The sequence below is a fragment of the Gossypium arboreum genome, chromosome 1 (assembly GCF_025698485.1).
Source record: "Gossypium arboreum isolate Shixiya-1 chromosome 1, ASM2569848v2, whole genome shotgun sequence".
NCBI classification, from domain to species: Eukaryota; Viridiplantae; Streptophyta; class Magnoliopsida; order Malvales; family Malvaceae; genus Gossypium; species Gossypium arboreum.
The window spans coordinates 5,977,353-6,121,531 of record NC_069070.1 but is presented as its reverse complement, the minus strand read 5'-3'; the positions used below and the strand labels follow the sequence as shown (position 1 = coordinate 6,121,531).

Genomic DNA, 144,179 nt, shown 5'->3' with positions numbered 1-144,179 from the left:
TCAATTAAAACATTTATTAACATTATAAGCCATGGTGTAAACTAACTATTAAAAACAACATATCATACAGGGGCAGATCATGCTAATCAAATATTTTCATTATAGTGTTTTATACAATCGAATAATTAATCATGCTATGCAATGCTAAACTTGGTCTTCCACTATCTACACTCTTATCACTATTTATCCCCTCTTAAAAGCTAGAAGTTGGATACATAACAAGACTATTCTAATTATTAGCATCAAACTATTGGTTGATATTCTGCCTATCTACTTTCGATGATATTAGTAGAATGATTTACTTCACCTAATTTAGGTTTGCTATTTCATTCCAAATCAAAGTAAAAATATTCTTACAATCCTTAATACAAGTTTACGGGACCCTAAAAAAATAGTCTAAAAACAAACAATGGCTAATTTGAAATAATTCTGGAAGTTTAGGGTAAATTTCAAAAATACCCAAAAACAAGGGTCATTAGACCGTGTGGAACGCCCCAGACCATGTGGCTTTCGAAGTTGGGACACACAGTGGTGTCACAGCCCATGTCTCTGCCCGTGTAACTCGCTGACTTGAGACACACGATCGTGTCCTAGCACGTGTGTCAGCCCATATGGGAATTACACTTAAATTGTTTTACAACATGTTTAGGACACACGGCCTTGTGACAGATCGTGCCCTAGGCCGTATGTACCTAAATGTACCTTAAAATTCAAGTTTACCAATTCATACTTACTTGGACACTACGAAACTCAATTACCAACCATTTGACCTATTTAAAACACAATTAAACATGCTCAAAATAGGCCAAATCAATTATCTAATATGCCTAACCAATGTACCCTTATTGGTGCCAAATTCTATATCATCAAACATACTAGCAAAGCATCAACCATTCAAAGCTTTCTTTCGTACCAATTTTTTTCATGCCAATGCCCGTGTCCCATGCATGTGCGAACCCTGCACTAATATGGCCACACACGATCTGGACACACGTCCGTGTGCCAGCCTGTGTGGCCTCAAGTCGATAACCAGTGAGTTACACGGCCGATCACATGGGTTGCCACACGCCAGTGTGGCGCATAGAGCCTAGTCATACGCCCGCGTGCTTGGCCATGTGGCGTCGATAGCCACCATTTTCGGTGACCTAAAACTTGCAAAATTAAGGTTTTCGATACGTACCTGACTTAGCTTTGACAATAGAAACAACACGGAGACTACTCGGGACCTAATTAAGCATTCAACAACCAATTACACCATCAATTTCAATATTTAGCAAAATCAATCCACCATTAAGATTATGTCGGAAGATTCGAAACAATTCTAACTCGCACACTCACCTCGCACGCAACAGGAGAGATCAGACTAACACGGTGGATTTATGTCTCTTGCAATATCCTTGCCTAAACAGAGTAACCAATCGAGTATTTAACAGAACATTAAGTAAACGAGCAAAATCTCGTTTTGACAGAAAGTGCTAACATAACGAAAATTGCAAACGAAAGAAAATCACAATGGAACTTACTCAATATCAACCTTACCGGCAACAAGACTTCCCGATTCACATAAAATCGATTGCAGAAAAGAATAAAAAAATAAAAAAAAGGAAGAATAGAAAATAAAAAGAAAACAAGAACTAAAAATGTGAGAAAAATAAAAGAACGATAACATTTTCTTAGAATGTTTAAAAAATAACCACCACCCCTTCCGGTATTTGCAAAAAATATATTTTCTAACACATACGATGGGATTTGAACTCGAACCAAACAGAATACAGACAGATACTTAACCAGTGAACCAACAGACTCACTCTTCTCATCAATTTACCCAGAATCGCACTTAACCACCTAACACATGGATAAGGGTTGTTTTAAAAATAACAAAACTTTTAATAATCGCAACTCGAACTTCAGACCTTAAACAAAAAAGTAGAGCACAGAACCAGAGATACAGAAATTAATTACTGTAGATTCTCACAATTAAACTCTTAAATTTTTGAGGCGTTACACGAAAAACAAAACCGCATACAGAATATAACTCAGTGGTATTTCTATAATCCGAACGTAAAAGTAAAATACAATACAATTACATGCTCAAGTTATAGTAAATGATGTCATACAATATTATCTCAATCATAGTTCAATTCATTTCATACTCTATTAAACATTATTCATTAAATACATATCCATTCACTACATTAGTTCCCAATTTAGATTTCATTCTATATTTCACTTAATTCTATCACACTTGCTTATCTTGAATTTATCGTTTACTTCATTTATTAATGTGACTCGGATTTGGACACGTGGATTCCAACCATCTCATTTTCTTATCAATTCACTATCTTATACAATATACAATATTTTATTTTATAACTATGCAACTTGATACCTTGTTACTAATAATCATTCAATTCAAATTCACATCTCATGAAATTGTTTCAAAGGAATAGCTCACCTTATATATACATTTACCAAATAATGCAATGTATAAAAGCAGCGTTTTTAAATAGTTTTGTTTATAGAAACACAAATCATATATTCCGAGCCACTCGACGTTAACCTTGTATTTTCCCTTATTACTCGAGGATTTCAGAACGACATTTGTTATGGAATAAAATAATTACAATAGGTTAATAATACACAACTCAATTTATGAGAAATTTCAAATTTTCTACTGTATTTTTTTAATCTTCAATTTAGTCCCTAAACTGAGACTAATTTTAATATCCACATTTAACCTCTAATTTTTATACTAATTTCACTCTAAGCTAAATTTAGCTCATTTTTTTTTCAATTCTACCCCTAAATTTTAATTTTTTCGCAATTTAGTTCATATTGCTTAAAATCAATAATTAACTTCACTATTTAGTCAATTTTCACTTCTAACTTTAAAATTATAACATGGACCGGGTAGCTTTAAGTATCGGGATTCTATAATGTAAAAATTACAAGAAAAAGGACTAAATTGAGTAGCCAATTGAAGTTTGAAAGTAACAAAAACCTTTAGTGTCGTAGGCTGCTCCTCCTTTTCTTTCTTTCTTTTTCTTTTTGCATGCATTAATCACTTTCACACTTTCTTATTATTTCTTTTATTATGTTTTCTCTTACTATTATAATTATAACTCATATATACATATATAATATACATTATACACAATGCAAATCTCCTTAACTATGACCGACCACAATCAATTTAAATAATGGAAAAATTACTTCTTTAGTCCATTTAGTTTATTTTCAATTTATAATTCAACTTTTAACACCTACATGATTCAGTCCTTATACCTTAACAACTCCTAATTTCATGAGAATTATGTAATGACCTGAAATTTATGGGTATCGAAAATTGAGTTGCTGGCCTACTATTTCAGAAAATTGGGTTCATAAATATTTATTAGAAATATTTATGAATGTTAGTTGAGTGGTTAATTAGATTTTGGCTAGCTTGAATCAAAGTTAATTTAGTGTAAGGACTAGATTGAATATAGTGTAAAAGTTTAATTATAGACTAAAGTAAAGTGAAGGGACTAAATTAGTAAATAAACCAAAAGGGACAAATGTGTGGTATAAACTAATACATTTGTAATAATTGTATTTATACAAATGTAAAATATAAATGTATTTACTTATATTTTAAGTATAAGATATTTAATATATATTATATATTATTATATTAATTAATAATTAATTAAAACATAATAGAGATAAAAGAAATAAAATAAAGAAACAATAGAAAAAGAACAGAGAGGAAACGAAATTGGGGAGAAAAAGAAAGAAAGAAAAAGAAAAGAGAAAATTAGGGTTTTGAAGCTGGAAGCTTAATTTGGTAAGTCAATTAAGTCTTTTTCTTTATAATTTTGATGTTTTTGGAGTTCTAGAGACAAATATTACTTGATATAAGTGGAAATTTTGAAAGTTAGGAGATTTTTAGACGTGGGTTATGTTGAATAAATTGTTGAATTAGGGATTTAATGGAATAAATATCAAGTTAGAATTGATTAAGGTATTAAATTGTAAAGGAAGCTATAAGTTTTATGTTTGAAGGACTAAATCGAAAGAAACTTGAAACTAGGGTTTTACCATGGATATCTAATGTTTAAGGTGAATATCATAGGGAATTGAATAGTAATGAAGTATGAATTGAGTGATAAAAGTAAAGGTGTTAATTAGGATTAAATTGAAAAATTTGAGGTTTGAATTGAATAGAAATTTAATTATTTATTGTGAATTGTTATTGTATTAATAGTATAAATTGTTTAATTTTCGTAGCCAACGTAGTACCGGAGACATCGATAAAGAAAGGAAAAGAGAAAGTTGACGAGGAGTAATCCGAAAAATTTACGATTTGTATTTCTATAAACCAAACTTAATAATTATTTTTGCATTTATTATATATATATATGGTAAGTGGTATGGAGATAAGTATTTCTATTATTGTATTGAATTGATTTGTGTTGTGTTGTGAAAATCTAAACTGAAATGTACATTGATTGGTATCTGAAAATTAAAGTGAAATGAATACCCTATTCACAGTGTCGGGCTAGGTTGGATATAATTGGCATGCCATAGGATTGAAAGTGTACAGGGATACGTCGACTTTGTGTCGATGAGGCACTAATAGTGTCGTATTGTTACTTCGACTTTGTGTCGATGAGGGACTTTGTGTGTCGTACTATTTCTATTACTTCGGTTTAATCCGATGAGGTACTAAGTAACGTATTGTTACTGTTTACTTCGACAAAGCCGATGAGGGACTGAGTGTCGTACTGGTGTGTTGGTTGGATCCGTGTATCCGCCAAAGTCCGAATTATATTAATAGGGGTAAGTTACCGTATTAGACTATTGAATGATTGTGCTACTGTACTAAAAATCGATTGTTATTGATTGTTATTAATTTGAACTGAATGTTTCATTGAGAAAGAATTTTGAATATAAATTGTACTATTAGATTTGAAGTTAATAGCTTAAATGCATTTTGTGTTATTAATGATTTAAGTGTTGGTTTATAGAAATACCACTGAGTGTATACTCAGCGTACAGTTTGTTTCCGTGCACAGGTTAGGTACGAAAGCGACTAACAACTCAGCATCCAAGTCAAGCCCGAACTCAAATACTCGGTGAAGTATTTTATTTTGAGAAATGACATGTACCTAGGTTGTCTTTTGGAAATCGTTTTGAACGTGAATGTTAATAGTGTAAAAATGGTAATGGTTAACCCATGAATCCAAAGTTTATGTTTATAATATGGTCATTTATATAGTTTAATTTGAATTGATTCAATTAGTACCAAAAAAACACTGTCTGGAAATTTTAGGTTAAACACTTATTAATACACTCAAGTTGGATCGTAACATTGATGATTTTAATGTCAAATGGATGTATTTATTCATGTTTTGGATTGGTTGAAAGATTAAATTTTAAGTTGCTTGTTACTAAAGTTCGCAGGGTTGGTAAACTTGGACTATAAGGTTCATTTTGAGTCAACACAGCCTGGCACACCGGCGTGTGTCTCAGCCGTGTGAGGTACACGACCACAGCACATGGGCATGTGCATGGCCGCGTGAAAATTGCACTAGGTTTGAATTGAAAATAAATCCATATGGGCTAAGCACACGGGCGTGTGTCTTGGCCATGTTAAATTAGTTTGTTCATAAGCAACAACTCAGAGAAGTACACGGGTAGAGGACACGGGTGTGTCCTAGCTGTATGAGTCACACGGGTGACAACACAAGCGTATCATACAGACATACGGGCGTGTGGTACTATTCTTTAAGAGAATTCTTTGAAATTTTGCAAAAAAGTTTATAAGCTTCTGATTAGGTTCTGGTTTGTTCTTAACATATCCCATGGGCCTTGAATGTACATAAAAGGGGTTAATAAGATATATTACTAAACTATACAATGTTTAATTTTATTTGATTCGAGTTATAAACTGTAGTGACCGGTAATGCTCTATAATCCTATTCCGATGTCAGAAAAGGGTTAGGGGGTGTTACAAATTACTTATCCAAAATTTAATTCGTCTCTAATATAACTCCGTAAATATTTTTATTAAATATTTACGAGTCCAATTTACGGAAACGATGTTCTGAAACCACAATATCTAAAACCACCGACTTTAGAATCGATACACTTGTACCTTGTCTAACTTTCCAAATAATTAAAATGATTAGACCAAACCTCAATATAATACTGTAATACACTTGAAATATTAATAAATAATATTCACAAATTCTATCATCGGAAAACAACATTCCAAAACCACTGTTTTCGACTCTACTGACTTTTGGGTCATTACAAATATTAAATAAAACTTATTTGTGAAAACTTTCACGCTTATTTAGCTAACAAAGCTTGATTAAATTGTCGTGCGTTGCACAAGCTAAGGCCTCCTTTGGATGGGCAGTGGTTGTGGTGTGATGGAATCTTTTACCTCACAGCTATTTGTAAATAATCTCAATGTCACCGTTGTTTTTAACCTTACCGAAAGTAAATGCATCGTCTATCCAAACTAAGCCTAAGACTCCTTTTGGTAAAAAAGAATGAAAACACAAGGAGAAAACTGATCATTTAGTCTCAACCCTCAAATTGGAACCATGATTATTCACCAATATTTGGTAGATAACTGTGGAGACATGAGTATTTTGAAAATAAGGAAAAAAATATAAAATTGTTAATCGAACTTATTTACTTCTCCCAGATTGGTACTTATGGTTTTTTTTTGTCCCAGATTAGTGCCCAAACTATTTTTCCGTCCACTAGTTTGGTACCTGAGTTTCACATAGTTACCCTTTTGCTGACGTGGTTGTGATAACCACTCACACTCCACCACGTGGCATCCTCTTTAGCCCTCATTTTTCTTTTTCTTTTTCCCTTTTTTTCTCATTTTCCCTCTTTTTCTTTTTCCCACCCTAACTGTCATGCTTCTGCTGGCCACAATCCTGCCTCCTTTGATGAGCTCTCTAACCAATGATGACCACTGTTCGTCCTTCTTTTGTCTGCTAATATGAGAGCGAGGTAGCAAACAACTTTGTCGTTGTCATTGTATTGTTTTCTAAAAATACATAAACACAAAGCAAGAATACAAGCAAGCAAAAGTGCTCACCCCATAGTGGAGCTTACCTTTCTCCCAAGCACAAGCAAAAAGCTGTAACAAAAGCCCTAATATTTTCATCGTTTCCTCGATAAAACCCAAATAACTGTTATACAAAAGAACATGGGTCACTGAAAAAAAAACAACATAACTCAATCCTCGACCAACACTTTGAACAAATTCGAAGGAGCTGATATTCGCTTCCAATACACCAGCGACAAGGAAATATCCAGAAATAGCTCCAATCTTGATGATTCAATTATCGTCGTTAACGAAGCTAGAGAAAATGTTTCCATGGGAGAATTTGACCTTATTTTTTTTTAGTTGCGGCAACGAAGATGATAAAACCAGTTCTGTAACACCCCAGACCTAGCCTAGACGTTATGGCCGAATCTGGCAATGTCACATGAGAGTGTTTTCTTAGAAAACATTTCAAATAAGGAAAACCGTTCAAATTGTTTTCTTTATCGTGGAAGCTTTTGAAACCAATTTACTATTTATTACGAAAACTCTTAGTTTGGTTTAGGAAAACCATACTTGGATGTTGTAGCTTATAATCCATGTTAGCAGTTCAAAAACCCAAATTAAAACCAAAAGTTCAAGTCCAAAATTACATCAAAATATTCCCAAAATAATGAATAAAACAAAAGTAGTAAGTTTGTAAACCAAATGTATGGAAGCACAGTCACTGATCCGCCTATTGCTAGGGATTACCTGAACAGATAAAACAATTAAGGGTGAGTTTTCACAAACTCAGTGTGTACATCCCTACAGTTCAGCATGCATACAGACAAATATCAGAATATGGTCATAACTCGGGCCTAAACCCTTTTTACAGCATCGATGTAGGCCTTGGCCCACTCAGAAATAGAAACAGATGCAAACTTAAGGCCTTAGCCTATCTCAGATATAGCATGCATAACAGATTAGAATAATAGAACATGCCCACCAACCCTGTACACCAACTTCGTCCAACCTAATACACCACGTGGGGATAAAATCGACCTACCCATCCCTGCATACCAAATATGGGGATAAAATCGACCCATCCAACCCTACATACCATAAAGTACCGTAATGTGGCACATGTCATAAATACACAACTTAGCTGTCAAATAATAGGCTTATGAAGCCTTCAGATAGTTCCCTCTCTTCATCAAACCCACCCCGATGTAATGCATCATACAATATGGCATGCTATAATGCAGATAAACGGATCATATATTTATATTCAACATAGTATAAAAATACATGTTAGGTGTAACATGGTAACACATACATCACAATACCATATCATAGAACAGGGGTCTAAGTATTGCTTACCAACCCTTCGACAGGTTACAGTCGACTTGGGTGACCCGTGAAACCTTACAGAACATTTCAGAAAAATGGGCTCACGTGCCCATGTGGCCTACCCGTGTGGATCACATGGCCTGGCCCAAATTATTATATGCCTGTGTGGGCTCACACGCCCGCGTAGCCCATACAGTCTAATTGATCGAACCTGTGTCTCCCACACAGCTGCTCCACCTTCACACGGTCGTGTCTGCCATGCCCGTGTCACGTGCACACTACTTGGTTCGTCGACCACACGATCCCGTACTTTCACACGGCTTACCACATGGGCAAATTATTTTTGGCTTTCGCCGATTCTCATTTTCTACGCAGTCGGGGTACACACCTGGTATCATTTCGAAGCTAACACAACCACGAGCACTCCAGAACCTAATATTGAATTGTACGTCACTTAGTTAGTCACTTAAACCGAGTTACTAAGGACAAACATATCCCAAAAGTTAACGACGACCTTAACTCTTAACGAACAACAACAGCTCTTCCCTGACCTAGAGTGACATTTTAGCAGTCCACAGTACCTTGATTGTCCCCTAAACAAAAACAATCTCTTCACAACCCAGCATTCATAAAAATGAAACAAAATGCACCCCTACGTTTACCGAATTCACGCCATACGTAGAGATAAGCAACGAAGATAGAAAAAGGCCAAAAATCAATAACAAAAAGAAAAAAAACAGTTGCAAAAAGGGGAATTTCAGCTGGAAGAAAAGAAGAAGAAAAAAAAGAATGTGGAGAAAGGGAAAATTTGCAGAGGAATTTCGCCAGCGAGGAAGAGCAGATTGTTGGGTAACTCTTAAATCCCTTATTTTGCTCCTACTAAACCACATCTGTTGCAACTATTCAGTGTCCTAAACCAACTCAAACACTCCCACGACATTACTAGCAACATTAATGCCTCTACTCAGACTAGAACGCAAGACCTCTCCCTCACACCTACACTCCACTTATCCACCAGACCAGCAGGCTCATTCTTGCATATTTTAATAAATAAATACTTATAAGTCTACTAACCAAAGGCAAGGCCTTATTCAAATAAAAACCAAAATTTTTCTTAAGCTAGGGCTTGAACTTGGGAACTCTCACACATACCAGAACACTTAACCGCTGAAACAGATACACCATTGTACCAAATAATTACGGAAGCATATTTATAAAATTTGGTGCGTTACAACTCTACCTCCTAAAAGAAAATTTCGGCTTCAAAATTTTACCTGATCCGATAAGGTGAGGATACTACTTTTGCATCGAATCCTCCGACTCCCAAGTAGCCTCCTCAGTGCTATAATTTCACCACAGCACTTTCACTAAAGGGTAAATTTTCTACACAGAATGTTAACGTCACGATTTAGGATCTGACCCGACTCTTCCTCAATCTCCTGCACAGGCACAATATGCGTGGGATCAGAATGATAGTGTCTCAACATCGAGACGTGAAACACATCATGTATGCGATCTAACTCTGGAGGTAGCTCAAACTAATATGCGACCAGTCCCATTTACTTCAGAAAAAGGTACGGCCCAATAAACCGAGGGCTCAGCTTGCCCTTGCGATTGTACCTCAGAACCTTCTTCTACGGCAATACCTTAAGGAAAACCATGTCCCCCACAAAATACTCGATGTCTTTCCTCTTCAAATCAGCATAGGACTTTTGTCTATCAGAAGCCTCTTTCAGTCGATTTCGAATCAAGCGGACTTTATTCTCAATCTCAGATACCAGCTCCGAACCCAATACACGTCGCTCACCTAACTCAATCTAGCATAAGGGAGTACGACACATACGACCATACAGTGCATTGTAAGGTTCTATCTGTATACTAGACTGGTAGCTATTACTGTAAGCGAACTCTGCTAAAGGCAAGTACTCCTCTCAACTACTCCGGAAATCTATAATGCAGCCCCTTACAATTTCCTCCAGTATCTGAATCACCCTCTCAGACTGACCATCTGTCTGAGGATGGAAAGCAGTAGTGAAGTTTAACCTCAAACCTAAAGCCTCATAAAGCTTCTACTAAAATCGAGACGTAAAACGAGGATCCCTATCAGAAATGATAGAGACAGGTACCCCATGTAGCCTCACTATCTCAGAAATGTAAAGTTTGGCCAACTTTTGTAGGGAGAAGTATGTCCTAACCAGAATAAAATGTGCAGTCTTGGTCAATCGATCCACGATGATCCAAATAAAATTCTTCTTAGCGAGTGTTAGGGGTAACCCACTAACGAAATCAATCGTTACTTGCTCCCATTTTCATAACGGTATCTTAATAGGCTACAGCAAACCCGAAGGTAACTAATGCTCAGCCTTAACCTGTTGACAAGTCAAACAACAAGTAACAAAGTCGGTATCCTCATGTTTCCACCCTGGCCACCAGTACAACTCTCGGAGATTTCGGTACATCTTGTTCCTATCAGGATGCATAGTATAAGGGCTACTATGCGCCTCCCTCAGTGTCGACTGCCTTAGATCATCATCATTCGGTACACAGATCCACCCTTAGAAACACAATACCCCATCATCATTAATCCCAAAATTTGAAGTAACCCCACTCTCAATCTACCGGAACCTCAACCCAAGAGACTTATCTCTCATCTGTTTATCCCTCATCTGATCAATCTATTTCGGTCTTACTTGCAACTCAACCAATAGACTTTCATCATCGAATAAACTGAGCCGAGCGAACATCGTTCTCAAATCGGTCATAGCCCTACGGCTTAACGCCTCAGCCACCACATTGGTTTTTCCAAGATGATGCTCAATACTACAGTCATAATCCTTAAATAGTTCAACCCATCGACGCGGTCTAAGGTTCAAATCCTTCTGAGTGAGGAGATATTTGAGGCTCTTATGATCAGTGTAGATGGTACACTTGTTACCATACCGATAATGCCTTTAGATATTAAGAGCAAAGACTACTGCTGCTAATTCCAAATCGTACGTTGGATAATTAGCCTCATGAGTCTTGAATGGTAAGATGCATAAGCAACAACTGTCTCGTCTTGCATCATGACACAACCCAGACCCAAATGTGACGCATCACTGTAAACCACAAAGTACTTACCTGGTTCAGACTGAATCAGAATAGGTGCCTGAGTTAGCCCGGTCTTGAGCTTTTCAAAACTCTCCTGCTACGCATCAGTCCATACGAAAGGAACTCCCTTACACTGCAGTTTAGTTATCGGAGCTGCGATCAAAGAGAACCCCTCTACGAATCATCGATAATATCCTGCCAGCCCTAGAAAGCTGCGCATTTTTGACACATTCCTCAGCTATTTTCGACATAACACAGCATCAATCTTACAAGGATCCACACGAATCCCCTCAGTAAAAATCACATGCCCCAAAAAGGTTACCTCTCTAAGCCAGAACTCACACTTCGTAAATTTCGCATACAACTGCTTCTCTCGCAAAGTCCGCAGAACTACTCTAAGATACTTATATGCTCACCCTCTGACTTAGAATATACCAAGATGTCGTCAATGAATACCACCATGAATTGGTCCAAATAGGGTTGGAACACTCGGTTCATCAAATCTATGAATGCTGTTGGTGCATTAGTCAACCCAAAGGGCATAACTAAAAACTCGTAATATCTGTACCGAGTCTTAAATGCCGTCTTATACACATCGACCTCCTTACCTCTTAACTGATGATAACTCGAATGCAGATCGATCTTAGAGAACACTGACGCCCCTCTGAACTGATCGAATAAGTTATCTATCCTCGGAAGCGGATACTTATTCTTGATCGTCAATTTATTCAACTGACGGTAGTTGATACACATCCTCATTATACTGTCATTCTTCTTTAGAAACAGAACAAGTGCTCCCCACGGAGACAAACTGGGACGGATGAACCCACGATCCAACAATTCCTCAATCTGAGCCTTAAGTTCTGCCAACTCTTTTGGTGCCATTCGGTAAGGGGCGATAGACACTAGAGCTATACCAGGAATCAACTCAATACCAAACTCTACCTTATGACTTGGAGGCAATCCCGGTAGTTCCTCAAGAAAAATATCTGAAAAGTCTCTTACAGTTCGGATATCCTTAATCGAAGAGTCCACTGAATCAACAACACTAATGAAAGCCAAGAATGTCTCACACCTATTCCTCACTAACTTATCTACGCTCAATGCAAATATCACATTAGTCAAATAATCTCGGCGTTCCCCAATCAAGACCACCTCAATATCCCCTTCGATCCTTAGAACAACCATTTTCATAGCACAGTCCAGACTCGCTCGATGTTAGACCACCCAGTCCATGCCCAAAATCAAGTTGAACTCCTAAAAAAGAAGCTTCATAAAATCAGCCAGAAATACAGTCCCTTGGACCTCTAACGGAACGTCTCTAAATAGTTTACTAACTCCAATAGACTGCACTAACGGACTCACCACTATTATCTCACTGAAGTGCTTTTAAATGGCAACCCCAAGATCTAAGACACCGTACTAGCTATGTAAGAGTGTGTAGAGCCTATGTCTATCAATGCAAAGTAAGGCACACTAAAAATTAGAAACGTACCCGTGATGACATCTAGAGCATCTCAATCCTCATGGTGACGTGCAGCATAAACCAGTGCAGGCTGCCTCGCCTCAGTCAGTCCAGCACATCTGCCTAGTACTCTCTGTCCTCTACCCTACCATTACCACCCCTGGCCTATCCTCGTCCCCTAGGTGGCTGGCTGTATAGTCTCAATAGTAGGAGGTTACATCTGATTAGTCCTTAATAGACAGTCTTTCATATGGTGCTCAGTAGACCCACACCTCAAACAAGCCCTAGTAGCCCTCCAACACTCGTCCGGGTAATATCTATTACAGTTTATAGATCATCACCCTGGTAGGTGCAACAGTAAGCCCGATTCCCAGGGGCCTATCAGACCTGGCCTTTTTCCTGGGCCTCATAACAGAATTCGAAGGCTCTGCATCCCTCTTAACCTTCCCTCTGTCTCTGTTTTTATGCTTAGAGCGCTTTACTTCATCGGTGATCTTCACCTTTTCAACCAGTGCAGAAAAATCTTGCTCCCTCTGAGGAGCTATCAGAACCTGTAAACTATCCCGGAGACCATCTCAAAACGGACACAGCGCTCATACTCTATGCATAACGGCTCAGTCTCAGAAATTTAGCCTCATACTCGACCACTGAACGATCTTCCTGAGTAAGATTAAGGAACTCCTGCCTCCGAGCGTCGATATAACTGGCTCCTATATACTTGCTCTGGAAAACCATCTTAAACAGATCACATATCAACCGTTCGGCCTGAGTGCCCACCTTAACATCCACCACTGATACACTTCATCATGTAGCAGTGAGACAACCCCTTTGAGCTTCGGCTCAGCAGTAAAATCCAGATCGCCCATGATGCATCCTGTGGCCTCCATCCAATACTCGGCCACATTAGAAGTAACCCCCACGATACCCCTGAATAACTCTGCCCTATTGGACTGGAGTCGTTCTGTAACCGACCCACGGCCTCCAGAATCAGTGTTGGGCCTAGCGACCCTTTCCAAAATTCGTAGCATGGCTTGGGACAGTGCTTTGTCCCCGGCCGCACGAATACGAGACCCAGTCCTAGATCCAGTCTCAGTAACATAGGACACTGGCGTTTCACTAGTGTCCAGATTTGGAATCGTATTAGATGCGAAGGACTCAGCTCAAGCCCTTCTACAGCCCCTACCTAGGCCTCTAGTACCTGTCCACGAGTACCACGTGTGCTCATCGTAATTTCAGATTAATCTGTATTAACAACTTTATACAGATCAGATTACAATTTTGATATTTATTAACAAATATTTTATGTAGTAAAGTTATCAGAGTATTCAGAGTCTGTTATTGTAAGTCGTAGTTTACTATATTTTTCAGTTTGCAGTGCTTAAAGTGTTTCAAAAGAGCCTACTACCTACAGTAGCTTCATAGTATACAACAGTATTTTCAAACAAATCAAAATAGCATTTAAATATATTCTAAGCATGCTTTCAGACAATTCTACATAGAATTTTCGAAACTAATAGGATCGGTGTCGGAGACTCTGTGTACCACGGTTTATAAAAAAATGTTTCAAATCATTTTACACATTATTTCTCAAAAACAATTCTTTTACAACCCAAATCCACAGCTGAGTTTTGTAATTTGGCTCCGATACCACTAAATATAACACCCCAGACCCGACCTAGATGTTATGGCTGAATCCGACGATGTCACATGAAAGTGTTTTAGTAGAAAACATTTCGAATCAAGAAAATCATTCAAATTGTTATCTTTTCTTTATCACAGAAGCTTTTGAAACCAATTTATTATTTATTAAGAAAACTTTTAGTTTGTTTTAGAAAAACCATACTTGGACGTTGTAGCTTATAATCCATGTTTGCAGTTCAAAAACCCAAATTAAAACCAAAAGTTCAAGTCCAAATTGCATCAAAATATTCCCAAAATAATGAATAAAACAAAAGTAGTAAATTCGTAAACCAAATGTATGTGAGCACGGTCACTATCGAGTCCTCCACTATACCAATCCACCTACTGCTGGGGATTACTTGAACAGATAAAACAATTAATGGTAAGTTTTCGTAAACTTAGTGTGTACATCCTTACAGTTCATTATGCATACAGATAGATATCAAAATATGGTCATAACTCGGGTCTAAACCTTTTTTACAGAAACGGTGTGAGCTTTGGCCCACTCAGAAACAGAATCAGATACAAATTTAGGGCCTTAGCCCATCTCAGATATAGCATCTATAATAGATCCAAATAACAGAACATGCCCACCAACCCTGCACACCAACTCTATCCAACCCAACACACCATGTAGAGATAAAATCGACCCACCTATCCTTACACACCAAATATGGGGATAAAATTGACCTATCCAACCCTACACACCATGAAATACCGTAATACGGCACATGTAATAAATACGTAGCTTAGCTGCTAGATAATAGGCATATGAAACTTTCAAATACTTCTTTCTCTCCATCAAACCCGCGCCGATACAATGCATCATACAATATGGCATGCTATAATGTAGATAAATGGATCATACATTTATTTTCAACACAGTATAGAAATACATGCTAAGTGTAACATGGTAACACATACATCACAATATCATATCACAGAACATGGGTCTAAGTATTGCTTACCGACCCTTCGACAGGTCACAGTCGACTTGGGCGACCCGTGTAACCTTACAGATCATTTCAAAAAAATAGGCTCACATGCCCATGTGGCCTACCTGTGTGGGCCCACATGGCCCAAATTGGCATTTGCCGTGTGGATCACACGGCCTAGCCCAAATTTTCACAGGCCTATGTGGTTCACCCATATGGGCCTATACGCCCATGTGGCCTACACGGTCTAATTAATCGAGCCCGTGTCTCGTACACGGTTGTATCTGTCTCGTTTTTTTCGCGAGCGCACGGCTTGGTTCGTTGACCACATGCCCGCGTACTTCTACACGACCTACTACACGGGCGACCACACTCACGTGTGGTGTCAACAGAATTATTTTGGGCTTTCACCTATTCTCATTTTCTACACAGTTGGGGTACACACCTGGTATCATTTCTAAGCTAACACAACAACGAGCACTCCATAACCTAAACAGTATGTCACTTAGTTAGTCCCTTAAACCAAGTTACTAAAGACAAACACATCCCGAAAGTTAACAACGACCTTACCTTTTAACGAACAATAGCAGCTTCTCGCTGACCTAGAGCGACGTTTTAGCAGTCCACAGCACCTTGATTGTCCCCTAAACAAAAACAATCTCTTCACAACCCAGCATTCATAAAAATAAAACAAAACGCACCCCTACACTTACCAAATTTCGCCAAACGCAGAGATAAGCAACGACGATAGAAAAGGGCCAAAAATAAATAACAAAAAGAAGGAAAATGGTAGTAAAAAAGGGAATTTCAGCTGGAAGAAAAGAAGAAGAAAAAGAAGAATATGGAGAAGGGGAAAATTTGCAGAAGAATTTCGGCAGCGAGGAAAAGTAGAATGTTGGGTAACTCTCCAATCTCTTATTTCGCTCCCATTAAACCACATCTATTGCAACTACTCAGTGTCCCAAACCATCTCAAACACTCTGTAATGCCAAAAAAATTTAGAATCCTTAATTTTGTACTATCTGACACAAATTACATGTTTGCTTTACTGGCTTAGTGATTTGAGTGGCTTTGAGACTGTTTGAGAAGCCTGGGTTCAAGTCTTGGCTTTTGCAAAATTTTTAGTATTGCTCTTAAATGAATCTGGACACTGTCATATAGGCCTTATAAATAATAGTGCTTATTTTATAACACAAAGAGAGCGTGTGGTCTAGTGGCAGGGTGGCATGTTGCTTTTGCTGGAGGACTTGAGTTTGAGTCCTGGGTTGCACAATAGATTAATTATTTTGCAGTTGAGCTGGGTAGGAAGTGGAGTTGGACTAAGACTCTAAGGTTGAATTAGTCATGAGAGTTTGAATAGAGTTTGACTGGGATGTTAGAGTGTTTTGTTGAGAGAATCAGGGAGAGATATTAGGAGAAAATCAATGAGTTTGAGGGTGTAGATGTGGTAGTGTCAAATTGGGTTTCTAGCTACTCAAAATTTCGGCTGTAACTCTTTTGGAGGAGTATTCCTTGTTTCGGTTTCTCATTTTGGCACTTTTCTTTTGCATTTTTCTCTCTGGCCGAATATTTTTAGTTCGTAAAAACGTAAATCGCACTTTGGTCAATTGATGGTAAGCTGAGTGCTTCTTTGTACCTTTCGAGTTTGTGGTTTCTGTCTTTCAATTTTCTCTCCTATCCGAAGCTCTTTTTTCTCTCTTCTCTGTGTTTCTTTTCCTTTTTCCCCTTTTGCTCCCTTTTTATTGGTGAACCGGTTACTTACTGTCCTTTCTTCTCATTTTTTTAATCCCTTTCGATTGGTGTCATTGGTTCATGACCGATTCTCTACTCATCATCTCTTCATCTTGTTGCGGTTTGACGACTGTGGTAGGTACATTCAACTCTTGTTTTTTTTTCTTTAATCTTTTTCTGGTAACCTCTGCTTTAAGCCGAATGCTCTTCCCTTCTCTTGTACTCTTATAGCTGATTCTTGTCCTCTTTTTTTAGTTGTGCTATTCTTTCGATTCTCAGAAGTTTCCTCGAGAAGTAAAGGAGTTTTGGTGATATTTAGCCGTCAAAACTGTTTTCTTATCACTCGATTTAAGGTAAGTATGTGGGCTAGCATGTGGGGTGTTGGCTGAATGCCCTATCTTTGGTTTTGAGTGTTATTTAGGCAATAAGTTTCGATTCAAATCTTTGGATTATGTGATTGTTGTTAATGGGTTCCCTGAATAATGCAGCTTTTTAGCAAAAGAAGGTGTGGCCAACCTTCGATTAACATTATTGACGGGTTAAACTTCATTCGTGGATTAAGACAAGTGTTGTTACTGTTATTTTTGGGATTAAGTATTAGTAAGAACGTGTTGACCCTAATGCTAAACTTTAACCGAATGTCTTGATTAATGTATTTTCATGTTCGAAGGCTTTCCGCAAGTATTCGCAACCAAGTGTGTAATCACATCCCTTTCAACTGTAAAACGGCAAAAGCCAAAAAGCTGAACAGTCAAAGATACGGCGTTTGAGGCCACACAAGCCTGCGATCACTCGTGTGGTAAACCAAGCCCATGAATCATGGGCGTAAGATTGTAGAGGCCACCATGGGCGTCCTTATGGGCTTAGGCTGTTTTGGGCCATGTTAGGCCGAAATAGGCCGTGTGGGCTAATGGGCTCATGAACACTACACGGATAAAATCCACGATACGTGGTAGTTACTGGACTGAGCTGTATAATTCACATGGTCGTGGTAATTTTTGGGCTTGTTGGGCCACACGGGCGTGTGGGCCTACTTAGGCCGCATAATAGGCCCTGGGCCCTTTTACACTGTTTGGATCGTTAAGGTTATACGAGTCACTCGAGGCGACTGTAGACCTTCTGATGGGTCAGAAAGAGTACCTAGGCCCCAAGACGATAAAATGACCAAAATACCCCTATAGGGTAAAATAATTATTTTACCCCTCAAGGGTAAATGACTGATTTGTGCTATGATTTTACTGTACTGAGCATGACATTCTGCATACTTGTATGATTTATGACATGACATTCTGCATAAGGTTGGGACACTGTTAAGGAGGAAGTGTATTATATTGGTGGCTTCGCCACATATACTGTTACTGGTGGCCTTGCTACATATACTAATATCGATGACTTTTGTCGCGATATCATATCGGGCACCTTCTTTGTGATATTGGTGTGTTGGTTGGGTGGGTCGACTTTGTCCCCACATGATGTGTTGTTGGTACGGAGTGGTGTGTTGACTGGTTTGGGATGGGTTGCATTATCGAACCACACTGTTACTGTATTGGGCTAAAGCCCGCTCTATTCTATTTCTGAGTAGGGCTCAGGCCCAGACTATTACTGTATGTTGTATACCGATCGACTGATAGGGGATTACACACTGAGTTTTCCTAAACTCACTCTTTCTTTTTTACTGTGCAGGTAATCCCCAGCTCTAAGCGATTTGGTGTTACGACGGACTCGGAGGTGGCCACACGACTGCAATTAATTTACATTTGGTTTTATTTATACTTAAAGTTTCGTTTTGGGTTTATGTTTTTGTAATAAGGCCATTTATGCGATATAATTTTTAATTGGGCTTTTATCTATTTACTTAAACTACTAGTTTTAAGAAGTCGTGTTTCCAAAAAAATAATAACCATTTTTCAAAAATACGTATTTCAACTTCAAGGTTTTAAAAGCTTTCGCAAAACTTAAACATATTAGTATATCGAAAGTAATTAATCTGGTAAAATGTTTTGACAAGATGATTTGGTAATAGCAAAGAACTTGACTCATTAAAGTTTTTGCAAAGACACTTTGGTGTGACACACCAGATTCAGCCATAACGTCTGGGTCGGGTTCGAGGTGTTACACACACCCACGACATTAGCAGCAAAATTAATGCCTCCGCTCCGACTCAAACCCAAGACCTCCCTCACACCCACACTCCACTTATCCACTAGACTAGCAAGCCCATTCTTGCATATTTTAATAAACAAATACTTATAAGTCTACTAACCAAAGGCAAGGTCTTATTCAAATAAAAACCAAAATTTTTCCTAAGCTAGGGCTTGAACTTGGGACCACTCACACATACCCAAACACTTAACCACTGAAACAAATACACTATTGTACTAAATAATTACGGAAGCATATTTATAAAATTTGGGGCGTTAGTTCTGATTATTACTTCGATTCTTACTCTCACTTCGATATATTTTCTCTTCTCATCCTCTTTTTTATGGTTCAATTTTGAATTTTTTTACTGATATTTTTCTCGTTGATTAGAAAACAATGGGAAAGTGAGGATTTCTTAGTGTTGACTTTAACATTTTTGTGAAGAAGCTTCAAATGTGAGTTGAAAGTTTCTATCTTTTCAAAAATTACAGCTTGTTGAGTTCAATAGTTTAAGAAACAAGTCTCTAGTGATGTCATTGGTGCTTGTCGAAGGAGATCGGATGGTGGCCTAGCAACGTCAGTGAAATGGGTGTTTGCAAACCATACCTTGAAAATTTGCAGTTGCTTACTACCTTGCTCTCGTATTAGTAGACAAAAGTAGACAAAAGAAAGTCGAGTGGTGGTCATTGTTGATCGGAGAGCTCACCGGAGAAGGTCGGATAGTGGCTAGAAGTGTAAAACCAAGACAGCTAGGGAAGGAAAAAAAAAAGAGGGGAAATGAGAAGGAAAATGATAGCCTAAGAGGATTCTATGTGGCAGTGCGCGAGTGGCTAGCACTGCCACGTTAGCAGAAAAGTAAGGGTGTTAGGCTCAGGTACCAAACAAGTGGACAAAAAAAAAGTTTGAGTACTAATCTGGGACAAAAAAAACCATAAGTACCAATCTGTGAGAAGTGGACAAGTTCAAGTACCAATTTTATATTTTTCCTCAAAAAGAATGATAATATTTTATGTAGAAAAAAAACCTAACCATTAAGTTGGAAGAATGCATCAAATTTAAGGGTTAAATTAGTATTTAAGCCTATACTTAAAAGTTAAAAGTTAAATATCTTAATTTTAATTTCACTATCACCAAATATTAACTGAAAAATGTATATAAAATACAAAAATCATAATTTTTAATTTAAAAATATTAGTCCATTCACATTTTTTGGTAGATTGTTCTATTTTAATGATTTGGTTAAGATTTAAAATGAAAAGATAAGATGATTATAAATTTTAAAATTTTAAATATAACGACTAAATCGTAAATTTGTCAAAGTATAGTGACTGAAAGCATATTTTAAGCTAAAATATTTTGCTTTCAATTGCCTGCTCTGCAGCGAAGCCAACCAACATAAAACAGCAACTGGACTGGTAGCTGAACGCAATAGTCTTGTTGGTGTTCTTAAATTATAATTTTTTTTTCTCAATTTCATTTTTCCCTAGCTCAAAACCCTAGATTTGATTTTCTAAGAGGGAATAAAAAGTAAATGTCGTTGGATTCTATCTCATCTTCGTCTTCTGTTGATGAGTCCACCGGCTTAAACCGTAATTCCGATCTCGAACCGGTTGATGAACAGTTCGGTTTGTTGTCATTGACCGAACCTGTCGAATTGGAACCTAATCGTGGAAACGGCTATGGAGTCGCCAATGGATCGTTGAATCGGGAGAGAAGCAACGGCGAGGAAGAGTATGAACGATTAACAGTGCAGAATCGGGAAATATTTGGCGACGAAAGGCCTTCGAGTCCTAGCAGTAGTGGGTATGCCGGTGAGAGAGGGAGCAGCAGTGCCTCGACCGCGTCGAGGATCGATGGAGCGAGTGAGGTTGACGGTGATGAGATTCAGGAAGTAAGGAACGATTGTTCCCTCGAAGGATTCTCCGATACTCAGGCCTCCGCTTGGGTACCGGGTAAACGTCATGTTGATGAGGTTAGTCATTTCACATATCATTATCCTACATATTCATACACTGAATTGTAGAATTGGGAATTTTTATGAAGTTTAGGATTAGTCAATAACGATGTTATGGTTTGAATGTAAAAAAAAAGGAGCTATTTTAAACAATACTTGCTATATTATATCATGTTTAATTTATAAGTGAAGTACAGGATGATGGTTCAATATCATGGAGAAAGAGGAAGAAACACTTCTTTATTTTGAGTAATTCTGGTAAACCAATATATTCCAGGTGTGTCAATAGTTCCTACAAATTTAACTAAAAACTGCTTGCTTATGAATTCTGTTTTAATTTTTTTTCCTATACATTTGGCTTCCAGATATGGAGATGAACACAAGCTAGCTGGTTTTTCAGCAACATTACAAGCCATCATTTCCTTTGTGGAGAATGGGTACTTGGCTGAATCTAGCTTGCTTGGTTTTTAGTCATTATTCTTGTACTTAATCAAATGTGATTATTTGGGCTACCTTAATTCTTTTTATGTCAGTTTTTTAAGGAATTTTAACATTTTATTCATTGTTTTTCAGGGGAGATCGTGTCAAATTGGTCAAGGCTGGGAAGCACCAGGTGTTGTTACATTTGCTATTTCTGGATTTGAAATTTATATACTTTCTAATTTTACAGCCCTGCAATCTGTTGTTATTAGATTACTTGCATTTGAAATACTTTCTCTTCCACATAGTGATTAATCTTCTCAGTAGACCTTTGAAGTTTCTTCTTTCACATATTGAACTTTAGAATTAAACATTGAGGATCTGCAATTTTGTTACTGTTTTGCATTTGTCTTAAGTAGCTTAGTTTCATTAAAAGGGGTGGAACCTTAATCCTCAAAATGGTTATGGTTTTGTTATGTTTGGCAAGACATGTCAATTAATTTTCAAAAGAAAAAGTGAATGATGCAATAGCAGAATGTTTGGCATTATTTGAAATAGGCGCATTTACATGAAAAGTTGTGTTGTTGGCCTCATCAATACAGTACAGCTTGATAAAAAAACTGTCATTTTTTCTTATTCATTTGGTATGGAATGCCTAAACATTGAAGATCCTACTTTCCCTTACAGAATAAAGCCTTATCTTTTGATGAGTGATGTATGGGATAATGTATTTGTTGTTCAGGTGGTCTTTCTTGTGAAAGGACCAATTTATTTAGTTTGCATCAGCTGCACAGAGGAGCCCTTTGAATCATTAAAAGGACAATTGGAGCTTATTTACGGCCAGGTATCTCTTACAGCCTCCCTCACAAATCTCTTCTTTTGGATGGATGACTTTGGTTGCCATTGCATCTTCGAGGCTTGCTAATTTCCCTTGATCAAAATATTTTGTCACCTTTTATTTTACTTGTTTATAAAGTCACCCAAAAGTGTTTCTCATACTGATTCGCTTTGAATGGTTATGAAATGGATGCAGATGATACTTATATTAACGAAGTCCATAAATAGATGCTTCGAGAAGAATCCTAAGTTTGACATGACACCTTTGCTTAGAGGAACAGATGTTGTTTTCTCTTCCCTCATTCACTCCTTCAGTTGGTGCGTTTTCATTAGTTTTTTTTTTTTTTTGCATGTCTAATAAATAATAATGTTGAATCTCTCCTCTCCACACGCTACCATTTGTGTTTTCTTCCCTTAACAACTCCTTCAGATGGTGTGTTTCACTGGGTTTTACTAAGATGTTGGATCTCTCCTCTCCTCTTCTCAGCCCACCCCACCCCACCAACCTCATTTTCTGCTTTCATGCTCAACCCTTGAAAACAAACCTACTGGGGTTTTGACTTATTTTAAATTAATTGCAAGATTTTCAGTTCTGATTGTTTAACAATTTGTCACATTCCAACTCTGGTTGTAAAAATTGCTTCTGTGTTCAGAACAGGATGATGTGTGTTGTTATTACATTTATGTTACTTGTGGTATTGATGAGATGTGAGTTACAATATTCATTTTCTTTCATATTTTACTTGAATGATACCTTCTAATTTTTTATTCTTTAATTTTTCAGGAACCCAGCTACCTTTATTCATGCATACACTTGTCTTCCCCTTGCTTATGCAACAAGGCAAGCTGCCGGTGCTATATTGCAAGATGTTGCTGATTCTGGGGTGCTATTTGCCATACTAATGTGTAAACACAAGGTAAAAGTCCCTCATCCCTTTTTTTCCCCTAAAAATAAGGACATCTGTGTTTTTGTTATTTTACTTTCCAGTTTAACTTCGTAAGATTTACTGCTCGAAGCATTTTAATTACGACAAGGTCAATTTCAGGTTATCAGTCTTGTGGGTGCACAAAAAGCCTCTCTTCATCCTGATGATATGTTACTACTTTCGAACTTTGTGATGTCATCAGAATCATTTAGGTTAGTATAACCAATGTCAAGTCTTTAATCCCCTTGCATTTTTTAAACTCCATAGCATATGCCTTCAAAAGCACACAGGATTAATGATGACTCTTTTGGCTTGGATCTGTTGGTTTTATGTGGATTTCTAGCTAACATTGTTTTGGTAAATCAGTAATCTCAATAACATTGTAGCTTATATGAAGGGTCTTCCTGATGTTCCTGATGAACTATAAACTGAATTTCCAGCTAAGAAACTTGTTGCACACTATTAGCAACCTGCATGTTTACTAGCTCTTCTGGTTTTCTGCAGCTGTTTTGTGAAATGCTTCTTCTTAGCAGTTTTTTTTTCTTTTTTCCCTTTTCTTCTTCTGTAGAGATATGTGGAGTTAATGTCTTTTTGTGCTGATGATTTCATGGGCTCTTGGTTCTTATGAGATCCTCATGCTTTATGCAGGACAGCAGAATCATTCTCACCAATTTGCTTACCAAGATATAATCCTATGGCATTTTTGTATGCATACGTTAATTTTCTTGATGTGAGTTGACACATGGTTCACGATAGGTTAATTTGGTGCAACTTCTACTAATACAATGCTGTCATATTTTTTCCCCCTACCTTGATCATGCCATCAGAAAAGGACAAATTTACTTTCTTTTGGCAGGTTGATACCTATTTGATATTGCTTACTACCAGATCAGATGCGTTCTATCATCTTAAAGATTGCAGGTAAATTGTATTTTCCTTATTTGATAGTGATGCTAGTGAACTTCGGTTATAACCTTACCAAATTCTTCATCAATTGACTGCATATCTTGAGTCTGACCTTTGACCATCTAACCAAATGGAAATATTCCCAGATTTAGTTGCCTCTATGGCTTACCAGTGAAAGCACATTTACCTCTTCATGTTAGAATGTTGACCATTAAGAAATTTGACTGAAATTTTATAGGATTCGCATAGAACTGGTTCTCTCGAAGTCCAATGTTCTTAGTGAAGTTCAGAGGTCAATGATCGATGGTGGAATGCATGTAGAGGATTTGCCGCTTGACCCATTGCCTCGATCGGGATCATCACCTCACCTTGGCCAGCAAAGACTTCCAACTGATTCGCCTGAGAGGCTTCCAACAGATTCTCCTAAGAGGCCGAGGGAACCATTTATTGGTATTGGCGGTCCTGCTGGACTTTGGCATTTCATTTATCGTAGTATATTTCTTGAGCAATATGTATCTTCTGAGTTCTCACCGCCACTTAGCAGTCCCCAGCAACAGAAAAGGTTTGTTGTATTTTGGTTCACTGGGTCAATTGAACTTCTTTCATGTTTAATGGTATAATGTATTTTGGTACACCGGGCCAATAGATATAGCAATATGTATAAAACTGGTTTTTCATTGTGCAGGTTATATAGAGCTTACCAAAGACTGCATGATTCCATGCATGATAAAGGAATTGGGCCCCATAAAACTCAGTTTAGAAGAGATGAAAACTATGGTAAGTCTCTTTCTGAGACATTAACTTTGCTGACATCTGAACTATAACACCATATAGCAGAAAGTTACTTTGTCACAGTTTTGTTTTTTGGTTTTGCTGTTTGAATCTTTTCAGCAATCAATACTTTCCCTTTCCTAATGTTATGTGTATAGTTAATGGAAAACAGTTTCTTGGGAGTTTTTATTTTACTGTCTTGAAATTAATATGATTTTTCTGTCAGTTTTACTCTGCTGGGTTACACAAGATTTTGAACTCTATGCGGCATTCGATCCCCTTGCAGACAAGGTTTGATTCAACATATATACATATACATATACATATATAATTGGTCTAATAATGATTTTAGTTCCTCTGTTATGCTGAAATTTGCAATTTAATCCTTCTAATTTAATGTTACATAATCCGGTCACTTGACTTTTATAATGTTATTAGTAGGTCCAAATTGATAACTATTAAAGTGATGACGGGGATTTTCATGAATTTGTTAATCAATAACAGACCAACAGTGCTATCAATTTGTACCTACTAATAACATCATAAAAGAGGAACCAGAATATAGGAATTAAATCATAATTTTCAACATAGTAGAGGGACTAAAACTATAATTAAACTTGTAAATTTCAACATAGTATTAAATACATACTGAATACATTATTTTGTGCAGAAGAAGCTTTAAAAGTTTCATTAATGTACTGTGCAGGCAGTAGCCATAAAGACTTGCAACAGGGTTTGTCAATGGGTAAAAGATGTAGAAAATGAGATTTTTTTGCAGGGAGCTAGCCCCTTTTCATGGTAATAAAAGTCATTCATGTAATACATAATATGTACTCTAACTTTTGTTTATTAGCACGACCCTCCTTATACTTTTCTCTTCTTCTTTTTTCGCCCCCAGTCTTACAAGTTAGAATTTCATGGTACCCATAGTTAGATGGCCAAATGTATGATTAAGTTTCTAAATGTTTGCCCCTTTCTTTTTTGTTTTATTTTCAATCTTTTCTCCATTGGTGGTTGTGCCACAATAAGTCATAAGATGGTAGAGAAATTTCTAAATTATGCACTACTCTCTTGTAATTTTGTTATATAAAACACAAGTCCTTTACCGATTCAGTCAACTATTAGCTTTTAATTTATAGTTAAATAAACTCTTTAACATCAATTGTTATTTCTCTTGAAATATGGACTTGTATCAGAATAAGTCACAAAGTAGGTACGTATCAAAAGAATTTTTCTTCTCGAAGATATAAGGTTTATTTATGTACAATAAAAATCTAAGAATTTTATTTAGGAAAAGTAAGATAAATTAGAAAATTGTTTTAATATTTTAGTTTTATTTTTACTTGAAGATTGTGTATTAAAATTTTTTAAGCTTTTACTGAATTGGTGTTATGAGTTAATCGAGTGTCAATTTAGGAAAATTATTCAAATATTTTTTGTATTTAAAATAAATTATATTATTCGATGGTGTTTTAACCTTTTCAATTTAAAAAAAACTAAAAAATATGGACATGGATCTGAACCTATGCAAATTGCATTAGTAAAATTTCTATTTTATCACTCAACTAAAATTTATTTTAATATATTTTTATATTTTAATTTTATTACTTACACTTTATTACTTCTATCATCTATCCATAATATTATCTAAGTCTCGATGAGTTGATGTCACGAGTTAATCGGGTATCAATTCAATTAGGAAAATTATTAAAATGTCATTTCATATTTAATATAAGTTATATTATTCGAAAGTATAGTTGATTTAAATTTTATGTTATTTTAAATACATATTTGCATTCTAAATTTGTGATTTTTACACATATACACGTGTGGTAGGATTTTATTAGAATTCTTATATATTTAGTTTTGAGGGAAAAGGTATAATTGAAGGTCCAAGGTTTTGATTTTGATGTATTTTAAAGTGACATGAAAAATAGAGTAATTTAATTTTATATATTTAATTATGGGGCAAAAATATAATTAAGAATTAAAAAGTGTAATTGGATGTTCTAGTTATATCCAATTCGATAGGACCAATCAATTATAGTTGTTATCCAAATATGTTATTTTTGTATAATTATAAATAATTACATCTAAATTAATTATTTATTATTAATTAACTGAATTTAAAATTATTTAAAAACACATTTATCCTTAATTTAACGATACTGATATAAAAGTTCATGGAAGTGGAAGTCTTCTATTCAACTTTCCGCATTCTAATTTTGTTACACAAATAGCAGTTTGAATGGCAATTTTGATTTCTTTGGTTTTATTACTATTTTAAAATATATTTTAAATTTAAATTATTTAATTTTAAATTATGGATTGTTATAGGCATATTATAGAATAATTTTATTATTTAATTTATGGAACAACGTTTCTAGGTTTATCTAATATTTTGGTGTAATTTTATTTATCTATTTTGAGTTTATCTAATGATGGGTTGTGTTTGTGAAATTTATTAAAATATTTTATATAATTGATGTCTATTTTATATTTTTGGTGTCATAAAATTTACATATGTGAGATCTAAGTTCATACTACTAGCATTTTTAAAATATTTTCTTTACCGCTCCAATCAAAGCTTTATTTTTATAAATATTTTATATCTGAAATTTATTTAATCTCATTAATTCATATTGGTTATATAAATTACATATTTTTTAAAAGAAATGATACACTTAAATAGACCAATAGTAATATGTAGCAATACCAATAGAAAAATGTTACATTCACCGATACCATACTTACTACCTTGATCAATATACCTCCAAAATCTTATATTAGTTAAAGAGTAGTTTATATTGAGATAACTCCTTATATTTCGAAATATTTGGCATAATTGGAAATATAAAATTATCAATTTAAAGTAATTTTTGTGGATCGAAACTGAGAATATTATACTAAAATGTAAAATTAAACTTGAAATTTTAGATGATTTAAACCAAATGCCCCTTAATAAATCAGTTTAACTATTATTATTTTTTATTTCTCAAAGTATTTACTAGAATGAACTCAGTTATTAATCTTTCGCATTCTGCAGGCCTATTAAGAGAGTTGATGCTGGTCACGAGTTTTACAACTATTGCATACCAGGGTAAGGATCAAATCCTCGACCACTGGTTAAGGTTGTACTAAATACCCTTGCTATCTCACTTAATTCTTATGGTTAAATTAGTCACACGTAAAATTGGAATAAGTGATTTATGTTATTTTATTACATATGAATTATTAAATTATTATTTTTTTAAAAATACTGTTAAAGTGTTGAAGTTTGTATTAATATTTTAACCCTAAAATTTAATAATACTATTCAAAATTTTAGTTTAAATGGAATTAAATATTGGCACTTTGGTTATTTCAAACAAGTCAAAGTTGATAAAATTGGGAGATTATTATTATTACTATATTTTGTTCCCCACTTGCCCATGATGATCATAATTTAATTAATACAGTAAAATATGATGGTTGAAATGACCATAACGCCCTCATAACTTCACATTCCCAATCCCTAAAATGTATGCATATTAGTAACTTTGTATCCTCGATTTTCTCACCTACCCCACTCCATTACCCTCTTTCTTACTTGATCATCATTTTCTTTATATATAAAAAAGGTAGTGCACACTCTCTTATCACTATTCCACTCTTCTATTCAATGCCTACATTTATTCCAAAGATTCTTTCCTTAATTTTGTAATCCAATTAAATTTCATATTTAAATCAATTTAAAGTTTTTCAAATGTTATTTTTTTCAAAGATTTATAAGTTAAAAGAAAATCTCTAAATTTTTTTAAAAAATCAATTAAACTCATGTAGTCACACCCAATTGAGTATATGGTATTAACTAAAATAATCAATTAAGAATTGAAGGATCAATTTAAAATTCTTGATTTAATTTAATATTTTCTTATAAAATGATAAAAATGACAATTTCTGATTTAATCTATTTTTATAAAAACGTATAAAATTTTTAAAAACTTATAAAAGTCATTAAAATAAAAAAATATACACTTATAAAAATTATAAATACTATAAAAATTATAATAATATAATAATATGTAAAAAATATAAATTTAATGAAATGCATTTAAAATTTTATAAAAACTTATAAAAATTCCTAATATTTATAAATAATATAAAAATTCTAATAAGTTATATACAAATTATAAAAGTTATAAAAATAAAAATTAAAATTTTAAAAAAATAATCATTTAAACTCCTAAATTATAATGAACACATGACATTACATCAATTATTAATGGAAATAGTCATTACATCGTTAAGCTAATTTTCATGTTGAATAAAATATTCTCAGTATTCCAAAAATAAAACAATAATTGTGGGTTCCTCTCTTTTTTATTATAAATTATTATTTTATTTTTAAAATTTTTATCTCCAATTTTAACTACAATATAGAAGTTCGGATCATGAAAACTTAAAATTTATTTGCTAAGTATTATATGATATAAAGTATTTTTGGTACGTTAGATATCATCAAATCAAAATCTCATTATTCAACTATTAACATGCGTCAGTATGAAATTTTTTGACCAAGGATTTCAAAACCAAAATGGTCAGATTACCAGTTTGTCGATTTGATCAATTTAATCGGTCTATCCGATTCAATTAAATAAAACATTAAGAATTAAAAATTAAAAATATTTACAAAAATAAAAATGATTGTTTCAACTGGCCAATTCCTAAGTCAACTAGTCTAATGGTTTTCTTTGAATCTATACCCTTTCAATTTTGGTCTAACTGATCTGGTTAACAAATTCGGTCCAATTCAAGTTTTTATGATTTTTTATAATTTTTCAAAGTTTATATTAAATTTATTTTTATATGTTTTATAAAATTTTAAACATGTTTTATTAATTTTATAATTTATTAGAATTTACTAGATTTTTATATTTTTATAATATTTATAAGTTTTATTATTTTTATAAAGTTTATATATTTTAATATTTTAGAATTTAATAAATTTAATCATTTGTTTATGAATTTTTTTACAATTTTAATTATTTTTTGTGAAAATTATTAATTAAACTAAAATTGTCTACATGTTATATCTAAATGGTGTGTCATTCTATTTTAACGGCCAACCACAAATTCTATTAACATGGCTTAATTGATTATCTTAGTTAATAACAAGGTCTCAATTCGATATGAATTTAATATAGAAAATTAATTTATTTTTCTGATCTTTTAAGTGACTTTTTAAAGTATAATATTTTCTAAAATAACATCAACCTCCATATTATTGATCTATGTTTAAATATATGAATATTTATTATTACGAGGTATCTAATTTTATTTCTTTTCTTTTTGAAGCATAATTTTATTTTACTTGTAATGGTTGTAAAATTATAATTATATTATTTTAAAGAGTTAATTGCACGAAACAATCTCAAACTATAAAGAATTGTTGTTCCTTTCTTTGGTATCAAATTTTGGACTGATAATTGGGTCGTTGGGGTTGGACCTCTGATTAATTTTGCCATAACATCTTGCTTATTGATGAATCCATTTCTTTTAGAGAGATGGTGTCGATGGATGGGAACTGGAACTGGCAATACCTAAGGTGTTTACTAGATGATTTTATTTTACCTTACATTGCAGGTATTCCAGTTCCTAATCGCCTAGTTGGGCCCAATACAATGATATCACAATGGTCTTCTAATGGGAGTTTCTTAGTTAAGTTTGCCTATAATTTTCTCAGTAAGATGCCTTGAATCCTTCAGAAGATAGTTGGAAACTCGTGTGGTCTTATGCAAGGCCACAACGTGTTAGGCAATTTCTTTGGCTGGTTTTCAAGGAACGCTTACTGACTAATGCAGAACGTTGCAGAAGAGGTATGCCAAATTCTTCTTCTTGTAAGCTTTGCGGATGTGTTAATGAATCTATTCTTCATTCTTTAACGGGTTGTCGTAAGGTAAGAGATATTTGGGAACAAGTAATTCCTTTAAGATTAATGCATCGCATTCCTTTAAGATTAATCCATCGTTTCTTCTCTTACTCGCTAAAGGACTGGCTAAGGGTCAACTTGGGTAATGTATTTGGCTTAGTTTTTTATGAACTTGATTGGAGGTCTCTGTTCGGTATACTCTATTGGAAGATTTGGAAAGAAAGATGTTCGTATGTGTTCCAGGATGTTCAATTCAGTAAAACTTCTATCCTTCACTCTTCATGAAATTAGGTTAAAGCTCTTAAGTGCACAACTGGAAGACCGAAGGATTGTACCAGAAGACAAACTAGATGTAGCCGATGGATTCCTCCTCCAACGGATACCATTAAACTAAACATTGACGGGGCTCGTGATCCACTATTGGGTTTGGTAGCTTCGGCCGCAGTGGCAAGAGATGAATTCGGCAATTAGGTTCTTGGAGTAGGTAGAAATATTGGTAGGTGTGGTGTGGAGCAAGTAGATCTTTGGACAATTTATGATGGGCTTATTATGGCATAGGATGCCCAATGGCGACATATCTTCGTGGAAACAAATTGTACACTTGCTTTTAAAAGGAACACTGACGAATTGAGAGGGTGTGTCCAGAGAATTTTGGTTCTTAGAATTCGAGAGTTAGTAAGTTGTGATTGAAATGTTGTCTTCAAGCAGATCCCAAGAGAGATAAACTCTGTTGGACACTCGTTGGCTAGTATGATGAAAGAAGTGTAGGTTGGTATACATATATTTTCATAATGCCCCCTATTTGGTTAGTCATCTTATAAAGATGAATATCATATTTATGTGTTCGAACCCGTTATTTCTTATTAGCTTTTTAATATTTTTCTTATTAAAAAAAAACAATTCATGCAAGATAGGCTAACTTAGATTGTAGTTTCTTTATTTATCTATCATTACGCACCAAAAAGAATGCTAGGTAATAAAAATGAATAAACTATTATTTTATTGATTTCATGTCATTATTATTATCTTTTACAAAAGTTTATCACTATTTTCGTCTTTATATTATATTTCATTTGATGATTTAATTTTTATATTTTAATTTAAAATAAATTAAATTTTTATTGTTAATTTAGTTTAAATTAGGGTTCTTCAAATTTCGATTAAAACCGAATTAATCATTAAACTAATCTAAATTGATTAAAAGTTTTTTAGAATTTCGATTAACAATTAATTCGGTTCGAAACCGGTAATTAACCAGACTAATCGAATTTAATCAATAGTATTATATATTATATGTATTAGGCTATTATTAATTGATTAATTCGGATAATTCATCAAATGAATATTATCAAAAATTTTGATATGTTTTATACTTGTTTTAACAAAAAAAATTTGGTTAACCAACCGAATTAATCGAAATATTTTGGTTCGGTTAACGATTAAAAGATTAAAAAGTTTGGTTAATTCAATTAATACTAGTTCAATTCGGTTAACCGTTTGAACACCCCTAATCCAAATCACATCTATGAAGCTGGGTTGGGATTATTGTTTTAAATGATAAATTAATAAAAAAACAATTATTCCGATAATTATAATTTCACCTTTAAATGAATTAAGAAATTTTGATTTTCAAGTTGAATGCTCTTAGAAAATTTTCACATCAGTCCACTAACAATAATTTTTAACAATGAGAGTAATTTAAACTAAAAATAACATTAATAATGATAAAAATCAAATTAAATTATAAAAACTAAATTCTTAAATTAAATATTATAGTGAAATTAAACTTTACTTTTTCTTTTTGAAAAGATAGAGAATACAAAACGATAAAATTAGCTCCCAAAAAGAATTCTTAAACAATTTTAATCTTAGATTTCTGTTACGAATCATCTTGATAAGACTATTTGATATTTTGTTTTCTTTCAGTAGAATATATAAAGAACTTTTCACAGCTTAGCCACTTTCAAGATATAATGAATTTTTTTGATGAGCACAGAATTAAAGTTTTAAGATAAGATGACATTCACAACCTCCAGATTATCAATTTGAATTAAGATTTTTTCGAGACACTTATCCAAAACAAGTTTCAACCCATCCAAGATATCCAAACTTTATTTTTTTTTTACCTTCTAAACAAATGCTAAAAAAAACCTTTTAATAAACAAATTAAATTTGAATCATTGTAGTCGTTAAACACAATTAATGGCCACTTTATGGCAGCATTAATGAAAAATGACATAATTAGTACCCACCCCCCAATTTGCTTTTTTCACACTTCACACCCACACAAATTTCCCACAAATTTACAAATCTCATAAATACACATTAAATGAAAATTTCTTTTTTCTATTTGTGGGGGTTTGGGAACCAACTTTATTAGTATTGTTATTTTATAGATATATATATTGCTTGTATTTTTCTTCAATTACTCATCAATTTTAATTCACCCAATGTGTAGTTGGATTATAATAACATTAATATAATGTCCCTACACTGATTAATTGGCTTTGGACCGTCTCTACCCCATACCATCCCTACATTTAAATACCCCTCTTTACTTGTTTCATTCAATTTTAACACTCAATCCGCATTAGTTCTATTAATATAAATGTAGTTAATAATACAAAAAATATGAGTTTGAGTACGCTTAAATATATTATTCTCTTATTTATGGGTTAAAATGAGCTATGAAAGTTATTAAAATTTGATATTTAATAATATGTTATTAATAGATCAAATTGATAATATTATTATTTACTATCATTAAAATAATAACATTCATAATAAAATTAGAATCACATGAAAGTTCAAGCACAACTCTTGTCCGTTTTAATTTTAACGGAAACAACAAGAGGTAACGCATAAAAATATCAATACCTTTTGAGTTAAATAATAAAAAATTTGATACCCTTTAATTTTATGAATGAATAAAATAATATAACATAGTTTTACCTCGTTTAGCACTCGACCTAACTTCACTTTGAATTTAATTATAAAATCTTGTAAAATCTAAATTAAACCAAAATATAGTGGAAAAAAAAATCTCATCCATCAGTATCACCATGCAGCCTAACGTTCAGTTGACTCCAAGCAATTAAAAAGCAAATATAATAAAATTAAATAAATATATTCCCATTAAAATACACATTCCCAGTAAAGCAAAGCTCTTCTCTTTCCCTTCCCACTTCACCAAAAGAAATTTTCGCCTTTTTTTTTTCCTTGCTTTTTGTGTTTTCTCCGGTGCAGAAACCCTAAAACCTTTGATCTTCACTGACCCATTTCATATCTCAACCCGACCCGATCTGGGTCCGATCCCATTTCTCCTCCTTCAAATGAAAAAACCCAGATAAAGTGTTCAAACAAAAATTAGGAAAAAAAAGTGATTTTCTTTTTTCTTTTTGGTTTCATTTTGAGGGAGAAATGTATAAGAACCAGCTACAAGAGCTGGCGCAGAGGAGCTGCTTTAATCTCCCTTCCTATACGTGCATTAGGGAAGGTCCCGACCACGCGCCAAGGTTCAAAGCCACCGTTAACTTCAACGGCGAAACCTTCGAGAGCCCTCACTATTGTTCGACTCTCCGTCAAGCCGAACACTCCGCCGCCGAAGTGGCGCTCCAGTCCCTCTCTAATCGTGGACCTTCTCACTCCCTCGCCGCTCGAATCCTAGTAAGTTCTTTCTCAAACCTTCTGCTAATGGCGCGCCTTGTTCTTTTTTTGTCTTTCTATGCTAAATTGAGCCGTGGGGTGTGATCGGTGTTAGCCTGCTCCGCCTTCGTGATTGCCGGAGGTTCAGTTCAGCTAGTCGTAGGGAATTACTAGAATGCCCTTCAATAGTTAATGAATTAGCAGAAGGCAGTGGGGTTTTCTTGGCTTTTTTTCAGATGATGGAAGCGAAAATTTAACTAATTTTTAAGGGAAATAAAAATGGGATTAAATCTTATGATTTTTCTTCATTTTTTTCTCTCTCTCTCATATTCTGGGAAACTGCTGTATTTTGATTATATGGGTTTTGTAGGTGTAATTAATGGTTTAATCATGGGTATTTTGGTCATAAAAATGTTTCATTTCAGGCCATCTCAATTGACTGCCCGAGGATAAAACGGTAGAGAAGGCAAAATTTAATTTGGTATCGCAATCTCTTGCAGACTTTAAGTAGTTCAAGTAGGTGTATGAACATTTGTCGGCGCAACAGAAAAAAGAGACCCAGAAAATGAAAAAGAAATATGATATGCAAATGTCATTGTATGTTAAAAGAATGTGGTTTTACGGGTCAGGTTTTATGGGAAGAGCGGGTTCGGTTTCCGGTTGGCAATGCTTTCTAGAGAAACAGTTAGTTTTGCTTTAGCAAATTAGCAAAGTTATTATTTTTAATTTTGTATGAATTGTTTTGTTGAGACTCGAGTGTTGGTGCATTATAAATATGAATTGCCTTTTTCGGCATAGTGAAAAGCATGTAAATACGAGCAAAATGGGGTGCTTGGACTTAGGTTGGGGGATCGTGTAGAACTACAAGGATGAGAGGCATTTTAGTTAATTGTTTCATATGATATTCATGATAGTGGTTGATATGTTTCTCGTTGTGTTGCTTGTTTGTTTCTTGGTTAGTTCACAATTGTTAAGACTCTTCAATTTTCATGTCCTGGTAGAAATAGTTTGTAAACTTATGATTGTGTTCATCGTGGTCATCGGTGTTGTCTAATCTATGGACCAACTTGTGAATGTTATTATGTGAAATGAAGCTACACACCTTCAGTGAATTGGCAAATTCTTGATGATTTTTGTTGTGTTTATATCTCAATTTTCTCGAATATGCCTGTCTAGATATCTTGAGTTTTATTGGGATTGATACTGATCTGGCGTTGTTATGTTAGGATGAGACAGGAGTTTATAAGAACCTCTTACAGGAAATTGCACAAAGAGTTGGGGCTCCGTTGCCTCAGTATACAACATTTAGATCAGGTCTCGGGCACCTGCCTATTTTTACGGGAACAGTTGAACTGGCTGGAATCAGATTCACCGGGGAACCAGCCAAGAACAAGAAACAAGCAGAAAAGAATGCAGCCATGGCAGCTTGGACGTCTCTAAAACTATGTGAGTCTATGTTTCATTTTTCCTAGGGATAAATGTTTGTTCGAAACTGAATACTGTGTTTTATTTCCAGTGGCGAAAGAAACTGCAAGTTCTTCTTCGGAGCCAGAGAACAATGATGAGCTTGAACAGATCACGATAGCTCGGGCTTTGTTGAATTTCCGAATAAAGGAAAAGATGGCTATGGCAAACTCCTCCAATGCACCAATACTATTTACAAAGAAGTTTCCTAGTCAGAATCCTAGACCAACAAGTCCACAGCCTCCTGCTACCACCTCGAAAATCCTTCCTTTAATCTGCCCGAAGGTGGTTCCTCGAAACAGATCTATGTCAGCAACAGTAAATGAGAAGCCCGTACTGACATCGCAAACACCTACTCCTGAAAGCCGTGGTGTTCGTCCACAGAAATTCCCAGCAGCTGGAGCAGCGCCTTATGTTCCCATCAGACAATTAAGGACACCTTGCTGTGGCATTGCTCCACCAGTGACAATAAGAACTGCAGTGCCTGTTTTCTCCGCACCTCCGCGTCCAGCACCAGCTGCAGTATCTCCTCAGCCACCGACATCAGCGGTTCCTACTCATCCCGCTCAACCAGCACAATCTGTTCTTCCTCCTAATCAATTGCCAGCGACACTCCCCTCTCAAGTGCTGCGAGCTCCTCCAGTACGAATTGCCCAAGCAGTCACCATTAGGCAAGTAGTTCCTGTATTTGCTGCTCCACCGGTACGGAAAGAAGATAAACAATCCGTTCCTCTCAGAAATGAAGATATCACAACCGCTACTGCTGCTCCCCCGCCTAACCAATCACCTTTTCAAGCAGAGGAAGCAGCAAGCACAATATCGAAGAACCTGCAAGAATCTGAGACAGTACAGAGTTTAGAACAACTCAAAATCTGATGGCAAGGAAGGATCGAATTCCGAATCGGAAGCAATAGAGTAAGAGCTATGGTTTTGTGTTGGTATCAAAGTTTGTTTTTGTTACTTTTTGTCAACTCATATATGAGTGTTCTTTTTCATTTTGTTTTCTTAGAAAGCTAAAGCTACAGTTTCTGCAGATTAAGTTAGTCCCATATAATTGCAGTTAAAGTTAGACTATGTCTAGAGGCAAATTCTTATTTAGTTTATTTATAATTACCCCCGATCTAATCTAATGTTTCTCTGCTTGTATTCAATTTTAAATGTTCAAATTCTGGTTTTGGTCCTTGAGGTTTTTTTTCTTAAAAAATATATTTTCCAACAAAAAATCTTTGGCAGCATGGTGAGGGAACACAATTATAGTATCACCTCCATATTTTAACCATGATATAGAAAATTATAAATGAATGGATTTATGCTTCCGTCTTTTTCAACCAGTCTCTTACTCTTCGGAAGAGCAAGTGTCGTGTCGAAGCTGCCACGATTAGATAGTAATGGGAGTAGTGAATGATGGTTGAGTTCCCACTAAATCCATTTCCCAACATTATGAGAATCTGCTAATTTTGGGCAAAGCTCATTTGTGATATGGAAAGGTAAATTGTTAAAGCAAGCAACTACATGGACGCTCAAATCTTTAATTAATCTAAGTAGTGGAAAGGAAAAGATATACATTAACATAGCTGGGGCGTTGGAAAGATATAGATATATTTGGAAAATCAGTGAATGGTGTTTTCCATTCATAAACAACCAAAGACCCTCTTTCTCTTTTGATTCACATTGCTCTGTTTTACTGCCGACCCTTGAGTCTTTCTTGATTTTAAACTCTCTTACATCACCCTCTCCCCTCAACACTACTTTCTGTTTCCTTCACTTTGTGGGATAGTTCTGGCTTAGATTGTTGAAGTACGTCAGAGGGTAAAGACTGGATTTGTGAACTATTTGTGATTTTCCACTAGTATATCATATTTGATTAACTTTTGAACGTAAGTTGAGTACTTGGCAATGGTTGTGCCTCAACTGTTAGCATATATGCATGTCGCATGGGACATCACGACTTGTCCCGGTCTTTGAAAATCTGGATACTAATATAAAACTTCAAATTGCCTTATATGTCTAATTCATCTGTTGGCAGGTTATAGCAGTTAATGGGGCGTTTCCTGGTCCTGTTGTTAATGTCACAACTGTGAATATTAATGTTCACAATCAGTTGGACGAAAATCCTCCGATGACTTGGTAGGATTTGAGTGTTGAGATAAAAAAAATTTCTTCTTCCCTTGGGATATTATTACTACTATTATTTGTTCCAAGTCAGGTTCTGAAACTTGAGATTTTACAGGCCAGGAATTCCAAATTCATGGCAGGATGGTGTTCTTGGAACCAACTCATCCAAAAAAAAAAAGAATTTTACTTACCCATTTCTCAAGGATCAAATTTGGGAGCTTTTTCTACTTCCTCTCTCTCCTCAATTTTCAAATTAATAATCGAAATATTACAGTAATTCCTTTTCACCCTAACCATCATGTCAATATACGGGATTCTTTTTTATAATTTAAGTCTAATAATTGACACACTCTTATGTTAGGCATTGAAAACAACTTTTGAATCTGGTGAAGAACTTGGAACACCAGATGGAGTTCTCATTAATAAGAAACGACCCATAATTATATCATATATAATTGCCTAAAGTTAGCTTGACTTAAAATATAAACCTCAAGTTTCGTCAAAATTTACTCATATTTGTAATGTCTATTCCAAACCTGTTTAAGTTTACCTATTTTTATTTATTTATTAGTTATTATTTATATATTTTATTATAATTATACATTTTTTCTTTCACTGCATTTTTAAATATAAACAGCTTTAACATATGTTTAATATTAAATTATAATATAATATATTTTATGTTTTATATGATATAAATCACATCATATATAACAAAAAGAAGAAAATAATATATTATAAACTTTAAAATAGGTTGGGTCAAACCGAGTTTAAATCTCTTTCTATATTTTAAATGTTTTTATTTTCAAATTCATTTTTAACTTAACCTTTTAGTCAACATTTTCAAAGAACAAGTAGCTTTATCCTTCAACAAATTTAGCAATTAATTGCGTATTTTTATTAATATATATATTCATATGGATTTTTTGAAGAAAACAATGTTCAAACATAAAATTTTATGTAATCATTCTCCAACTAGTAATGAATAAGAATGATGTAGAATTACAGTTTCTTACAATCACTTCTCATCATGTTGAAATGATTTTTAAAAAATATCCAACCGGCAGAGGCGAAGCTAGAAAATTTTTTTAGGGGAGGCGGATGAAATTTTAATTTTTTATAATTTATATTTTTATAATTTGTAAAGGATTAAATTGAATTTTTATAATTTTAGGGGAGGCAAAGTACAATTTTACCTTTACTAATTTAAAATTTTTAAAAAATTTCAAGAGCTTAAAATGAAAATTTCTATTTTAGGGGAACCGGGGCCCATGCCAGCCCCTGGTTACTCCCCTGCCAACCGGAGTCTATTTGAATTAATTACTGATGTTATAAAAATAAAGAAAACAAAATTATGTGAAATAAGTAAATAGAATAATTTGAGCATAATGGATTACCAAAGTGCTGGCCAATCACTGCAATATGAAGAATGGAGAGTCCATCATGATCTCTAGTGTAATGCTTGTGAAGATTTCCTCCCATTCCTTCAATCTGTGTAGCCAAGTACTTCACCATCGACAAGTTGCCATATTCGACAGCTCTGAACAATGGGGTTTCCCCCAACTTGTCCCGATCCGCCAGTATCTCTTCCCTCTCCCGTATATAATCTTCATGATATGCAAGCCGTCAGAGAACAATACCTCCTTCATTAACAAATCAGCTGCTTCGGCTTTGGCAGTGGTGACCAGTTCATGGAGGATGGTGTTCCCATAAACGTTCTTCACCTTCAACACCTTGCACTTCTTTGTTTGCGGCACCAACTTAACCAGGGTTTGAAGCATTGCTCCACTTCCTCTGTAAGCTGCAACGTGAAACATATGTATCTCCACAAGCCGTGATTGGGTTGAACAAGGCCTCATGGTTTTCCTTGTAAGTCGCTGCCAACCACTGATCGTGGTTTGCCAAAAGAGTTGTCGTAAGCCACTCTCATTTCATGGAATTTGTTGTTCATCTCGGATTTGGAGATCATTATTTCTTTCTCCATTCCCATTGATGAAATTTTGTTATATAACTTATATAACTACAATCTCTCTAGCCCCTACTTTCTTACCCAATGGCATTGAGAAACCACACAACTATTTAGCTTTTGAGTCTCGAAGTACACCTCCAAATGGACACATGAAATTCATCATTGGACACTAGCCCATTTGTATTATGCTTTATACAATCCTTCCAGACAATACCAATTCAATAAAAAGCGCATGGATTTAGGATGATCCAATTTCAAATTCGCCTCTGCATTACTCCTCGTCCACGTATAGCCTGTATCCACAAAAGCTTGATCACAACTTTGAGAACCAAAATAACATTTTAAACATTTTTTTTCATATAATGTATGTTTTGTGATATTTATGTTGATTATACAATTACTTATCTTTTAAATTTTATTTCAAATATATAATGTTATATTTTTGAATTCATGATAATTATATTTTAATAGTTAAAATATAATTTATATATTGAAATTAAAATTTACAAAGAATTAAAATTAACTACTTAAAATTTATATTTCAGCTATCAAAAATTAGTAATAAATTAAAATAAATAATTTTCTCATATTTTTATTGAAATATCATACTATTAATGAATTTAAATATCATTTAAATATATATTTACTTTTCAACATTATATCTAAGATCAAAATTTTAACTTCTTAAAATATTTTTAACAATAATACTTCAATTTTAAACCAATTTTTTTAAAAAAATCGGTAGCAACGTAATTTTATTTATAGAAGTTTTACATAGTGTTGTAATAATTAACCCATTAATAACTAATTGGCATAATAAAAATTTAGTCTTTAATTTTTATATTTTTATTAATTTGACCCTTTTTTTAACTAAGTTTGACCCTTAACCTTTTAAAAAAATCGAATTTAACCATCAACCTTTCTAAAAAGTAGAATTATTATTTTGAAAGATTAATAATCAAATTTAACTAAAAAAGAGAATAAAGATCAAATTGACAAAAGATATAAACATTTAAAACTAAATTTGTTATTAAACCCTAAATAGTTATAACAATTATTTCAACAACTAACATGTGTAGATTTAAGTATGTTAAAACACAATTTTTTGAGTTATAAATAAAAGTAAATATCATATTAAAATTTATATTACATTACAGTAAAGATATATACTTTTATTTTGCTTATAACAAAAGAAAAATCTATATATTATAAAGTTGTAAGTAAATTTAACTCTTTCAAAATAAACTCACCAATTAAATCTTTATATTATTGCGAAATAAGTAAATAAAGATAATTAAATAAGATTAATATATATTTTTAAAATACTTTATTTAAAAATCTCTAAAGTTTTTAAAGGAAAACGAAAAAGTACGAAATCGTTTGAACCTTCGGTTTTGATTTAATCGATTTTATAACTTAAAAATATAAATTAATAATAATTAATATAAAAGTATAATATTTTAAAATAAAAAATATTTATAATATATAAAAGCACGAGAAAATTCTGAATTAATTTACCATATTATTAAATAACTAATTTTAAAAAAATAGATATAACAATTTATTAATATTTTACTAATTACGATGTGATAATAATAAAAATATCATTATTTAACAAATAATTAATAAATAGTATATTAATATAGTAGAATAATTATTTGGTGCAGTGATGAAAAATTTTAACTATTGTTCGACTCTCCGTGGACCTTCTCACTCCCTCGCCGCTGGAATCCTAGTAAGTTCTTTCTCAAATCTTCCGCTAATGGTGCGCCTTTTTTTTGTTTTTTTTTGGTCTTTCTATGCTAAATTGAGCCGTGGGGTGTGATCGGTGTTAGCCTGCTCCGCCGTCGTGATCGCCGGAGGTTCAGCTCAGCTAGTCGTAGGGAATTACTAGAATGCCCTTCAATAGTTAATGATTTAGCAGAAGGCAGTGGGGTTTTCTTGGCTTTTTTTCAGATGATGGAAGCGAAAACTTAATTAATTTTTGAGGGAAATAAAAATGGGATTCAATCTTATGATTTTTCTTCAATTTTTTTTCTCTCTGATATTCTGGGAAACTGCTGTATTTTGATTATATGGGTTCTGTAGGTGTAATTAATGGCTTAATCATGGGTATTTTGGTCATAAAAATGTTTCATTTCAGGCCATCTCAATTGACTGCCCGAGGATAAAACGGTAGAGAAGGCAAAATTTAATTTGGTGTCTCAATCTCTTGCAGACTTTAATTAGTTCAAGTAGGTGTATGAACATTTGTCTGCGCAACAGAAAAAAAAAATGAAAAAGAAATGTGATATGCAAATGTTATTGTAGGTTAAAAGAACGTGTTTTTTCGGGACAGGTTTTATGGGAAGAGTGGGTTCGGTTTCGTGTTGGCAATGCTTCCTAGAGAAACGGGTAGTTTTCCTTTAGCAAATGATCAAAGTTATCATTTTTAATTTTGTATGAATTGTTTTTGTTGAGACACGAGTGTTGGTGCATTATTAATATGAATTGCCTTTTTCGGCATAGTGAAAAGCATGTAAATACGAGCAAAATGGGGTGCTTGGACTTAGGTTGGGGGATCGTGTAGAACTACAAGGATGAGAGGCATTTTAGTTAATTGTTTCATATGAAGCTACGCACCTTCAGTGAATTGGCAAATTCTTGATGATTTTTGTTGTGTTTATATCTCAATTTTCTCGAATATGCCTGTCTGGATATCTCGAGTTTTATTGAGATTGATACTGATCCGGCCTTGTTATGTTAGGATGAGACAGGAGTTTATAAGAACTCTTACAGGAAATTGCAGAAAGAGTTGGGGCTCCATTGCCTCAGTATACAACATTTAGATCAGGTCTCAGGCACCCGCCTATTTTTACGGGAACGGTTGAATTGGCCGGAAATTGGAATCAGATTCACCGGGGAACCAGCTAAGAACAAGAAACAAGCAGAAAAGAATGCAGCCATGGCAGCTTGGACATCTCTAAAACTATGTGAGTCTGTGTTTCATTTTTCCTAGGGATAAATGTTTGTTCGAAATTGAATACTGTGTTTTATTTCCAGTGACGAAAGAAACTGCAAATTCTTCTTAGGAGCCAGAGAACAATGATGAGCTTGAACAGATCACGATAGCTCGGGCTCTGTTGAATTACCAAATAAAGGAAAAGACGGCTATGGCAAACTCCTCCAATGCGCCAGTAGTATTAACAAATAAGTTTCCTAGTCAGAATCCTAGACCAACAGGTCCACAGCCTCCTGCTACCACCTCGAAAATCCTTACTTTAATCTGCCCGAAGGTGGTTCCTCGAAACAGATCTATGTCAGCAACAGCAAATGAGAAGCCCGTACTGACATCATTGCAAACACCTACTCCTGAAAGCCGTGGTGTTCGTCCATAAAATTACAATGAACGCCCTAAATTTCTTTTGCCTTCATAATAGAAAATTGGATCTAGGCCTCCCTGTAATGAGGCCCATGATATAGAAAGCTGAAAGGGCCATCACTGAAACCCGAATAAGCCGCATGAACTCTGAGTATCTACTGCAACACCTTCAACGTTTCATCAAACGTCCAAACCAAATCAAGCAAATCCATTCCCTGCTAATCACCTCCGCTCTCCTCTTCAATACTGCTTCCAAATGGAAACCAACCCTCCTTTACAACACCTTAATGAGAGCTTATCTCAACATAATCCCACATCGTTCCCTTACACTCTTCACCCTCATGCTTCATTATCAGGCACCCCCCAATGGCCATACTTTCACTTCCCTTTTCAAAGCTGCCTCTACCTCCCACTCCTTAGCCTCGCTTTCTTGTTCACCCCTCCATGCCCAAGCACTAAAGCGTGGAATCTTGACTGATTCCTTCGTGCAAACATCGTTACTTGGTTTGTATGCTAAACTCGGTAGCCTAAGTAATGTGTGTAAAGTGTTCGAAGAAATTCTTAACCCGTGCATCGTTGCGTGTAATGCGATGCTTGATGCTTTTGGGAGAAATGGTGATATGGGTTCTGCTCTTTTCCTTTTTGACCGCATGATTGAAAAGGATGTGGTGTCTTGGACAAGTGTTATGAATGGTTTTGTAAGGGGCAAACAGTTTGCAAAGGCTTTTTGGGTTTTTGAGAAAATGATAGAATTTTCGGTTAAACCGAGCGAGGCTACTTATGTTAATGCACTCTCTTGTTGTGCTAATTTAGAAAAGCAAGGTGGGTTCTATCAAGGGAGGCAGATACATGGGTATATTTTCAGAAACGAGGGCGTTATGACTGTTTTCATGGGCACAGCATTGATTGATTTTTATGGAAAAAGAGGTTATTTAGAGTTTGCCTTTAGAGTTTTTAATCATCTGTTGGATAGAGAGGTTTGTACTTGGAATGCAATGATCTCTTCTCTTGCATGTAATGGTAGAGAAAAGGAGGCTTTGGACTTGTTTGAGAAGATGAAAGTGGACGGAATGTGTCCGAATGAGGTCACATTTGTTGCTGTTCTTACAGCATGTGCTCGCACCAACAGAGTGGAGTTGGGTTCACAATTCTTTCAATCAATGTGGTGCCAATATGGCATTGTGCCAATAATGGAACACTATGGGTGTATGGTAGATCTTTTAGGCAGAGCAGGCCTTTTGACTCAAGCGACCGAGTTTGTAGACACTATGCCATTTCAACCTGATGCTTCGGTTTTGGGGGCTCTTTTAGGTGCTTGTAAGGTTCATGGTGCCATTGAACTTGGAAATGAAGTGGGGAAAAGGTTGCTTGAGTTGCAGCCACGACATTGTGGACTATATGTAGCATTGTCTACCATGAATGCCGACAAGGAGAGATGGGATCGTGCAGCTGACTTGAGGAAAGCCATGGTAGAAGCAGGCTTAAAAAAATTTCCAGCTTATAGCTTCATTGATTCCATGTAAAAATCGTGTGAAAACAGATGTCTCTATTCTTTAACTAATCACATGCATTCTGCAGCAGCAATATCGATGGTAAATGCTAATCAAGATATTAGAGAATTCATTCTTAGATTGAACAATCAAATATGATGCAAACAAATCAGCACGATGATATTTATATATGAAAGACAAATGAAATTCATGCTTGCTTGACTATCTTTCTTTAGCCTGTCTTGACTCGATATGTGTTTGTCATGTGAATGGAAGAACACAAAAATTGGGATTGAGGGGACCCTTATACTTTTGGTGGCATGGACTGACTGAGGGTATTTAAAATTGCATTAATCTCGGGTTGTTGGGCCAAATCTGAGGTAGTATTTTTGGTGACGGAAAGGGAAAATAGAGATGCCTTTTGTTTTAGTGGGTGCACATATGGAGGCTAGCTACGTTGTTGGTTTGAACTTGATGGACCAATAATTGTTTGCTTTAATTGGCTTATGCTTCCTTTGATAGACCTGTAGGATGGCTCCACCTAGTAAGTTTATCATTTGGATTCTTTAAAAGATTTGGTTTTATCACGCTTCCAATAATCAAACAGCTATTGAGAATCGATTCAATTAAGCAGCGAATAAGGTAAAAAAATAGAAAAAAATTAAGAAATTGAACATATAAATTTAACATGAAAAAATCTCTTCAAATAAAAAATCATGGTAAAGATAATTTTACTATCTAAAATTGTGAAAGAGTCTATTTATAAGTTAAATTGGTAAACCAAATAAATAATGCTAATAAATGTTAAATATATTAAACTAATAAATATTAAATCTTCTAGAAAGAAAATATATTCTAGAAAATATATATTGTTTAACTTGACTTGCAAATACTAAATCTTCTAAAAAGAAAATATATTTTGTTTAACTTGACTTACAAGTAATCTCTTATTTTATGTAACATGAATTTAGGTCCTACAACTCTAACAAAGGCGCTTATAGTAAGAGATGGGTTTCATTTTATCTTTTTTATTCAAAATTTTTGAGTAAATTATGCAATAGATCAAAGAGCAAACTAGTCATTTTGCCTAAAAATTTGATTCATTTTTGCTATTAAAGTATGTCAACATAAGGTACAAGTGACACGTCGTGTAACTATTTGGTAATTTCATCAACCACGCTAGCTTGGATGAAATTTTAACATAAAGAATTTAGTTGCTCTTTGATATATTATATATGAACTAATTTGCCCATTTTTCGAGAAAAGGGAGGCAAAATATAAATTGACTCTATAGGAGCCTACACAGTCCTTTTACTTACGAAAGACACTAGATTATGGCTACCATTTGCGTGAAAAAAATGTAACAAACATATTTATTAAAAATCGATATAAATAACAAATGGCAATTTGATTAAATGGTAAAATAAAATTGTTGAAAATTATAAAGCCTTGGATTCAAATTTTATTGTGTAAACTTCTTCTTTTTTTATATTTTCATTTTGAACAATTTAATTTTTTTCTTTTATATTTTTATATTTTTATCCTTTTTTTTCTATTTTCTTCTGCTCTTTCTCTGTTTTTCTCTATTCTCCATCTCTTTTAATGTAGTTTTTCTATATTTTCTATTTGTTAAACTTTTTAATGTTTATGAAAAAAGAAAGGTGAAAGTTGAAACTAACATAAAACTTGCTTCGCATTTTCTCACCCCACAACTACAAACCTTCATCATCCATCATCACTTTAACGAACCAATTTGGATGCCTTAATGCCCTAGTCCACAAGCTCGCCTCACTCGAAGACCTCACTAGTTGTGACTTATGGCAGTCCACTCTCAACAAAGTTTTTTAAGCCCGTTCCCTCAACCTCTTTACTAACCCCCACGATCACAATATCTATCTTACCTATAACATTCTCACCCTCTCGAAACTACGTTTCATAAATTCTTCAAACGAGCTCTATACTCTCAATGACTAAAATGATCAGCATATGAAACTTACCCTCAACTTTACCTAAACCAGTTTGGTTTCATGCTCTCTTTCTCTCTTCAGTTCATCTATGTTCGACTTCCAATCAAGCTTGCTTAGGAATATCTAAGAAGCTTTAGATTAATTTTATTGTTAGCTTAATTTTATTCATCAGAAAATAAAAGAAAAGGAAAAGAAAAATCTTTATATTTTGTACAATTTTGGAAACGGAAAAAAAAAATTTGAATGTAAAAAATTCAATTTATGTTTAGATTTGATTAAGGATATGGTTTTTTATATTGATTAGTTAGATCAAATTTTAGTTTCAAAATTAGGTTATATTCAAATCGAGATTTGATTAAGAATGATTAATATTCGGTTTTGAGTGAAATTCAATTTAGGAATGATGTGAAAGAAACAATGACTTGATTTATTTGGTGGGTAAATATTATGTTTCTGTAGTGAAGAATACGAGAAGAGAGAAAAATAAAAGGTAAGAAGAAAAGGAAAACAAAGAAATAAAAATAAAAACTAAATTGTTCCAAAAAAAGTATAGGGATTAGTTTTAACAAATGGAAAACATAGAAAAATTATGTAAAAATAAATGACTATTTTGGTAGTTTACCCATAATAAATATAAATAGGTTGGACTTATTTTAAATTAATATTGGCTTAATGACAAATTTGGTCACTAACGTTTACATGTTCTGTCAAAATGGCTTTAATTGTATTTTTGAGTCTTTTTGGGTCATCAACCTTTTTATTTTCAAACTGTTTTTTATAATTGATTTGATAAAAGTATCGTTCAAATAAATTAACGTGGATGATTTGGAATATTTTAATTAGATGTAATTTATTACTTAGATAACCCAATAAGATAATTACGTGGAAAATAATAAAATAAATAAATCATACATGAAGTTAAAAAATAACTCTTAATTTAAAGAAAAGAAACATAATTATCTAAAAATGGTTTCAAAATGAATGCATAAGTTTGTTTATTGAGAGATTTGAAAAGATAATTAATAAATCAAATTGAAAATACTGAGCATTCGTTTTGAAACTTTTTTAGATAATTATGTTTATTTTCTTTAAATTAAAAGTTATTTTTAACTTCATGAATTATTTACTTATTTTATTATTTTCCATATGTAATTATTTTATTGAGTTATCTAAGTAGTAAATTACATCTCATTAAAAATATTCCACGATGAAACTTCACATCATCCGTTAACTTTTTTTTACAGTACTTTTATTAAATCTGTTAAAAAAAATGTGAAAAAAAAAGAACAAAAGTTGATAATAAAAAAAAGGCTAAAAAATAAAATTAGAGTCATTTAGATAAAACATATAAACGTTAGTGGCCAAATTTATCATTAAGCCAATTAATATTAAGTATTACCATAATTCTAAAGGAGTGGATCTCAACTTTTTGCACAACTCACGCAAATTAAGTTCGAGTCTTTTAAATCGATTGAGTCTTAATTCAATTGGTATTAGTATTGTTGTCAATGCAGGAGGACGTGGGTTCGAGTGCGTTGAAGCGCATTATCCTCCTATTTATGAGTTGGGAGGAGCTATGAGTAGTTCTAAGTATTGTGTCAAAAATAATAGATATAATAAGTTATATTATATGCAATCACAATCTTAAGTTATATATGCAAGCAGTGGCTGAGCCAAGAAATCCTTTTGAAGGGTCGAATTAAATTGTATATTTTACGATAATAAAAATGTAATTTTATCATTTTAATAGCTTATATATTTATAATTTTAAAGGGTTAAATCAAATTTTATTATTTTGAAGGTCAAAATACAATTTTACTATTTCTAATTTAAAATTTTATAAATTATAAAAATTAAAATTAAAATTTTACTATTTTAGGGCAAACTACGTATAAATTGTCTTTCAAATATATTAATGTCTTGGATTCCATCAACATGTAAGAAAACCATATATACCTTTTGAAATAATTTAAATATTTGTCAATTGTAAAGATTAATAGAAAATATTATTAATAATATTTGTTAATAACAAAATTATTGAAAATTATTAAAATGCATAAAATAACATTATATTCCTAGGAATGTTTTAAGTGAAGGATAAAGTGCTTAGGAGGTCCCTGTATTATAGGGACTTGATCAATTTAGTCCTTATACTATTAAAAATAATTAAATAAGTCCAAATTGTAACAAAGTTAAGATTTACTGAATGAAAAAATGTCTTGAATTTTTTTTTCAATTCCAAGCAAAAGATTTTTTTTTACGAAATCATAAAAACTTTAAAACTATGGGTAAACTACACCATTAGTCACTAAACTATGGATAAGTTTTTGTTTTGGTCACTTAACCAAAAAAAGATACAATGTGGCCACTGAACTATTTGAAAGCTTTCATTTAAGTCACTGAACTATTCAAAAATTCTTATTTAAGTCATTGAGCTGTTAATTTTTATTTTTTTTTAAAAAGTTCCACTAGCGAGCACAAATAGACGATTCGACGATCGGTACTGTGGATTGTACCTATCAACGAGTAAAAGAACGTATCTTAGATCCAAATCAATCTGATGGTCAATGTCGGAGATTAGAGAAAAAAAACTATTGGAATTTGGTTTTTAGATTCGTGACATCCTACGTTGTTTCATGAAAATAAATAAATTGTAGAAGAGAAAGGGAAAGAGAGCTTTTGATTGATATAGGCATTGCAAATAGAGAAAGCCATATAACATCGAATTTAACAGCCCAATAAATGAAAACTTTTGAATAGCGCAATGACCAAATTGTAATTTTTTTGGTTAAGTGACCAAAACAAAAACTTTCCCCTAGTTTAGTGACTAATGGTGCAATTTATCCCAGAAATATTAACAATGTTAAACGTAAATGATATTTTCTTAATCAATAAATGTTAACTCTATTCTAATTTGGTCTTATTTGATTCTTTTTAACAATATAGTGATTAAACTGACTAATTTAATAGTAAAGGGCCTAATTTGATCAAGTCCCTATAATAGTTAGGCCTCTCTCAGATGCATTCATCGTTAAGTGAATCAAACGTGTTAACGTATCTTTTTCGAAATTTTAATCAATACTTTACAATGTACACCAAACATTATAAAGTAACTTTCATAGCAATGACATTGGAATCATAACATGGAAAAACATCAAATGCCCCCTTAGTCCAAAGTTCTACTACTATTTGAAAGTGAGCGAAAAAAGATAATTAAAGGCAAGGTCAATAATTTTCATTAATACGTAACACTTGTTCATCTACAATTGATATTAATAGATACGTGTTATGCGTTAATAGAAATGACTAACTAAGCACTCAATTGCTCTTAGTTGTTTATTTTTTAACTGTATAAGAATAAAATTAACCTATTTATTTGATAAGAGATTAAATTACTCTCGTATTATAACAGGTATTAGGTGCAATGGAAAGGTATATTGTATTCTTAAGGGAAGACACAAGTTCAAACCTTAGAAACAACATAGTTTAGAGGAGCAGTCATGAACCCCAAACATAAATTGTAAAATGGACATAAAGAATAAAAAAAAAAATACTCTTGAATTTTAATTTCTTTATATATTCACTTTTGAATAATATGTTATTAAATTATTTCTACATTATAATACAAACAACATCTCAAATAATTTATACCGTTATAGAGCCCATAAACAATTAAAACAAAAGAACAAAAATCATTACAGCCACATATTTCCTTAAAAAACTAAACTATCCTATCTCATTTATTAATTATTTTAAAGTCCCCAATGGGCATTTAAAAGAAACCATTATATCCAACCTCGTATTAATATGTTAAATAAGGTGTTCACTACTTTAAATGTAATTTGAATTTGAGCTGCATTGTTTTTCCTTCTTTTATAATTAAAAAAAAATATTATATCAAGAAAAAAAAAAACAAAACAAAACAATGGGTGTCAAATTTTGCTATGAAGTAATGCTTGTTTCAGCACCAAGTCATATATAACTAATATTAAAGAAAAGGGGCAACGGAGGGTGGGGAATTTGAAGGCAATGATCCCATAATTAACCAAATGTTTGAAACAATAAAGGAAGTGGGGGTAACTAGCTAGTTTTTAAGCTATAAAGATGTAAACTAGTATATTATTTTATCTTGTTGGCAACTCGAAAGTTTATAAAAAAAATTTATCTGACATTTTATTTTTGATAGTTATATTAGGTCTTGACTAAATTTGAAATTGAATTAGATCGGACCTCTAAATAGAGAGTAAATTCTTCCAATATTGTTTTTTCATTAATAAGATCACTCAAACCTAAAAATATTTTAAGAACATTAAATTTCTTACAAGATTCAACAAACTTAGATAACTTATAAATAAAATATATATTAAAAAAACCCTTTTATGAGTTTGAATATTTAAATGATGTTTTGATTATAATGTAAAAGATTCTTTGAATTAGTGGTCAAAATTTGAACCTAAAATGACTAGTCTCATCATTCCATATTCCAATTCCGCCCCAAAATAGAAACCCCATTTTTGAATTCTCTATTTCTCACAAATGTACTGCTTAAATATTTTATACAATAATAAGTGCTTGACTACTCTTAAGAATTTTTTTCCCTTAGCAGCACTTTCAACTGGTGGTGGAAGAGGAATAGAGTAATATTTATAATTTTTGATTTTACAAAATTTGGAAGTAGTTTAAATTCCAATGATAGTGTGTAAAATAATTATCCATATAGTAATAGTTAAAAGTAAAAAGTTAGTAAATGAAATATTATAATTAATTAGCTTTGTTTATTAGTTATTAGTTATTAATCAAAAGTTGTAATAACTCAAATAGATATCTATATGATAGTGCCAATTATATAGTTCATATGTAACTACAGTTGTGACTTAGCTTTGGCAGACTAATGTAATTTGTCATATTTGATTAACATTTTTTGACCAAAATTGTTAGACTCTTTAAAAGCACATCATTAAGGAATTTTAGCAACACTTCACGGAAGACAAAACGTAGAAAAGCAAATCAAGTAAGGACATTATGATAACATTTGATGTGATCAAAATTTCATATTTGAAGAGATTTGATCTCGAGAGAAGTTTATACCGAGAAGATCTGTGTCACTTTATTACATATGAAGACTTAGTCAAAGGCTAATTTTGAGAAGATAAGTGTTTCACATTTATTGTACTTTAGCAAGCTATTAAATGTTTATTTAAGTAAAGGCTTGGCAGTATTTTATTCATGAGTTTTGAGAGAATACTTATTATGTTCAAGTGAGGAACCTATTTTAATGTAAATTCATTTTATGTAAATTGTTCTTGTTGATCAGTTTAGAACTAAGCTTTCAAGAGAAAAGTATCAGTGAGACGAGATATATAGATTGGGCATAAGATTGAGGTTGGACTTAAATCGCATATCGTACTTATTGATTTATGGTAGACTACTCTCTCTATAAGGTCTCATAGATGTATGAAGTTTTCAAACTATGTAACCAAACTTTGGCATTCATCTCTCAATTTATAATTGTTAGCAAGGTAACCCAACAATATCTTAACAAAAATCTGAAAGGCAAAATCAACAAATTCACACTATTTAAATAGTAATGTTTATTGCTAAGAGATGTGATTGTCCAAATAAATATCTATTTAGATTTCACTTAGAAAGTTACACGTAAGGAAACCCTAAAACAACTCATTCTATTATTCTAAGATTGTTTTATAAAAATTTATTACAAAAGTTATTTTTTTATTTGTTATGCATTACTTAGTAATCAATGGATATTTTCTTCCGTGCAAAATATAAATAATCATTGAATTTTATTATATCATCAAAGTTTACTTGTCAAATAATTCTTCTACGCACCAATACATTTGATGAAAGCAAATAAAATCTTAAAAAACGACATGCTTACACGTCTTAAACCTTTGTTAATTCCTCTTTGATTTTAGCCTTAACTCACACACTAACATCAACTCATTCAAACAAAATTTGGCTTATTCTAAGAAACTAAATGGAGTTACACAAAGGGTTTTCTTTTAACAACCCATTTCAACCATTAATGATCTAGGTCTAAACTTTGAACGCCTTTAGCTTTTATTGTTTACATTTGGAATATAGGTAGGTTTAGCCCTAAATAAGAGTTTTGATGTGATATTAAGGACCATATACAAATGGTGTGGGTTCTTTCTTCCCTCCAACTTCTTTTCTAGCTTTAATGCATTCATATATATACACACATGCATATAGGTTGGTTAGCCTTAAGTAAGAGTTTTGCATGTGATATTAAGGACCATTTATTAATGGTGTGGGTTCTTTCTTTCCTCCAACTTCATATATATATAAAAGTTTTAGGCAGGTTTTTGAATGGATGGTCTAAAAGAGAATGAGGATTCAAAGCTAATGATGAAGCACAAAACCTTATTTTCTACAAATAGAGGAACCGACCATTGAAGGTGAAAAACATCATTAAGGCTACCGGATGCCTTCACATTTATATCTATCATTCTTGTTGCTCATTTAATGCCTTTTGACCCCCAATTATTGATTATTCTTTCTTCAATAGAATTAATTTCCCATTGATAACTAGGCAACCTCTTTGGCATTAATTTCTTCATTCCACTGTTTTAGGGTTACAAAAATTAATAGCTTACCAACAAAATGGGTTTGATGGGAACACCGAATTTAGTTCTATGGGTTCATATAATTGTTTCTGAAATCCATATTCAACAGATTTGGTATTTTGAATTTTAATATCTAAAAGGATAAAACAAAATTTAATAATTGAAATTGTTAATTTTTTCAACTTAGTTTTTATTTTTTTTTCATATTAGTCTCTGAACTTGATAATTTTTTTATTTTTAATCCGTGTGGTGATGTGTGAATTTGATGTTGTGCCACATCATCACCTAAAAGTTATTTTTTTATTATAAAAGAAATAGGTGATAACATTGCTCAATTTAATAGTGCTGGTCATCACATGGACCAAAACTAGGAAAAGTTATCAAATTCAGAGACTAATATGAAAAAAATTAGGAATTAAGATAAAAAAAAATCAAATTTAGAGATTAAATGTTATCTTTATCCCTATCTAAGACTATTCCTTATCTTTAAGCTACCACCTTCTTTTATGCATTGAATTTTTTTTTTAACAATCTCATTATAGATTCTGATCATATCTGATCTTTTTTACATAATGCTTAGAACTACTCATAGCCCCACCCTAACCCATAAATTGGAGGATAATGCGTTTCAGCACACTCAAACTCACATCTCCTACATTAACAACAATGCACATGTCAATCGAGTTAAGACTCAATCAACTTATGCATTGAAAAACTTCAACAATTTCAATAAAGTTTAATTGATTTATTTAAGGCGCCGTTCAAAACTTATCATATAATTATTTTTTTCATCTCTTGTGCTACACTATTTTTTAATAAAAAGAATTTATTTTCATAAAAAAAATTATTAATAAGAGGAATATAAAAAGTTATAAAACTTAGTTTTAATTGGCACAAATGCTACTGAAGACTTTTTGAAGTTCCAGGTTTGGATGGAATTAGACCCATAATGTCTTCCTCAACTGAGTAAAATAAGTTAGGGTTTGGGAAGTTTAAGTGTAGTTTGGAAGATGTATAAAATCTATATTAATGGTGTATAGTTATATGTATCATCGGTGAACAAGATTATGACATATCATTCAAAAATCAAGATTTTTAAAAATAAATTTACTTAGTATAAATTTAAATCATATACATGATATTATCAGATTCTTTAAAGGTGTTTTTGATAAATCATTGGAAAATTTTAACTAAAAACAGTTGAATATCTTAATGTTGAAAATATTAAATTGATTTTATTTTAAGTCTTATTTTTAAATAAATTATTTCTTCATTTTATTAAAAATTAAAATATTTACATTATTATCTTTAACTTTTATCTAAAACTATTCAAAATAAAATAAATAATATCATATTAGTAAGATTAAAATTATGAAATAATAAATTTTCAAAATCAAAATTTTCTATCACTAAACAAAAATAATTATATTCGACAAACAATTTTATAATATAAATTCAGTTCTTATAAAATCTAGTTGTAAAAATTTATTACTTAATTTTTCAGTACTTAATTTTAAGTTTTCAATTTATCAAACACAATCTAACAACACATAAATTATATATTTTAATAGTACAACAAATATAAACCCTAATTTTATATATATTCCACTTTAATTTGTTTTCTTGCCTTATATAATATACACATCAATTAACCCATAATATCTCATTTATGAGGTTCATTCCCATATGTTGTGATAAGTTGAAGTTTCATGTCAAATGATGAGAGAATATGAGGAGCTTATTTCAAGCTTTGTTTGGAAGCCATGAAATTTCATGAGAAAAGGGTTAGAGGATCGGCAATCATTGGAGAAATTTTTTTTTGGACCAACCCATATATTTATGTGACAAAAAAATTTTAATTTAACTAACAATATCTAGTGAATCCTTTTGGCCAGGCTAAGGCCTTGAGTTGTACACATTATTTAATGTTCGGTTTTCGAGATTTTTCCATACAATATATATTCGGTTTTTTTATGTTTATGAAGTTTAATTCAGTGAATACATTCACTATTTTTTACTTAATATAACAAGTGATTTAAATCTTATCACACCTTGATGTATAGCAATCTCACTTAGACAATAAACTAAGTAACAAAACTTGTTTACTCTCTTAAATGCACTCACAAATGAACAAATAAGTGCTTTCAATACTCAGTAAGTACAATACCTATACAAGTTTCGGAACTTGCTAACATATTAGATCAATTACAATCAATTTCCCTATTAAACAACTGCTAAAATAGTAAGATGCAATATAATAAAAACTAATGTAAAATGGATTGTTGGAGATATATTTTCAATATTATCTCGATCCAATCTCTATAACCCAAAGGATCTGATTGCTTGACCTGATTCAGTTCAATCTTCAAAATAAATTGCTTCAAATGAATTGATTTTCACAGTTGAATTTCCATACTTCCACAATATCAATATTGTTCAAAACCCAAGAATTTTATTCAAAAAATTATCTAACTCATAACATTACAAATGGCTAAATCTATCGCAGTGATAATCATAATGACTACTATTATTGACACTTGGACAACACTCGCCTCAACAAAGATTTATATACATTTATGATAGGGTATACATGGTCAAATTATATACAACTACAATTTTCTTTTTTAGATCTAATCACATTTACTATAATTTATTTATTTTAAAAATATGGTTTACCAATTAAAATATGGTTTCATTTAGAAAGACACAACTAAAATTATAATTTCTATAAAGGAGGATAATAAAATTAACTTGAAAGTGAATAGAAAGTAAAATCAAAACCTACAATCATAATTCATGATGTTTGATTGGAATAACACTGTAGTCAAAGCTCAAAGAAAGAAAGATCATAACAAAGATATCACCATTATAAAAAAGTTAAAGGGAAGGTAAAGCCTAGACCCTCCTTGATAAAAAAAAATGGAAAATTTTCAATTCTAACCTATCTTAAAAATAATAATTTAATTTGAGTCTTTTTAATATGGTCCTTTCAAAGAATTATTAATTCAATAAATCCTTTAAACTGAATATTTTTAGTTTTAACCCAAAATTTTATAATTTTACTTTACCCTCTTTGTATATTACTATAGTTACCAAGTTTCTTTTTACCTATATAGGCCTCCCCACTAACTTTCTTTTTTTTTTTTTTGCTTAAGCAACACTTATGACCCTAACCCTAACCCTAACCTTAGATGAACATAACAATGCCATGTTTTTCCATGTGTGGAGGTTAAAACAACAGTGAATATGGAAATGAATGGGAAAGTAAATAATATATAAAATGATATAATAAGAAAGTGGGGAGGAATAGGATTGAGAAAAGTAGGTTGGCTTTGGGTGGGAGGGGCCAAGTCTCCACTTTAACGACACCAATCCTTCAAAGCAATACCACCCACGTTACCATTCTATTCATTTACGCAAACATGGGATGGGAGGTGATGGGATTTTTTTTTTCAATTTTTTTTATAATTTTTGTGAGGTTGGGTTTTAGTTTATATGGGGCCGGACAAAATGGGTCCACATGATTGGACTGAAATGGGGTCCATATGGGGTTAAGGAAGCACTCCCATTATTCCTTTACCATGATAAAAGCAATGGCTCACTGCAAAAAGCAGATAGGAACCCTTCACCCATTGTCCTTCCAGAGCCAACCATAAAAAGACTAAGCAAATGAAGCCAATGTTGTCATAATGCCACATAATTGGTTTAATTGAGAATCAAAGATCTAATTGAAGATGGTCAAAACCATTTTGAACTAATAAAAAATCAAAAATTAAAATAACTGTTTAAAATAAATTGAATCAATTAATTGAGTTCTCATCAACACTTTAATAAACACCAATATTCAAGTATCGTTAACAATCTTAACCCTGGATTGTAGTAGTTTATGAAAAACAAAAAGCAAATATATATGTGTGTTGAGAGGGGGACAAACTGGAAGAATGTTAATTCCATCACCTAGCTAAAGTTTTGAAAATTAAAAAAGTGATGAGGGAAAAAGCTTAGCCATTTTACATTTCTCATCATATATCATTTGACACATTTGTGAGGGAAAACTTTGTAGTGTATGTCTTATCTTCTATTCCTTCTTTTCAAACTATCTACTTTGATTAATATAATCACAAGCAATTTAAAGATGTAATATAATATTTAGGCATTTTAATATAAGGAAAAAAAACTTTGGGTATTCATGAGTTTAATACATAAAAATTCAAGTAAACATAAACTTAATCTAATTATAAAAATTAAATATTCAAATTTATCAAATCTTAATTTAAATTGATTGAATCTAAATTGACATTTTTTTAATGTCTTGTTGAAGAGAAATTAGACTGTGGCTAGACCTGTAGTGAAGTGGTGTCACTCCAAGGGCTCTTTAAATAGGGTTATTAGAGAATAATATAGTAAAAAGTTTTAGCTAGGAAGAAGAAGGTTTGTTAATAATATAGATGAAGACGGAGAGAATGGATAAATGGTTAGAACCTGTAAAAGTAATATGGAGATTTTTGTATTACGAGCTGAATTGTATATTAGTCCCTTAATTTAAAAAAATAGATAAATTAGTCCCTGTATGTTATATAAAAAAGAAAACTAATACGTCTGCTAAAAAAATTATCTATTTCTACTGTTAAAAATTTATCATTGTATGTCAACATGAGGTACACAGAACACGCTCAGTGTTGTTGTCTTATTATTCTATCAATCAAACTAACTTTTATTCAAAAAGATGAAACTTTTAATAAAAAGAATCAATATGCTCTATAATAGTTTTACCGGCTAGGATCATAGTTATATCCTTAGGATTGGCTCACTTCCCTTGTCCTTCTATCTAGTAGTGTTCAAATGGTTGATTTAGTTATTACCCGAACTAAATTACTATTAACTGAATTACTCGAAATGTAAAAATTTTTAATTGTTAATTGAACCGAAATTTATATTTTTTTTTGTCTTTTAGTTAAAATAAGTATAAAAATATAAAAAAAATATTGCTCATGTTTATTTTCTTTTTTTAATAGTTCAAAAATATATTATATATAATATATTATTTATTTATATTAATATAAAAATAATAGTTCAAAAATATATTGCTAATATAAAAATATATTATATATTATTTAATTCAATTAATTATTCGATTTGAACTAAATTAATTAATAATTGAAACTTCAAATAATCATTAATCGACCTCTGACCGAGTTAAATTCGACCATTGACCGATTAACCGAATTAGATTAGTTCAATCGGTTAATTCAATTTTAATCAAACTATGAACACCCAACTTTGGACATGTTAATCTGTGGGCTTTAGCTTATTATTGTTACGTACTAACATAGCATATCTAAACTCTAAACACACAATGAAAAATTTCAAAATTTAAAATAATTTAAATTCAAAATATCTTAAATTTCAACCAATTTAATCAAATTTACCGTTATATAATGTTCAGATATTCCTTAGCAGCCGAGGAAAGGAAAACAAAAGTATGTTAGACAAAGGAAGGTGGCTGATGATTGTGTAAGAATCGTGAAGCTTATGTTTTCCATGAAAAAGAAAACATAATTATGTGTTGGAAAGAGGTTTACTGTTGTTTTATATATGGGTGGGTGACATATAGCATCATCAACGCATATCAATTCATGCATGCATGTCAATGTGGCAATAGACAACAAGAATATACCTATGACGTGGATCAGCTTCATCTTTACTACACACACACATGTAACATGTAGGGGAAGTAAACATAGTAATCAAAACCGACAGCACCAAAGATGCAGCAACGAAATTGGAAAGGGGGCCAATTAGGGCTCCATCTCAAGCCATACGTCTGCAAACTGCACCTGACTCCCCTCATCGATCTAATAAGGGATGAGTCCTCTACCTCAATTGAGTACCTTTACTGACTACATAAGCATGATGGGGAATACAAGCCTTACTAACCACTTTAACAACCATCTTAGCTACGTTAAGGCGATTTCGATCTCTAGTGTCAGGATCTAGGCTCACAAAATGCTCCCGCTGATCACCGAGAGACCTAAAAAAGCTTTCATTCCAACAACGTAAAGGGACATCAACTAACAAACATCTCTGGATCTTGTTCTTCAGCATTAAAACGTGATAGATAATCAAACCAATTCAAAAGCTCGTCTTTCTTTCATTCCCATACATCTTCCAAGTCGTTGGATGAATCAATGGCTAAAATAGAGGATGGTCCACCCCATGGACAAACTTTGCACTTGATATTCTCGCCTAACAAAGCTTTTTGGACCATTTCCAAACTATACACCTTTTTAACATTACCAATAAGACGACGTTTCAACCAGTCAATGTCCTGACTGCATTGTTCTTGCCCCGTGGACCTATTTGCTTTGTCACTAGCATTAAAGGACTCATTGAACACATTGGGAATCAAGGCAGTAACCCGCTCACTCTCCCCCTCTCATCTACCATGGGCAAAGGATTAGCTCCAATAATGTATGACCGAGAATCCCTCAACGCGCCTGAAAAGACCTTGGGACGAGGATTACTAGACTTGGGCAATTTCTGCTTGTGAGCACCAAAAAGGCCATTACCAAACAAAGTTTCCGACACCGTCACGTTACGCACTCCCCTAGATCGCCGGCCTGAAAAAATGTCGCTCTTACTTACATACTTAGCCGTGGAAACACTGATGACAAAACCATCAATCCTATGATATAGCACCCATAGCAATTGCTCTGTGAAGATCTTCCTCAAACCAAAATCGAACAAAGGCAAAAGTCGTAAGAGAGTACTTCCTCCTAGGATTAAAATAAGCAACGCAAACATCCGTGACCCTACCAAAATGATCAAAAAGCTCCCTTAACGCAGATGAAGGAACCCTCTTGCTGAGATTATCAACAACTGTCGTGAACGAAACCGTTGCTGAATAGCGACTTTTCATCTTCCCCTATCACAGTAGACTTAATTTTTGAAGTTGGAAAATCAATTAAAAATTGCAAAAATCTTTATATATAGAGAGAGACTAATTTTTTATATACTAAAGGAGTATAATTCTATATAGTTAATTGTGCTCGACATCCTCAAACTACGATCTATTTGTATATCAATTTTTAAACTTTAGCATGTTTTAATTGAAGTCTCAAGGTATTAGTTTCATATTAATTAGTTCCTTCTGTTTGTCTAGCCATTAGCTTAGGCATTAAATCTTAAATCAAATATGACATGAAGCATATTTAAAAAAGAAACATCCCTTCTAATTTTTATTGACCTTATCCTTTTTTAAATTGTTAAATCCAAATTGTTTGTCCAATAGGTACACACAATTATAATTTGATCGGTGTGTCTTAAATACACTCCACATCAAATTCAATTTGATCTATATTTGATACAATATTTGATATTTTGAGGACACAACTAGAAATTTTTGAATATCAACTAATTTAAATTTTGAGTTATAGCTTTGGAAATGTTTGTGTAATGCACAAGCTTAAGTTTCATTCATCATATTAAATAATAACAAGACACAAAAATCAATAAATAGAAGGATAATACTACTTAAATTTACATCTTTTATATTGACAATAATACTTATGTCAATTAAGTTAAAATTTAATTACTAATATCATAGTATTATTTATTGATATTGAATAAGTGGGTGGGTGTACATACATAGAGAGAGAATAAGAGGTGGCATATAAGTGGTTGGGTGGTGGGTGTGGGGTTGAATCTTTTAAGCTTTTCTTTTTCATTATCAGGTCCAAACAAAGATCTCTGTTTTGTCAAACATGTCTGCTATTACTTCCACCTCATACCTACGTATTTTGACCTCTCCATATTCATTTCTATCTTACTATATATGGATATATTATTGAACTTCTCCAATACATAAATAATAATCCAAAGTAACAATCATTTACAGTGGCTTCTTAATCTTCTAATTTTATTAAGAGTTTAAGTTAATTCACAAAGTGGCTCTATCAAGAACTCAAGTATCTAGGGCGAAAGTGTTTCGTTTGGTGCTTGAGATAAATTCTTTATCGAGAACAATATTTAATATATTAGGCTTTCTTCATAAAAATAATTTGAAATTTTTAATTATGAATGTAAATTACTTAAAATGAATAGTGAAATTTGGTGGAATCAAAAAATTGGCGTCATCAACTTTTCACGTCAACTAATCATTAGTTGTCATATTAAAAATAATAATTTTTTTGGTGGAGACAATCTATTTGACATCACTTGCACAAATATTTGAGAAATACTAATATTTATGAATAATTCTGGGGCCAAAAAATAAATAATAGTGGTGGAACCATAGAGATGATGCCACCACTTTAATATATCAAGTTTTTTATTAAATTGATTTTTAATTTAAAATTAAAATTGATATTTTATTTGATGATACCATATAGAATGAGGCTAGAACTTTCTTTTATTTTTAGTTTAAAAGTAAAATTATTATTTGCATAATAATTAATAGTGGTGGTTTAGTTTTACCATTAAAAAAACTATTACATTAAAATTGTGGCATCATTCTCTATAGCTTCACCACTATTATTTGTTTTTTGCCCTTGAATTACTCAAAAAATTGATATTTCTTATAAGTGGCACTAAATAGATTGATTCCATCCAAAATTTAATTAATTTAATCGATAGTTGATTGGCTAATGTGGTAAGTTAATGACGTTAATCTCTTCTACCAAATTTTACTATTTATTTAAAATAATTTATATACAAAATAAAAAAGGGTGAATCATTTTATAATTAATTAAAAGTTGCAAATTATTTTCTATAACCCCTAATACACATTTGCAGATAAAAATTAAAAAAAGTGATTTCATTGTGGAAGAAATAAAAAATTATAGGTGAAAATTGTAAGAATTTATGCACCACCAAATTGGAATAGCATAAAGATTGTGACATAGTAATTATTAAGTATTAAAATTCTACTGAAATACACAATCATTGAGCCAAAAAGATGAATTTCAATCTCACTTGTTTCCTTTCCACCTTTGTTGCTTGTGATATAATTTTAGCTTTTTATGCCTTTTGCCTCTTTATTATTATTAAAATCATACATAATAATTAATCAAAGGTCAAATTGATTATAATTTCCCATGAAGAAACCATAATACTTCCTAATTATTATTATTATTATAAATTTATAGTATTTAAGATATTTTAATTTCACACCATGTGGTAGCACATGATTCTAACCTTACTTTTTGGCATGCAAAAGGGTGTGAAAAATACCATCCCATAAATAAACAATCTCCCAAATCTTTTATATATTCTTTTCCAACATTAAACAATTAAAAATTAAACATTTTTTTTATCTTCATTTTATTTGACTTGTATCCAAAAACATATTAAAAGGTTTAATTCCGCCTTTAGCCTCTCTATTCTTTATATTTTTAAAATTTAATCCCTCTAATTTTTTTCAAAATTTCTGTTAATGGTTCAATTAATAACAAATATTCAGATTTAACATATAAACCAGTTAATAGTGTTATCAATAGGACTGGTTTAGAGGGACTAAATTTAAAACATTTAAAGAGTATATGGATTGAGAACAGAATTAGACCTATTCGAAACTAAATAAAATTGCATTAAAATGATTGAAGTTTTTTTTGGCTCCAATAAAATCTTGAATCTGTTGCTAATTTTTGAAAATTAAAATTATTATGTACTCATTTATATTATCTCAATAAATGCAATTATTTTCTTTTTACTCTCATTGTGATTTGTTTTATAAAATTAGAAAAGGAAAATAAAAGAGAAAAAAATTAAAGTTAGAACCAATTGAAAACATGAAGTGTTGTTGAAGATAAGTATGTATAAAGAAAAGTCGAGAAAGAAAAAGATAAATTTTGCAATGTCCAATCTGGGTTTAGGGTTTGGATTCTCAACCTTTTTTTTTTTTATAATTTATTTTGAAGAAATTATGTGTGTTGGTGTAATTTTAGCTGTAAAATCGAAAAAAAATTCGGTACATATTTTGAGAAACGAAAATAAAAATAAAAATATAATATATTCATTTTTATGTAATATGCAAAATTTATTAATTTTTTGTACGAGGTTTTTTACAAAATATTTTTTTCTTCTAATTTTGTTTTTATTCTCAATAATCAATAAGCTATATTATCATAATTATTTTTGGATAAACTATAAAATAGTCACTTTTGTTTGACTCAAATTATATTTTAGTCACTTATATTTGAAATACTATGTTTTAGTCACTTATATTATTATTTTATTATAAAGTAGTCACTTTACCGTTAACCTCCATTACCTCCCTAATGGTAGTTTTACGTGGCAGTCCAAATTAAATTTATTTAATCAAAAGCTTATTTTCATATCAACAACTGGACATTCAAGTTGATATTTAAAATCTTTTGGACTGTCGTTAGGAGGTAACGAAGTTTAACGGTAGAGTGACCATTTCATAATAAAACGATAATATAAATAACTAAAACATAATATTTTAAACATAAATGAGTAAAATATAATCTGAGGCAAACAAAAGTAATTATTTTATAGTTTATCATTAATTAAAATAATTTATCTATATTATATTTATTAATTTAAGAAAAAAATTAGCTAAGGTGGATTGGATAATTTAAAAGAAGAAGATTGGTATTGTTCTTTTCTTGTATTAAAAGCCAAACCTTAACAACAATTATTCAACTTAAAAATATAAATGTTAAGAAAAAAGGATAATTAGATAAAGAAAAACAAAGATATTTCAGCTAATTCAGTTTCTAATAAGTTGATTTATTGATAATCAAATACCTAACCATACAAAGACAAAACCCATATTGTAAATTTTAAATACAAAATTGTACTTTATAAATTTAATTTCTCTTTTAATGTTAATTATTAATGATTATTTTAAAACTGTTATAAAAATATTAATTAATATAAATATTATTATTAATATAAAATAACATAAATTTGAATCTGCTGAAACATGTTATTTCCTTATTTAATGGTCGAAAATTGTTATAAAAATAAAAGGGATAAAAATAATGTACTTATCAGAAGGTTAGAGATAGCATGTCATTTCGAGTAGACAATAGGGACAGTAAAGTAAGTGAGGTTAGCTAGTTTGATATTAATGGTTAAAATATTAATAAGGACCTTAAACTATTTTACTTTTGTTAAATGAAGTTTTGTGTATTTAGGGTGTTCAAATAAGTCCTATTTTTTATTTTTACTTAAATAAAATTTTATTTCAGAAGATTCAGAATTTATTTGAATAGAAAATTAAAGTTAAAGGTTTACTTTAATTAAAATAGAGAAATTATATTTTAGTCTCTCTAAAAATAATAATTTAGTTTTGATATTTTTAACACAATTTGTTTTACATTCTTTAAAATTTATAATTTTATCTCAATTCTTTTAACATAAAATTTCTTAGGTTCGTCTATGTTTGTAATTGTTTGAGTGCAACGAAGTTTAAGGGCTTATTTAAATACAGTGAAATGTTGAAGGGTGTATTTAGGTATTGAGCCAGTATAAACAATAAAAAAAGAAAACATGTATGGTAAGTTTGTCGGTTTGCGTGCAAATGAGCTCTCTTTCTCTCTCCTTAATGGCCTCCCTACAGTTTCAAGCTTCAGACTTTAGATCACTCACTGTCACAACTTCTTTTTCCTACCCTTTCTCTCTCTTCATTTCTCTTTTGACGAAATTCTTTAATTAATTGGGGTTTTTTTAAGGTCTTTAAAAACCCTTGGAGAGTTCAAAATCTTTTCTTTAGTTTTTTGAGACACTCTTCTTCTCCTTCTTCTTCTTCTTCAACATGGTTAAGATTTCAGTTTCTCTTCACATTTCCATGGTGGGTTCTTGCAGGAAACCAGCTTTTTTGTGATGCTTCTCCTTTTGGGCTCTCTTTTTTTTTTTTTTTGAGAGAGAGAGAGAGAGAGAGCCTTTTTTAAAGCTGCTTCTTCTTCTCTTTATTTGGTGCCGTGGGTAGTTGAAGCTCTCTTGAGAAGCCATTTCAGTGATATCGAGCTTGCTTGTTAGCTGTGTTCTTTTGTTTTGGTATTGGGATATCAAAGCTTGGTTCTTTGTGGGCAGATTTTGAGACCTTTTTTTTTTTTTTTCATTTCTCGGTCACCAGCTTGATCATCATCAGCTGGAAAAAAAAGCCAAAACCTCACTAAAAGGCTATCCACTTGGACTTTACTTGAGGCTTGTTTGCAATCAAAATCCCTCATTTAACTCCCTTTTGCTTTATATATATCATACTAAAGGACAGACTTTACTAAGCTGAGCTCTTTTGTTTTTATAAATAAACAAAGATTGGTTCTTGGAGTCTTGGTTTTTTAGCAAGAAAAATGGCTATGGCGGTGGCCCAACACAGGGTGAGCACCAGTGGTAGTAGCAGCATCAACAAACATCTTGATGCCTCAGGCAAGTATGTTAGGTACACAGCTGAGCAAGTTGAAGCCTTGGAACGAGTCTATGCTGAGTGCCCCAAGCCAAGTTCCTTGCGTAGGCAACAGTTGATAAGGGAATGCCCCATTCTTTCCAACATTGAACCTAAACAGATCAAAGTTTGGTTTCAAAATCGCAGGTAATAAAAAAAAATTGGTCTTGGTTTTTTTTTGTTTATAATGAAAATTTGGGTCTTTTTAGATGTAGTTATGGGGGTTGCTATTGGAGTATGCAGGTGTAGAGAGAAGCAAAGGAAAGAGTCTTCAAGGTTGCAGACTGTAAATAGAAAATTATCAGCTATGAACAAGCTATTGATGGAGGAGAATGACCGGTTGCAAAAACAGGTTTCTCAGCTGGTTTGTGAGAATGGTTATATGAGGCAACAATTGCACACTGTAAATGTATGTTCAATGAGGAAGTTTATGTCCTTTTTTGTTTAACTTTAGGCATTAGATAGATCTTTGTGGCCTGTCAATTTCTTAGAATTGGAATTGTCTTATTTTGCCTTAAATTGTTCGTACTTGTTTTTTGCAATTAGGCCACTTGTGTTATGGGATTATTTTGTTTTAACATTATCATTGCTGTTCTATTTTTGGATTTGCTTTTCAGGCATCGGCAACTGATGCAAGCTGTGACTCTGTGGTTACCACTCCTCAGCATTCACTAAGGGATCCCAATAACCCTGCTGGGTAAGTTCAATTTTTAGCTACAATGAACCAGCTCTCTCTGTGTATGTGCATATATTTTTCTAATAAATGCTTTGAATTTGGTTATGCACAGACTCCTCTCGATTGCAGAGGAGACCTTGGCAGAGTTCCTTTCCAAGGCTACAGGAACTGCTGTCGATTGGGTCCAGATGCCTGGGATGAAGGTTTGTTGCTATTTTCCATCCTATTGTCTTTGATTGCTATTGTATATGAACTTAGTTATACTATATGTTGTCACAAATCAGAAGTGTCTCTAAGCAATTTGTTTTGATCTGTTGACAGCCTGGTCCGGATTCGGTTGGGATATTTGCCATTTCCCAAAGTTGTAGTGGAGTGGCAGCTCGAGCCTGCGGTCTTGTAAGTTTAGAACCTACAAAGGTATGAACTCTGATGTAATTATAACAAATCAAACCTTTTTTTCGCCACACATGACCTATATGATCGGAACAAAACAATCAAATTATTATAAATAGATTGCAGAGATTCTAAAGGATCGTCCTTCTTGGTTACGGGACTGCCGGAACCTCGAAGTTTTCACAATGTTTCCAGCTGGCAGTGGTGGAACAATCGAGCTTGTATACACACAGGTGAAGAGTAATCTTTATTTATGAATGAATGTTTCCTCTATTATAACGAGGGAGGACTAAAATGAGAAATATTTTAGATGTTTGCCCCGACTACGCTGGCTCCTGCGAGGGACTTTTGGACTCTAAGATACACTACAACGTTAGAGAATGGCAGTTTCGTGGTATGCATTTTTTAGTACTTATTATTTATTCAATAATGTAAACAAGTGTAAGAAAGTCAATGTCGAAATATTTTAGAGCATTTCAGTTGCTTATATGACTGTCCTATTATTATTTGTTTCTGAGCTATGCTTTTTATTCATTTTTTTTCTCCATTGAAGGTCCATGTAAATTTGTTATACAAGCTTCTTGGGAGTAAACTTGGTTGTATATGCTGATAGGGTTTTCCTTTCTTGATGTATTCTCAAAGGTCTGCGAGAGATCCCTTTCCGGATCTGGTGCTGGTCCGAGCACAGCTGCGGCAGCTCAATTTGTGAGGGCCGAAGTGCTTCCTAGTGGGTATTTGATTAGACCATGTGAAGGTGGAGGGTCAATCATCCATATTGTTGACCACTTAAATCTCGAGGTAGGACTTATGGTTAGTAGGTACTTTTCAGACATCTTTACATCTCTTGTGGCTATACCAAGTTTCTTGAATATCTCATTGCAGGCGTGGAATGTGCCGGAGGTGCTGCGCCCACTTTACGAATCATCAAAAGTAATTGCTCAGAAAATGACAATTGCGGTGAGTAGATGCTGATAATGCTGCTTATTCACTTTGTTGCCACATGTTGTATCGTGTTTGATTGTTGTTTAAACATAAAAGAAATACCAAAATGGGGGGATGCTTCATTGGTTTTCTTTTTTATTTCCTCAAAAAGCATTTTCTAAAGGTACTAATTAATTGATCTCTGCAAAGGCTCTGCGCTACGTTAAGCAAATCGCACAAGAGACAAGTGGTGAGGTAGTTTACAGTATGGGCAGGCAACCAGCTGTCCTAAGAACTTTTAGCCAAAGATTAAGCAGGTAGCTGCAGTATTGTATTAAATCCTCGACTTTGTTCAATTTACAAGTTTACACACAAAAAAAAAAAAAAATGCACGTGCATGTCCGTAACCTGTTTACGTGAGCATTTAGTAACATGTTATGCTCCGTTGTTTCATCAAAATATTGTGTTTATCATTTACTTGTAGAGGCTTTAATGACGCAATTAACGGATTCAACGATGACGGCTGGTCGATAATGAATTGTGATGGTAATGAGGATGTGATAATTGCAATTAATTCAAGCAAGAGCTTTAGCTGCACTTCAAATCCCAACAATGCTCTTCCCTTCGTCGGGGGTGTTCTGTGTGCAAAGGCATCCATGCTGCTTCAAGTAAGTTCTCGTAAGCTCCCAAAATATAGGAAATCATTTTCTTATTCTGCAACATGGACTATATTAATAAAATTGCACATTTATTAAGAAAGTGTTCTTATTTAGTAAATTTTTAGTTCAGAAGTGGGGAATTTTCTTATTGTACACAAGTTTTAAGCCTCTTCCGTGTTATGTCTTTTGTAATTAATTTTTCTAACTACCTGTTGTCTTTTGTCAGAATGTTCCACCTGCTGTGTTAGTGCGATTCCTAAGAGAGCACCGCTCGGAGTGGGCTGATTTCAATGTTGATGCGTATACTGCTGCATCATTGAAGGCCGGAACATATGCATATCCTGGAATGAGACCTACGAGGTTTACTGGTAGTCAGATTATCATGCCACTTGGTCACACAATTGAACATGAAGAGGTATATGTTCTACAAATTCAACACGTGTTTTATTTTCCATTGAAATGTTGCCTGTTGCTTATCCATCCGATAAACTATGCTAATGTTGTTTGTATTTTTCATGTATCAGATACTTGAAGTTATTAGACTCGAAGGCCATTCCCTTGTGCAAGAAGATGCCTTTGTATCAAGAGATATTCACCTATTGCAGGTGCTTTTCTCGCATTTCCGAGTTGAATTTTGAGGTTTATTTATTTCTTTAATCGGAATATAAAACTTAACATGATACTTTCTGTCATCATACTGGTTTTGTACATGTTTTACATGAAATCATTGTTTTGTTACTGCTTGAAACTATTGTAAGCCACATTTGCAATCAATTTTATTTGAACCACCGGATCTTTCGATCAACATCTTTGGGATTTTTAAAATAAATTGTATCCTCATTAATTACATTAACTAATCGATGTATGTATTTATTTACAGATATGCAGTGGAATCGATGAGAATGCTGTTGGAGCATGTTCGGAGCTTGTCTTTGCTCCGATCGATGAGATGTTTCCCGATGATGCTCCCTTAATACCTTCTGGATTCCGAATTATTCCATTGGAGTCAAAACCGGTAAGTGTTCTCTTTAGGATACGATAGGGAGAAAGGAGTGATTGTATGTTTGAGAGACTTGGTGAAAGTTCGATAAAAAAAAAGATTATGCCATAAGATTATGAAATAACGAGCACTTAATAGGAAACAATTTGCTTTACTGTATATCGAGTGTCCGGGTTCAGCTTTTAATTTTTTTTGAAGTGATACCGAAGATCGGGTTTTGGATACTTAGGGTGTTATTATTATACAGTCTGATACAAAGGATTCGTTGACCACAAATCGGACTTTGGATCTGACTTCAAGTCTTGAAGTGGGGCCAGCTACAAACCATTCTTCTGGAGATGTTCCGTCATCTCAGAACTCTCGATCGGTGTTGACGATTGCCTTCCAGTTTCCCTTTGATAGCAGTCTTCAGGATAATGTTGCAACCATGGCACGCCAGTATGTCCGTAGTGTCATTTCTTCTGTGCAACGGGTTGCGATGGCCATATCTCCATCCGGATTGAGCACGGCTGTAGGACCGAAGCTATCTCCAGGCTCTCCCGAAGCACTTACACTGGCTCAGTGGATCTACCAGAGCTACAGGCAAGTTGCTTCAGTTCTTGTAAACCTTAGTAGTTTTCAATAACCTGCCACACTGGGATTTGCCGAATAAGCTCGCTCATCCCCTTTTCATTTCTTTTACCTCAGTTATCATATAGGGGCAGAATTGTTGAGATCCGAATCACTTGGCAGTGACTCGATATTGAAGAATCTTTGGCAACATCAAGATGCAATATTGTGTTGTTCATTGAAGGTACGCTGACAATTCCATCGGAAAAAAAATTGAGAATACTTGTAAACTTATCTTCAAACCCTGGTTTTAACTTCGGTTTTGGTTTTGCAGTCGCTACCGGTTTTCATCTTTGCAAATCAAGCTGGTCTTGACATGCTCGAAACGACCCTAGTGTCCCTACAAGACATCACACTGGATAAAATATTCGATGAACCTGGACGCAAGGCCTTGTGCTCCGACTTCGCCAAGTTGATGCAGCAGGTAAAACTTCCTCGCAGTTTCCGTAAGATATTAACTGCGCAAGAACTAGTTGAATCCTGAGCTAAAGATTTCTATTTTTACGAACAGGGATACGCATACTTTCCGGCGGGAATCTGCATGTCGACAATGGGAAGACATGTTTCGTATGAACAAGCTGTTGCTTGGAAAGTACTTGAAGCTGATGAGAGCACTGTCCATTGCTTGGCCTTCTCTTTTGTGAACTGGTCTTTTGTGTGAAAAAAACACATTTTATTATAATTTAGCAGAAGAAAAGTTTTGTAATATTTAAGAAACCAGCTCAGGTTTGCATTTTATTAATTTAATTTAATTTTTTTAGTGAACCCAAACTTTGTTTTAGCTTGAAATCGTAAGATAGATTTTATTTAAATTTAATTATGAAATATATTAATATTAATACGATCTTTAAAATGTTTATAATATCTGAACCGTGTCTCAAATCTAGGCAATGGCAAAATAATTTAAATTTGAAATATTTTTCATTTTATAAAATTAAGAGAAATTGAAGGAGTGTTGAAAAGGAAGAGACAATAACGATACGTATCAAATTTATTTTATTATTGATAAACACTGAATTAATAAAACAAAGTATCAATGTTTATGTTTATAGACTTACAAATAAACTATCTTAACATAAGAATAACTAGCAATTTATTCAATTAAACTGAAAATCTGGAGTTAACAAAGATTCTACCGAAATACATCAATTAAACAACTTACTACTTTGAATTAATTCTTAACACTCTCCCTTAATTCACAGTTACAGACATTAAGTAGACTTTTAAAATAGCTGAACTTCTCCTTTGATAAAGCCTTTGTTAACACATTTGCTAGCTACTCTTGACTGCTGCAATACTCCAAAGATATCTCTTCTCTTGCTACCAAATCACGAATGAAATGATAATAAATATCGATGTGGACAACGTGGCCGGGTCACACGGGCGTGTGTCTCTTGTATTTTGAAATTTTTTTATATTTTTCCAAAAATTTTCTGAGTTCTCGGCTTGGTCTCGAACTACTTTTAATACATGATTTGGGCATTGAGGGCTCGTATTAGGGACAATATGATTGATTTTGAATAACTTTTATTTGGTTATGAAAAATGTACGAGAAATGTATGTTTGTTTAAGTAATAAGTTCTGTAATGCTTCGTAATCCTATTCCGGCAACGAAAACGGATTAAGGGTGTTACATTTATCCGAATAAGGTTAGGGGTGTTACAGAGAAAATCCTTGGCATATTTTCTTTATGAGATAAAAATTCCATCTTCAGTTTGATGAACTTCAAGACCAAGGAAATAATACAATAAACCCATATCCAACATCTCGAATTCATTCATCATTTGAGATTTAAACTCATCAATAAGAAAGTTAAAGGAACTAGTATAAATGATATCATCAATGTAAAGACAAACAATGGTGAAATCATTTTTACCTTCCTGTTTCACATACAAGGTGCGCTCATTCTCACTTCTCATGGACCCTTTCTTCTGAAGATACCCATCGATCTTGTTGTACCGTGCTCGAGGGGCCTACTTCAATCCGTACAACACCTTTTTCAACTTGTACACCTTTGTTTCGTAGTCCTTCTCTATGAAACCTTCTGGTTGTGCTACATAAACCTCCTCTTGTAGATCTCTAATGAGGAATGCTAATTTGACATCAAATTGATAAACAGGCCATTGAAATTGTGCAGCCAATGCTAGAACAAGCCTTACCATTTCGAACCGAGCTACCAAAGAGAAGGTTTATTCGAAATCAACACCATATTGCTATGCATAACCTTTCGCCATAAGACGAGCTTTGTGCTTTTAGATGCTTCCATCTATACCAAATTTTGTCTTGAACTCCCACTTCAAACCAATTGCATTTTTTTCTTCTAGCAAGTCGACCATCTCCCAAGTTCCATTCTTTTCGATGGATTTCATCTCCTTCATCATCGCCTTTTGTCATTATTCCTTATCAGTAGCTTCTTCATAATACAGAGAATCTGAAACAACTAGAGAAATTTGACAGGATGCATAGTGTCATCAGTATATTTCAGATTCGGCTTTCTGACCCTTGTTGATCTCTTTAGTGGAATTGGTTTTCAGAAGACTCTTATAGTGTTGTAGATGTTGCTGGTGCTGACTCTTGTTTTCCATTTGGAGAATCTTCAATGGGAAAAGAAATCTCCTGTTGTACCTGCTCTACAGTCATATCCAGCTTGCATTTTCATCAAACACTACATCACTTCAACTTGAAAATTTTTCACTATGAGGGTTATACAATCTATATACTTTGGATTGAGTACAATAATCAATAAAAATATATTTTTCAGATTTTTCCTCAATTTTTTTACGATCATGTGAATTTACCAAAGCATAAGAAACACACCTAAAAATTCTTAAATAACTTACATTGAGTTTCTTACCACACCAAGCTTTATATGGAGTTTTGTTCATGACAGCCCTTGTTGGCAAGAGATTTAATAAACAGACTGATGTTGCCACAACTTCTACCCAAATTTGATTTGAGAGTCCCCTTGCTTGTAACATGATTTTGGCATCAGAGCAAGGTTCGATCTTTTAGGCAATTAAGTGAAAGTTAGGTTTCGGTCCCATGGGTATTTGAGAGAAACACCTTTTTGGGTCTTTAAGAAACACGAGAGAAGAGAGTATGTGTTCTTGGAATGGTATTAGCTGGTTTTTCTTCCTCTCAACCATTCATACCCATTTTCAATGGTGAGAAATATGAGTGGTGGAGCATCAAGATGAAGACATTACTCAGATCACAAGAGCTATGGGACTTGGTCGAGTATGGGTTCGCTGACATACTTGAACCTGAAGAAGAAAAAGAAAAGAGATTGAAAGAAACCAAGAAAAACGATGCTAAGGCATTGTTCATTATCCAACAAGTGGTCATGACTCTATTTTCTCACGAATTATTGCAGCAACCACATCGAATAAAGCATGATCAATTTTGCAGAAAGAGTATCAAGGTGATCCAAAGGTTATAATGGTGAAATTGCAATCACTACGATGTGATTTTGAAACCTTGATGATGAAGAATGGTGAATCAATTGTTGATTTTTTATCACGAACAAGGCAATAGTCGACCAATTGCACTCTTATGGCGAACAAATTTTTGACGAGATAATTGTAGAGAAAGTTTTGCGAAGCTTGATGACAAAATTTGATCATGTTGTGGTTGCTATAGAAGAATCCAAAGATCTATCAGTTCTCTTTGTCGATGAACTGATGGGGTATCTTCAATCTCATGAGACGAGAATCAACAGATTAGTAGAAAAGAGAGAAGAGCAGGTATTTCAAGTGAAAGAGACATTCACAAATCAAGGTGAAAATAACCGTTCAACAAACAATGATCGAGGAAGAGGAGGATTTCATGGTGGTCGTGGTCGTGGTTATGGTAAAGGCAGAGGCAAAGAAAGGAATGATGGATAGAGGCAATACAATGAGCAAGGTAACATAAAATATGGAATACAATGTATCATTGCAGTAGATATAGGTATATAAAAGTTGATTGTTGGTATAAGGATAAAAAAATCTAACTTTGCAGCAGAAAGTGATGAGGAAAACAAGCTTTTTATGGATTGTATTGATGTTAACAATAAGCCAAGTGATTTGTGGTTTGTGGACAGCGGCTGTTCAAATTATATGACAGGCACCAAATCATTGTTCAAGGTGATTAATGAGTTACAAAAGATAAAGGTGCAGCTTGGGAACAAAAAGGAGATGCAAGTTGAAGGAAAAGGCACGGTGAATTTTTTTACTAGCCATGGAGTAGAAAATATTTTGGACAATGTTCAATTTGTTCCTGATTTAGGCTACAAATTATTGAGTGTTGGACAACTAATGGCTGTTAGATATTCTGTAATATTTGATTATAATGCTTGCATTATCAAAAACAAAAAAGTCAGGCAAACAAGTTCATATCCACATGACTCCAAACAAGATGTTTCCGTTGGATGTTTCAAACATGGAGAACTTTGTTCTTGCTCCAAGTGCAATGGATGACTCGAAGCTATGGCATTTGAGGTATGGACATCTCAATAGTAAAGGCCTGAAATTGCTAAGTGATAAAAGTATGGTTCTTGGACTTTGGCTCTCTTGATTTATGTGAGGGGTGCATTTATGGAAAGCAAACTAGGAAGCCATTTCTTGTTGGAAAAGCATGGAGAGCTACTAAAGGTTTAGAATTAATTCATGCTTATCTACGTGGTCCTATGCAAACCGAGTCCTTGGGTGGGAGTCGTTACGTCTTGTTGTTTACTGATGATTATAGCCGCATGAGTTGGATGTATTTTCTGGAAAACAAGTTAGAAACTTATGAAAAGTTCCAAAAATTCAAGGCTATGGTGGAGAACTAAAGCGGCTGCCATATCAAAGTTCTTCACACAAATTGAGGATGAGAGTTCGTGTCCAAAGAGTTCAATCTGTTTTGTAACGGCCTAATTTTCAGGTGTCGAAAATGGTGATTTGAGATCACTAAATTCGACAAATAAGATTGAACAAGATAGTAATTTAATATTTATGAGTCAAGTAAGAATTTAGAAGAATTTGTGAAATGGTGAAATTAGTGAATTAAAAGAATTTATTAGGTCAAACGGGTCAAAAATGAGGTATCGAGACCTCAAAGTTGAAAATCGAGCTATAAATATTTTTATAAATATTTATGGAGTGTCATTGAGTTAGTATTAAAGTTTAGTTAGAAAATTTTAACGTTTGGATGGCTAATTAATTGAAAAGGATTAAATTGAAAATAGCACAAAATTTGTTAAATTGTGAGTAAATAGCTTAAGTATTTAAAAGATGGATTTAAAGAGCAATTAGACCCAAAGGTTAATGGCTGGACGGTTTGGGTATGAAATAAGCAAGAAAACAATGTGAACAAGGGCAAAATTGGAAATAGATAAAAGTTAATAGTTAAATAATGATGTAATTGAAAAATCTAGACATTTTCTTCATAATTTATCAGCCAAAACGCCATAGAAGGTCTGGAGAAAGCTTTTTTCATATTTTTACATCATGTGAGTCTAATTCTTGCTTTTTCTTGATAATTTTATGTTTTTATGACTTTTACAATTAGGTCCACTTGTAGAATTCATTAGTTTTTGATTTTATGGGTGAAATTGGAAGTTACCCTGGATGGATAAGGGAATTTTATGATGAATTATTATGAAATTTAAGTTCTAATTTCATATTAAGGTGGTTTTATTAAGTGATTTTGATAGGAAATGATATTTAGGACCTAATTGTGAAAAAGTTGTGAATTGAAGGTTGCTGTTGAAATTCAGAATATAAAAGGTTTTGAAATAGTTTATAATGATAAAATAAAGTGTTAATTGAGAAAAATTAGTTCAATTGATGGGTGAATTGAGTATGGACTAAATTGTGAAAGCTGTAAATTTTGGGGTAAAAGTGCAATTTCAAAATTTGAACAGCATAAATTGTGAAGTGAAATAGAAATCAAATAAATGCTAATGAGTAGAAATATTTTATATTATAGATCAAGAATCCAAAGAAGAACGAGGAAAAGAAAAAGTTTGGAATAGTCCCAAAATTTCAATATCTTCTACAAATTAGCCGGGTAAGTTCATATGGTTGAAATTAGATGTTTATTTGTGAATGATTGAAGTATATAATGTGTTATTATATACGAATTTGTTGTGGGATTGTGTAGATTTTGTTAATGAAAGAATAAATGTGGAAATGCAAATTAGGAAAAACGCAGGATTGAGTGCGTCAGTATCGTGACGTGTGATGAATTGACGGATAAGACCATGGTTGTTCCATGGCAAAGTGTGAAATGTAGGTATGGTATCATCCATACTGAGTTGTGAAATGTAGGTATGGTATTATCCATCTTGAAATGTGAAATGTAGGTATGGTATTATCAAATCCATCTTGAGTTAAGAAATGTAGGTATGGCATTTCCCATACCGAGTTGAAAAATGTAGGTATGGTATTTCAATGAGGAAAACCATACTGAGTTGTGAATCGTGGCATTGAGCAACGACGTACTCAATTTCGTAAGCCGTTTCCTAATTTGATTATAAGAAATAAAAGAGAAGTGATCCAAATGGAAGAGATTGAGTAGTTATTCTTGTTGAGCTCAACTATGTGAATTATTATAACAATGGTTGTGAATCGCAGGAAACTTTAGTAAATGTTTTGGTATTGTTTGGAAATATTATGTTTGGTAAGCATTACTTTTAACCTATGAACTTACTAAGCTTCAATAAGCTTACTTGTGTGTGTTTAATATTTTTATGTAGATTGACTTGAAGTGAAGTGGGTAGATCGGATCAACACAACAAAGCACACTATCCAGATCAATTCCGGTAGCTTTTGTTTTATGTTTGAAGATTTATATGGCATGTATAGAGTTTGAATGACTTGAAGTAAAGATGTTATAAACTAGTTAACAATATTTGTACTAAAATAGTTTTCGGTAAGTAGCAGTAGTTTGGCTTTGAAAAATCACTAAAAATAGTAGAAATGGAATTAAATAATGAATAAATTATGGAATCGAATCTAGATGAGTCTATTTTCATATGGAAGAAGCAAAACAGGTATATGAGCTATATTTTATGAGATGTTTAAATTTTTGTGAAACAGGGCCAGAGCAATTTCTGGATCCCCTGTTCTGACTTTGGAAATTCACCATAAATTTTACAAAGATAATTAGAAGTCATACTTTATATGTACAGATTCCTTATTGAGTCTAGTTTTATTATAGACAAACGGCATAGTCATTGAAGGTCTGTACAGAGAGATATCTGATTCGTAATACAAAAAGGTCATAGTAGTCAAACCCTGAAATAGGGGAGATTTTAAATAATAAACTGTACTAATTGGCTTGACCAAAAATTCTAGAAAAAAATTGGTAAGTAGATATATGAGTATAAATTCAGAGAAAATTTACGGATTTGGATTTCGAGTTTTATAACTCGAGATATGAATTATTTAGCAACTATGACACAGTTGGACAGCTTGTCTGGAAAGTGTGATATAAATTGTTTGAATTTGTTTAAGTGCTCAAATAAGTTTAGTAATGCCTCGTGCTCGACTCCAGCGACGGTCTCGGGTAAAGGGGGCGTTACATGTTTTGTGAAGACAATGGCATCCATAGGAAGTTAACAATTCCTTACACTCCAAGGCAGAACGATGTCGCTAAGCGGAAGAACCAAACTGTTGTGGAGATGGCGAGAAGCATGTTACAAGTAAGAGGACTCTCAAATCAGTCCAGTTCTTCCGCTTAGCGACACCGTTCTACTCTGATACCAAATTTGTTGAAGAAGAAAGAGACAATTACAATATGCATCAAAGTTATTCTATTATTGATGAACACTGAATTAATAAATCAAAGCATAAATGCCTATATTTATAGGCTTACAAAGAAACTACCTTAACACAAAAATAGCTAACAACTTATTCAATTAAATTGAAAATTTGGAACTAACAAAGATTCTACCGAGATATTTGGTCAACTAAACAACCCACTATTTTGAATTAATTCTTAACAAGGAGAAAATCAAGAAAACTTAAAGAAGATGAGAAACTAGGGGAAAAAAACCTAATTAAAGCATAAAGTTAATTAAATGAGAAAAATCAAGAAAAATTAAAGGAGAGGAGAAACTAGGAAATAAAGTAATGAAAGCAAAAGAGGGAAAAAGCTAAAAAGAATGGAATTAAAATCAATAAAGAAAAATATAAGGTAATTCAAAGCCACTAATTAAAGCATAAAGAGTGTTTTATGAAGGCCTATACATAAAATGAGGCTCATTTGATCCAATTGAATTAGCTTGATTCGAAAAAAAAAGTGACAAAGTCCATCCATTTAAAGCCATATTGGTTCAGCGAAGCAGTTATGGGAAATTAGGGTTACTTTGGTAAATAGGGAAAGTAATTTTAGAAAGTTTGTATTCTGGTAAGATTTGATTTTGCAATCTCGGAGATTGTATAAATCCCTTAATCGTAGATAGACTTCGATCTTGCCTATCAATGTAACTCAATCTATATCGTCAATTTAGGGGAACTCAACTATAAATAGAAAGTCTCATCTTCATTTGTAATCATCCATTATATCATATTATTTGAGTAGAATATATTGAGAGCATTTACTCAAACACCTTGTGTGCATATTCTACTCTTTCGATTTTTTTTAGATTGTTTTCGCTATATTTTGGTACGTTTGAGGAATTCTTCGTAAATCCTCACCTTGGGAAAGTTAGGCTGCCTTAGGCACATTTGAAGTAAAGAAATCGCCTAAGGCTGCACGAATTACAAGATGAAAGGTCTAGCTCCGTAACAGTTGGTATCAAAGCTAAGGTTGCAAAGGAGCCATTCGAGATGTCAATAGAAGTTACCAATCAAATTGAGCCAATGAAGACCCGTAGGAGGGTCAGGAAAGCAAGTTGATCGAGAGACATACTACCAGCTTTGGAAGGATGAATTTTCAATCTCGAGGAGTCTATGAGAGACATGAAGAAGACATTCAAAGTGGTCGAGGGACGCACCGATGAGTTGGACTCAATGAAGGAGCAGCTCAAGGATTTTGTGTTGGAGCCTCTCAATTCTAACGTGGAAAAGATGCAAGGGGTGCTCAATTCCACTGTGGGTAAGTTGATGGAGAGGAATGATGCTCTCGAGGCCATGGTGATAGCTTTAAAGGAAGAAACAATGGCCACGATGATGGCTTTGAACACGAGGATTAAGAAGCTCGATAGAGAGCTTGTCATGTGTTAAGCTGTTGTGGGTAAAGAATTGTTGGGTGCCACACTCAATCGCGAGATTGTTATCCCCAAACCAGAGAAGTTTAAGGGGACAAGGTCGACAATAAAAGTGAAAAACTTCTTGTGGGAGATGGAACAATACTTTCATGTTATGGGCATCAAAGATGATGATGCTAAGGTAAATACTACTACTCGATATTTTATTGATTTTGTTCTTTTATGGTAGAGGTGTAGGTTAATAAGTGAAAAAGATGGACAGGTTGCGATTGGGACTTGAGATGAGTTTCAAAATGAGTTCATAGAATAGTTTTATCGCCATTATGTCAATAAGAAGGCTTGGTCTAAGTTGCACCGGTTTTCGCAACAAGGCACAACCCAAGAGCATGTAAAGGAGTTTAGCATGTCAAATTGGAATTGAAACATTGAGGGGTCCAAAAATTGTTAAAAACGATGATAGTAGTAGAGTCTTTGATCGAGTTTACTCTGAAAAAAGACAAGTTCAAGTCTTCCAAGCCCAATGGAAAGGGTAATGAAGGGGAAGATGAAGAGGGACAAGTTTAGCATGACAACGACAATGGTGGCAATGCAAAATTACGAAACGAGAAGTGGAAAACCAACAACAACCTGAAGGAGAATGAGAGCGAGATAAAATGTTTCCTTTGCGACAGTCCGCATATGGTAAGAAACTGTCCAAAGAGATCTATGTTTTCGGCTATCAAAAGGGATAAAGAGCCAAAAGAAGAGGCCATGAGGCTTGGTTCAATTGTGAGTGTTGTCAAAACCAAGAAGGCCAAAGAGAGTGAGAAGAAACTAGTGAAGTGCTGCTTGTGTTGTGGGCCGTATAGGTTGCAAGATTGTCTAGAGTGATCTAAGCTATTCGTGATCAATAAGGGAAATAAAACGAAGCCAGATAAGAGTAAAGCTTCAAAGCTTGCGTCAATTGTACTTATTCCTACAAAGAGGAATAACAAGCAGGTAGGGTTTATGTTTGTGGACATCAACATCACATGCCAAAAAAAGAGTGCTCTTGTTAATACGGGAGCATCATGCTAGCTCATATCAGAGAAAGTTGCAGGAAAACTTGGTTCATTGGTTAGAAAATTAAATAAAAAGATCAAGACAGTAGAACTCGAAAAGGTCTTTACTGTGGGAGTAGCACGAGGAGTCAAGCTACAAATCAGTGAGTGACAAGGCAAAGAAAATTTTGAGGTAATATATTTAGATGACTATTATTTTGTTCTTGTCTTTAACTTCCTTGACAGGATTATGGCGTGTCCCTTTCCTTTTTCCAGTTACATTCATATCTTTGATGATTTGATATCACGAACAGTTATGCCGATAAATCTAGACATAAAGGTTGGGATCAAGGTATTATCAGTAGTCCAGCTAGCTGAGGATGTTTTGTATGAGAGGAACATTAACTTAGTATATGAAGGCCATTCAGAAATGCTAGTGGGGTAGAAAATCGATATGAAGTTTGTTGAGCTATATATGAAGCTATCACTTATGCGAGAGGTGAGTTGTACATCAAACTCTAGAGGTAAAGTAGTGATGCAAACTGGATAGTTGAGACGAGTAAATGTAATGAGCAATATACATCTCAAACACCTTAGTAGTTTTTTTCATTTTGACTTATCGTTGGCTCTTTAAAGATATATTGGCCCTTTCACAGTTCTGAAGCCGGTAAGCCGAGGAGCTTACAAACTAGAGTTAGTGGGAATACTCACGGGTATCCCGGTATTCATTAATAATGGTTGTATTCACATAATAATATTCTTAATTAATGGAATGGACTTGAAAATTATAAATATGGTTATTTTTTATAATCGAGAAAAAAGGGTTGTTAAGGATTGAACCGAGCTTTCATGTCATAATCTAAATGTTTGTCGTTAAATTAAAAGGTTGTTAGCTATAAATATTGTTATTATATTTTATATTTTATAATAATTTTATTAATCTTAAAAACACACCATAACAAAACTTTTAATCATAACATTTTTCATTTTTTCTCTTGGGTTGACATTTTAAGGATCATTTTAAATTTGGATAAAAAAATTTCTATAAAAAAAATAGCATAAAGCGATTACATCAACCTGTTCACATTAATCAGGCAATGACATATTACGATCAACAAACAATAAATCTTGTATCGAAACCGAAGATTCTTCGTTTTCTTGATTCTTGATGAAGAGTTTCAAGGATGGGATTATTCGATTGGTTCGACTACCCCAATTCCAATATTTTTAAATTTGGTTATAGTTTTCAAATTAAAAAAAATTATAAAAATATTTGGGTTCATTGGGTTGGGGGAATCAGGCAATTGACAAGCATTAATTAAAAAAGGGTTGATTCCACATACATCCTCAAAATCATTTGTCAAACTTTAAATTGATCCTTAGTTTTCAAAATATTCCAATTGAATGTGCTTAAAAATATTTAACACCAAACTTAATAACTAAATTTGGAACGAAATTTTTGCTTGAAGATTCAATTGAAAGGCTTTGAATTTTAGGGACCACTTTAAAATTAGGTCCATAGTTTGAGGACATCTAGTGCAATTAATCTAAAAATAAGGAGAAGCTCAATATTTACATAAAATTGACCCACAAACAGACGACCAAGTACTTGAAAAAATATACATGTTTACATCAATGTGATCCAATCATTCCACCTCCAACAGCTTAAATTCAAGCAACTGCTATTCATAATGCCTATACAAACTCGAAAATAAAACTTCGAGGCAATGGACAATGCTACAAGGGAAAGATATTTGGCATAACAAAACAATTCATACGGCATTTTAGAATGGCATAACAAAATGATTCATACGGTATTTTAGAAACAGCCCCGTTTACCTCTTTTCTACTTCAAATTTCTAGTGTTCCTTTCTATCGAGATACAAGTAACCAAAAGTTCAAGAGAAACAAAGGTAATGCAGTAAACCAGCAAACGAAGGCCATTATAGTGGAGATTTTGAACTGAGTGCAATGGTGTTGGACACAATTATCAAGATTGTTGTCGATGAGAACGGTAATGCCGGTAGAAGCACAAGCTGCAGCAAATGTGAGAGTGGATGTGATCTGCAAAGTAGAAGAACATAATGTCAATGTTGAGGTTTTTTTACACAGGAAGAAAAATAGAACCAAGTAATCCGGATGAAGTATGAAGCTCTGTCTGGAAATAGAGCAACAAAGTAATAAACCTGAATAAAGTATGAAAGAAGCTTGAGCTTCAAAGACTTGAGACTTGCAAAGAGAAAACGACCACAAAATAGAATCAAAATAAAAATTTGAAGAAGAAATGAAATTCTTTTACTTTCCATTTCATCCAGCAAAAGTATATATGTTGATACAATAAAATATGATAGTTACCTAATGTCTAACTGCTACCACTAATACATGACTTAAGTTAAGCTAAAATTACACACAAAAAGAAGTTGATATACTAGCTATTACATCACATTCAAATCTTCAACAGATCCCACTAACTTTAAATCACATTACAAAGTAACTAAGAAAGTTACAAATGAAAAAAATAAACAGGATGCTGTTGCTCCACTGGTTTAGCTTCAATGCTGATCTGATGTTGCATTGCAGGCCAAAGTTTAACACTCCTCTTTGGGCTGTATGCAACAAACACCAATCTTTCTTCTTAAAGCATCAAAACGTGTAGCACCGAGAGACTTAGTTAAAATATCAGCAAACTGGTTTTCTGAGCTGCAATGAACCAGATTTACTTCCCCTAATTGTTCAGCCTCTCGAACAAAATGAAATTTGATCTTAAAATGTTTTGTTTTGCCATGAAAAACTGCATTCTTAGCTATGGCAACTGCTGACTGATTATCAACCCTAATCTCAGTAGCTTGAATCTGCTCTTCATTCAAATCACACAGCAACTTTCTCAGCCAAATGACTTGATTAACAGCTGCAGCAGCTGTATTGTACTCTGCTTCAGCTGTAGATTGAGCAACAGTTTGTTTCTTTGAGCTCCAACAGAAAACCCCTGAGCCAAGAGTAAAAAAGTATCCAAATGTGCTTTTCATGTCATCAATGGACCCTACCCAATCACTATCTGAATACCCTATTAATTTGAGCTCTTTTGCCTTCTCAAAATTCACTCCATAATTCAAAGTTCCCTTCACATATCTGAGAACTCTCCTTGCTACTTTAAAATACACAACATCACAACAATGCATAAATTTGGACAACAAACTAACAACATACATAATATCAGGCCTAGTAGCTGTTAAGTAAAGCAAACAACCTACCAATCTTCGATATTCCTTCTCATTAACCCTTTCTTGATTCCCATTACTGGTAAATTTCTCTCCTTGAGCCACTGGTGTGCTGACTGTTTTGCAGTTTTCCATACAAAATCTGTTAAAAATCTTCAAAGCAAAGGCATGTTGGCTAATGAAAATGCCTTGATCAGATTGATTCACTTCCATTCCAAGGAAGTATGTCATAACTCTCAAATCTGTCATTTCAAAAACTTCTTGCATTTGCACTTTGAACTCATTGATCAGCTCTCTCTTGCTTCCAGTTACAAGTAAGTCATCCGCATAAAGTGAGACAATCAGAAGAGTTTCATTTTCTGACTTCTTCACATAAAGTGTAGGTTCACTAACACTTTTCTCAAAACTGAACCTAGACAGGTATGCATCAACCCTGTCATACCATGCCCTTGGTGCTTGCTTCAGACCATACAGGGCCTTTTTTAGCTTGTAGACTTTGTCCTCTTCACCATAAACCTTGAACCCTTCTGGTTGTTCAATAAAAATTTCTTCCTTGAAGAAGCCATTTAAGAATGCTGACTTGACATCAAGCTGGTGAATTCTCTATTGTTTCTGTACAGCCAAGGCAAACAGAAGCTTAATTGTGTCTAACCTCGCTACTAGAGCAAATGTCTCCATGAAATCAATGACATATTGCTGGCTATAGCCTTTCACCATAAGCCTTGCCTTGTGCTTGTTCAATGAGCCATCAGCATTGTACTTGGCTCTAAACACCCACTTGACACCTATGAATTTCTTCTAATATGGTCTGTCAAACAATTCCCAAGTGTCATTCTTATGGATTATATCTAATTCAGCTTCCATAGCCTTCTTCCAACTCTTGTTCTTGACAACTTCCTCAAAGTTTGAAGGCTCAACTATTGCAACATCACAACTTTGGTAGATGTCAGCAATAGTTTTGGTGCCTCTCACAGGTTCTTCATCAAAGTCTTCATCAGTTGGCCCTTCTTTAACTGGTTCCAAACTGCTGCCTATTTGATCTTTTTCATCCAAAATTGCATATGCATCACTCCAACTTCAGACTTTTTCTTCATCAAACCTCACATCCCTACTCGCCAAAATCTTCTTTGTTGAGGGATCAAATACTCTGTAGCCCTTATTGATGCTACTGTAACCAAAAAAGATTCTAAGAACAGATCTTTTGTCAAGTTTGGCTCTCTTCTCAACTGGAATGAGAGTATAGCACATACAACTAAACACCTTAAGGTGTGACATAGTTGGTTTGAGATCATGCCATGTAACAGCCCGATTTAGGGCCAAAATGGAACAGTGGTTTTGAAACCACGAATTCGAGGTTGAAAATTTTATGATTGGGTGTTTAATTTGATGTTTAGGACTAAATTAAAATAGGTGGAAAATGTGTGTTCTAGTTCATAAAGTACTTGATTGAAATGGGGGTTTTAAGTAGAGGTCCTTAAATGGAAATTAGACCATTATACTTTATATGGACAAAAATGGGCATGAATAGGACAAAATTTTAAGGCCTTAAGGGTATTTTTGTCATTTGGTAATTAAAAGAAATAAATAGGAAAAATAAGCCAAAATTTTGTCCATCCATCTTCTTCCTTGGCCGAAACTTGTATGTTCACCATAGCTAGGGTTTTTTCCAAGCTTTCAAGCTCAATAGTAAGTGCATTCAAGCCTCGTTTTTAATGTTCTTTACATTTTTGAAATCCTCGTAGCTCGGTCTACCTATTTCTACCATTATTTCGAGTTAGGGTTTATGTTTAAAAATTTACCCATGAATGATATGCATGTATTTTGATGTTTTATGGTAGAATATGAATGTTTGAAGTTAGGAGAACGATCTTTTCTAAGCGATTTTTAGCGAAAACGAGCAAAACGGCATAATCGGTAAAAATACCTAATGATCATAAGTACATGTTAGAGTGAGAATTTGATGTTTCCATAGAAGAGAAAAATGTTCAGCATGTCATAGAACATAAGAATAAGGTCTGAAATTAAATTTCCGAGCCTAGGGACAAAATCATAATTTTGTAAAAGTTAGGGCGCAAAAACATAATTTTTCCATAATATGATTTTTGGATTGAAATAGATAGTATGGGTGTTAAATGAGCTAAATGTTTTGTTATAGATCAAGAAAGGCATGGAATCAACCTCGAACGGGGGAAGGAAAAGATTTTGGACTAAATTGTAAATTTTCTATATTTTGCACCAAGGTAAGTTTGTATGTAAATAATACATTATCTTTATTTATGCTTTTATATTTCAGCATATTTTATATATTGTAGCTAATTTTGAATCATAATCGACTATTGGAAGAATGAAAATAAGTCTTAGAAAGTGAAATACTTCCTGGTTGAACCTTCGGAATCGAAAGATACAGATGATATGTAGCTAGGTAACTTGTATGGTGCTAAGTTCATGTCATGTGTACAAGAGAGCTACGAGATACTATGTGGTAGCTAGGTCACATGGGTGATACGGGATGTATACCATGTAGACAAGAGAGCTACGGGATAAATGTTGCTAGGTCGCATGTGTGGTTCCAAGTGAAGGATACCATGTAGACAAGAGAGCTACGAGATAAAGTGGCTAGGTCACATGGGTGGTACTAAGTATTCATGTTCACTATGTGTACAAGAGAGCCGAACTATGTGATGGGTGGAACTACGTGCTGAAACTACCAAGCATCGGGGACTCGATCTGAAGTGTTCAACGGGAAAATCGACTAAATGAAATTATGTACGACCTTGTAATGATAAGTGTAAGTATATACATGTGTAACGTATGAGTAATAAGCTCGATATGTGATTGGAAGTTGGAAAAATTGTTGAGGATAAGCAATGAATGCAACTAAAGTGTGAAAGATCAAAATTGATAATAAAACTGTTTGGACAGTTGCAGTGATGTGAATTTGAAAAATCACAAAATATAGTAGGAATTTAATTAAAGGCTGAATAAGATATGAAATTAAACTTTAATGAGTCTATTTTCATGTAAAAAAACATAGCAAGTAAAGGAATCCTATATTTTGAGATATTTATATTTTTTTGAGACTTGTTCAGAATGACTACGTGATCCCCTGTTCTGACTTTGAAAAATCATTAAAAAAATAATTAAGAAATATATTTTATATTCTTAGATTCCTTATTGAGTATAGTTTTAAATGAAATAAATTTCATGGCTATTTGACTTTTTTACAGGGAGAAAATAAATTCGTAGTGAATAGAGGTCAGACCAGTCGAGCTATATAACATGGGAAATTTTAACTAATAAACTATACTAATTGGCTAGACCAAAAATTCTAGAAAAAAACATTAGTAAAAAGTTATATGAGTGTAGTTTCAAGAAAATTTTACAGATTTGAATTTGAGTTTCAGAACTCGAGTTATGATTTATTCAAATGAACATGACGCAGAGGGACAACTTGATCAAATTGGAGTAAATAGTGAAATTAAAATAGATATAATTGAGTTGTTTTGTAAACATATTAGATTCCTTATTTATTATTTATATATTTACTTATTAAGCTATAAGCTTACTTTCTTTTCTCTCTTTGTCTTATAGTGTCGTCCACTAGCATGTGAGTTAGAGATCGTTGAAGATCGCCCACACTATCAATACTTTTGGTATTTGAACTAAACATTTTGAATTATGGCATGTATAGTAAGCTTAGTTATTTTGTTACGTGTCATAATTGCCTAGGTTTAAAATATTGGTTACAGTATTTGACCGATATTTTGTACAAAGCCATTAAAGTTGGCTAATATTGTTAAAGGCATATGTTATAAAGATCCATGATCTAATTAGATGCCATATTTTTGTCTCAATTTTATTTAATAGTATGTGTTATGTTCTGGTAATACCTCGTACCCTGTTTCAGTGTTGAACGCGGGTAAGGGGTGTTACATTTAGTGGTATCAGAGTTATAGTTTAGTCGGTTCTCGGACTAATATAGTGTGTGTAAAAGTCTAGCTATACATGCCATAAATATATTGTAAAAGTGTGGTGACTCCTGATGATTCTAAACTGTGTTTTGTTTTAATATAGTAATGGATCCCGATTAAAGCAAGCTATGGTGATGATCTTTGCTAATGTCGCCACTCCCGCACAAGGGACCGCGCCTGTAGAAAGTAGACCTGAGACATTGAGACAAGGAGATGAGGCTCGGGATGCCTTTCTCCAAATGATGAACAATGTGTATACTGAGTTTATTCAAGCAACCCAAATGCTCAGCCTCCTCCACCCCCTCCCATACCTCAGACGGTTCCTGTAGCTGCTCAAGGCATAGATTTGGTAAGAATGAACAAGCCTCCGGTCGACAAGATTTGAAAACAAGGGGTCGAAGAGTTTAGAGCAAAGATCGATGATGATATCGAGAAAGTAGAGTTCTGGCTTGAAAATTCTATCCGTGTATTTGATGAGCTCTCATTTACACCCGAAGAATGCTTAAAGTGTGCTGTGTCACTTTTGAGAGATTTGGCCTACCATTGGTGGAAGACTTTGGTAGTAGTGGTGCCAAAAGAAAGGGTTACTTGGGATTTCTTGATCAAAAAGAAAGAATTTAGAAAGAAATACATAAGTCAGCGATTTATTGATCAAAAACGGAAGGAGTTCCTTGAATTGAAGCAGGGCAAGATGTCTGTGGCAGAGTATGAACGCGAATTTGTTAGAGTCAGCAAGTATGCCCAGGAATGTGTGTCCACTGAGGCTATTATGTGCAAAAGATTTGAGGATGGGCTTAATGAGGACATTAAAGTGCTTGTGGGAATTCTGGAGCTGAAAGAATTTGTAGTATTGGTTGACCGAGCTCTTAAAGCCGAAGAATTGAACAAAGAAAGAAGAAAAGCTACTATTGAAGCCCGAGATGCCAGAAAGAGGCCGATAAGCAAGTCATTTCAATCCTAATCAAAGAGGTCCAAAGAGACAAACCCTCGAATGACAGTTTCAGCTGGGGATTCACACAAAGATCGTGGTAAGGCATATTCGAGGTCTGAAGCTCAAGCTACTTCAGTGGCAAGTGTGGGTAATGTGCGGTCTAGAAAACTCCAATGTCAGCAATATGGCAGGCAAAATTTTGGTGAGTGTTGGGGAAACGAGCGAGCTTGTTTCAGGTGTGGTTCTCGCGAGCATTTTATCAGAGACTGTTCGGAGAAAGTTAAAGAAGAAAAATTTCAGAGTGCTAGACAGAGTACTACCGCCAGCAGAGGTAGACCACCGAGAAATACTAGAAGTGGAGCTAGTAGTAAAACTGTGATGAAAGATTCAACGGCGAGATCAGAAGCTAGAGCGCCTGCTAGTGCTTATACCATACGTGCCCGAGAGGATACATCATCTCTCGATGTGATTACTGGTACATTTTCTCTCTATGATACTATTGTTATTACATTGATTAATCCTGGGTCTACTCATTCCTATATTTGTGTGAATTTAGTATCTAATAAGAAGTTGCCTATTGAGTTTACTGAGTTTGCAATTAAAGTGTTGAACCCCTTAGGGCAATATGTGCTAGTTGATAAGGTTTGCAAGAATTGCCCATTAATGATTCAAGGTCACTGTTTTTCGGCTAATCTGATGTTGTTACCATTTGATGAGTTTGACGTTATCTTGGGAATGGGCTGGTTGACATTGTATGATGCCAAGGTAAATTGTAAACAGAAAACACTAGAGTTGAAATGTGAAAATGGTGAAATTCTATGGGTTGAAACAGATGAATCAAATAAATTGCCTATGGTGATTTCGCACATGTCTGCACAGAAATACACAAGGAAAGGGTGTGAAGCTTATCTTGCCTACGTAATGAATACTGAGATGTCTGAATTGAAGCTTGAATTAGTGCCGATAGTCTATGAATTTCCAGATGTATTTCTAGAGGAATTGCCTAGGTTGCCTCCGAACAGAGAGATAGAGTTTGCCATTGAATTTTTGTCGGGGACTGTACCAATCTCGATTGCTCTATATAGAATGGCTCTGACTGGATTAAAAGAATTGAAGACTCAGTTGCAAGAGTTAACAGACAAGGGATTTGTGAGACCGAGTTTCTCTCCTTGGGGTGCTCCTGTATTGTTCGTAAAGAAGAAAGATGGCTCAATGAGGCTTTGCATTGATTACCGTCAGCTCAATAAGGTGACTATAAAGAACAAGTACCCGTTACCAAGGATTGACGATTTATTCGATCAGTTGAAGGGGGCAACAGTGTTTTCAAAGATCGATTTGAGGTCCGGTTACTACCAGTTGAGAGTTAAGGAGTCAGATGTGTCGAAAACCGCATTTATGACAAGGTATGGACATTATGAGTTCCTTGTGATGCCATGCGGCTTAACAAATGCTCCAGCTATATTCATGGACTTGATGAACCGAATCTTTCGACCATATTTGGATAAGTTTGTGGTAGTGTTCATAGATGACATCCTAATCTATTCTCGGGATGAGTCTGAGCACGTTGAACACTTGAGAACCATATTGCAGATCTTGAGAGAAAAGAAATTGTTTGCTAAGTTTAGCAAATGTGAGTTTTGGCTTCGTGAAGTCGGATTTTTGGGACATATAGTCTCAGGTGATGGTATTCGGGTGGATCCGAACAAAATTTTCGCGATCGTTGAATGAAAACCGCCAAAGAATGTATCCGAGGTTAGAAGCTTTTTAGGCTTGGCCGGGTATTATAGACGTTTTGTCGAGGGATTTTCGATGATTGCCTCTCCTATGACTAAGTTGCTGCAAAAGAATGTTAAGTTTGAATGGAGTGATAAATGTCAGCAGAGTTTTGAAAAGCTGAAAGCACGATTGACTGAAGCACCGATTTTAGTACAGCCCGAGCCAGGGAAGGAGTTTGTAGTTTATAGTGATGCATCATTGACAGGCCTTGGATATATGCTAATGCAAGAGGGTAAAGTGGTAGCTTATGCCTCGAGACAGTTAAAACCGCATGAGAAAAACTATCCTACACATGATTTGGAATTGGCCGCTATTGTTTTTGCCTTGAAAATCTGGCGTCATTATTTGTATGGTGAAAAATGCCGAATTTTTACTGATCACAAAAGTTTGAAGTATTTGATGAATCAAAAGGATTTGAATCTGCGACCGCGGAGATGGCTTGAATTATTGAAAGATTATGAGCTAGTGATTGATTATCATCCGGGGAAAGCGAATGTAGTTGCTGACGCCTTGAGCAGGAAATCTCTTTTTACTTAGAGAGCCATGAATACGAGGTTAGCATTGTCTGATGATGGGTCAATCTTGGCAGAGATGAGGGCTAAACCGTTATTTCTCCGTCTAATTTGTGATGCTCAAAAGAACGATAGTGAGTTGTGAACCAAGAGAACTCGATGCGAATCGGGTTACGACTCAGATTTTCAAGTTGGACCAGATGACTGTTTGATGTTTCGAGACAGGATATGTGTACCAAAAAATGATGAATTAATTCAGAAAATATTACATAAGGCGCACAGTGGCTGCTTGTGTCAGTTCACCCTAGTAGCACAAAAATGTATAATGATTTAAAGAAGTTATATTGGTGGCCAGGCATAAAAAGGGACATTTCTGAATTTGTAACCAAGTGTTTGATCTGTCAACAAGTAAAAGCTGAGCATCAAGTGCCTTCAGGATTACTCCAACCGGTGATGGTACCTAAGTGGAAATGGGATAGGATTACCATGGATTTTGTAACCGGTTTGCCTTGACTCCTAAAAAAAAGGATGCTATCTGGGTAGTGGTTGATAGGTTAACAAATTCGGCTCACTTTATACCGCATGACGCACTGATTACTCACTTGATAAATTAGTGAATTATATATTCTTGAAATTGTGAGGTTGCACGGGTACCTATGTCTATAATATCGATAGAGATCCGAGGTTTACCTCGAGATTCGAAAAAGTTACAAGAAGCTTTGGGTACAAAATTGAACTTTAGTGCGTTTCATCCACAAGCAGATGGTCGGTCGAAAGAGTAATCCGGTACTCAAGATATGCTTAGATATCTTGTGTTTTAGAATTTGAAGGAGTTGGGAGAAATATCTACTTTTGGTTGAATTTATACAATAACAGCTTTTCGATCGAGTATATGAGATGGCACCATCTGAAGCCTTGTATGGTCGCAAGTGTCAGACTCCTTTATATTAGACCAAACTTAGTGAGAAACAGATTCACGGAGTTGATTTAGTTAAAGAAACCGAAGAGAAAGTAAAAGTAATTCGTGATTGCTTGAAAGCTGCTTCAGATCGACAAAAGTCATATGCAGATTTAAAAAGAAAAGTGATTGAATTTCAAGTGGGTGATAAAGTGTTCTTGAAGGTGTCACCATGGAAGAAGATTCTGAGATTTGGCTGAAAAGGCAAGTTGAGTCCGCGTTTTATTGGGCCATATGAGATTATTGAAAGGATTGGACTAGTGGCATATCGGTTGGCTTTACCGGTAGAGTTAGAAAGAATTCATAATGTTATCGTTCTGATCCTTCACATGTGATTTCTCCAACAGAAATTGAGATTCGATCGGACTTGACCTATGATGAGGAACCGATTAAGATTTTGGCTCAAGAAGTGAAACAGTTGAGAAAGAAAAGCATAACTTTAGTGAAAGTGTTATGGCAAAGACATGGAGTAGAAGAAGCTACATGGGAACCGGAGGAAGCCATGAGAAAACAATACCCAAACCTCTTTACCGGTAAGATTTTCAGGGACAAAAATCCCTAAAGGGGGGAGAGTTGTAACAACCCAATTTAGGGCCAAAACGGAACAATGGTTTCGAAACCACGAATCTGAGGTTGAAAATTTTATGATTGGGTGTTTAATTTGATGTTTAGGACTAAATTGAAATAGGTGGAAAATGTGTGTTCTAGTTCATAAAGTACTTGATTGAAATGGGGGTTTTAAGTAAAGGTCCTTAAATGGGAATTAGGCCATTATACTTTATATGGACAAAAATGGGCATGAATAGGACAAAATTTTAAAGAAAGGCCTTAAGGGTATTTTTGTCATTTCGTAATTAAAAGAAATAAAATAGGAAAAATAAGCCAAAATTTTGTCCACCCATCTTCTTCCTTGGCCGAAACTTGTATGTTCACCATAGCTAGGGTTTTTTTCCAAGCTTTCAAGCTCAATAGTAAGTGCATTCAAGCCCCGTTTTTAATGTTCTTTACATTTTTAAAATCCTCGTAGCTCGGTCTACCTATTTCTACCATTATTTTGAGTTAGGGTTTATGTTTAAAAATTTACCCATGAATTATATACATGTATTTTGATGTTTTATGGTAGAATATGAATGTTTGAAGTTAGGAGAACGATCTTTTCTAAGCTATTTTTAGCGAAAACGAGCAAAACGGCATAATTGGTAAAAATACCTAATGATCATAAGTACATGTTAGAGTGAGAATTTGATGTTTCCATAGAAGAGAAAAATGTTCAGCATGTCATAAAACATAAGAATAAGGTCTGAAATTAAATTTCCGAGCCTAGGTACAAAATCATAATTTTGTAAAAGTTAGGGGGCAAAAACGTAATTTTTCCATAATATGATTTTTGTATTGAAATAGATAGTATGAGTGTTAAATGAGCTAAATGTTTTGTTATAGATCAAGAAAGGCATGGAATCAACCTCGAACGGGAGAAGGAAAAGATTTTGGACTAAATTGCAAAATTTCTATATTTTGCACTGAGGTAAGTTTGTATGTAAATAATACATTATATTTATTTACATTTTTATATTTTAGCATATTTTATATATTGTAGCTGATTTTGAATCATAATCGACTATTGGAAGAATGGAAATAAGTCTTAGAAAGTGAAATACTTCCTGGTTAAACCTTTGGAATCGAAAGATACAGATGATACGTAGCTAGGTCACATGTATGGTGCTAAGTGCACGTCATCTGTACAAGAGAGCTACGAGATACTATGTGGTAACTAGGTCACATGGGTGATACGGGATGTATACAATGTAGACAAGAGAGCTACGGGATAAATGTAGCTAGGTCATATGTGTGGTTCCAAGTGAAGGACACCATGTAGACAAGAGAGCTACGAGATAAAGTGGCTAGGTCACATGGGTGGTACTAAGTATTCATGTTCACCATGTGTACAAGAGAGCCGAACTATGTGATGGGTGGAACTACGTACTGAAACCACCAAGCATAGGGGACTCGATCTGAAGTGTTCAACGAGAAAATCGACTAAATGAAATTATGTATGACCTTGTAATGATAAGTGTAAGTATATACATGTGTAACGTATGAGTAATAAGCTCGATATGTGATTGGAAGTTGGAAAAATTGTTGAGGATAGGCAATGAATGCAACTAAAGTGTGAAAGATCAAAATTGATAATAAAATTATTTGGACAGTCGCAGTGACATGAATTTGAAAAATCACAAAAAATAGTAGGAATTTAATTAGAGGCTGAATAAGATATGAAATTAAATCTTAATGAGTCTATTTTCATGTAAAAAAAAAGCAGAGCAAGTAAAGGAATCCTATATTTTGAGATATTTATATTTTTTTGAGACTTGTTTAGAATGACTACGTGATCCCCTGTTCTGACTTTGAAAAATCATTAAAAAATAATTAAGAAATATAGTTTATATTCTTAGATTCCTTATTGAGTCTAGTTTTAAATGAAACAAATTCCATGGCTATTTGACTTTTTTACAGGAAGAAAATAAATTCGTAGTGAATAGAGGTCAGACCAGTCGAGCTGTATAACATGGGAAACTTTAACTAATAAACTGTACTAATTGGCTGGACCAAAAATTCTAGAAAAAACATTAGTAAGAATTTATATGAGTTTAGTTTCAAGAAAATTTTACGGATTTGAATTTGAGTTTCAGAACTCGAGTTATGATTTATTCAAATGAACATGACTTGGGAGGGACAACTTGATCAAATTGGAGTAAATAGTGAAATTAAAATAGATATAATTGAGTTGTTTTGTAAACATATTAGATTCCTTATTTATTATTTATATACTTACTTACTAAGCTATAAGCTTACTTTCTTTTCTCTCTTTTGTCTTATAGTGTCGTCCACTAGCATGGAGTTAGAGATCGTTGAAGATCGCCCACACTATCAATACTTTTAGTATTTGAACTAAACATTTTGAATTATGGCATGTATAGTAAGCTTAGTTATTTTGTTACGTGTTATAATTGCCTAGGTTTAAAATATTGGTTACAGTATTTGACCGATTATTTTGTACAAAGCCATTGAAGTTGGCTAATATTGTTAAAGGCATATGTTATAATGATTCATGATCTAATTGGATGCCATATTTCTGTCTCGGTTTTATTTAATGGTATGTGTTATGTTCTGGTAATACCTCGTACCCTGTTTCGGTGTTGAACGAGGGTAAGGGGTGTTACATTCCAAACTTCAAAAGAAGTCTTTTCCTTCACAGCAACAGTAGGAAGCCTGTTGAGCAGATACATTGAGGTATTGACAGCCTCAGCCCAAAATTTGCTTGGCAGCTTACTTTCAAACAATAAGCATCTAGCCATATCAAGCACTGTTCGATTCTTCCTCTCACATACTCCATTTTGCTGAGGAGTATAAACTGTTGTTAGCTGATGATGAATTCCAGGTTGCTCGCACAACTTCTTAAACTTCTCAGAAAAATACTCGGCACCATTATCTGATCTTAAAGCTTTAATCTTGTAACCTGATTGATTCTCAACTAAGGCTTTAAATTTGCTGAATACCTCAGATACTTCTGACTTCTGCTTCAAAAAATAAACCCAGCAAAATCTACTAAAATCATCAATAAACAGCACAAAATACTTGTTGTCAGTCAATAAGGAAGACTTCTGATAAACACACTAGTTTACATAATTCTTGTGTTTAATTTGGTTTATTTCTGAATTAATCCCTGCTTACTTGGTGTTTTTTATTATTTAATCTTGTTAGGGATGCAATTGGTCAAAAATGAGCAAAAATGGGCCAAATTGAAAGACACATCGTTAAGTTAGGGTCAAATCATAAAGATGGGAAGGCCAAGGATTTAACATCAATTTTGACTTTGTAAAAATCTAAAAATAGAAGATATTATTTTGTTTTATTTTGTTTTATTATTTATTTTTATTTTTATTTTATTAATTTAGAATAGGCTATTTTTAGTAACCCTATGTATATAAATAGGGGCTTTTAGTTTCCTAGAAAAATCATCCTTTAATTTGTATTCCTTCTTCTACTTGGAATAGAATTACTTTCTCTCTTGTATTTCCTTTTTCAATTTGGAGTTGGAATATCATTTCTTTTCTCTTCAATTTGACGTTGCATTTTGTAGCTTTGTCTCCAATTTTTGTTTCTTTTCCACAATTGGGTCAATTGCTCTCCAAGTCCCCTTTCCTTTCCAAAATTCCATCATCCTGCACACAAAGCCAAATCACAATCCACAACCTTCAAGCATGATTAAATTTATGCCACACTAAACCCCTTTCAGCTTTAAGTCGGTGTTAACCCTGTCAAAAACCCGTGAGTTACGAACCCGAGCTGTTTAACTCCTAATTTTTTATATTTATTGTTTGTCCGGATTAAGAGTATGACTTCGTCAACTCACAAAGTCAAGTCAATACCAAGTCAAAAAGGATGCCGTTTGAGTTAGTGTGGCTAGACGTACAGTTGGAATTCCGAAAGGATCGATTGTCTAATTGGTTTTCCGTGAACACATTGGCGGGCCAAGTAAGGATTGCTGTTTGGTTCCGTCAAAGGAGGTAGTAACCGGATTTAAATGTCCCAACGTTTGAGGGCATTGGTTCAAGCTAGGCTCTTCTAGAATGCAAAGCTGCCGGAGTTCTAAATCACGAATATTTCGTAGGTTGTTCGATCGGTAAGAGTTAGTTATAAGAGTTCTATAACTAATGTAGAAGCACAAATTGCCCAGGCCCGATTTCATCAAAACCCAACCAAACCTCTAAACCCACTAAAACCCTTAACTCATGACCCATTTACATCTACCCAAACCCATTACAAAACCTAAACATTAAACCCAATTCAAAAGCCCATTAAGCCCCCCCAAAAAAACCTAACCCAAAAAAAAAAAGAAAAACCTACCCCAAAAAAAACCTAACCCAAAAAAAAAAAAGAAGAAAAAAGAAAAACCTAACAAAAAAAGAGATAAAAAAACCTAGCCACCTAACCACTTTCCCACTTGCCCCATTTTTCCTCCCATTGTCTACCACCACCACCTACAAAATAGAAAAAAATAATAGAAAATCATGTAAAAGATGGCTATAAAAAGCCATTCAAAAATCATGTAAAAGAGGAGGAGGGAATTTTGATCAATACAAAGAATTTATCTTCAAAAAATACCTAAAGGTGATTTTATCTTCTTTATTATTTTACTCTTATTTTTATTTTTATTTTTATTTTTTTCCTTTTTGAATCTGTTAATCTATATATATACATCATAATAAAAATATAATAAAATATATATACAAAACAAATATAAAAAAATTATATTTTTCATGGTGGGACGCCGCGATGATGAATGACCGATCATTGTCGACCATTGAGCCCCCTGGCGGATTCCCCTTCCCCTCCCTCTCTCTTCCTCTCTCTTCTTTTTCATTTATTTTTCAGTATTTACCTTAGATTTCATATTATTTTGCTATTTAATTTAGCTTTAAATATTAATCATGTTATATATGTAATATTGCTATCACTATTATTTTTATATATTGTTATTATTATATTATATTTAGCTATATATATATATATTTTCTTTATGTTCCGTTTCTTACTATTGTATGCATATATATCTATTATCATATTTATTTTAATATTGTTAGCATTAGTACTTTTACTTAATGTGTATGTAGATATACATGTACATATTAATAGTTTTTATCATATGTGTATATTGTATATATTATATTTATATTATATATATATTCTTAATGTTATTAGTTGTATACTTCTTGTATATTTCCATGTATATATTTTATATTGTCTCATGTACATACTCAAATACTATTATATATATACGTATTTTTAATACCATATCATGTATATATTATTATATTTATTTTATCCCTATTATATTTATTATTAATATTAGTACACATTTTATTATAGGAGTATATATATTCTTTTCTTTATATAGTATTATTTTCATATATCGTTATATTTATTATTATACTTATCATTTTCTCTATTGTTACTTACTATTTTGTTTTAAATTATTATGTATTATTTGGTATATATCGTCTTTTATTATTACTCTTATTATCATTATTAGTACATGTCCATTATATATGTAGATATTTTTAATACATATAAGTACATATTCATGTAGTGTCGTTAGCATATATATACATAAAATATATTTTTCTGTTATTAATATTTCTAATATATGTTGTATATTTTCATTTTGGTATGTCATGTATATATATGTATATGTATGTTTTATGTATATATTGTTATTTTCTATTGTCATTATGAATATATTTTCTTATTATATTGGTAGTACATCATTTCTATTTTTTTGTAAATATTAATATTGTTGTTTTAATATTCTCGGTTTAACATTTCATTATTAATTGCATCGTTGTTTTGTATTATTTACAATTCTTATTTTAAATAATGTTTTACTCATAATTTTAATTTCAATAAATAAGGCAACATGCCGATTTAATATTAAGTCATCGATTTCATCGCTATGTTGGGTGAATATCAATCGACTCGTGTTAAAGCAGTGCGTCCTTCTTAAAAAAAAGCGAAACTTGAAATTTCTCGTGTTTTGATCGGATCACGATTCAATGTTACTTTGAACTTGCAATTTTGAAAATTAAGACAATACTTGTTTAATAAGATACCAATTTTGGGCGTCGCGAGGTGCTAATACCTTCCTCATGCGTAACCGACTCGAACCCAACTTTACTTTGGCTTTTGACGTAGACCTAAATTCGGCCTTCATTTTTGTGCAAGAATAAGTTTTCTTTTCTAAAAAAGGATGATTTATTAGGTGTCCGGTCACACCTGGAAAAAAGATCGGTGGTGACTCCCTTTGTTAATAAAATCGAAAATTGGTTTTCAAATGTTTAATAAATCACCACAATTAGCGACCGAAAGACAAATTTTTTTACGTTGCTACAGCTGGCGACTCCGTTGGGGACTACCTTTTTGAGAGTCGTGTCTGGAATTAAACATGTTTTGTCAAAATTTTCAAATTTCTTTGTTCAAAGTAAATATTTGGTCGTGATCCGAAAATTTCGTTTTCAAAATTCATGCATTTGTATCGTGTTGTAAATGTTTCTTCTAACTTGTTATTTGGTTATTTTTCAGTTTTTAATTTTTATGGTTTTAATTTTGGTTTAGTTTCTTTAAGTAAAACGTAAAGGTTCATGAGTTTTTCCCCACACACCATGCACTTGCATTTTCGCATAACATGGGTTCTCTACCCGGCTCGTCCGTTTAAGTGAAAGTAAACTTCACGCCGTGAGTTAACTCGTCCCTCCGCAAATGCAGTGGTGAATACTTTCGGGTTACATATGACTTATGCTTTCGTGAGTTAACTTGTCCCTCCGCATAGGCATAAGTAAATGTAATCCTCGAATTGAACTCGTGAGCTGTGATGGGTTATGACCGAGGCTTCGTGCTGATCTTAGCAGATGATAGTACGAGCAATTCGAGTACCTATCTAGAACCGAGACTGCATATAATGAACCATACGAGCTATCCAATTAGAGCCATGCCGGACCTCTGTCCGCTTATAGTCACCAAAATAAGTACACAGGGAAAATGCCTTTTGCCTTTCATTTACACTGTTTATGCAAAAGAATTGGATTGGGTAGTTTAATTTGTTTTTCAAATTATATTTGTTGTGTTTACTAACCAAGTTTGTTTGTTTTTATTTTTATTTTCATCATGCATCATAGGCATCATATGATTAAAGGTTGGTTGCCAAAAAACGGGTTTCTGATGGAGGAGTCAATTACACAAATAATCGAGAAAAATGCCGTGGTTCGGGACTGGTCTCTAAAAACTCAGAGAGAAAAGGGGGAATGTCTAGTGAAAGGGTGTGTTGCCAATTTTCCCGAACATATAACTGTAAATGTTCGCCAAAATAACCTTGAGGATTTGGTTCAAATTTGGAATCAATAGGATTCAGACACTAGGGACATTTTCACTGAGAGGTATGGAGATATAGCTCACCTGATCACCATCCGTGTAGACGAACAGTTGATTCAAGCCATGGTTCGATTCTGGGACCCAGCTTATCAGTGTTTCACCTTCAATCAAGAAGACATGACTCCAACCATAAAAGAGTATGCTGCTTTACTCTGCATCGATGACCTTCAAGAAAAAGTTAGTGAGACTGACAGATATGACTGATGCATGGGCTGAAAAACAGATAAAGAAGAAGAATGAAACCATTTGCATTCCATGGTCCTCCCTACGAGATTTGGTTACGAACCATCCCGACATCTTGAAAAGGGTAAATCTATTCGCTTTGGCCATTTATGGTTTGGTCATTTTCCCAAAAGTTCTCGGACATCTCGAAGTTGCGATAGTTGATTTCTTGAAAGGTTAAAACAAGGAGTCAACCTGTCCCGACTATCCTAGCCGAGACCTTCGGATCCACGAGTACTTGAAGGGTTGGAAAGGGACAATTTAGTGGATGTGCTCAGTTGCTCAATGTTTGGATTTTGAGTCATTTTTGGAAAGTAGAGCGCACTCCGTTCTATATGTTTTCAAAAACATTTGCCCCGCTAGAAGCTTATCTCAAGAAAGAATGGTCGAAGGAAGTTACCAAGCAATATTGGGTATCAGTCTTTCAGAATCTTCGCGCCAAGGATATAACATGGAGAGCACCCTGGATCCGTCCTTCAGTTCTGCTATACAAATGTGGAAGCCAAGATTGGGTACCTTTAATCGGGTTATGGGAGGAGTTGGATATGCTCGCTATTGGTCCAAAGGCAATTTTCTTGCGACAATTCCTACCCATAATCGGAGGATTAGCACGATTCGAGTTCGCTTTTGCGGGTGAAGGATATATGAAGAGAGTCCGAGACATTGCAAAGTCTTCGAAGGAAATTCATTTCATAGAATTAGCCTTGTATGCTGATACCCTTACCCAAGATTACGACATATGGAGGAAGCAACGGGTAAATAGTTAGCAAATCTCGTCAACAAACTACACTATCTAGAATCCTTTCTCGGAGGAAACGCCGTCTGAGCTAGAGATGGCAAGACAAGAATTCGAATGAGAAAAGGCCAAGATGTCTCGGGACCTTAGTGCCCTTCAAGAAGAAAACTATCAACTGAAGAATGAAGTTCAGGTTGAAAGGTCTATAACTGAAAAAGTACAAAGAGAAGCCGAGATCGTGAGAAACGACTTAAGGGACCTTCATTTGGAAAACAAGAAATTAAGAAGCCTTGAAAAGAATAGTGGGTTGGGCAAGTTGGCGTGAGTGGAAGGAAGAAATTAGCAATATCAAGGAGGAATGGAATTTTGGAAGGAAAAGCAAAGAAAGAGGAGGAAAAGGCTGCGTGCGCTGTGATAGAGTTAAGAAGGAAGAACGCCGAGTATGAAATGGTGACTGCAGAATTTGCGAATAGTCAATCTGAACATCAAGAATTAAAAAGGAAAACACGAGATCTAGAAAACATGCTGCAATCTCGTCAACAATAATTAGATAACCTCCTGAAGGCTCTAGAAGAAAAGAGTGAGCAGTACGATAGAGACATTCACGCGTATGAAGGAACTCTCAAAGAAAAAGAAATGCAACTCTAGTTCTTGATCAATGAAATTTGCAAGGCGGCTATGCAAGTTGTTCAATTATCAGATGAATCCGAAGTTCTCAGTTGCCAATTCCCTCCGAGCCAAAGATCGAGCATATCAGAGTTTTTAGAGCAAGTGAAGAAACAAGGCAATGCGGCTAGAAAATTTGTGTAACCATTAGAGAAATGGAAACTTTGTGTAATGGACTATGTTGATAAATGAAATGCCTAAATATGGGGCTATCTTGAAATCAACACCAATTTTTTGCATTCTTTGCATAACTAACATTTTGACATTCATGCATTCATTCATACATTGCATATCCCATACTCGGTCGCTGAAGACAAAATATATAATTCGCAGTTGTAATACCACAAGACTGGAACCACGTCATCCGTATAAAATGCGCCGACAAGCTAGAGTGATGGAGGCTGAATTTAATGAGAAAATTGAAAGGTTGGAAAGGGCTCAAAAGGAATTACAAGAGCAAGCGGCCAAATCGCAACAAAGCGAGAGACCTAATGGTGAGATCTCGAGAGGAATCACTCGAGCAAAGAGATCAAATGGCCAAGATGATGGAGATGATATCAGCTTTAGTCAAAGAAAAGGGACCCATACGGAGCCCTGACATTGAGGAATCTCGATCAAGAGTTAATCACAATCAAGACCCGCTCTATCCCCCCGGATTAACTCCACCACACGCACGCACAGCACAAAAGGGTACACCCAAGAAAAACCCCGCAGACCGAGCAACGGCGGTGCCACATACTCATTTAGGGCAAGGAATATTCATATCAAATTAAGGGCTAATCACGCCAATCTAATTGTTCCGATTTGGACGATCCAATGAAATAGCCGAGTTGAAAATGGGCGATCATGGGGCTCAAGAGAAGTATAGGAGCTTAGAGGAAAGACTCAAAGCAATAGAAGTCTGAAGCCTTCTCTGCACTAAGTGCCAAAGAGCTCGGTTTGGTGCGATCTAGTTACGCCTCCGAAGTTCAAGGTGCGATTTGAAAAATACGATGGCACGAGATGTCCAAAGGCGCATCTGGTTATGTTTTGCCGAAAAATAACCGGTTATGTGAACGAGGATAAACTACTCATACATTGCTTTCAAGATAGTCTAACAAGGTCAGCTTTTCGGTGGTACAATCAACTTAGTAGAGAAAAGATTCAATCCTGGAAGGACTTGGCGTCAGTATTTTGCGAGCAGTACAAGCATGTATCGGACATAGTTCCAAACCGTATGACCTTGCAAATGATGGAGAAGAAACCAGCAGAATCCTTTAGACAGTATGCGCAAAGATGGAGAGATATCTCGGCTCAAGTGGAGCCTCCATCGACTAAGGCGAGATAACGATCCTTTTCATCAATACTTTGAAAGCACCATTCTATGACAAGTGGTGGGAAGTGCTACGAAGGATTTTTGAATATCGTAATATCTGGTGAACTCATAGAGAATGCCGTCAAGAGCGGTAGAATGGAAGGATCGAAGGCTCAAGAAAAGCGATGACCGTAAGGAAGAAAATAGGAAGCCCACATAGTGGAAGCTGAGAGTCTTTACATTCCCAATTAGTATCCTAACCAACCCCGACCTCGAAATTATCCACCCCAATTTCTATTATCCCCTCAAACCCTTACTACCAAGTACCACATCCGTCCTATCCCGTATACGCCACGAACAACCAAAGACCCATCACCACTTTCCTACAAAACCGCCCAAAGCCAACCTAGAAAGCGAACCAAGACCAATGAGGCATAATCCAGAGAGACGCAATTTACCCCATCCCGTGTCGTATGGGGAATTGTACCAAAACTTTTGGAGAAACAATTGATATCTCCCCATTACATGGCCCCTTAAACCTCCATACCCGAAATGGTACGATCCAAACGCTAGTTGTGCATACCATGCGAGGAATCAGAGGCATTCTACTGAGAACTGTCTTGCTTTCAAAAGGAGAGTTCAAGGGCTCATCGATGCGGGCATTTTGCGATTTGATGGTACTGGCAGTATGACCGGGAATCCATTCCCAAATCACACCGAAGGGAATGTGAGCGCAGTAGGAGAGGAGGATAAACGACAAAGTAGAAGATGGGTTTCTGAAGTAAGAACACCTATGCAGAGAATCTGGGAGGTACTAAGTGAGAAGGGGTTGCTCTGTCGTTTTAACGGAGTATCCAAAGGAAAAGATGCAAAAGGTCACAGTTTTTGCGAGCTCCATGGTATTGGGGAGCATAACATTCAGTCCTGTGAGGAATTCAGAAGTGTACTACAAAGTATGATGGACAATAAGGAGATTGGGATTTTTTGTAAAGCCAAAGAGGCTGATAGTGGAGAAATATGTGCATCTCACAATCAATCATCGGGTTTCCCATATAAGCGTAAATAACCGTTAATAATCTATTATGGCGAAGAAGGAGCCGGTGAAACCAAAATCATAATTGAAGTACCATCTCCTTTCCTTATAAGGACAATAAAAGCAAGAGTGGAAATACGATGTCAACATCGTTACACGAAGGTGAAAAGCTTGAAGCCACTGGCCGAAGACATTGGGGAAGTAGGTCATTTTACCCGCGATGGGCGGTGCTATTTTAAAGAAGTTGAACCGATAAAGAAAAGTAGCGACTTGAAGCAAAAAGGGAAAGCAGTGATGCACGAAGTCGAAGTCAAGCAAGAAATTCCACCCGTGCAAGAAACTAAAAAGCCTGTGAATGAGGAAGAAGCTCAAAAATTCTTGAAATTTATTAAGCACAGCGAGTATAGTGTGGTGGAACAATTGAGCAAGCAGCCAGCGCGAATCTTAGTTCTATCTCTACTGTTAAATTCAGAGCCACACCGGAATGCTTTATTGAAGGTGTTAAATCAAGCTTATGTGGCCAACAACATATCTATCGAAAAGCTTGATAGGTGGGTAAACAATCTGAATGTGGACAATTTCATCTCTTTTAGTGACGATGAGATACCGCCAAATGGTAGAGGCTTGGTGAAAGCGCTGCATATCACGACTCGTTGCAAGGGATACATAATACCAAACGTACTCATCGATAATAGGTCGACGTTAAATGTCATGCCATTGGCCACACTTTCCGAAGAACCGATGGATTTGTCCTACTTAAGGCCTGTCATTCCACGGTAAGGGCATTGACGGACGACGGTAGCGAAGTCATGGGAAAGATCGAAATCCCTTTGAAGTGGGCCCTTACATTTATGATGTCGAGTTCCAAGTCATGGACATTACACCTCTTATGACCGCCTTTTGGGAAGGCCACGGATCCATTCTCTTTGGAGCAGTTCGTCCTCTCTCCATCAAAAGTAAAGTTCATCATGGATGGTTGTTTGGTCATAGTCGAGGCGAAGAAGACATTGTTGCATCTATCTCTGCTGATCGCCATACCGGAAGTAAGCAAGGACGTGGAATGTTCCTTTCGATCCCTTGAATTAAATCAATGCCACTTTCATCGCTGAGGGAAACAGAATTCCGATGCCAAAACTATCGAGAAATACCAAAATGGGCGTCAAGTTGACCGTAGGAAAGGGAGCTCGTGCGAGAAGAGGTTTAGGGAGACATCTGCAAGGAATAGTTAGGGCTTTAAAGCCAGTGCACCACAAGGCCCGATATGGTTTGGGGTTTCAGCCTGACATACGTCAAAGAAGAAAATGGTGGAAGAAGGATCAAGAAAGAAGAATTGCAAGAACTTTGGGCCGAGAACCAGAATGGGAACCAATAGAGTACCCTCCTTTGTCAAAAACATTTACATCTGCGGGACTGATGTACCCTGGACAAGATGATCCACGAAACATGCTGGGGTTAATTGAAAGGGGTTTTCAGAATGTCAGTATAAATGTCATTGACAAAGGAGCTGGTGCAAGTAAAGATGCCTCGAGGATACGCCCTTGCCTTCCTGGTTTCGTGTTGAACAATTGGATAGCCGAAGAGCTTCTTGTAGTTTATAAGTCTTCAGAGTAATGCTAAACATTAACCTTCTATTGTGTCCTTAGATATAATAGAATTCTTTTGTAAGAACTTGCATTCGCTCTTTATCATGAATATCAATGGAGATGCATTTTGTCACGATTTTTCGCATTATCACTAATCATTTTCTCATTTCATAGCCTATCCTTACATTTGCCTCATTGCCACGACATAATATTTTGTTTGTTGTTTCCAATACTTGGATGTCCCTCTATAGCTTCCTTTTCCATTCAACTTTCAGGTGCTCAGATATTGACGACATGAATAAGCCCGTTACGAATCTTGAAATTGATTTTGAGAAGGCTGTTTGCTTAAGAGAATTTGAAGCCGAAGAAAATGCTGAAGATTATGTCTCGTCTCCTGAATTGTTAAGAATGGTGGAACAAGAGGATAAACAGATTTTGCCTCATGAAGAATCTGTGGAAACAATAAATTTGGGCACTGAAGAGAGGAAACAAGAAGTGAAGATTGGGACTTCTATTTCAAAGAGTACCAGGCATAGTTTGATCACTTTACTCCGTGAGTACAAAGACGTTTTCGCATGGTCATACCAGGACATGCCAGGGCTAGATGAAGATTTAGTGGTCCATAAGCTCCCATTAAAGCGAATGCAAGCCTATCCGGCAAAAATTAAGATGGATGAGACCAAATCTTGTTGAAAATAAAGAGAAGTCAAGAAACAATTTGATCTTGGCTTCCTACAAGCCTCTAAATATCCGAATGGGTGGCTAACATAGTCCGGTACCAAAGAAAGATGGCAAAATACTGAATGTGCGTGGATTATCAGTAACTTTGAATCGAGCAAGCCCAAAAGATAATTTTCCTTGCCACATATTGATACGTTGGTGGACAACACTGACAAAACATTCATTATTTTCTTTCATGGATGGATTCTCGGGGTATAATCGGATCAAGATGGCCCTTGAGGATATGGAAAACTACCTTCATAACAATGTGGGAGCGTTACGCTACAAGGTGATGCCATTCGGGTTAAAGAATCTTTGGAGCAACATATCGAGAGGCTATGGTGGCGTTATTCCATGACATGATGCATAAAGAAATAGAGGTCTACGTTGACGATATGATTGCTAAATCAGGGAAGAAGAGCATATGGTGAATCTCAAGAAGTTGTTCGACAGGCTGAGAAAGTTCCAGTTAAAGCTCAATCCAGCCAAATGTACGTTTAGGGCTACCTTGGGGAAGTTGCTAGTCTTCATTGTCAGTGAAAGAGGTATCGAGGTTGATCCAGTTAAAATAAAAACCATTCAAGAGTTGCCATCTCCGCGCACGCAAAAGGAAGTTAGAGGATTTTAAGGAGATTAAATTACATCGCCCGATTTATCGCTCGACTTACCAACCAATGCGACCCAATCTTTCGACTTCTTGAAAACATAACCACGGAGAATGGAATGAGGAATGCCGTTGGCCTTTGATAAAATAAAGCAATATTTGTCTAGTCCTCCGATTGCTAGTACCACCAACTCCGGAAGACCATTGATATTGTATTTAAGCGTGTTTGAAAATTCAATCGGTTGCGTCTTTGGGGCAACACGACGAGTCGGGAAAGAAAGAAAAGCGATCTACTACCTCGGTAAAAGTTCATTGAATATGAGGTAAAGTATTTGTCCATTGAAAAATCTTTATTACGCTCTGGTTTGGGTAGCTCGGAGACTCGGACAATATATGTTGTATCATACGACATGGCTAATTTCAAAGCTAGACCCAATAAAATACATGATGGAATCACCGCACTCTCGGGAAGAAAGGCACGATGGGAGATCCTCCTATCGAATATGACATTGCCTATGTAAGTCGAAGTCAATAAAAGGGGCGCAATAGCTGATTTCTTAGCGACTCGAGCAGCGGAGGATATGAGCCCTTGAAATTTGATTTCCCGACGAAGACTTAATGTGCATCACGAAATGGAATCCGAGTCATCAAAGAGAAATCATGGAAGATGTTCTTTGATGGTGCGTCAAATGCTTTAGGGCATGGAATTGGAGCAATCTGGTATCACCAAATGGGAATCATTATCCGTTCAACGCAAGATGAATTTCTTACGTACCAATAACATAGCAGAATATGAGGCTGTATCATGGGACTTCGTGCGACCATTGAACAAAACATCGAAATCTTAGAGGTGTCACGGGGACTCGACCCTAGTGGTTTACCAAATCCGTGGAGAGTGGGAAGTGAGGGACTCAAAATTGATTAAGTCTGATGATTTAGTGGCTGGATCGATCAAGGAATTCAAAGAAATAACTTTTCATTACTTCCCACGAGAAGAGAACCAACTGGCTGATGCCCTAGCCACTTTGGCTTCAATGTTCAAAGCAAGTAGAGAAGCAGAAATAATGCCCCTCAAAATGAGCATATACGAGGTCCCTGCACACTGTTGTAGCATTGAGAAAGAAGTAGACAGACAACTTTAGTTCCATGATATCTTAGAATATATCAAGAATCAAAGGTATCCCGAACAAGCGAATGAGAACGATAAAAGAACAATTAGAAGAATGACACCGGGATTTGTTCTTGATGGGGATGTCCTGTATAAAAGAGGAAAGGATTAGATGCTTTTGAGATGTGTGGATGATGTTGAAGCCAGAAAAATACTTGGAGAGGTCCATGAGGGAATTTGCGGAACGCATGCCGATGGTTTCAATATGGCCAGAAAGATCATGAGACTCGGTTATTATTGGCTGACAATGGAAAGTGACTGCATCAATTTTGCCAGAAAATGCCACAAATGTCAAATCTACGGCGATAAAATTCATGTAGCCCTTTCACCCCTTCATGTCATGACTTCTCCGTGGCTTTTTTCTATGTGGGGCATGGATGTCATAGGGCTAATTTCTCCAAAAGCTTCAAATGGACATCGATTCATTTTTGTGGTTATCGATTACTTCACAAAATGGATTGAAGCCGCTTCGTTTGCCAATGTGACGAAGACTGCAGTGTGCAAGTTTTTGAAAAATGAAATCATTTGCTGATATGGTTTGCCTGAAAGAATCATTTCAGATAATGCCATAAATCTGAACAATAAGATGATGGAAAAAGTGTGCGAGCAATTCCAAATAAAGCATCATAACTCCTCGCCCTATCGCCCAAAGATGAGCGGGTACGGAAGCGACCAACAAAAATATTAGGAAGATCATTGGGAAAATGGTGAGACATATAAAGATTGCACGAGAAACTACCATTTTCTTTGTATGCATATCGCACATCTGTGCGAACATCTGAGAGCAACTCCTTTCTCTCGGTTTATGGAATGGAAGTCATGCTACCTATTGAGGTTGAGATCCCTCTCGTGAGTCTTAATGGAATCAAAGTTAGAAAAGCGAGAATGGGTACAAGCTCGATATGATCAGCTGAATCTCATTGAAGAAAAGTGTCTCAGGGAAATTTGTCATGACAAATGTACCAGAAAAGAATGATCACAGCCCATGACAAGAAGGTACGGCCAAGAGAATTCCATGAAGGAGAACTCGTGCTGAGGAAAATCCTTCCAATACAAAAAGACCTGCGAGGAAAATGGGCACCAAATTGGGAAGGACCATATGTCGTAAAGAAGGCATTCTCAGGAGGAGCTTTGATCCTTACCGAGATGGATGGGAAAGAGTTGTCGAATCCAGTGAACTCAGATGCTGTGAAGAAATATTATGCTTAAGATGAAAACCCGAAAAGTGCATCTTAAAAAAAAAAGAAAAAAAAAAGGATCAAGGCGAAAACCCGAAAAGGGCGTCTTGATTGGTACAAAAAGATTAGGATGAAAACCCGAGAGGGCGTCCTAATGAAACAAACCTGACGGTCGAACGATAGGTCAAGCAGTGAGGCTACAGTATTCGAAGCATTTCTAAAAGCTCGAAATTTTTTACGCAAGAAGCCGCGCTCGAAAAGATTTTTTATTGAGGAACGATGAAGAGTTCATATGTTGAATATCTAGAACATTTGCATCCGTTGAATACGATCCTTTCTTTCTTTTTGACATTTTTTACTCTCATTGGTTAACTTGCTTTGTTTGCCACATTTGAAATAGATGAATATGAAATATCATTTTTGTCCCTATCTGACCTTTTCATGCATCTCATTATGTGTTTATTTACATGATAAATGGTGAAATGACATACTCTAAACAAAAGAAATGTTAAGCATTACCTGGATGAAAATTTGATAAGCACAAAAGTCTCAAAGTAAGAACAAAGTTCAATCGGGCAGAAGAGTGATATCTGAGAAACGTCGATTACTCGTGAGACTTGAAGACAGGTATAAGGCTTGAAGAGAAAGTCGAGAATCAAAGCAATGAACACAGATCCTCAACAATCGTGGCTAAAGGGACATACAACAAACATGCTTAAGGAGCACTGCATAATCATGTAGGCATAAAAGCATTTAAGACAAACATGTGCATATCATGATAACATCATACATGACATATATAGGTACTCCAATAGAGCAAGAAGATGTGATGATAGCTGAAAAGACACATGAGTTCCACCAGATGACATGTTCTGGTATTCTGATGTTTTATATCAAAATTCAACTCATATTGCGAGAGGTGAGTTGAACCTCGTGACTGTTGAGGTAATTTCAATTTCGTTGTCGAAAAAAAAATCAACTCGATTATTGCGGCGGTGAGTTGAGCCTCAAGACACGTTGAGGTATTTTCAATTTGCTTTTCAAAAAATCAGCTCATATTGCGAGAGATGAGTTGAACTTCAAGACAATGAGGTGTTTTCCATTTACATTCTTTAATTTACGTGTTTCAAAAAATCAGCTCATATTGCGAATGGTGAGTTGAGCCTCGGGACCTGTTGAGGTAATTTCAATTTACATTTTCAAAATTCAACTCATATTGCGAGAAATGAGTTGAGCCTCAAGACACGTTGAGGTATTTTCAATTTCATTTTCAAAAAAAACCAACTTATATTGCGAGAGGTGAGTTGAGCCTCGGTTCACATCTTGAGGTATTTTCAATTCGTCTTTCAAAAAAATTAACTCATATTGCGAGAGGTGAGTTGAGCTTGATCACCTGCTGAGGTATTTTTTTTTTCAATTTATATTTTCAAAAATCAACTCATATTGCGAGAGGTGAGTTGAGCCTTGAGTCACATATCGAGGCATTTTCAAAATCTGCTTTTCAAGTTAAGTTTCAAAAATCAACTCATATTGCGAGAGGTAAGTTGAGCCTCAAGACACGTTGAGGTATTTTCAATTTCTGTTTTTTAAAAAAATCAGCTCATATTGCGAGAGATGAGTTGAACCTCAAGACGCTGAGGTGTTTTCCATTTCTGTTCTTTAATTTTTGTGTTTCAAAAAAATCAGCTCATATTGCGAATGGTGAGTTGAGCCTTGACTCACACGCCGAGGGATTTTCAATTTCCGTTTTTCAATTTCTGCCTTTCAAAAAAATCAACTCATATTGTGAGAGGTGAGTGAAGCCTCAGGATACGCTGAGGTAATTTCAATTTCTGTTGTAAAAAAAATCAACTCATATTGCGAGAAATGAGTTGAGCCTCAAGACATCTTGAGGTATTTTCAATTTTGTCTTTCAAAAATCAACTTATATTGCGAGAGGTGAGTTGAGCCTCGGGACCTGTTGAGGTAATTTCAATTTCATTTTCAAAATTCAACTCATATTGCGAGAAATGAGTTGAGCTTTAAGACACGTTGAGGTGTTTTCAATTTACATTTTCAAAAAAAAATCAACTTATATTGCGAGAGGTGAGTTGAGCCTCGGTTCACATCTTTGAGGTATTTTCAATTTCGTCTTTCAAAAAAAAATCAACTCATATTGTGAGAGGTAAGTTGAGCTTGGATCACACTGCTTGTGGTATTTTTTCAATTTATATTGCGAAAGGTGAGTTGAGCTTGTAATTTCTGCGAGAGGTGAGTTGAGCCTCGAGTCACATGTCGAGGTATTTTAAAATCGCTTTTCAAGATAAGTTTCAAAAATCAACTCATATTGCGAGAGGATCACATGCCGAGAAGAGAATAAAGATTGAAGGTGATTGAAGGCGTCGATTCGTCTCCTTAAAGTTGCGATGGAGTTGATTGAGGGCATCGGATCTTGCCTTTCGAAGTCATGAAGAAAAGACCACAAACCTTATCTCTTTGAAGCGATAGAAAAGAAGATTGAAGTTGTAGATCTCACTTTTACGAAGTTACGAGTGAAGTAGACCGAAGCCATAAATTTCATATCCTTGAAGTTACATTGGAATAGATTGAAACTACAAGGCGTATATCATAAGATGCGATGGAGTGAACCAAAGCTACAAGATGCGATTGGATGAAAAGGACTAACTAAACAAGAAGAGTTCTAAAGCAAGTCAAGACCTAGCAAGACCGGCAAATTTGGTCTTCCTTGAAAGTCTTTGCTCTATTCCTGTTGCACGACAATGAGCAAAGAGGGGCAGCTGTAGAAGCCCAAATTGCCCGGGCCCGATTTCATCAAAACCCAACCAAACCTCTAAACCCACTAAAACCCTTAACTCATGACCCATTTACATCTACCCAAACCCATTACAAAACCTAAACATTAAACCCAATTCAAAAGCCCATTAAGGCCCCCCAAAAAAAACCTAACCCAAAAAAAAAAAGAAGAAAAAAGAAAAACCTAACAAAAAAGAGATAAAAAAACCTAGCCACCTAACCACTTTCCCACTTGCCCCATTTTTCCTCCCATTGTCTACCACCACCACCTACAAAATAGAAAAAATAATAGAAAATCATGTAAAAGATGGCTATAAAAAGCCATTCAAAAATCATGTAAAAGAGGAGGAGGGAATTTTGATCAATACAAAGAATTTATCTTCAAAAAATACTTAAAGGTGATTTTATCTTCTTTATTATTTTACTCTTATTTTTATTTTTATTTTTATTTTTTTCCTTTTTCGAATCTGTTAATCTATATATATACATCATAATAAAAATATAATAAATATATATATACAAAACAAATATAAAAAATTATATTTTTCGCGGTGGTCGACGCCGTGATGGATGAATGACCGATTTGCGACCATTGACGCCCTGGCGATTCCCTTCCCCTCCTTCTCTCTTCCTCTCTCTTCTTTTTCATTTATTTTTCGTATTTACCTTAGATTTCATATTATTTTGCTATTTAATTTAGCTTTAAATATTAATCATGTTATATATGTAATATTGTTATCACTATTATTTTATATATTATTATTATTATATTATATTTAGCTATATATATATATTTTCTTTATGTTCGTTTCTTACTATTGTATGCATATATATCTATTATCATATTTATTATTAATATTGTTAGCATTAGTACTTTTACTTAATGTGTATGTAGATATACATGTACATATTAATAGTTTTTATCATATGTGTATATTGTATATATTATATTTATATTATATATATATTCTTAATGTTATTAGTTGTATACTTCTTGTATATTTCCATGTATATATTTTATATTGTCTCATGTACATACTCGAAATACTATTATATATATACGTATTTTTAATATCATATCATGTATATATTATTATATTTATTTTATCCTATTATATTTATTATTAATATTAGTACACATTTTATTATAGGAGTATATATATTCTTTTCTTTATATAGTATTATTTTCATATATCGTTATATTTATTATTATACTTATCATTTTCTCTATTGTTACTTACTATTTTGTTTTAAATTATTATGTATTATTTGGTATATATCGTCTTTTATTATTACTCTTATTATCATTATTAGTACATGTCCATTATATATGTAGATATTTTTAATACATATAAGTACATATTCATGTAGTGTCATTAGCATATATATATATAAAATATATTTTTCATTATTAATATTTCTAATATATGTTGTATATTTTCATTTTGGTATGTCATGTTTATATATGTATATGTATGTTTTATGTATATATTGTTATTTTCTATTGTCATTATGAATATATTATTTTTCTTATTATATTGGTAGTACATCATTTCTATTTTTTGTAAATATTAATATTGTTGTTTTAATATTCTCGGTTTTAACATTTCATTATTAATTGCATCGTTGTTTTGTATTATTTACAATTCTTATTTTAAATAATGTTTTACTCATAATTTTAATTTCAATAAATAAGGCAACATGCCGATTTAATATTAAGTCATCGATTTCATCGCTATGTTGGGTGAATATCAATCGACTCGTGTTAAAGCAGTACGTCCTTCTCAAAAGAAAACGAAACTTGAAATTTCTCGTGTTTTGATCGGATCACGATTCAATGTTACTTTGAACTTGCAATTTTGAAAATTAAGACAATACTTGTTTAATAAGATACCAATTTTGGGCGTCATGAGGGTGCTAATACCTTCCTCGCAGAATCGACTCTCGAACCCAACTTTACTTTGGCTTTTGGCGTAGACCTAAATTGGCCTTCATTTTTGTGCAAGAATAAGTTTTCTTTTCTAAAAAGGATGATTTATTAGGTGTCCGGTCACACCTGGAAAAAAGATCGGTGGCGACTCCCTTTGTTAATAAAATCGAAAGTTGGTTTTCAAATGTTTAATAAATCACCACAATTAGCGACCGAAAGACAAATTTTTTTACGTCGCTACAACTAATTTACATAAGGAAGAGTTGGTGTCCGAGGCGTCTTTGGTAGCTATAACTAGCTTATTGAAAAAGAGGAGTTCACCTAATTACGAGGATCAGGTCAAAGACGAAAAAACTCGTGCTTAAGGCTGAGCTAAGTTTAATTGATTTTCTTCTAATTACTTCGTTGTTTTTTATTTCATCTTTTACTTTTACGTTTTTTTTGTGTTTATTTTAGGTTTCATATTTTATCCCCCCCAAACATTGCGGGCACGACAACTGCCCAGACATAAATCTGGTCGAGAGAAACAATTTTCAGTAAACTCAGTCTTTGTGGGATCGACCCTACTCCCTATACTGCTTTAATTTGCAAATTAGGTGTAGGTTTATATTGGTGGAATTGAAAACCATCAGTTTTGGCGCCGTTGCCGGGGACTGGCAACACTTACAATTGTTTAAATCATCTTCATGACCAGATCTTCATCAGGAGATCTCGAATACGACCCAGAGATTGAAAAATCAGCTCGAGCACGACGAAAAGAGACAGAAGCTCTTAAATGTGCAAGTAAAGTAGTAGTTGAGCTAGGACAAGGGATCCTAGAATCTGACGTTGAAAAGTTGAGCGAAGTAATTCGTGCAGAGGCAATTCGATGTGGGAAACAAGTCGAAGAGGTTGAACTTGAGACCAAACCACTCTTTGAAACAAGAGGTAACCTCGGTGAACCAGAAAAGATGGCAAACCGAACCATTCGTCAACTAGTCGTTGCTCCCAACGAGCAAACACCGTTATGCATCAACTATCCAACCGGAGGAACCCTTTTTGAATTGAAGTCGGGCTTGATTCACCTTTTGCCCACTTTTCGAGGCTTGAAGAACGAAAGTCCACATACTCACTTGAGAGAATTCCACATGGTCTGCTCAAGCATGAAACCCCAGGGAGTACCTGAAGATGAAATCAAACTTCTGGCCTTTCCTTTTTCTTTAGTTGATACAGTAAAAGAATGGTTATTTTACTTGCCCCCCGGCGTCATGAGCAGCTGAGCTTAGGACGGACATAGTGGGAATTCGCCAAGTGGAAAGTGAATCACTCTACGACTATTGGGAGCGGTACAAAAAACTGTGTGCAAGTTGTCCTCAACATGGGTTGACCGAACAATCACTTCTTCAATATTTCTACGAGGGTTTGCTCTTTATGGAAATGAATATGATTGACACTGCTAGTGGAGGAGCGCTTGTCAATATGACCCCTCAAAAGGTAAGAGAACTAATATCCACCATGACGGCAAATTCTCAACAGTATCGGCCGAATTTGGAACCGACAAGACGGGTTAATGGGGTAAACGTTTCATCTTTAGAAGATAAATTGGATAAGCTTACGAATGCTGTTCAATCTTTGCTTACAGAAAAGAAGAGTCTAACCCAACTATGTGGAATTTGTACTACGTCTGAACACCCAACGGATTTGTGTCCAATTCTTAATGACAATTCAATAGCACATGTTGATGCTGTCGGAGGTTTTTCGAGACCTCCGCAAAAACGCTATGATCCTTTCTAACACCTACAATCCCGGGTGGAAGGATCATTCAAACCTAAATTATGGAGCTAATCCCCGATATAATCCATCATACCAACCGAGACCTCTGCAACCACCACAACAACAACACAAGTCGAGCACATCTCTAGAAGCTGTTGTGGAAAGACTTGCCGCCGATGTTGCAAAATATCAACAGAGGATAGACGCATCAATACAAGAGTTAACTAATCAAGTTAGTAAACTCTCGATGGTAGTTAATCGCTTGGAGTCTTAAGGAAAATTACCTTCCCAGACAGAGTCGAACCCTCAGCAGAATACCAGTGCAATAACTCTTTGTAGCAGAAAGGTTCTGGAAACAGTTCCAGTCAAAAGTCATGGGCAAGACAAGGAACAAGAAAAGCAGATCTCTGATCCAGCAGCCAGGCTAGAATCAAAAATTCAGAGACCAGTTGTGATGCCACCTCTTTTTTCAGGGAGGTTTGCAAGGGATAAGAAAGAGAAGGAGGAAAAAGAAATCCTCGAGACATTCAGGAAGGTAGAGGTGAATATCCCTTTACTCGACGCTATCAAACAACTCCCCCACTATGCAAAATTCCTAAAGGAATTGTGTACTAGCAAGAGGAGGTTAATAGGTAACGAAAGAGTAAATATAGGAGAAAATGTCTCCGCAGTACTGCAAAAGAAAGTTCCGTCCAAATACAAGGACCAAGATATGTTTGCTATTTCCTGTGAGATAGGTAATGTAGGCATTAAGAAAGCCATGTGTGATTTAGGGGCTTCCATTAATGTTATGCCTCATTCTATTTACAAGCTGATTAACGCGGGTCCTTTAAAAGAGACAGAAGTAATAATCCAGTTGGCAGATAGGTCAGTCGTCTATCCCGAAGGGCTGCTTGAAGACGTCCTTGTTAAAGTTAACGAATTAGTTTTCCCTACAGATTTCTACGTTATTAATATGGAAGATGATAATTCAACTAATTCATCTGACATTTTTCTTGGAAGGCCATTCCTAAGTACCGCAAGCGCAAAAATAGATGTTCAAAGCGAGACGCTGACCATGGAGTTTGATAGCGAAATCGTGAAATTCAATGTCTACGAGGCCATGGGTCATCCTAACTCACTATTAAATATTCCTAGCATCGATATTTTAGATTGTTTAACTCAATCTTATTCCGAATATCATGACTTTGATGATTTGGAAACTGTCCTTTACAGAAACATTGACATGGGTGTTTTACATCATCTCGAGGAATTAGCAATCATTGAAGATCTGTTACAAGAAATTGTCAATCACTTGGAAACACAACCTTTGTTGACAAACCGAGGTAACCAATTTGAACTATTACCTACCCAAACTAAAATGTTGCCTTCGGTTTTACAGCCACCGACCTTGGAGCTTAAAGCATTACCAGACCACCTTAAGTACGTCTTTTTAGGAGAGAAAGACACCTTACTAGTGATAGTATCAAACAAGTTAACCAAAGACGAGGAGGAAAGTCTAGTTTGAGTTCTGAGAGATTATAAGAAAGCTATTGATTGGACGATAGCTGACATAAAAGGGCTAAGTCCATCCACTAGTATACACAAAATTTCTATCGAAGACAACACGAAACCAAAGAGAGATGCTCAAAGGCGCCTCAATCCACCCATGATGGAGGTAGTAAAAAAGGATGCCGTTTGGACTCTTTAATGCTCTGGCCACTTTTCAAAGATGCATGGTGAGCATATTCTCCGATTACATTGAGAAAATCATCGAAGTCTTTATGGATGACTTCAAGGTATACGGTAACTCTTTTAACGAATTTCTCAATAATCTTACTAAAATATTATAAAGATGCCTAGAGTTTAATCTTGTTTTAAATTATGAAAAATGTCATTTCATGGTTAACAAAGGATTAATTTTGGGTCATATAGTTTCCTCGAAAGGAATCGAGGTCGATAAGGTAAAAACGGATATTATTAACTCGTTACCTTACCCCTCGTCAGTGAGGAAAGTTCGTTCGCTTCTTGGCTATGCAGGATTTTACAAGCGATTCATGAAAGATTTCTTGAAAATCGTGGGACCACTTTGCAGTCTGTTGCAAAAGGATAAAGAATTTGAATTTGACCAGACTTGTAAAGACGCATTTGATGTGTTGAAGCAGAAATTGGTCTCCGCTTCCATAGTGCAGCTACCAAATTGAAACTTTCAGTTCAAAATCATGTGTGATGCGAGTGACCAAAGTGTGGGAGTTGTTCTTAGACAAAGAATAAGGAAAGAGCCTCATGTTATCTACTATGCTTCGAAGACTTTGGATGTTGCCCAGAGCAATTACACAACCACCGAGAAAGAATTATTAGCTGTTTTGTTTGCTTTAGATAAATTTAGATCTTACCTATTGGGAACTAAGGTAATTATTTTTTCTGATCATGCAGCTTTAAAATATTTAATAGGGAAGAAGGAGGCAAAACCCCGACTGATCAGGTGGATTCTACTCCTACAAGAGTTCAATTTTCAAATCCGGGATAAAAAGGGATGCGAAAACCTAGTAGCTGACCATCTGCATCAATTACCGATTCTAGTAGACGATACACCATTGAAGGACAACTTCCCAAATGAAAACCTATTTTCAGCAAGTGCAATTCATCCTTGGTATGCAGACATAGTAAATTACCTTGTTACAGGTACTGTTCCTTCAGAATTACCAAGGTCTAAAAAAGATAAGATAAAAAATGATGCGCGATATTATATTTGGGACGATCCTTACCTTTGGAAACATTGCTCGGATCAGGTAATACAATGATGTGTAGCAGAAACAGAGGTACAATCTATCTTAACTTTTTGTCATTCTTATGCATGCGGAGGGCACTTTGGACCTAAATGCATCACACACAAAATTCTCAAATGTGGATTATTTTGGCCAAACATATTTCGTGATGCCTTTTTATTCTGCAAAACTTGTGAGAAATGCCAAAGAGTTGGCAACCTTAGTCGTTGAAATGAGATGCCTTTTACTACTATTCATATTTGTGAAATTTTTGATGTGTGGGGCATCGACTTTATGGGTCCCTTCGTTTCTCCTTTCGGTAATTTTTATATACTCTTAGCTGTTGATTATGTCTCTAAGTGGATAAAGGCGAAGGCCACTCGCAATGATAATGCTAAGACCGTAGTTGACTTTCTTAAAAGTTCTATTTTTTCCAAATATGGCACTCCACGAGCATTAATCAGTGATAGAGGAACTCATTTTTGCAATAAGCTCATAAGTGCACTTATGGAGAAATATGGAGTGACTCAACGAATTGCCACTGCTTACCATCCACAAACAAACGGACAAGCCGAAGTGTCAAATTGAGAGATCAAGTCTATTCTGGAAAAAACGGTTAAACCAAACAGGAAGGATTGGAGTTTGAAACTGAATGACGCACTTTGAACTTATAGGACAGCTTACAATGGACCAATAGGCATGTCACCTTACCGACTCATTTTTGGTAAACCGTGCCATCTTCTGGTATAGTTAGAGTACAAGGATTTTTGGGCAATTAAGCAGTGTAATATGGAAATGGAGTTTGCAGGAAAATCTCGAAAATTAGACATCCAGGAACTCGAGGAAATCAGAAACGATGCATATGAAAATGCTCGAGTTTATAAAGAAAAGACGAAGGCATTTCATGACAAGTTCATCACTAGGAAGTAGTTCTCAATAGGACAAAAAGTTCTCCTATACGACTCCACCTTAAAAATCTTCGCTAGTAAGCTTCGATCCAAATGGATAGGACCGTTTATTATTACTAATTTATTTTCGAATGGTGCAGTGGAAATTCAAAGTGAAGAGACACGAAAGTGCTTTAAAGTGAATGGTCAACGACTAAAACCCTTTTTTGAGAATTTTCAAACACACACAGTTGAAGAGGTCGTTCTCGATGAGCCAAAAGTTTGAATAACAAGTCGTCGAGCTAACGACGTTAAACAAAAGCGCTTTTTGGGAGGCAACCCAAATTTTCTTTTCATTTATTTAATTTTAAGTTTAAGTAAAATTAGGATGTAAATAAATAAATTAATTCCTATTTAACTCAGTCAATTTGATGTTTTCAGGTACTAGATTTTCTAAAAAGACGAGTACTGATGGAGGCGTGGGCACGACTTACTAATTTGGTGATAGTGAAAAAAAAAACCCAACATCCACTAAAATTCCTACCCAAACCCATTTACCCAAATACCAAAATACCCAAAACCCAAGTCTAATTACCACTTCCCTTAAACAAACCAACCACACCTACCCAAACAAACCAACCACACCCAACACCCACATAAACCCAATTAAATCACCTACCCAAACAAACCAACCACACCCAACACCCACATAAACCCAATACCCATATGAACCCAAACCCAAAATTAACCCAAAACCATATAAAATACCAAAAACCCAATGCAACAATCCAACACTCAAACAAGCCCAAGAAAAAAAATGGGCCGAATGGCCAAGTGACCCAAAGAGAAAAAAAAAGAAAAACAAAGGGAAAAAGAAAAAGGAAATTACAACACCCAAAATCCATAAAATCCATTATTCCATCATCTTCATCTTCTTCAAACTTCAAACAAAAACCCTAACCCAAGCACAAGCCATGTTATCGCCGCCGTCGCACTACCCATCGCCGACCTAACATCGTAGTACCCACCCCACGCCACCGCCGTCGACGAGCCCCAACCCCAATCCCTCCATTTTCTTTCTCCTTTACATTTTTCCCCTTTTCCCCCACCTACAACCGCCATTCGCCGGCCTTCTCTACCAAGCCATCACTGAACCACGATCGAATAAACACGATTGCCCACGTCGCACCATCATCGCTGACCGAAACTCCCACAACCGTGCGCCGCCACTCCTTTTCCCCCAACCCCCATTTTCTTTCATTTTTTTTCTCCTTTAAACCACACAAAATCGCCACCCACCACCTTGTCGACGCCAACACCAACGCAGTGACCATCACAATTTAAAAACTCGTCCGAAATCACCTCATTTATAGTCACCGCCGCTGACCGCCGCCATCACCACCGGTATACGACCACCGTTGTGTCTGCAGTCATCGCACCACTAGAAAAAATTACTCGTGACATTCGCATGGAAACCATAGTCCGAACTTGGAACCAAACGACCGACAACTTCCCGATTTCACTCAATCAGAGTGGGCACTAATCCTCCGCTCCTCCGATCATCGATATAGACGATGATGAACCTTCTCCACCGCCTCCTAGACGAACAACCCCACCAACGAGAATATGACGCCAGCAACGTTCAACTCCAGTCGAACCAGAGCTTTCAGACAGCAGCTCTGATAGTCCCGAGAGGTCGACCCTTAACCCTCAGTCTAATTTACCTTTACTGACATATCATGCAGGTAACTCGAACGAGGCTCAGACATCTCGCGACTACGTCGAGGCTCCTTCGACCACAAATAGACGTGTCAGTCAACGCCGAACACGATCGTCCACCACTCGAAGTCGTCGACAACAGACACGTGAACCAACGACACCACCGGACAGCAGTACTAACACTGCTGAAAATTCAAGTCCACCACCCCCGCCCGACGCATATGTTCGACCAGCACGAAACAATCAGTGTAATAGAAGAGGTTGTGGCAACACAATTCTCACCGAAAGACGATTGCGTGGGTTTTTAGATTTTTCAACCCTAGAGTATCGCACACGATACGACGACATTCAACAACGTCCAATCCCGGTCTGTAAGCAAATCGATTTCACCACTCTTGATATGTTAGATATTCATGATGTTGTAATTAATTATTTTGATGCTATTGGTTGGAGCTTCTTTGCAAATATTTCTTGTCATGGATATTATGAGTTGATCTATGAGTTTTACACCACATTTAGCTTCAATATTAATGCATTATAGACAGTTGAAACACAAAGCATTGTCTGTTTTCATCTGCTTGGGAAGGACTTTCAAATGTCGATATTTAATTTTAATATTGCCATGGGTTTCGTTGACCCAAACAATATTCAATCTGATTCTTATCATACTGCTCTTTTAGACATTCCAAGCGACTTTAATGCTCAAGATGCTTATCGTGTTTTAACCAATTCTAACCAACTTTATAATCTGAAAACCACGAAAGACTTATTGGTGTATGTACCGGCTTTAAGATATATTCACCGATTTTTGGCATTTAGTTTTTCGGGACGAAACGATTCATTCGCTGTTTTAACGAGAACTGAATTATTTTTCTTGTAGTGTATGCATTCTGGTTATAAAGTTAATTTAGGATATTGGTTTGCACGAAATTTTCATGCTGTTTTGCATTGTAATCGTCCACTAATACTTGGGTCGTATATTACGAACTTAGCCTCTACACTTTTTCCTTCTGAAAACGATTTCCTTATCCTTGACATGTGCATATCATATGGACAGCCTAGATGAATATTGTTTGGATTCTATGGGTTTGTTTGCCGGCACCCCTACTACGTGTTATTTTATTCCTCTAGTTACACGGACTACACTTGGGAATATGGTTTTTTGCCAACATCCGCATTTCGCTACTCGAGAAAAAGAGAAACAGACTCCAACTGTCGAGGCCCATTTAAGCCGAACCGAAACTCGACTTAGAACGATGGAAACCCAAGTCTCCATAATCTTCGACATCCTACAGAATCGTTAGCCCCAACACCAACCACGTCATTAACATATATGGGGAGTACTCTTAACTTTTTCTTTTTGGGGGGCTGTTAACTTTTATTTCATATAATCTATGCTTGAGGACAATCATTGATTAAGTAGGGGGGATGGATGGTAAACATGCATGATTTTTGCTCTTTTACATATGTTAAATCTTACATTAAGTTCATTCGACAATTTATTTAAACATTGAGCCTTTAATCTCATACTCAATTAATTTGGACAATTGGGCAAAGTTTGAATTAAAATGTTCAAGTATATAATTTAGTCAACATTTGTGTCTTAAAATTGATATATGTAGCTAGATTTTTTTTCATAAATTGATTGTTTGGAAAATTATATTTGCTTGTGCATTAACAAATAAGTGAATAAATTAAGGTTCAAGTTATGAGTGAAGTTTCAAAAATGTGACCGGATTGAGTAACCGGGGTAAGGTGCTTGGGTTGTCATCTTATCTCGCGTAAAAAGGTTTGAGTGACAAGTCGATAACTTATAAACATTCCGCTAACTGAGCTTTCAAAAAAAAAATAAGAAATAATATATAATAAATAAATAAATAAAATTTTAAGACGGTTTGAACTGAGTAACCGGGATAGGGTGCTTGGGTTGTCATCCTAATTCACATAAAAAGGTTTGACCATGTCAATAATTCTATTTTTCTAATGCATAGTTAATTAAATAATGCCTTGCAATTTATTGGATTCAAACTCAATTTAGTGAAATTGTTTAGCCCACATGTTTCAATTCTATGACACTTGTAGTTCGAATTTTGTATCTTGAGCATTTATTTATTTTTTTCCTAAGTTGTTTACATTGATTATGTATCCGGAGAGGCTCGATTTTTAATAAATTGTAGAATAAATTTAATGTTTGAAAGAACAACATGCTTGAGGGCAAGCATGAGCCAAGTAGGGGGGAGTTGACAAACACACTAATTTATATAATTCTTGTGTTTAATTTGGTTTATTTTTGAATTAATCCTTGCTTAGTTGGTTTTTTTTATCATTTAATCTTGTCGGGGATACAATTGGTCAAAAATGAGCAAAAGGGGGCCAAATCATAAAGATGGGAAGGCCAAGGATTTAACATCAATTTTGACTTTGTAAAAATCTAAAAATAGAAGATATTATTTTGTTTTATTTAGTTTTATTATTTATTTTTATTTTTATTTTATTAATTTAGAATAGGCTATTTTTAGTAACCCTATGTAGGCTAACTCCGTGCTGCTACCATGTAAGGCAGGGGCAAGTGTTCTTGAATGACTAGGCGTAAAGGGCACGTGAGGCGGTGAATCGGGTTGAAAGTGAAAGTTGCCAAAAACTGGCGGAATGCTCTCGAAACCAATTCACTTGAGTGAGACAGAGGAGAGTGGAATTTCGTGTGTCTTTTAAGAGAAGGGTGAAATCTCGAAATCTACGAAGGAACACCAAGCCCAATTAGGAGCTCTCAACCATCGTGCTTCTAACCCATTCTTTATCCGTTGTGCCGCCCTACCCGGCAAAGGAGGGGCCCTAAAGAAAGGTCCACCTCTCAAAAACAAGAGGACTCTGAGCTCTCTATTTGAGTTAGCCCTGATCGCTCGCTTATCATACGCTCCACCCTTCGCGCAAGATAGCTAATCAAATTGCCCATCTCCGGTTGAATCTCTATTTAGGAAGAGCAGACCAAAAACCTCTCTCTTCGCTATAGCGGTCAGTGTGAATCAATGGCTCTTTCAGACAGTGGAAAAAGACCTTTCAATCTGTGGTTACCGATCAAGCCTCTCTATCCTATCCGAGATAGCTAGTCGTCACCTTCAGTCGCAGCAGTGGCCCTTTCATTGCACTCTAGGGGCTTTTAGTTTCCTAGAAAAATCATCTTTTAATTTGTATTCCTTCTTCTACTTGGAATAGAATTACTTTCTCTCTTGTATTTCCTTTTTCAATTTGGAGTTGGAATATCATTTCTTTTCTCTTCAATTTGACGTTGCATTTTGTAGCTTTGTCTCCAATTTTTGTTTCTTTTCCACAATTGGGTCAATTGCTCTCCAAGTCCCCTTTCCTTTTCAAAATTCCATCATCCTTCACACAAAGCCAAAACACAATCCACAACCTTCAAGCATGATTAAATTTTTGCCACACTAAACCCTTTCAGCTTTAAGCCAGTGTTAACCCCGTTAAAAACCCGTGAGTTACGAACCCGAGCTGTTTAACTCTTAATTTTTTATATTTATTATTTCTCCAAATTAAGAGTATGACTTCGTCAACTCACAAAGTCAAGTCAATACTAAGTTAAAAAGAACGTTGTTTGAGTTAGTGTGGCTAGACGTACAGTTAGAATTCTGAAAGGATCGATTGTCTAATTAGTTTTCCGTGAACACATTGGCTTGCCAAGTGGGGATTGTTGTTTGGTTCCGTCAAGGGAAGTAGTAACCGGATTTAAATGTCCCAACGTTTGAGGGCATTGGTTCGAGCTAGGCTCTTCTAGAACGCAAAGCTGCCAGAGTTCTAAATCACGAACGTTTCGTAGGTTGTTCGATCGGTAAGGGTTAGTTATAGGACGTTCCATAACTAATTTACATAAGGAAGAGTTGGTGTCTGAGGCGTCCTTGGTAGCTATAACTAGCTTATTGGAAAAGAGAAGTTCACCTAATTTTGAGGATCGGGTCAAAGACAAAAAAACCCGTGCTTAAGGCTGAGCTAAGTTTAATTGATGTTTCTTCATATTACTTCGTTGTTTTTTTTTATTTCATATTTTACTTTTACGTTTTTTTTGTTTATTTTAAGTTTCATATTTTATCCCCCCCAATCATCACAGGCACGACAATTGCCCAGACATAAATCTGGTCGAGAGATAAACAATTTTTAGTAAACCCAGTCTCTGTGGGATAGACCCTACTCCCTATACTGCTTTAATTTGCAAATTAGGTGTAGGTTTATATTGGTAGAATCGACAGCCATCAACTTCATTGGTCCACAAATGTCAATGTGAACTAATTCGAGCTTGCCTCGAGCTCTCCTAACCTTATTGACTAGAAAAGGCAATCTTACCTGCTTACCAAGCTGGCAAACTTCACAAACATTGTCACTGACCTCAATTTTGAACATGTCTTCAACCAGATTCGATCCTTACAACAAATCAAGTTATCTATAACTAACATGGCCTAGTGTCCTGTGCCATAAACTAGTTGTGTCAGTAGCACTAGTATATGCTTTCTTTTCTAGCTGATTTACATTCAGCATAAAACACCTATCAGTCATAGTCACTGTAACCAGTACTTGACCAAATGAATCCTCAACAACACAGGAGTTATTCTTGAAAACCAGTGAATAACCTTTCTCAATTAGCTAACCAACACTAAACAAGTTTTGGTCTATGTCAGGCACATAAAGTACATCAGGAATAACTTTGTTACCTGACTGTGTGATGATCACTGTATCTCTTTTGCCTTTAGCCTCAATAAGGTTGCCATTTCCAACTCTGACTTTGGAAGTAAACCTTCTGTCAAGATTCTTGAACAGCCTTTCATCTGAAGCCATATGGTAAGAACAACCACTGTCAACTAACCCGTTCTTACTAATTTTATTTGAGGTTACATAACAGGATGCAAAGAAAACATGCTCCTCCTGAGCTTGAAGGTCTTCAGCAGCCTTAGCTTGCATTTGTTGCTGACCTTGTACCTTCCTTTTATTCTTGCACACCTTCTCAACATGACCAAATTGTTTACATCTCCAGCACTGAACATCTGGTCTATGCCAACAGTTCTTCTTCACATGTGTGGTCTTTTTGCAGTGAATGCATGGTGGAAAGCTCTTTTTTTCAACATCCCTTTTTTATTTTTCCCTTTTGTGAAGCCTTGGTTTCTTGCCTTTGTAGCTTGAACTTAAGCTTTCTTTGGCCTTTGCTTGGAAACCTCCTTCAGGTGCTCTTCCTGCCTATTGGCCCTCCTTTGTTTAAGTGCATATAGGGAATTTACCAACTCAGACAATGAGATGGCTGATATATCCCTCGAATCCTCCAATTAAGAGATCTTTGACTCAAATTTTTCAGGAAGAGTTGTAATGACCTTTTCAACAACTCTGCTCTCACTAAAATCATTACCAATGAGCCTAATGTTGTTGACTATGGCCATTATCCTATCAGAGTACTGCTTGATGGTCTCTGACTCTTTCATCTTCAAGTTCTCAAAGTCTCTCTTAAGGTTGATCAGTTGTTGCTGCCTTGTCTTGTCTGACCCCATAAACTCCTCATTTAGCTTCTCCCATGCTTGCTTTGGTGAGTCACAAGCCATTATCCTAGTAAAAATCACATCGGATACTCCATTTTGCAGGCAAGCCATAGCCTTATGCTTCTTGGCACAATCTTCACTATGTTGCCTTATCTGTGCAATGGTGGGATTAGCCATCAGTGGAGGTGGTTCAGTATCATTCTCTACAACATTCCACAACTCGTGTGCTTGGAGATATGTCTTCATCTTCACTACCCAAATGCAGTAGTTCTCTCCAGCAGACACAGGTGGTGGTGGTGGTGTAAAACTCATTTTACAGCAACAAAAACAACAACTTCAACTTCTTCCTCTTTAAGTTTTCTCCATAAAGAAAAACATCAACAACAGAGGCCCTCAAAGATGACAGGCTCTTGATACCATGTTGAGGTTTTTTTACACAGGAAGAAAAACAGAACCAAGTAATCTGGATGAAGTATGAAGCTCTATCTAGAAATAGAGCAACAAAGTAATAAACCCGGATAAAGTATGAAAGAAGCTTGAACTTCAAAGACTTGAGACTTACAAAGAGAGAACGACTACAAAACAGAAGCAAAACAAAAATATGAAGAAGAAATGAAATTCTCTTACTTTTCATTTCATTCAATAAAAGTATATATGTTGATACAATAAAATATGACAATTACCTAATGTCTAACTGCTACCACTAATACATGACTTAAGTTAAGCTAAAATTACAAACAAAAGGAAGTTGATATACCAGCTATTACATCACATTCAAATCTTCAACAAATCCCACTAACTTTAAATCACATTACAAAGTAACTAAGAAAGTTACAAATGAACAAAATAAACAAGATGTTGTTGCTCCACTGGTTCAGCTTCAATGCTGATTTGATGTTGCATTGTAGGCCAAAGTTTAACAGTCAAGACAAAATAGACCGAAATTTCAGGTGCTCTGTATCGAACACGAGATCTTGACTAACACAAGTCTACAAGCCATGGGAATGGTAAAGCGTTATTCATGATTTGTCTTTTCGATTGAGTTTAGTCCATGTAATTAGCTTGCACAGCATATCGAGAAACTATGCAGAGTTCAATCTGCTAACGGTAACTAGCAATTAGTCTCATATGTCCCCATGGAATTACTAAATGAGTAGGAACAATTTTTCAACGGTTAAACCAATACGGTAAAAGTGCTAGCAAAAGTTCAAAGTATTACTCCTGAGTTATTAATGACGATTATTAGTCTTCTACTAGTTGCAGACCAATACAAAAACACCAATGCCAAGCATCAGCATACATCAAAGCCAGTGGCAAGCCAATTGTTTTGCTAGGAAAATCAAATTGAACGCTGTTAAAAACAATTTCAGCTTTTTAAATGCCAAATTGGTTGGTGGGGAAAGAAAGTTCAAGAATATCATAATGAGTAATGATTAACTGAAATTTTCAAAGAGAAAAGCAATGGTATTGTGAAAATGCATCATACGGTAGAACAAGCAGGATGTGCCAAATCCAACAGTTATGCATGTAGATATAGGATAAGTTTCTGAGAATGCCAAACATGCAAATTAAAGATTTTTATGAGATTCAACAAAAACAAATTGGATATCACATTATGTTCCAACATTTTAGCTTCACTTGTAACTGTGATAGTAAACATCTTACTCCATCACCTATGGTAAACAAAGTAACAACACGAGAATTCTGTAAGGAATGCCTCACTAAAAGGGCATAAATGTTAATAACAGCAAACGATAAGCTCCACAAATTCTGCAAGCCAGTTGCAGCAAGGTTGCTGATGTAACAAATAAAAAAGTTCCATGTTATGAGAGAATCACGATAACATCCAATGCAGAATACGAAAAAAAAAAACTAGTTGCTTCACTTTGAAAATCATATGTTAGAGTTCAGATGTTACAACTACTTTCAAAGCAAAATAGAGGTCTAAACAAAACTACATCTCCACGAAGAGCTACAAGGATGAAAACTTCTTTCACGCCCCTTTTTACGATCATCAAAATATTGAGATAATGGAGAATTTTGTTTGATGAAAGACATCCTTCTATTGGCATTTTCCATTTTCTAAACACCCTATCTATCGAAAAAATTCACCAGAGAGCCCTAAATTGTTCAAATTTGATGTGTTGTTAAAAGTGGGTTTTTAACATTTCATGCCGTAAGATTAACCTTCACTTCACCAAATAAACTAGTTGTTTACAATCTGAGTAAATACACTTGAACTATATTTAAATTAACAAACCAATATAGATGCCATCAAAGATAAACCACAATGCTTAGATAGAACAAGGGGCTATGCGCTTAGCACTCTATATTACTCAGACTCGAGTGTGAGTATCTGACATGGATATGCTTAGATTTTTTAAGTTTTTTCCATAGATTTGAGAATAATGTCATATCTAAGTATCTGACATGGATATGCTTAGATTTTTCTAAGTTTTTTCCATAGATTTGAGAATAATGTCATATCTACACATCCATGTGCTAGACACAAGTACTTCAAGAAAAACAAAGAGTTCGAACACCATAGCATGTATAGCAACCAATCAAGTAGCCTTCCTACATTCAATTCTAGAAATTCTAAAATCATACTCCACAAGAAACACAAACAAGGTTCTGACATTCAACTTATAGCTAAATTTCCAGAGTTAGAGATTGCAAATAAAATAAAATAAAAAGATGATACGAAAAGAATCAAATATTGATCCTTACTTTCTCATCATCAATTGCAAATCCAAACCTAACTTCAAGCAAAACAAAGAAATGATTTTGTACTCGAATCAAAAAGCATTTACCAAAAGGCAATGACTGAAGGGAAATCACTAGTGGTAGCCATAACACAAAGTCCCACGACTGCAAAAGAAAACTGACATATCAGCAACACAAGCCCGTCTAGTGTACCAGGCATTCCCTGAACATCCTTCATCCTCACTCTCGGCACCTCATTGTTATTGCCTCCGTCGTTGCCATTGGTGGTCGGCGAATCTTCCACTAGATGAACCGAGGTATGGCTCACTCATCTTCAATTCATGCTCACAAGCTCCCGAAAACTTATAAGATAAACCAAAATTCTCTTCCTATTTCCACCACAATCAAATGGAATTATACCCAAGACTACTATCACCTAAACCAACAGCTTTCTAGTTTATTTGTGGATTTCTTTATAGAATTAATGAATCTTTAATGTTCATTTTATAGTTCATAAACATTAATCTTTTTTTAAAATTTATGGTTACATCTTTTAGCATTATCTTCAAAGTTTGAATATCTATTCTATTCTTAAAAGGTGCTCACCTAACCTTTGTTGATCTTCATATGGACTTTAAAGGCATTGACAATGAACCTTTGTTAAGCTTAAATGTGACATTTTTAATATTCAAAGGTCTTATGTAAGACTTGATTCATCATTGGGTATTTGATTTTGACATTTCTTTTAATGTGATATTTGTATTTGGTAAATGAATTATAGATTTTATACTCAAAGGTAATAGTGTTAATTTTTCAATATTTAATTTAGATTTTAGAGTTAATTAGATAGAAATTCATAATTAACTAATAATATCATAAACTAATCTTTATTGAATCAATACTAAAGCTCAAAAGAAAAAAAATCACAAAATCACGAAAATTAAACAAATTCATAATTAACATTAAATTTATTTTATTAACAAAATCACGAAAATTCAAACTTAATAATATTAACAATTAACCTTCATCAAATCAACACTTAAGTTTGAATTGAGTATTCAAAGTTTAACATATTTACCTTTAATTATCAAAATATATAACTTTTACTAAATATAATGCTACATTAGACAAAAAATACGATTATTGCATTAGAAAAATGTCAACTCGAGAATCGAATGATATATTAAGCTTATTTAAAATTAAAGTCCAATTACTAACACATATTAAATTTAACAAAAATTAGGTGTTATTAAAAGATAAAATCTAATCGATGACATATATTCAAATTTAACATAAATCAATTAAAAGGATTATTATCTACTGGTATTTAATTTTTGAAATTAAAATCAGACAAATATAGAGATTAAATATGAAAATATTGAATAATACAGGGACTAAACGTTGAAGTAGACCAAAACTAGTATGGCAATAAAAGGAAAATTTTAAAAATAATAAAGTCTACTGTTTAATATATTTTCTTTTCTTTTATTTGTTTGTGTTTGTTGAGTAGCAGACCGATCAACTTTTGAGTTTTGGTTTGGGAATGAACTCGCCAATTTTGTAAAGAAAAGGGTCTGCTTGGTAAACGGTCTAACAGGAACCTCCAGCTCTCCGTTTTACTAACCTAACTTGGAAAACGATTGCTATAAGGAAAAGTATTTAAATAAATAAATAAATAATTTACCTTAGCGATAAATCTTATTCCTTCGTAAATTTATAATTTAATTTTTATATTATTATTTTTAAAATGTATCTTTTATTTTTATATTTTAAAATTTAAGTTTAATTATTAATATATATATATATATATTTTAAATTAGTTGATATAACATTTTGAAATAAAAGTAATGTTCACTTTGTAACAATGTAACTAAAAAGTTAATCTTTGATCTTGAACTCGAATTTTAAAAATAATTTTAACAGTATTAATAATTAAACTTAAACTTTAAAGTCCGAAAAATAAAATAAATAAATAAATTTCTAAAAATAATAGTAACTAATTAATTTTACATAAAACAATTTAATAAATAATTCATTTTAAATAAAGTCAAATGTAACTTTTAATAAAATAAGTCAAATATATATTTTGCATAACTATTTAATATCTTTATTTTAATTTAATATAATTTTTATAATATTATTAGTAGGAGCAAATTGATAGTATTATTAATTGTTGCCGCTAAAATAATGGGATAAACTTTTTGTTAATAATGTTATTACAATAAAGATAGTTAAATTATTTTCTCATAATAAAAATTCAGGACAACATCAACAGTTAACATTATTATTAACTCATTAGTATTATATTAGTAAAAACATATATTATGTGAAATTAAATTAAGATAATAAATCTAAAAAATTATATAATAAAAAACTAAAACCATAATTAAAAAATATTTTTATTGTGGTAGAGTGAACTGCTGAATTGTTTGACCGGCCACCAAGGAATGTGACATGTCCTTGACTTCACTCAAAATTACAAGCACTTAATTCCATGTTTATTACCAGGGCAATTTCGGAAAATTTATTTTAGGACAAATGAAATTTTAATTTTTAATAAAAATTAAATTAAAATTTTATAAATTTATTAATTTAAAGTTTTAAAATTTTTAAAAATATAAATAATAATTTTGCGGCCCATCTGCCAGCCCCTAAATTTGCCTCTGTTTATGACCTTTGAGTGCACTTTCAATTTTTCATCCTACCACATCATACACAAATGTATGCACTCTATAAATGGATTGTTCATTCTATAAAATGCATTCATTTATTCATGGACTGGACAGCATATACGGCCCAGATTAGCATTGGATTGGATTTGTACAACGAATTGCTTTTAAATATTATTTAAATAATTAGGTTTAATTTCAGTTCTAGTCCTTTTACTATGTTAAAATTTGAAATTTAATTTTTATATCTTAATTTGACATTTCTTTTTACTTTTATAATATCATCAATAGGTTAAAACTGATAATATTGTTATTAGTAACATAGTTAACTTGCATTGTTAATAGTATTAATCTATACTATACTTAAAATCACTTACTAAGTTGGTATCACGAGCTAATCGAAATTGAGTAAACCATATTTTTTACTAAGTGATAAGATTTGAATCTATAGACTATAATTTTAAACATTCAACATTATCAATACAACTCAAACTTCATTTGTTTCTTACATAAACTTTTAACAAATATATTTTATAAATAATTTTTACCCACATCGTATGTATTCCATAATCTAATATATATTTAGGGACAAAGCCATAAACTTATTTTAGACAGACCAAAGTTAAACTAAATGCTTAATGGGTCAAAATATAATTTTATTATTGTATATATTTCTTATTTTAGAACCTTTAAAGTGATTAAAGGGGAATTTTATTATTTTGGTGGGCCAATGTGCAATCTTACCATTCGATTAACTTAAAATTTTAAAGGTACTAAAGTGATATTTTTACCATATTAGGGAGGGTCAAGGTGTAATACCCTGAAAATCTTTACAGTAATATATTATCCTTGATATAATAAAATAAGGAAATAAAGTGATAAAAAAGGGAAGTTTTGAGTTATGGCAACATTGGGAAGTAAATTATGATATCTTGATTCGGAAAGGACTAAATTGTAAAAGTTAGAAAAGTTTTGTTGCCTAAGAGTAAATACTCAAGACTTAAAGGGTTAAAGTGTAAATATGAAAAAGTTGAAGGACCAATAGTGTAAATATTTTAAGGGTAGAATGATCTAGAAACTAAGGAAAATGGATGAATTAGGACCAAATTGAATAAGTGAAGAACTATGAGGGACTAAATTGTAATTTTACCAAATTAAATGATGACTCAAGGATGGAATTCTAAAAGATCATGAAGGGCAAAATGGTCAATTAGTAAGAGAGAGAATTCTAGAATGTAATGATTATGTTAATGATATTTTAAATTAATTAATTAGATAATATTATTTTATTAATATTTTATGAGATATTTAATATTATTTTATTATTATTTATTTAGTATATAAGGAAAGAAAGATGAAGAATTTTCATCATCTTTCCTTTCCATGCAAACTAACGTGAGAGAAAGAGAGGAAGAAAGAAAGTTTTACTTTCTTTACAATTTGGTCCTTTTACCAAAAATTCACCATTTTCACCCAAAAATCAAATGAATTTCCATAGCTACCAAGAGAGAAAAATGTTAAGGAGAACATGGGGAGTTAGAATATCAAGTTGGATTCAAGAAATAGAAGCTGGAGGAGAGAGAAAATCAAGTTAAAGATTAGTATCAAGAGAATAAGGTAAGTACATCAAGATTTCAATATGTTTTTAAGTTTGTTATTGTTGATAAATCATGGAAATAATGTTATAGTAGAGTTTTATTACATAAGGTCCTATGTTCTTGATATTTTAGTGAAGAGAAAATAAGAGAAAGTGATGAGAAATGGTGTAGAAAAGAAAATAAGGGTGTTATAACATGGTAATTAATATCTTGCACTAAAACAGTTATGGACAGCAGCAGTAGTCTAACGTTGAAAAATCACCATAAATTTTATAAATTGAATTAGAAGATGAAAAAATATGGAATTAAATCTTAATGAGTCTAGTTTCTCATAGAAGAAACAGTGTAAGCAATGAATTTGTAAATTTTGATATATAATGAATTTTGTGAGACAAGGTCAGAATGAATTCAGGTTCCCTGTTCAGACTTTGAAAAATAATAAAAAATGAAGAAAAATAATTAGAGGCTTAAATTTATATTTATAGAATCCTGAATGAGTCTAGTTTTATTAGAAACAAACTAGAACATCATTTGAATTCTGTAAAAGGAGATAACTAATTTTTAGTGAAGAAGGGTCAGAACTGTCAGACAGCAGAACAGGGTGACTTTAATGAATAAACTGTACTAATTGGCTAAACCAAAAATTCTAAAAATTTTATGATAAGAATACATGTGAGTCTAGTTTCAGGAAAAATTAACGGATCTTAATTTCGAGTTCTGTAGCTTAATATATAAATAATTTAGTGACTATGACGCAAATGGACAGTTTTGAATGTACATATAAGTAAATAGTGAAATTATTGATAATGTTACTTGTTGTATGTTATATAAATTAAGGATGTGGAATGGAGAGGAGGAGGAGGAAAATATGTATGAATATTCATCTAGCATGGCTAATTTGCATGTTTTAGGCTCAGGGACTAAATTGAATAAAAGTGAAATTTTATGGGCAATTTTGTAAAAATGTCAGAAATGACTAAATTGCATGAAATAGATTATTTTATTATTTAAATTAGAAAAATTTAACAAAATTATCAATTTAGTTCAAGATCGGGGGAAAACATGTTTTAGGGATTAAATTGAAAAGTGTTGAAATTATGGAAAATTTTGATATTTTATAGAATTCATGGACTGTTATCAATATATATGAGAATAATAGTTGTAAATAAGGATTAAATTGCAAGAATTTTACTTTCCTGTCCCTAAGGATGAAATCGTCATTAATTAAAAGTTTAGGGGCAAAATGGTAATTTTGCCTAGAGCATTAATTAAATGTATTAGAATATGAAATGAATGAAAATGATGATCAAATTTATTTATAAATATCCGGACGACACAAATACGAGACTTGATCATGGAAAAGAAAATATATCGAATAATGAAATAATAAACACGAGCAATCAATGAGGTAAGTTCGTAACTTGAATTATATTCGAAATGCTTGAGATTGTATGTTATTGATGTGAATATGATTTGAATGTTCATTGTATGAAAATTTATAAAACATTGATATATTTGATAAAATGGGAAGAAATCCGGTTGAATGAAAGGAAAATTCGATGGATCTCGAAAAGGAATTGACGGTAAAAGGATCTAGCAGGACGGGTGATCCTATCTGATATAGCCCTCCGAAGAATATGTGTAAAATGGATTTATCCGGACGGGTAATCCGAATTAGGTCTCAATTTAGCTTGGTGGTAATTGGATCCAAGCTCATTAGAGTAATTATCGTTGCGAGGATTTAGCTTTGACCGGTAATCCCGACAATACTCTATGAGTTTATATTGCGAGGATTTAGCTCGACGGTAATCCCATTGCAAGGATGAGGTTCATGAGTGTGCTCTCGATATGAAATGTGTAAGACCATGGTTGAAAGATACCATGGCAACTTTGAGTGTAAGACCATGGTTGAAAGATACCATGGCAACTGATATGAAATGTGTAAGACCATGGTTGAAAGATACCATGGCAACGTGATATGAAATGAACAAGACCATGGTTGAAAGATACCATGGCAACATGAGAAAATGAGTAAGACCATAGTTGAAAGACACTATGGCATCATGTCAAAGATAAATAAGACCGTGGATAGGAGACGCTCTAGCATCTGTTGAACAATTGATATTCGGTAATATGTATCGATGACGAATGGTTATATGAAATAATTATGAAGATAGATAAACGAAATAAGTATAAGTACATGAAATATAATTTATGTTAAGTTTGATATAAGCTATTACCGGAATAAATATACATAAAATATATGGAAATGATGGAGCATGAAATATTGATATAATGAAATGAATGATATATGCTTATGAAGAAACGGTAAGAGCATGATATGTTTCATGACATGTACATATATGATTATCTTTGATATGTTGATACAAGGAAATTATGTAATTGAGACTATTATTAAACTCAAGTGCGATATGTCGAGAAAATAGATATATCAGTGTTGAATTTATATGAGATATGTGCAAGTATACTAACAATGTTGCTGTTTGATGTTTATACAACTGTCAAACTGTTGATTGAATGGTAATATATTTATTTATATGATGCATTGAATCGGTAAGTATTTAAATTTTTTTAGTGATCTGTAAATGGTAGTAATGGTCCGAAACCCTGTTCTGGCAGCGGATACGGGTTAGGGGTGTTACACAAGGACCCCGCTTGCCCCTTAGCACCATCCCTATATAATAATAAAAATACATGCTACCATTTTAACAATGCAATTAGCACGATGTGGATCTACTAATAACATACACAAATTGTTTCAAATCAGAGTAGAGAGATTATATTGTAATTTTAATATAGTAGAGGGAATAAAATCAAAATCCTGAAGTAAATTAGGCATCCAAAATAAAAACAATCAAGCGTGCGTATCACATGCATATCGCAATAAATTTTAAATCAACCTACTGATAGCAACGGGGCAGGGTGGGTCGGATTTTTGCCCACCTCAACCCGACCCAATCCTAAGCTTAAAAAAAATTTAACCCACCTCAAACTTGAACCTAAAAATTAATTGTATACCCGACCCCAATCTGACTCCACCTGAGTTCAAACTTTTTTATTGGAAATTATGACTAATTAAATAAAAAAATTATATAAAAAAAAAACCATGGTTGGGATGACTAAGTAAAAGATGAAAATGAAAATGGGAAAGAAACTAGTGTGAAATGGGAGTTGATGATGGAAAATTAAGGGAGTAGAAAACTAGAAGGATGCAGGGGCAAATTTAGGAGGGTTGGCAGGGACCCGGTCCTCTTAAAATAAAAAAAATCATTTTAGTTATTTAAAATTTTTTAAATTTTAAATTAGTTAAAGTAAAATTGCACTTTGACCTCCTAAAAATGATAAAATTTTGATTAAATCCTTTAAAAATTACATTTTTACTATCATAAAAATTACAATTTAATTTCAGCCCTCCTAAAAAAAATTTCTAGCTTCGCCCTTGGAAGAATAAAAAATATATTTTTTCTTTCCATAGGTATGCTTACTAGAAGAGATGAATAAATAAAAATAAAATTCAATTTTCTTTCCATCCAAAAAAAGTAAAACATTTGAAAAATGTATAATTTTGAACTAAGATAACATCTATTTCATTTTTCTCTTCTCTCACTCTCCAATTTGAAAGGATTTGTTTTTATGCATTAGGATTAAAAGTTGTCATCATTTCTATTTTCTTTCCTCTCACTATCTCACCAATCAAGTACACTAAAAAATTATCTTCCTTCCACTTTTTCACTCTCTCTTCCCATCATTCCAATAGATATGCTTATGGGTCGGGTTGGGTCAAACCTAAACATAATGTTAAAATCCTTTATGCTTGCCCAAGTTCGGACTAATCCAAAATATAAGCTTAAAATTTTGCCCAAGCTCGCTAATTTTATTTTCAAAATTTTTAATATTTTTAATTTATTGAAAATTTTTATATAGTCATTTTAACATTATTTTAATGTTTACATTAGAAAAGTATTATATATTTAGTATAATTTTATTTTTTTAATGTGTTATAAATTACATAATATATAAAAATAATATAATATAAAATATTATAAACTTAAAAACGGGTCAAGTTCAGGTCTTAAATGTTTAAGTGTGAGCTCACTTCATGTTTTAAATAGGCCTACTTTTTTTTGTTCAAACCCATTTTCCAAGCCTAATATTTTTACCTAAACTCTCCCAAATTTCAAATAAATCTTAAGACCTAAGCGATGAATAAGTCTAAACTCAACAAACACACCTTAAAAATGGTAAAATGGTGTTAGTAGTAATAAAATTTAAGAATTTTTAACCTAATTATCGTAAATATACTTAAATGGATGAAACGATTTTTATGCTATACTTGACCTCCACTCGACCCGACCATTTTGTAAAACTAATGTGTTGTGATCCACCCAAAATCCAATTTCAAGAAAAAGAACCTGACCCTGTCAGATATGATCGGATCGGCTCGAAACCCGTGAGTTTCGGGTTTTTTTGCATCCCTACATCAGCCTGAAAAAGAATAGATTCATATATGACCGTCCATGAGAAAACCTATTTGCCGAGCGAGCTACGCTAAAATCACGTGACTTTGACAGAACTAGGAACATCATTGGCGGATCAGAGTCCACGTGAAATGCGTTGACCACTTTTAGCTTCATCCGACGGCAAACTTTTTTTGACGAATTCAAAAAAAGGAGACGCTTCGTGTGGTTGCAGCAACAATACGTCAACTTGAAACACATAGTTCAGTGAATGAGACCTTTTACTTTACATTATTTTCGTAGGACCCACAATTTTTAGGGTAAACTGCATTCAATATCACTAAACTATTAGTAGTTTTACGTTTTGGCCACTATTATTCAAAAGGTTACAAAATTGTTATTAAATTATTTAAAAGTTTTTATTTAAATCACTAGGCTGTTAAAATCGTTGTTTTATGGCTTTTTTCGTAAAACAACTTTGAATGTCATGAATTTGCGATCCAAAATTCAAATAGCTTTCTTCTCCAATCTTCGAAACTAATGGTTAAATCGATTTGGATCTAGGTATGTTTTTCTACTCCTTGATGGATACCAATCCATTGTACTAATCGTCGAATTGTCGCTTAGAACTTGCTAGCTGAACTTTTTTTTAAGTTAATATCTCAATGACTTAAATAAAAACTTATGAATAATTCACTGACTTAAATGAAAACTTTTAAATATTTTAGTGACCATTTTTGTAATTTTTTGAAGTTAAGTGACTAAAACGTAAATTTAGTATCTTTGAGTATAGTTTATCCTTTTCTTTATAATTAAAAGTGTTATTATCTATTTTACAATTTGAATCTAATATTGTTAGGCAGAGATGAAATTGAAGATTATTCGTTGATTTAAATGAATTTTTTAAATATTTTAATAACTATTTTATAATTTTTAAAGTTGAATAACTAAAATATAGATTTACTAGTTATTTAATAACTTTGATTATAAATTATCCTTTTCTTTATTACTAGAAGTGTTGCTATCCGTTTTACTATTTGAATCCAATCTTATTTGACCGAAGTGATATTTAGGATAACTTTAAACCATACTGAGAAAACAATTTCAATTTTGGTTTAATTATTACTTAAATTTTAAAATTAGATTTTAGATTCATAATTTTATTTTCGAAAAAAATGTAGACTGTTGTAACCCAAATTTTATTTGATTTATAAATAATTAAAATTATAATATAAATATATATCTATACTTAAATTACTGAAAGTATCTTAAAAGTACTATATATATTTTTTATAAAAAATCGATAAATTGAGGATTGTAGAATTTAGTTCAAATATAAAGTTAATTTCGCATAACTTTAAAAGGGTTTTCAAACCGTTTGGCTCAAAATTTATATTTAGGATTATTTTCAAAACAATACTTCTCAAGAGATAAAATATTCATTTTAGACATAATACTGTAAATTAATATATATATAAATAATATTTAATTTTTTAATATTATAATAATTCAATAAAATGTAAAAAAATTATACTCATTATTAATACTTTAATATGAAATATTTATAATAATTAATACAAATTATTTGTAAAGTTTAATTTGAATATATAAACTATATTTAGATCTTGTACTATTAAAAGAATCAAATAAAGCAAATTTCAACAGAGTTAATATTTATTGTTTAAAATTGCCATTTATAATTTAATAGAATTATATTTCAAAGCTTTTCATGATTCTACAGATGAAATATTTAATTTAGAGTTGTACTATAAATGAATAAAAATTCATCTCTTTTTTTAAATGTTAATTTTGTTCTAAATGGCGTTATGTGATTCATTCTAATATTACATGGGTTAAATTGACCCATTTAATATTACAAATACTAATATGATCCGGTTTCTATAATAGAGGGACTTCTCAAATACTTTTATCAAATAATAATATGGTTAAAATATGATGCTAGTCTCTGTACTTCTATAGAATTTAAGATTTAATCTTTGTACTTTAGAAGTAAAAAATTCAATCCTCCTACTTTTTCAATTTAAAAATCTCATTTCAACATTACTGTCGTCAGTAGTTTCGATTAAAAAAATTCAATTTAACATGTTTATTTTTCATTAATAAAATGCCACATCACATAATGATAGCCTAAACAACATGTCAATTTGACAAACTTTTTACGAAAAATGATTAGCTAGTTTTGGAAAACTATCTAATAATTTGATTTGAGTACAATCACTTGTAATTACATAATAATAGCATATCTGGGTAACCATTGTAATTGGTGGGTCTCATTGAATAGGATGTAATTGGGAGACCTGAATTACACCTTCCAATTCTTAAGGTGAATGTGAGAATTAGAATAATTACATAGGTAATTACACCAAATCCAATTTTAAAAAGTTATTTTATACAATTTATAAAAATTAATATTATAAACATGAACACATATGAGTGTTTGAGATAATTATAACAAAAATTATTATATTATAAATTCTAAAAAATATGTTATAAATATAATTTGTGTGATTTATAAAATTATAACAAAATTTATATTATTTAAACCCTAAAACTTTTAAAGTTTACTATAAAAAATAATTTACGTGTTATAAAAGTGTTATAATATGTTTATTTATAAAAAAAATTAAGACCAAGAAGTCAGGGGTGAAGCCAGCAAACCTCTTAGGGGGCCAAAATTAAATTGTAATTTTTTATGATAAAAAAATGTAATTTTTAAATGATTAAATCAAAATTTTAGCATTTTAAGGGGCAAAGTGCAGTTTTACCTTTATTAATTTAAAATTTTAAATTGGCTAAATGAGAAATTTTTCATTTTAAGAGGATTGGGCCTCTGCCCACTCCCTAAATTTGTTCCTGCAAGAAGTATGAACATAACTTATTTATGTATCTATGCCATATATTATAAAAATAGTATACTTGTTTATAAAATGTTATATATATATTTTTAATCATAACTTGTTTATAATTTTTTTATAAAGTTATGGAAACAACTATATTATCTACAAGAAGTGTTATGAAAGTTATTGGACAATTTATAATTTTTATAAACCTTGTATATTATAAATTTTATATTATTTTTATGTAATTTACGTATTATAAAAATGATATAACCTAGCATAAGTTTTATTCAAATTAAGTTTATATAAGTTTTAGCTACGAACTATTTGAACTGTGAACCCAAATATTATCAGGTCAATGCTAATTATGTAAATATAAAATATTTTTTGCACCATATTGTGGGATATGATATAATTTAAGAAAATGGTGCCAAACACAAGCATCATAGACATCTTGCAAACTCTTTAATTTTGCGGCATTCAACGCTTTGAAATGTTATTGAGAAGATATTTGTTGTTTTAAAAAAATCCATATTAAGAATTTCACCTTAGTATAGCATAAAAAATTAAAATTGGATCGCATTAACATGTTTCATATTTCACAACTTCATTCATAAGTGGAATTGAAATAATTCTTACTTCTAAGAGTACATGGAAGAATGAGATATAGATAATTTTAACGATGCAGATTCAAATTCAGACGAATTCGATCAAGAACCAGCAGATAATGATAATGGACATATGTTAAATATTAAAAAGGGAATAACTCAACAAGAACGCACTATAATAATCAAGTAAAGTTGCATATGATTTTTATTTTTCTTATTATTTTTATTAGTAATCGATAGTCAACTAATTTTTAGACTAATATAATACATATAATGATTTGATTTTAATTTTTGTTACTTTTTTAGAAATTATTTTTAAAGTAATTAATATTTTAATATGAAATTACAATGTAATTATACTCTATCAACAGAACATGTCTAGAGAATTACAATTATCTTGTAATTACCCGTTTTAATCAATTACTCAATGATATTCAAACAAATCCTTGAAATGTTAATGATTGGACTAAAATATAAATGACTTAATTTTTAATTTTTTAAATACATGGATTAAATGTTAAAATTTATAAAACTACAACCACTAAGGGCTAGTTTGAGTGTTTAGCATTCTTGTCAAAAGTGTTTTTGAGAAATAAAATGTTAATTTTGAACATGTTATTATCAAGTAACAAATATACATTTAAATAATATTTAAATTAATTAATATTATTATATTTTAGTAAAAATATAAAAGAAATTATTATAATTTGTTGTTAATATTTTAATATATGAAATATAAATTTCAAATATTTTTAAGCAATAAATATTAATTATTTATAAAAATTAATTAGAATATATAAACTACATTTTAAATATTTAAATATAACTATTAAATATTTATAATTAATATTTAAAAAATATTTTTAATTTTTAATTAATAATTTTAATACATTTGTAATTAAACATCAAGAAAAAAATATTATCTTATTAGAGGAGTGCTCTTAAAAAACATTTTTAAAAAGCTTAAAATTTCATCTCTTATCCGCTTGTTTAGCATAATTTTTTCTAAAATACTTTTGAAACAAAAAGTATTTTTTTTGTTAACATCGCAAAATAAGCCCTAAAAAGAGAGTGTATATTTTAATCTAATAATATTTTAAAACTTTTAATTTAAATTCGAATTAAAAAGAACCAAATGAGCTATCCCATCTGGTGGACAGATGCACTATATATGTATGTATGTATGCATGTGAGTGTACATCCATCCATGATGATTTGAACCCTTCCCCTTCTTCTTGGCCATAACCATAGACATAAAACTAAAAGTAGTTTTCTGAGAATCGAAGTACTTCTTTTTTGTACTTTTTTTATTTTCTTTTCACTTGCAAAACGTTTTTTTAGCTTATTTTTCTCTTCCTTCCTTAGCTACCACTATAATATAACAGCAAAAAAAAAATTGTTTTTTTAATTTTAATATTATTATTATTTTTCTCTTTACTCTTGAATCTCCCCTTTTTTTCCCTTATTTTTCGATATTTCCTAGATTCACTGGTAATTTTTAGGGTTTACAGATCTAATCTGATACTCTGCCTACTATTTTTCTGTTCTTAGCCATGTTTTGGAAGCTCCCATCTCTATCCGCCTCTTGTCCGGTGAGTAATTTTATTTTAATTAGTTAATTATTTAAGATCTTTTATTAGAGTAAGTTTTATTAGTTGTAATTAACTTGTTAACTTTTGGTTAGATTTTTTTTTCTTTGTAGGTTTGAATCAGTGCTTTTCTTTTAACTTAGTTATGTTGAAATTTACTTCTTTTTATAATTAATTTACTTTTGGATTCATTGATGCCGTAGCAGAGTAGCTTCACTGACTTAGATTTGTCCGCTTGTTTGGAAATTTTCATTGCTCGATTCGATGATTATCTTTTTTTTTGGTTTTTTAGAAATCTTTAAGCTAGTTTATGTGGTAATGGCTGTAGTTCCTTTTATTTGAAGATGAAATATAACTGCTATTGAATCAAATTGGTGAAAATATATTAAGCTAATTATAGTTTGCTGGATTTGCTTTCTAATTGATGTTCATTCTCCATTTCCACTCATTTTCTTATGAATATTGTTGAGTGACTCATTTTAATTTTTTGTTTACTATAATTATGATTAGTTTTGTTGACTGCGATTTTCTTTGATAGGTGGAGTCGATATTAGACAAGGAGAACTTTACTTTGGAAGAGCTTCTGGATGAGGAAGAAATAATCCAAGAGTGTAAAGCTTTAAATAGTCGACTCATCAATTTGTAAATTTTTCCACTATCACATTGCGCTTTTCCAGTTTTTTGCTATTATTAATTTTTTTCTTTCTAATTAGTTTTTTTAGTATATTGCAATTGGTTGGATGCTATGACTTAAATTTTCAAGTGTTTGTATAATCTAGTAGAGAGCTAGTTCTTCATGTACTCGACTTTTTATGTGCAGTCTACGAGATAGAGCCCAGGTTGAGCAGTTACTACGATATGTTGTTGAAGAGCCTCCAGAGGATGCTGATAGCAAACGGGCGTTCAAGTATGTAATTTTCATTAAACCAGGAATAAGGAACTAGACTACTTTGTGTTTCCTTGTATTGTAAATTTTCTGATGCTATTTATTCTTTTTTGTGTAGGTTCCCGTTCATTGCCTGTGAGGTATTTACATGTGAGATTGACGTTATTCTGAAGACTTTAGCCGAGGATGAAGAGGTATGGCCTTCATTTGCATTATTGAATATGCATCTTTAGCTATGGAC

The 144,179-nt window shown here is 33.7% G+C and overlaps 8 protein-coding genes and 1 long non-coding RNA gene across 20 annotated transcripts in view; 8 read left to right on the top strand and 1 right to left on the bottom strand.

Moving 5' to 3' along the window:
• The first annotated feature begins 20,749 nt into the window (after nt 1-20,749).
• LOC108483807 (vacuolar fusion protein MON1 homolog) lies at nt 20,750-26,391 on the top strand. Its single transcript, XM_017787396.2, has 14 exons — nt 20,750-21,401; nt 21,581-21,660; nt 21,749-21,820; nt 21,957-21,996; nt 22,546-22,647; nt 22,837-22,958; nt 23,425-23,557; nt 23,687-23,778; nt 24,215-24,296; nt 24,423-24,487; nt 24,711-25,034; nt 25,158-25,249; nt 25,470-25,534; nt 25,950-26,391. The coding sequence occupies exons 1-14, from the start codon at nt 20,961-20,963 to the stop codon at nt 26,043-26,045; spliced, it is 1,806 nt and encodes a 601-aa protein (XP_017642885.1). The 5' UTR covers nt 20,750-20,960; the 3' UTR covers nt 26,046-26,391.
• A 4,399-nt stretch (nt 26,392-30,790) lies between these two features.
• LOC128290863 (uncharacterized) lies at nt 30,791-32,003 on the top strand. Its single transcript, XR_008280691.1, has 2 exons — nt 30,791-31,101; nt 31,446-32,003. It is a non-coding gene; the product is annotated as an uncharacterized LOC128290863 (long non-coding RNA).
• A 2,178-nt stretch (nt 32,004-34,181) lies between these two features.
• Nucleotides 34,182-37,328, top strand: LOC108483160 (double-stranded RNA-binding protein 2-like). The gene is made up of 3 exons (XM_017786392.2): nt 34,182-34,820; nt 36,026-36,245; nt 36,316-37,328. Exons 1-3 carry the CDS (start codon nt 34,575-34,577, stop codon nt 37,137-37,139), a joined length of 1,290 nt encoding a protein of 429 aa, XP_017641881.1. The 5' UTR covers nt 34,182-34,574; the 3' UTR covers nt 37,140-37,328.
• A 4,643-nt stretch (nt 37,329-41,971) lies between these two features.
• On the top strand, nt 41,972-45,352 carry LOC108483159 (putative pentatricopeptide repeat-containing protein At1g10330). Of its 6 annotated transcripts, none has more exons than XM_017786388.2 (3): nt 41,972-42,082; nt 43,094-43,319; nt 43,390-45,352. In XM_017786388.2, exon 3 carries the CDS (start codon nt 43,849-43,851, stop codon nt 45,229-45,231), a length of 1,383 nt encoding a protein of 460 aa, XP_017641877.1. In that variant the 5' UTR covers nt 41,972-42,082; nt 43,094-43,319; nt 43,390-43,848; the 3' UTR covers nt 45,232-45,352. The 6 variants fall into 6 exon arrangements, 4 of the variants coding, with proteins under 4 accessions (XP_017641877.1, XP_052882685.1, XP_017641880.1 ...); XR_008281401.1 differs by lacking the exons at nt 43,094-43,319; nt 43,390-45,352 and adding exons at nt 42,491-42,581; nt 42,658-42,979 and having other exon boundaries at nt 41,990-42,082; XM_053026725.1 differs by having other exon boundaries at nt 42,018-42,082; nt 43,426-45,352.
• LOC108481588 (double-stranded RNA-binding protein 2-like) lies at nt 43,032-43,724 on the top strand. The gene is made up of 3 exons (XM_053018107.1): nt 43,032-43,037; nt 43,094-43,327; nt 43,419-43,724. The coding sequence occupies exons 1-3, from the start codon at nt 43,032-43,034 to the stop codon at nt 43,722-43,724; spliced, it is 546 nt and encodes a 181-aa protein (XP_052874067.1).
• Nucleotides 45,353-65,328: 19,976 nt separating the features above from the next.
• Nucleotides 65,329-71,265, top strand: LOC108483704 (homeobox-leucine zipper protein REVOLUTA-like). The gene is made up of 18 exons (XM_017787255.2): nt 65,329-66,329; nt 66,426-66,591; nt 66,800-66,879; nt 66,971-67,061; nt 67,180-67,275; nt 67,371-67,484; nt 67,562-67,645; nt 67,894-68,049; nt 68,134-68,208; nt 68,383-68,489; nt 68,657-68,840; nt 69,058-69,246; nt 69,356-69,436; nt 69,712-69,846; nt 70,079-70,413; nt 70,519-70,624; nt 70,715-70,864; nt 70,952-71,265. The coding sequence occupies exons 1-18, from the start codon at nt 66,091-66,093 to the stop codon at nt 71,099-71,101; spliced, it is 2,538 nt and encodes an 845-aa protein (XP_017642744.1). The 5' UTR covers nt 65,329-66,090; the 3' UTR covers nt 71,102-71,265.
• Nucleotides 71,266-73,552: 2,287 nt separating this feature from the next.
• On the top strand, nt 73,553-74,994 carry LOC108481587 (uncharacterized). Its single transcript, XM_017784698.1, has 4 exons — nt 73,553-73,861; nt 73,968-74,301; nt 74,440-74,639; nt 74,797-74,994. Exons 1-4 carry the CDS (start codon nt 73,553-73,555, stop codon nt 74,992-74,994), a joined length of 1,041 nt encoding a protein of 346 aa, XP_017640187.1.
• A 7,512-nt stretch (nt 74,995-82,506) lies between these two features.
• On the bottom strand, nt 82,507-129,595 carry LOC108482666 (CASP-like protein 5A2). The gene is given in 3 exon segments (XM_017785789.1): nt 82,507-82,698; nt 128,212-128,341; nt 129,360-129,595. Coding segments are annotated over 3 exon segments (558 nt in total).
• Nucleotides 129,596-142,570: 12,975 nt separating this feature from the next.
• LOC108483340 (uncharacterized) overlaps nt 142,571-144,179 on the top strand; it is a 6,926-nt gene continuing 5,317 nt past the window's right edge. For 2 of the 7 annotated variants that reach the window (XM_053026703.1, XM_053026699.1), the window contains exons 1-5: nt 142,571-142,636; nt 143,015-143,055; nt 143,591-143,694; nt 143,873-143,959; nt 144,057-144,132. In XM_053026703.1, the coding sequence (XP_052882663.1) occupies nt 142,624-142,636; nt 143,015-143,055; nt 143,591-143,694; nt 143,873-143,959; nt 144,057-144,132 (321 nt within the window). In that variant the 5' untranslated portion in view covers nt 142,571-142,623. Of the gene's footprint in view, nt 142,749-143,014; nt 143,056-143,590; nt 143,695-143,872; nt 143,960-144,056; nt 144,133-144,179 lie in introns of all 7 variants that reach the window. The other 5 variants (XM_053026708.1, XM_053026707.1, XM_017786681.2 and 2 more) reach the window with 4 other exon arrangements.

Excerpts from the sequence above, each read along its gene's own strand:
- LOC108483807 (XM_017787396.2), top strand. The coding sequence starts at position 20,961 with ATGTCGTTGGATTCTATCTCATCTTCGTCTTCTGTTGATGAGTCCACC. Across the intron at positions 21,997-22,545 it reads TCAAGGCTGGGAAGCACCAG|GTGGTCTTTCTTGTGAAAGG; the intron begins GTGTTGTTACAT and ends TTTGTTGTTCAG. Across the intron at positions 25,035-25,157 it reads AGTCCCCAGCAACAGAAAAG|GTTATATAGAGCTTACCAAA; the intron begins GTTTGTTGTATT and ends TTCATTGTGCAG.
- LOC108483160 (XM_017786392.2), top strand. The coding sequence starts at position 34,575 with ATGTATAAGAACCAGCTACAAGAGCTGGCGCAGAGGAGCTGCTTTAAT. Across the intron at positions 34,821-36,025 it reads CCCTCGCCGCTCGAATCCTA|GATGAGACAGGAGTTTATAA; the intron begins GTAAGTTCTTTC and ends TTGTTATGTTAG. Across the intron at positions 36,246-36,315 it reads TTGGACGTCTCTAAAACTAT|TGGCGAAAGAAACTGCAAGT; the intron begins GTGAGTCTATGT and ends TTTTATTTCCAG.
- LOC108481588 (XM_053018107.1), top strand. Across the intron at positions 43,328-43,418 it reads CTCTAAAACTATGTGAGTCT|GAGCCAGAGAACAATGATGA; the intron begins GTGTTTCATTTT and ends AATTCTTCTTAG.
- LOC108483159 (XM_017786388.2), top strand. The coding sequence starts at position 43,849 with ATGAACTCTGAGTATCTACTGCAACACCTTCAACGTTTCATCAAACGT.
- LOC108483704 (XM_017787255.2), top strand. The coding sequence starts at position 66,091 with ATGGCTATGGCGGTGGCCCAACACAGGGTGAGCACCAGTGGTAGTAGC. Across the intron at positions 67,062-67,179 it reads TCCAGATGCCTGGGATGAAG|CCTGGTCCGGATTCGGTTGG; the intron begins GTTTGTTGCTAT and ends ATCTGTTGACAG. Across the intron at positions 69,847-70,078 it reads TTCCATTGGAGTCAAAACCG|TCTGATACAAAGGATTCGTT; the intron begins GTAAGTGTTCTC and ends ATTATTATACAG.
- LOC108481587 (XM_017784698.1), top strand. The coding sequence starts at position 73,553 with ATGGTATTAGCTGGTTTTTCTTCCTCTCAACCATTCATACCCATTTTC. Across the intron at positions 73,862-73,967 it reads TTTGCAGAAAGAGTATCAAG|GCAATAGTCGACCAATTGCA; the intron begins GTGATCCAAAGG and ends ATCACGAACAAG. Across the intron at positions 74,640-74,796 it reads AAGTTGAAGGAAAAGGCACG|TCAGGCAAACAAGTTCATAT; the intron begins GTGAATTTTTTT and ends AAAACAAAAAAG.